A 115,622-nucleotide genomic window follows, 5' to 3' on the forward strand; every position below is an offset into this window, starting at 1 on the left:
CAAGATTAGGATACACCGGAAAGCATATATTTTATAACATAGAAAATATATACTTAGTAGAAAGTATATATTTTATATTTCCATATGATACATACATTTATATAAAACCATTTAAATAATAATTCTAATCAAATCAATAAGGTAATGAAGATTTCTTTCAAGCTGAAACTACTATTTACACACAGAAAACTATCACTTATATTGATGGGCACACTGAAAACCAGCATTTAGGACACCTACTTAAATAGAGGTGATATGGATGCTTAAGCTCCAGAGTATGATGTTAGCTGCAGCTGTGACCTCCACTAAACCATCAGCTCACAGAATTACCTTGACATGACACTGTAGTCACTAATAGAAGATATATCCAGGATGTTGAGTTTAGCTGCTGTCAGTTTACTAAATGGCAACACTGAGGGCCATCCATTATCTATAACGCCTTATCCTCATTAGGGTCCCGAGGGGGCTGGAGTCTATCCCAGCTGACCTTGGGTGAAGGCAGGGACAGCCTGGACAGGTCACCGGTCTATCACAGGGCGACACATACAGACAAAGAGTCACACTCGCAATCACACCTATGGACAATTTAGAATCACCAGTTAACCTCAGCATGTTTTTGGGCTGTGGGAGGAAGCTGGAGAACCCGCACATGCACAGGGAGAACATGCAAATTCCATGCAGAAAGATCCCAGGATCAGGCCAGGGCACGAGCCATGGATCTTCTAGCTGCAACTCGATAGTTTTAACCACCGAGCCACAGTGTAGCCCACCTGAAAGCCCTCCTGGAAACAGTTTTTAATATTGAAAATTCAATTTTTTAAAAAAGTTTAGCATGTTTTTAATGTAAAACTTGCACCTGCTAGTATCTATAGCTGTCAGGTAAATGCAGTGGAGTAAAATGTTTTTGTATTTTATGTAGTGGTATAAAGTAGCATAAAATAGAAATACCTCAAAATGCATCAAAACTCGGGAGAACAGAATACAAGACAAAGTATTTCTTGACAATTAAAAACTGCCAGATTGAAAGTCAAAACAGCAGCAGGCAGCAAGAATTCACTGAACATGTTTTAATGTGTGGCAGCAGAGAGGACACCAGTTCAGTCAGTGTTTGTTTTACATCCTTCGATGACTTAAACTATTCAGAAGACGCCGTAGCACAGATTACATGCATATTATTATGAACTTTACTTGAGATTGAAATCTGTTTTCCAGAGACCTGAGAAAATGAAACATTCATAATCATGCAAGAACAGAACAACATATAGCCACACAAGGAGTATTGGGGTAATGTTTGTATTGCATTACCATAATCAGATGACATCTGGCTCTAATGCAGTAATGTAAGACATCACATTGCAGTTTAATCAGTTGATTTACTCAATAATTTTCTGTGAGGACCTCTTTGGGCTAATTTCACCAAATCATTAAAGAGTGAGAAAGAAAGACTTTGTGTGGATTCTCCTTATTACGTCATGGATGTGTTCTGATATATGTGTGTACAACCTGTGCCAAGTTATTAGGCAAGTAGGTTTTTTTGGCCAAAACAGTCTTAGAAATAAGTCTGGGCCTTCCCACTTTTAAATAGTCTTCTCCTACGCTAACTTTGTATTTGTCAGACATCATTTCAAATTATAATACACTTCAAGCAAGAAAATCACCACATATGTCAAAAGTGCATGTGAGAAATTATTAGGCAAGTTTTAACTTTCATCAAAATGGGACAAAAAAAAGGACAGCAGCTACAGAAAAGAGCCAAATAGTTAAGTTGCTGTCAGAAAAACTTACTCCCAATAAAATTGCCAAGAAATTAGGAAGAGATACTAGGGCCATCAAAAAGTATGTCAAAAACAGTTAAGATGGCAGAAAAAAGTTGAAAAGAAAAAAGAACGTTATCATCAAAGGATCTGAGAAGAATTAAGTGAGAAGCAGCCAGACGACCGCTGGCATCAAGTTCTACCATCTTTAAAAGCTGTGACTGACCTGAAGTTCCTAGAAGTACCAGATGCCGCATCCTAAGAGAGTACGGAACAGTCAAGAAATCACCCAAACAGCCTCCACTCAACAAAAACTACAAAGAAAAACGGTTGGAATGGGCAAAACAACATCTAAAGACCAACTTCACGCATGTTTTATGGACAGACGAGATGAGTCACCTTGGATGGCCCTGATGGCTGGGCAAGAGGATGGGTGGCCAATGGACAGGAAACCCCACGACGTTTACAGCGGCAGCAAGGTGGCGGTGGTGTCATGGTTTGGGCAGGACTTATTAAAGATGAAGTTGTGGATCCCTTTCGAGTTCCAGAAGGGGTACAAATCAACCCTGAGACATACTGCGAGCTACTCAGCAACACCCTGTTCAAACAATGGTTCAACAAGAAGCCTGCTTCTTTCAAAAAGGCTGTCATGCCATGAAGTTTAACAGATCATGGCTGGCTAAAAAAGGTTTCAAGGACAGTAGACTGATGGTTTGGCCACCATCATCCTCTGACCTCAAGTGAGGCCTCTCTTAGGATGCGGCATCTGGTACTTATAGGAACTTCAGGTAAGTCACAGCTTTTAAAGATGGTAGAACTTGATGCCAGCGGTCGTCTGGCTGCTTCTCGCTTAATTCTTCTCAGATCCTTTGATGATACGTTCTTCTTTTCTTTTCAACTCGCTTTTTTTCTGCCATCTTAACTGTTTTTGACATACTTTTTGATGGCCCAAGTATCTCTTCCTAATTTCTTGGCAATTTTATTGGGAGTAAGTTTTTCTGACAGCAACTGAACTGTTTGGCTCTTTTCTGTAGCTGCTGTCCTTTTTTTTGTCCCATTTTGATGAAAGTTAAAACTTGCCTAATAATTTCTCACATGCACTTTTGACATATGTGGTGATTTTCTTGCTTGAAGTGTATTATAATTTGAAATGATGTCTGACAAATACAAAGCTAGCGTAGGAGAAGACTTATTTCTAAGACTATGTTTTGGCCAAAAAAACCTACTTGCCTAATAATTTGGCACAGGGTGTATGTGAGGTTTAACATTAAACATACACTACCATTCAAAAGTTTGGGGTCAATTACAAATGTCCTTATGTTTGAAAGAAAAACAGTTTTCAATGAAGAAAACATTAAATAATCAGAAATACAGTCAAGACATTGCTAATGTGGTAAATGATTATTCTAGCTGGAAACAGCTGATTTTTATGGAATATCTCCATAGGGGTACAGAGGAACATTTCCAGCAACCATCACTCCTGTGTTCTAATGCTACATTGTGTTAGCTAATGGTGTTGAAAGGCTAACTGATGATTAGAAAACCCTTGTGCAGTTATGTTAGCACATGAATAAAAGTGCGAGCTTTCATGGAAAACATGAGATTGTCTGGGTGACCCAAAACGTTTGAACAGCAGTGTATGCAATGTTGAGGGATGCAAAGGTAATGCAATGATGAGAACAATGAATCACTTTCTTGAGGGAGTAATTAAGTTTAGCAAAATGGCATTACTTTTGTGAGTAACAAACTCAAAACTGAATATATCTGTAGGCAGATAAACCAACCCAGTTCCAGCAACCAGGCAGGCTGCTCGGGTAACAGAGCAGTTAGCCACAAAAAATATCAGACAATGATACTTAAAAGGTTCCAAGTGATATACACGAATCCAGCATCAATGTTCTTTAGAGTTCATCCTTTTTAGGTGCTAAAACAGTTTTGAATGACAGATTTCCAAGGTAAAGAAATTTCTGGATCATGTAGCTGCTAGTTTAAATGTGTAGACAAGAAAAGCACTGAGAGTGCAGTGCTCCACCAAGGCTGCTCAGTCATTTTATCATTTCCGTTGAAATCTTGAAAAAAAATTGTGGCAGAACCCACGGCACAAGGAACATAGTTATTTAATATAGATGCACTTAAAAACAAAATCAGACCTTGCGCTGAGCACAGGCGTGTGTACATTACCGAATCGTGTGATCTAAAAATGTAGCGAGCGGCAGGAATTGACGACACTCTGTGAAACTAACTGCATCGTCAGCTTTACCATTCTTTCCAGAAACACACATCCTGCTCACTGTTCACACTAAACCTGATCCAGTTTATATGCATTTGGTACAAACACACATTTTTGTGTTTGATTTATTGCCAACACTGTAATTTTCTCGACTTATTTTTCTCGAATTGTGTGTTGCGTTAAGCTTACTTTCCTCCTCCATCAGGTTGATTCTCTGCAGGTTTTACTGTTTGAATTTCTCTGCTGCCCCCTGCTGATCATCAGTAAACATCACAACAACAGAAATAGACACAGGTCGTGTCGCTTTGCCAGCTAATAACATTTTATTTGCATACTGTTCTCTCTTTTGATCAGAGAACTGATATTTGATATTTTCACATCTAACATAAGGACCAAAACATTAAGTTGTATAAATAGCTTAAAATTAAGAGTTTTTAATTTAATTCTTCAGCTTCTCTCAACACTGTCTGCAAAGAGATAAATTAACTGCATGTTTAGGTTTTGGTGTTGTTATTGACTGCATGACATTGAAGCATGTGAGCAAAGCCTCAATCCCAGTGCTTTGCAAAAGTAGTAATCAATCAGTTCATACAGTTGGACATAATAAAGTGAAATAAGAATAAAACAAATCTTTTTTTTTTTACTGTTTGCAAAAACTAGCATGTTAAAATCTTTATTAAAATCAGAAATATTATTTTTGCATTTTTATTTAGAAACAAAAAAGCAGAACAAATCAAGACAGCAACAAACACCTTTATTCAAACTGAACAGACAAACTAATTCCAGTTGCCCCTTATACAAAAACCAAAAGAAACCAATTCCACCAATCACCAAACAAAGAAAAAAACAATAACAAAAAAAGACGAATGATTCGAATGAAATGGTTGTCCCTCTGTAACGTCAGTTCCAGCGGTGCACGGGGATCCTCTCTGGATCCCTCATCGGCTCTTTAAGGCTGGATGAGATGTAAGACTTTGTTCACGCTGGTGTTAAACTCAATTCAGTCTGAGGACTTGCCAGCTTGTTTCAAAGACACTATGAACCTGTTCATCACGTCATCAGTCTTCCAGGCCACTGAAGCAGTCGCTGAGAACAAAGTGAGGTCTGAGCACGGACAGGATGGGACCTCGAGGTGACCCGGCCAGGCAGTATGCCTCATCTACACTTATACCAAGAGACCGCAATGTCCGCAGAGCACCACCACAGCTGTCCCGGCCACCACAAGACGTCATTAGGGCGATGCTGAGAGGGCTGTCGGACATACCGAACCTCTGCCGCATCTTTCCCAACTGAGCTGAGAAGCTCTGTGGAGAACAAACACATGAAGTACCTTTAAAGCCCCATATTATGACAGTCAGAGAATAAATGTGTTTCAGCGTTACAATATCCACAGAGCTCTGATGTGTGAGCATAAAATTAAAGCTGATGGTACCACTAGGAACATTAGCCACCAAGGGTTTTCTCATCATTCTAGAGATATTGCCATTATAAATCAAAGCAGCCTGCTGGATCTTTTGTGTTTACTCTTGCAGCCAGCAGCAAAACATCTCATGCGCTCTGAGGTATTTTAGATTGAGCAGAAGCAGCTCTAGAAAGTGAAGAATTGAGATTCGGCTGCTTATTCTGAATGGCTCACCTGGAAGCAGCAGGAAGTGAGGGGACAGGATTACACAGAGTATGAGCTAGTTAACTATTGGTTGCATAGTTGGAATGCAAGAGTTCAGTAAAATTCTCACTGGCTTGAAAAGCTGCGTGGCTATTTGGTTGTGGAGGCTTGACAACTGGCAAAAGTAAAGGTGTTTCTGTATTAACAACTTTCATTTTACACCTCCGAGTTTATAACATCCCCAGCAGACAAAAAATAAATAAATAAATCGCTGTTTGCTAAAGAGTAAAGAGTGCTGTTTGTACCTGAGCAGCCTGTCTGCTTGCGGGTGTTGGGTTGGTATCAGGTCTGATGACGGCGTCCCTGCAGAACAAAACTCTCAGCTGTTCAGATGGACATGAAGTTGTGTACTCATCCAGTAGCGCTGATAAAACACCTGGACCAATGACAAGGAGGACGACACACCCTCTGACATCACACTCACATGGATTTCTAGCTATATGCGCTGAATTCTGGTCAAACTGTGACCTTTTCGGAAGAAGATATGACCAGCTCAGCGGAGTCTGAAAAACACAAAGTCTGACATTTTGACACTGTGAGAAAGTTTTGAGATAAAGATCTTATATTCTGAGGATGAAGGAACGCTAAAATATGCCCTCAACAATGGAATGAATGGCTGGACACCTTTGTGCAGACATTCATGATGTCTGGAAGGAGACTGCCACTGACATCTTCATAGGCAAGGGAAAGTAAGTGAAGATCACAATACAGTCAGCAAAATGGCCGCTCTAGGCAGCAAATGTCTATGTTTACTTTTGGCCAGACTGGAAAATGTACAAAATTAAGAAAACACTTTTAAAAGCTGCAGGGAGTTTGGGTAAATCATTCCTTTACAGTGGCCGTACAGGGTGCACGGTGAGCACGATGCACAGAGCCACACTACTGGGAATGCAAAAAATTTGTCATAAACAAGAACTACCCTTCACCTTTTATTCTAACACTATCATTTTAAAATGTGTCTTACACCCCTTTGGTGAAGATCCAACCTTGTTAACATGTCAATATGCGGTTTATTATATTCTGGAGACACGTCACAGTAAAACAAGCAGTCAACACAACGGACAAATATTTCTGCTTTCAAACTGCAGTGTACAGATGACAGTTAAAAAAAACACAGATTGAGATCCAGGACATTTCTTATTGTATGAGGCAATAATAAGTTTGCTGATTTTCTCATTTTATTCTTGTTATTTACAGTAAATATAATTTTTGCTGTAACTTTTGAATCTTAAGTTTACATATTGGTTTAATAGTTATTCAGAGTAATGCTAACTGAATATGGTTATTTGTTTATCTTTTGGACTGGAACAGACTGTTCACTTTATGTTTAATTTTTGCTGGTACTGTAGCTTTAAGAGCCTGCAGCTTGGCTCACTGGAACGTGAGATTATGCTGAGAAACGCCAGGTTAGCAGTGGAGACACACTGTTTTCTTACCGTGTCCCATCCTGTGTTTGTTTTGAAAGCCTTTTTTGTGGATTAATCAGCGACACAATGTAAATAAATACATTCTTGTTTTTTTCATCATAACCTGGACTTGGACTGGATTGTTCAATACAACTGGGATTGGACATGAGTAAACCGGAGATAACTGTTAACTAGCATTAGCCAGTACACTTATGTAGCAGACATGTAAAGAAAAGTAGTTTGAACATATAGAGTTGAAGTACTCCAATATCACAACATGCCATTGTGTAGTGTAGAGCAGATTAACAGTGTTTAGACAGAGTTGTAGGTGAGCTGGTGAGCTTGAGCTGCAATGGAAAAAAACTTTAAAATCCATGACTTTTCTAAATAGAGATGAAGCTTTAGGGTTTTAATCAATGACCAGAGAGAATCTTTAATAGATCAACTTAATGCAGTTTGTGTTTAGTGCTAATTAGCAAATACTGACATGCTAACACACCAAACTAAGATGTAAGGAAACATCAATATTTTAGCTTTGTCACCGTGACAATGTTGGTATTGAAGACTTCGCATTTAGCGCAAAGCCCCTTAGCCCAAGGTCAACCTCATACAGACACTTCTGACTAATTACCAGCTGTTCTACCCGAGCTTTCCTTTATTTAATGCCATCTGCACAGCTTTGAGGCACAACTTAAAAAGTGTCCACATCAATATTTATTCTACCATATAAACCTTGGAGGACTGATTATCTCTAAAAGACGACTATCACCAGCAAGCAGTTTCATGATCCATTTACACATATTAGGCCGTCATTTTGAGAGAATGTTTTTCTGAGGAAAATGTGCTTCAATGGATTTAAAAAAAAAAAAACACTTTAGAAGATCACAGCAAGATTAAATTTCAGACTGTTACCCCCATATTAAACCTCCTTAAGCCAAATATGAATAATCATGCTACAAGTGTTGCTGGCAGTAAAAACTCAGCAGGCTCAGTCCTTCACGTTCCAGTTGTAATAGGTGAAAAGAAAAAAACATCCTGACCTTTCTGTGACGTCTGCGACACCTCGTTTCTGTCCGTCGACAGAAAGAGCTGCACGTTATTTTGCAACAGACTCTCAATGAAATCCTCCTCAGTGGAAAAACAGAACCTACTGACTTCAAGACCTGCGACAGAGCAATGAAGACATCACAACAGGAAGTCAGTGCTGGCATCAACAAGATGACAACCCTCACCCCAATCAGCGGTAGACTGTAATCTGCATCCTGAAAGTTAAAGCTAGATTACCATAGTGTTTGGTGCTGCTGATAAGGTGGGAGCTCTGCTGCTGCTGCTGGCTGTCGGTGGTGATCAGGACAATGTCAAACAGCAGCGACTCAGCAGAATTTTCCTCCAACAGACGTTCATTCACTTTCTGCAGCGCCTGTAGAGAAAAACCTGAATGTAATTTGAGGTCTGAATTTTTCCCAAACTTTTCTATATGTCAAGAAATTAATTTCTCAGCATTGTTTCATTTGACTACTCTATACGCCAATCACATCACTTCCTACTGAAGTCATAAAAACTGCTGTCAAATGTACACATTTGCCTTAGAGAGTTGTCCTTTAACATCACTAATTGCACACATCATTGTGTTGTAGATTTAATTTTAAATAAATAAAATACATGAACTAACCCTCAATGACAGTCATTAGTAAGACAAAACAGATCTTAGAAATTCATCAAAAACTGAAATCTGTCATTTACAAAAGTACTCAGACTCTTCACTGTGTCTCCAAGCTGTGGTCGGGTGAACTCTGTTTTAATAACACATGAGATGGGTCCAAAAATAAGTCCTCTGCAGAGATCGGAGAATCTGCTGGAAGGACCACAATCCAGGATCTTGGAGGTGAACAGGCTGGATGTGAGAGGTCCTGGGCTGGTGTGGTTACACGTGGTCTGCGGTTGTGAGGCTGGTTGGATGTACTGCTAAATTCTCTGAAACGGCTTTGGAGATGGCTTATGGTAGAGAAATGAACATTCAATACACGAGCAACAGCTCTAGTTGACATTCCTGCTGTCAGCATGCCAATTGCACGCTCCCTCAAATCTTGCCACATCTGTGGCATTGTGCTGTGATAAAACTGCACCTTTCAGAGTGGCCTTTTATTGTGGGCGGTCTAAGGCACACCTGTGCACTAATCATGGTGTCTAATCAGCATCTTGATATGGCACACCTGTGAGGTGGGATGGATTATCTCAGCAAAGGAGAAGTGCTCACTATCACAGATTTAGACAGATTTGGGAACAATATTTGAGAGAAATGGTGATATTGTGTATGTGGAATAAGTTTTAGATCTTTGAGTTCATCTCAAAAAAATGGGAGCAAAAACAAAAGTGTTGCGCTTATATTTTTTGTTGAGTGTATTTAGGTATTCAGACAGAGGGTGTGTAAGACACCGACATTTTCTGTAGATTACCATGTCGTATATCAGTTATTGCAACAGAACTGTTAAGAGTATGAAACACATTTGGGCTTCAGTTGAATTCAATTTTCACAAACATGTCACAGTAATAAGCCTTTTTGACCCCCACCCCCCACCCCCACAAATGGCAGTAATCGCTACAACTAGGCTAGCTTGAGTATAAGTATCAGGCTATCCTCAAATGGTCCAGCCAAAGCCTAATATTAAATTCCATAGAACATTTAAGACTTAAACTGACATTCTGACACTTTGCATCCATCTAATCTGACAAACCTTGAGGGAATCCACCAAGAAAAGTGGGGTAAACCTCCAATATCCAGGTGGGTAAAGCCTATAGAGACTAACCCATTCTTTAGACTAAAAGTTGTAACTGTTACCAAAGGAATCTTTGCAAAGCTTTGCATTATGGCTATGAATACTTTCACACATGATAAATTTCAGGTTTAGATTTAATATATTTTCAGAAATATTAATAATAGGTTTTCACTTTGCCATGGTGGGTTATTTAGTGTAGACTGTTGGGCAAAATGGCAAGTTTATTCATTTCAAATTAAATTTACAACATAATAAAGTTTGCAGAACATGAATGGGAGTGAATACTTTCTGAGCGGATAGAAGTTTTTAAAAAAAACAAAAACTGACTCTGGGTCACTGAAGGTTTTAGCCAAAGCTAGTCAAACAGGAGGAAATTTGTTGGGTAGCATTTTCAGGTGCAAACTAATCCCCATTTGATGCCCTAGTGAGTATTTGGGGCATGTAGGACTGATCCAAAATTAAGTACAGTGTGTGTTCTCATTATAATGACGGTACATGTCACTCAGTGAAGCAATGTCACTGATTGATGCGTTTTAATAGATTTTAGAAAACACTGGGGCTCTGTGGTGATTTGGCTGTGTTAAGCTTAAAACTCTTCACAACAGATGACAGGATTTAGTTGAACCGTAGAACCCATCTGGTATGAATTAATATTACCATTCTCACATACAGTCATCTATGTTTGTTAGTGATATTTTATCTAAACACAGGAAAAAAAAAAGACACCACTTATTGACAGGTTTAACTTGATATCAGTGTTGCATTCTGACCTGTAGCAGTGGAAAAGCCACTCCTTCTGCATACACATTATCGCCACCTTGTGCTTCTGGTTCAAACACTGCACGAGACGCTACTGCCACAACTACTGCATGGTCCGACTCTTTCTGCAGAGGAAGCACAGAACATCATCATCTGAACCTTTTTTTTTTTTTTTTTTTTTAATTCCATCTTTATATCAGACAAGAAGGCATGTGGACATCTGGTCCGGAGAGAGTCCTGACCAAAAACTAGGAGGCTGTTTGGGTTGGAGGAAGTGCTCATTAATCTGAAAGTAGGTAAGGAACTCCTAAATAAAGTTTTCAGAAAAATCAAATATACAGTATTTGGCTCTAAATGGAGATGGCCATGAATGAACGAATATAAGAGCCATTCCAGGACTGAGAACATTTTACATTCAAATTTCACATAATCCATGTACAAAATGCTAAAACATGCAGTTGTTGTGTAACTTTACTTGTCCTGAGACCAAATCTTTAAAAATAAGGAGAAAGGAATGCCAAATAAGTCTGGAGTTCCCCCTAAAATGCTGTTTTTCCTCTTGTCCCACCCCCTTGATGACCAAACTGAATCTCAAATAAAAAAACAGTTAAACTGAAATTTAAATCTCCCTTAATTGGTGTTATTTTTTTCATTGATGTCTCTTGTAATTGTGGGAATGTTTTTTAATCAACGTAATATCTTAAATAATGATTATTGTGCATGGAACATGTGTCCCACAACATGCACACAACCCTGTTCGCATAACCATTTTAGCTGGTAGAAGAAGAAAACAGTGAGTCACATGATACACTGGAATTATCATCAAACAGTTTTCCTAAAGAATGGGTCAAGCAAAGCTATGCCCTCTTTTCTATTTTTCATATTTTCATAACATTGTCAGCCTTGATTGAATGTCTCATTCTACCTCATACTATCAGGATAGGCCACATTCTTTTTATTTTATTCTTTACTGTTTTACATCAGTCAGTTTGCCCTGTAGGTCAGCAGTAACAGCTGGCTACATATCTAGCTTCTACTCCTGAGAAAAAGCTAACATTAGCATGGATTAGCAACCCTGTTGCTGTGATTAGAGTAGGGTTAGCAAACAACAAATAAAACATTTAATGAAAATTGTACCACTGATGTGTAAGCTGAGCTAGTCAAGTCCTTGATAGTTGATTTCCTATTATTGATGAATATGTAGCACGAAATTTTAAAAGAGAAAGCTTATATTTTTTTTCAAAAATTTTGAAGCCCAAATGTCCTAGTTCTGCAATGACCCATGAAGTCGCAGATAATGGAAATACTCAGAGCTCATATGCTCAAGTCTGACACTTTCTAACAAAGAGATGCAATTTTAGTATTGCCTCACAAATGACTGCAGTTGCGTTTTCAAATAGTATTTGCTGGTCATCAATTTGGCATACGCCACACTCGTTTTAAATACCTTTTCATGAAGTTTGTTTCAATTTTGTCTCATCCTGACTGGATGTCTGTTTAAATTAACCGTTTCAAATACTGTTTAACATCCACTGTCTGGAATTGTAACAGTTATGGTATGTTAGACTGACAATGAAGAAGATGACACTAAAATACAGATTTGCCTGATTTAAACCACAGAAGCAGTGGGATATTTCTCATGGTGGGTGGGTGTTTTGCGACACTGCTTCAGGTGAGTCTTACCTGCTTAACATCGGTGTTCTGGACCGTGGAGACCATGTCCGCTGTACAGCTTAGGTTCTAACAGGTGATTTTACGGATCTTTCCAACCACACTTAACAGTACCTACCACAAACACTCAAACTACTTCATAAAGTTCCTCCAGAAACAGGACTCTGTGTTTTGGTTCCGCCCAGAACCACGACGTTCGCTTTAAGAGCGCAGCGTGATGGCGTCACTTCCTGTTCAGGCTTGCCGCTGGTCCCACGCCCACAGCACTGATTACTGTATCAGGTGGAGAAACACGGTCAGTTTGGCCCCTAAACCCCCCACATCTGGATTAACTGTTGGCACAGAGGACCAAGACAGACCTGGAGCGTGTCTCAAAGGAGTCTGGTCCAGCTTGGAGCGGCTCCGGAGCAGGTTTCACCCGGTTTCCAACGGGCTTGGACCGCTCACAAAGACAGAAGGAGGAGAAAGTTTCCTTCTTCATCTTTGGTTTCACGGTGAGAAACTTCTCCTCTATCCCCTCTGTCCTTCCTTCTTCACCGCTGATGTCCTCGATGTGTGGATCAACTGAGGTGTCCAGTTGTGTCCAATCTGGACCCCGCGGACCAGCCAGGTTCTTGTAGGTCCACCTTGAGGTCCTCAGGTGGGCTGTGGCTGATTGGTTGTATGGTGTTTAGGTGGGAGGGAATCTCTGAAAGTCTTAAGAAGCTTTGGAGCTGTGACCATTAGTTAATCTACTAGTAGGTGGACACGAATTTAACTCTCAACTATTTCGTGGATTGAATAATCCCTGTAGTCATTTGGTCAGTAAAATGCCAAACATTCACTGTCAAGTTTGATGATTTCATGCATTTTTTTGTTATATGATAGAAATATGACACATTCTGACTATTTACTGAAATTTAAGTAATTGCTTCACAAAGGAAAATAGCAAGGACATTAAGTAGTAATGGAACTGATTGTTAGTTACAGCACTGAAAAACAAAAAGCATTTAATTGCATTTTCTCCATAAAGGGATTGGAGGGGATTTAAAATGTTGGTACCATCTTTTTGCATTATTCTTTATATTTCTATTATTTATTTTCTGTCTTTATAACATTGTCTTTCGTGTGCTACAGACCAAAATACAACTTGACAATCATTTATAGAATTTATGAGCTATAATTAATAGATTTATTGATGGCATTATGAAACCTTCTACTAATGCCAGTGGCACTGGTGGAGGTGCGACAGGCAGAAATGCCAAGCAGGTGAACCACCTGTGCTTACATTTAGACGGATTTATTGATGGCATTATGAAACCTTCTACTAATGCTTTATAGATCACTTATGCACCACTAATAAGCTGAACATCGGAGGCTGCCAAGTTCTGGAAAATCCAATGTTTGACCATTTTCTTATGTAAAGATTAAATTAGAAATTGAGAAAACTCACACCCATAATTAATGTCACACTAACATGTAGAACTACAAACCCGAGAACTAAATAGAAAATGTGAAACCTAGATAATTATTATTTTAGCACACTGTGATTTCACAAATTATGGCTACCCTCAATACTTATTAATACATTATTGCTAAAGTTATTGATTGCTAATCATATTGATTACACAATAAAAACTAAAAAGTCTTAAATCTAGTTTGCAGAGATCCTGAAGGATTATTCAGTTGTGTTTTAATCTGGTGGATTTCCCATATGTGTGTCAGTCCTAGCTGTGTAGCTGAAGTGCCATGGTGACATAATCTAAACGGCTGTTCTGGTTGGCTAATTTCTGTGTTCGCTTCCGATCAGACTCAAACACAAATGTTTAAAATTAATCATGCAAAAGCTTGCTGGAAGGTAGAGAGTGGAAAGTTAGCATAGCCTGTGCGGAAAGTCACCACAGCCACATTAATGAGAAATACGCTTGGTTAAAATAAACCATAATTCTTTTCTAAATGGGTTAATCCATTGATTTTCTGCTGCTTATCCTGGTCAGGTCACATAAATTAGAAGACCTGGAAAAATGTGATATAATACAAAATAATTCCTGGCCTTATACCTCCTAGTTTTCCTTTAGTTTAAAGGTATGGCATTTAATTCTATCTGAAATTTAAACACTTAAATTTCACTTTGTAAAACTGGCCAAACCTTGAGGTGAACAACAGAAACAGAAGCAAACTGTTTCCTGAGATAAGACTAACAGTCAGTCTGTAAAATGATCATTTTGCGAGATAAGCAATTGGCTTAAAGTCGGTTTTAGTTCAGTTTTTCAGTCAGCAGGCAGGCAGGCAGGCAGTCAGCAGTCTATCAGTTTAAAATAGCTCAGTAAATACTCCCATGTCCAGTGCACCAGCAGTCAGTCTGGCTTTCTGCCAGTCACTAATCTGTCAGACAATCAGTCTCAGTACAGTAATCATTAGCAGCAATCAGACCAGCCAGTGTCTTTATCTGCCTGTCAGTCAGTCAGTCAGTCAGTCCTACCTGTTCAGGCAGTAACCCTCAGAAGCAGCCAGACCAGTCAGATGACTCACTGTCCTAAGACTCAGCACACCTTCAGTCCTCTACAGGCGGATGTGTACACTGCCGGGATTTCAGAGCAGCACTGTCGCTATTGTTGAGGACATTCATGCCATGAGGTCAAACTGTATTGAAGTGAATGAGGAAAAAGCTTGCTTTTGGAACCCAGAGCTTCTGGTTTCACTGTGACTCCTTATTAAGATATAAAGCTTTAATTTGTAGCTATTTTAACCCCTTGACGTCTGAATTTATTTAAAATGAAACAAAAAACATTTTTTGTGTGTTTTTGCTTTCCAGCTGATGCTAAAATAAGTAGAGATTGTTAATTTATGTATTACACATAGAACAGATATATAACAATAAAAACAGATATATAATTAGGTCCCTCTCCGACTGGTCCTACGAGAAACCAGTGCTTGCAAAAGGGTCTGAGGTACGTATTGAATATGCACAAACCGGCATGGGGGAGTGGATACACTGTCTCGACTGCAGTCTGAATAAAAGTAGTATGTTGCGAATTCACAACAATAGGTGTCAAAGTGTTAATCTCACCTTAGTTCTGTCAGACATCCTGTCTTCCTACATTTTACAAACAGTAGAACAACAGTCGCTGATGTGACTGCACATATGAACTGTTGTTTTCTGTTTCTACGAAGCTTGGTCAACTTTGCATTCTTCTTACTATGACTTGGAGTGGCAGAATCTGGACATTGGTCAACGTTGGTCTTAAGGTTTTAAAACTGGCCGAGGTCTGAGGAAAATTGACGTCTTATGCGGTCGGTCAGTCAAAGCAAGAAAGTCACAGTTCATGGTGGCAATAAAATCAGAATCTCTTCAGTTTCTGACAGAATTTGTGTCCTAATTTCCTGCTACGCACAAGTCTGTATACACACATAATTCACACTACAGTAAAATTGTATATAGCCTTTTTAAATCTATTCTATGGTCGAGATATTTAGCAAAAAAGCAGCAAAATTGTTAACTTCATTATGGAGTTAGAGAAGGAGAAAAGAGGTCTCCAGATGTAGAAGAACTGGTCGACACACTTGATAAGTGTGAATCGAAATAAAGACAATCCAGCCTGACTTCTGTTCACCATGGAAGCCGTCACTTTCATTTTCCACAGATTGTTGCACATTGTTACTCAGTTTATCTGTTTTCCTCGTCCTCTCTGCTTTCTGGTCTCTGCAGCGGAGGCATCGGTCATGTTCAGGTAGAGACCCGATTCAGCGACGCCCACCATGTTGAAGCGTCTGGACAGGATCCGGTTCCGAGGCCAGAGACGGGATGAGTTCCTGGATCTGGCCGAGTCCCCAAACACCTCAGACACGGAGTGCAACGAGGAGGCCGTGATGAAACCTCGCTTGTCCATGAAAGAGTCAGAGGAGCTGAGGGAGGTGGAGGGAGAGCAGCAGGGTGATGCTCAGGTACAGATCCACACAGAGGGAATCTGTATTATTTATCCTAACTTAACTAGTTCATTGTTTCTGACTTTGTTTATTGTTGTTGTCTCTAAGGCTGGTCCTGGATCATTTTCTGCAGCTCTCCAAGAGGATTCAAGGACAGATTTGAATGAGGTCAAAGGTCACTTAGAAATCGCCTTGTTGGAGAAACACTTTTTACGTGAGTATTCTGTCAATTTTATCTCCGTTTTTCGTAAGTTCTGTGTTCTCTGAATTTTTTGGGTGAAAAACAACCAATATGAATCAGACTGTTACCAATCAGTCAGACCCAGGGTCAGATTTCTGATTAGGTATCTCTCCTCTTAAGTGACTGTGACTTCTGATTGTTTTTTGGCATGCCGTCTTTCATGTTTTGCATTCAAAAAAGAAAATTCAAATAATGAAAGTCCCTTTGAGCTGTGCAGGAAGCATTGATTAGACACCGAGTTATCACAGCTCTTCAGACATCAGTTCATCATCAACCAAACATCCCACAACACAATGACTCGCCTGGCAGTCCGTCAATATTTGTGCTTTTATGTAACACAGAACTAATAATAACACCACTGGCCTCATTTGACATCAGGGCTCCAGACTAATTTTTTTTCGTAGGAGCACAGTGGCCCCTAACTTAAAATTTTAGGAGCACAAGCAGAAAATTTAGGGGCGCACACCAAAATCGACTTGCAAAGTAAATATTCACATTTCCTCTCATTTTCACTGTATAAATACTTGCACAATAAATGCAGAAACTATGTTTTCAATTCACAATTTATTGTGCAGCAGTTGACACAACATAACAAGAAAAGTACTCGGAGAGTGCAGTACTCTGCCAAGGCTGCTCAGTTGAAGGATCATTTCCGACGGATGAAATCTGTAATAAAAATGACCTTGTACTGAGTACAGGCATATGTTATGCGTGTGCACATTATGTATTTATGCCGAATCGCGTGTAAATTACTCTTATAAAGGTCTGTTGATCAGTTCATCAATTTTGGCAAGCCTTTGTTTTACTAGTGTTAAAATAACCGTTTCCTCCAGGCTTTTATTTTGAAGGCCTATTTTTTGATGCTACAGGCTTTTATTTTGTAACCATTCCAGCAGCACAGGAAGTGTTTCTCTAAGAAGAGGTTTCTTGACATGACAAAGACATTGCAGAAAAGTCCAAAAATCCACGTTAGGTTGAAAGAAAACGGTTCCACGCTGTTGCTGTCTAGCAAAGGATGTGTCTAAACTTATAAGCAGCTGGAATGGGGACAAGAAAGGACTGAAGGACAAAAGGTGAATTTGTGTTCAAAATAAGGCTGAATGTAAACAAAGGCTTTGTGAAACATCAGGAGCTTCACCGTCATTCGTCCCCTGCTCTCACACATTGGCCGACCTTCTTCTTCTTTGGTGTTCGTCTCCTTTCTTCTTCTTTTGGAGGTAATGTCGGTTAAACCAGCTCATTTGCGCATTACTGGGCTGAAGTGTGGAGCGGAAGTTTGTCGGCAACAAAAATATTCAATAGCAATTTTTTTAAAAATCGGCAATTTTACTGGTCGCACATGCGCAAGTAGATGAAAAATTTACTCCCACTCGCTCAAATTTTGGTCGCAAAATGCTAGCATTTAGTCGCAGCCCTGGACATACATGCAGACATAGCATCAGATAAAGCACTCATGTTTCCCTTTTCAATTAAAGTATTGATAGTTTTTACAGGGGCTGCTCAGTGGACTAGTGGTTAGCACTTTCGCCTTGCAGCAAGAAGATCCCTGGTCCGAATCCCGGGGTGGGCCTGGGATCTTTCTGCATGGAGTTTGCATGTTCTCCCCAGGCGTAAACTAACCATGACGTCACCCGTTGGTTTCAACGCCAAGAAAATGAAGCCCGGATTTTGCTACTTCCTGGTCGCCGTTTTGAATTTTTTGGAGCCAGTGACGTAAAAAGAGTCATCAAACAGACTGGACCGGAGAGCAACTCGGGGCAGGATTGACTGAAGACTATCTTATCCCGCCTACGTTTTACCGCAGAGGCTTCTGTTGCTGTCTATCAAGTATAGCCACGCCCCCTGGCTCCGCCAACTTTAACGATTTATTTAAAATTCAGTATTGATTTATTTTAAGATCGGCCACCTGATCTCTCATTTTGACCATTAAAACTAACGGGAAAAAAAATCCTGAGCTGTAGAACATCAGTCTATCAAATTTTATTTTTTCCAAAAATGAATTGGGGTCTATGGAGAAAAAGCTTCTTGGAGCCAACCCCAGCGGACGGCGTGATATTGCAAGTTTTTGACACTTCCGGGTTGGCTTCAATTCTGGAGCCAGATGCTATGTCCACTATATATACAGTCTATGGTTCTCCCTGTGCATGCGTGGGTTTTCTCTGGGCACTCCGGCTTCCTCCCACACTCCAAAAATATGCTGAGGTTAATTGAGTACTCTAAATTGCCTGTAGGTGTGAATGCGAGTGTGATTGTTCGTCTATGTATGTAGCCCTGCGACAGACTGGCGACCTGTCCAGGGTGTCCCCTGCCTTCGCCCGAGTCAGCTGGGATAGGCTCCAGCACCCCCCGCGACCCTAGTGAGGATAAAGCGGTGTATAGAGGATGGATAGTTTTTACAGGAGTTAAATGAAAGCTTCAGTCTAGCATCTTTTAGTGCATCATCTCTGGTGCTAAGTGACCTGCAGCGTCTACCTGATTTTTCTATGGTGAAAATTTTCAGCAGCCCTGAAGTTAAACTTATTAGTAGAGGGATGCAGGTTGTAATGAATTATTTAAAGTGTTAAGTAACAATGTAACTTATACTCCAAAATATATTTCTGAATATTTATTTATACACACAGTCACTTTATTGTGTTGTAGGTTTAATCTTAAATTGATAAAATTGACAGTTTGCCCCAGTTAATCTACTCTCAATAAAACATAATGACAAGCTGATGATGTGTTTTATAGAATTTTTTGAACATTTAATAAAATGAAATAGTGAGACTTTTCTCATGTTAAAGTTTCTGTGTTTTGCTGTGGTACTCCAAACTATGGTCTGATGCATCCTGTTTGCTTTGAAGATCTCTGAGATGTGTCAAGGGCTGGACTGAACTCGACTAGCAAACTGAATTCATTGGCTATAATTCAGAATGGCACACAGGTGTGTGTGAGTGTGTGCATAAGGTCCATGAATTCACACTGGATGTCGGGACAAAAACTAAACCACCAAGTCTAGGGAATTCTGATGAGCAGGGATAAAATTTTGGTGATGTGTGTGTAGCGGTTGTGTACTCTCTCTTGTGTTGCCTGGATAATCAAGCGCAGAGCATCTTCCTTTTTAGCACCAGATCCTCCATTTATTTTCAGGAGCTGGTAAAACACACTGACATTACTCTCACAGTCCAGATAATTCTAAAAACACAAAAGAAATGATTCACCACGGAGGGTAAACCTAATTACCATTTTTCTAGCAGAGCTTATACTGGTCGTCTTACTACGGTAACTGAACACAGCAGACTGAGACCACAGTGTGGGGACACACACCCCACATCTGCAGGGGCTCGGACGTATGCCCCACGCCATATCCGGTCACCGTGGGAACCAAATATGTAATACGTGATGGCAAGTGGAATCGTTATCTCGGCTACACTTGGATCAGGACAAGAAATAAAACCCTGTCAAATGCTTTGAGCATCCTCACTTATTGTGAGCAGTGCAAATAATTGTGAAAAGTTCTAAACCATCAGGGCTCTTCCTAAAGCTGGGTGGCTGGCCAAACTGAGCTGCTGTATAAGAAGGTCTTTGGTCAGAGAGGAGACCAAGAAGCCAGCAGTCCTTCATAACAGAGCTTTCGATGTCCACTGAAGATGATGGACTGCCATCTCAGCAGGACTCTGTCAATCAGGTCTTTATGGTGGAGCAGCTGTAAAGAAGCTACTCTGAGGGATATGACAGACTGCTTTGAGTAAAGAACATTTTGGAGCATGAGGAAATGGATGCTCTATTCTCTAGTCTGATGGGGCAAAAACTGAGTGACCTGGGCAGAATTCCAAGCATCGCTCATTACCTGCTGACACCATTCCTCCAGTGAAGCATGGTGGTGGCAGCATCATGCTGTGGAAGGCCATTTCATTAGCAGGGACATGGAGACTGGTTACAACTGAGGGAATGATGAAAACAGCCAAATATAGAAGTGCAGAGACTTGAGACTAAGGTAAAGGTCTATCTTTCAGCACGACAGTAAACAAGCAAGCCAAGACAACACTGGAGTGGCTTTAGGATAAGTCTCTGACTGCCTTTAAGTGACCTAGCCTAAGCCCAGACATAATCCTCATCTGTGAAGAGACCTGCAGATGGCAGTTCACAGAAAAGTCACCTATAATCTGACAGACTGACCGAGAGAACATGCTTTTACTTTGTTAATGTGGGTTATTGACTGTAGAGTGATTGCAAAAATGCCAAATCTACAGCACAATGATGTGTGAAACGGTTAAACAGGTCTGAGTACCTTCAGCAGCAACTATATCCTGACTCTGATGTGCTTTGGAGAAATGATCATGCCACACAAAATGTAGCAGTGAAACGGACTGAGTGAGTCTCCACTGGGCTGTTCTGGGTTCAGAAATAGTTTGCTTTTCAACAACATTCAGATAATTCCTGCCTCTACACTGTGCTGAGAACTGATCTAAGCACAGCTGCAGTGTAAATAGATTTTTATCACACTGCCCTAGATAAAATCTCAAATTTTCTCTCACCTTTGTCAGACCTGCAGATTATTTTTACACCACCAAACTCATATATCAGTCTTTATAATCCAGTAATTGATGAAACCAGAAATGAAATCCATCAGTGTTTTGACTGAGAGTAAAGGGGCCGAGCGTTCCTCTTGCTCATGATGGTCATTTGTCAAAGACTTGGTATGCTTTAAAATCTGCGTGTGATGTGGAGGCTGATGCTGATTCTGAAGTCATGCTCAGCCATTTAAGGACAAGTTTTTTTTGTTTTTTTTTTAAACACAGCCTTTGAACAGCTTTTTGTTGCTGTGACAGTTCCTTTATAAAGAGATCCTTTCCTAATGGAATGTCAGCATGGATAATAGGCAGCAGAATCCACTCACCAAGTTAAGTAAAAATGTGTAATAGAGGTGCTTTTAGACAGTGAATGATCTACTGTGTCGTTTGCTGTGCTGTGAAATGGGATGTTCTGAGCTTTGAACGATATGCTTCCTTACCACAGAGAGATATTGTAGTTTTATTCTGCCGTATTTATCTGACAAAATTATCATTTTTTTCAATTTATAGTAAGTAGCAAATATGATACCTTTTTACATTTGAACGCACCAAACTACATATGAAGGCAGATATCAGATTCTTATTATCTAACACATTTGTGTGTTACAGAGGAGGAGCTGAGGAAACTTAAAGAGGAGTCCAATGTGGATTCATTGAGGCAGGAGCTGGAGAAGGAGCGCTGCAGACGCACTGAGCTGGAGCAGAAGATGAATGACGCCCTCAGATCCAGGTGGGTTCACTGACTGTATGTACGCGATGGCCAAACCGACTGTTACACCACCTACAGTTTTCCTGAGGAGCTGTTTTTGGAGCTCGGTGTGGTGACTCTGGCCATCTTGGGAATGCCTGGTTCCTCCTGTCGCCCTAAAAATCCAAAATGTGCACAGAGTTCAAGCTGAGGTGGTTCATACAGACATCTCTGGGTCACCCACCTGTTACTCAGGACGGAATTGCACGTAATTTTAATTTATAGTATAGTTTTAATAGATGTTTTATAAAGAATTCAACCCCGTGCAGTTTTGAAGAATGGGGAAATTATCTGGAGAGACTGAAATAGTTTTTTGTACCAGGATATAAACATGTTTATTACTGGTGTAACGTCAGACATTTCAACATTGGAGTCTATGAGGATTGACATACTTTTGACACTTCTGTTGGCTTCATTTTTCAGCCTCATAGGTTTAGCCTTTGATAGGTTTATTAAAAAACTTCAATTAATGAGCTGGTCTGTCTGAACCAGACTGGAGACTGTATGAGAGAAGACAGATCAGCTTGTGCAGTAAATAACTGAACTCATTTCTGTTTGTTAACAGACTTGAAGACTCACCCTCTCAGACACCTAAAGTGCAGCCCCCTCCTCCACCTGCAGGCGGCAGCACTGGTGAGCTACACCTTCAGACTCTGAAGTCTGTTCACCTCTGCTTTGCGTTCAAGAGAAATTGTTTGAAGTGTAAAAATAGAATTAATCGAACTGTCTGTAATTTTGTCTTTTTCTCTCCTCAGACAAACAGAAGGAGACTCTGTCCAGCAGCTTCCTAAAATGGCTTTACGATCGATTTGGGGTTTATATAGAAGATTTCCGCTTCCAACCGGAGGAGACGACGGTGGAGACGGAGGAGCCACTGAGTGCCAAGAGGTGAGGAGGAATCCAGAAACTCTGTGTAGAGTCTTCAGTACTCAGCAAAACAGTGATGTGAAGGAGCTTTGCTTAATGAGCTATTGTTTGAAAACTCAGCCAACTAAATCATTAACCCTAAATCACCACCTTGTTCATGAATTCACTGCTTTGTTCTTCTGTGTAATGTTTGAGACCACCATAGATTTACACACTCAAACAGTCATATGAGGTGCAAGACGGTGCATAAATGTTGTAAAAAGAAAAACAACCAAAAACTGGAGATTTGGAAAAAAAAAAGATCTTTAAATACAGTCTGAAATCTAAAGGATTGTCTGGTTTCTGATCCACAGATTGACTGAAAACATGAGACGACTCAGTGAGTATTTCTTGAGCAAATCTAATGTGTAACATTATCTTGAGGCAGTGAGATGTACAGCTGGATATGATTTGTGCAGCTTTCATTACAGGTTGCATGTTGGATGATGATAGAAACAAGTGGATACATGTACAAATGAAAGAGTCGGGATCCAAGAATGGACCCTTGTGGGACTCCATGTAGCATGTCAAATCATATCACTAGAATTGGGTTTCTGAATATCTGTTCATTTAAAAGCTAGTTAGTTACACAATATGTATGTAAGAGGGAGCATTATTTTCTGAGCTTCTGGAGCTTTTGATACTCTATTATTATTAATAGTTTGGGTTTGGGGCAGAATGCATGTTTCCTCTCGGTTATATTATGAGAAGTTACGCAGCTTCTTTATGATTTTTCATTAATGTGATGAGAGTATCACCTCGAACATCCCATGATACAGCAGATATACACTACTGTTCAAAAGTTGGAGATCACCCAGACAATTTTGCATTTTCCATGAAAACTCACACTTTTCTTCATGTGCTAACATAATTGCACAAGTGTTTTCTAATCATCGGTTAGCCTTTCAACACCATTAGCTAGCACATTGTAGCATTAGAACACAGGAATGATGGTTGATGGAAATGGGCCTCAAGGTCAAGGTTTACTTTATTATCTCCCATGTGAGAAATTTGTTTTAGACAAACAGCAACACATTAAAGAGAACACATGCTACTAAAAGCACATAAGATACATGACATATAATGAATAAGTTAAAATGATATAAAAAACCTAGAATCCATCCATCCATCCATCCATCCATCCATCCATCCATCCATCCATTCCATCCATCCATCCATCCATCCATCCATCCATCCATCCATCCATCCATCCATCCATCCATCCATCCATCCATCCATCCATCCATACCCACCATTTGGCTGCCTCCCCTTTGTAGCTGCACTTAACTGCTCATTGTTGTAGATATTCCATTAAAAATCAGCCATATCCTGCTAGACATTAGAAATGTCTCAAGTGTATTTCTGATTCATTTAATGTTATCTTCATTGAAAAAAGCTTTTCTTTGAAAATAAGACATTTCTAAGTGACCCTAAACTTTTGAATGGTGGTGTATGTAATTGGGAAAAACAAACCTGGACCAAATACACAGGGCTTTCTGCAATCATTTGGTCAAGTGCTTAACCTAGAAAAAGCACTTTAGTTGACTTATTTAACAGTTTTGCCTCAAAACATAAAGGACATCTAGACAGAGCTGATGTTTTTTGTCATGATATATTGTCCATCTGTGATTGGTCAGTCACTCTGCTGTCGTTTTTCCAGAACGAGGATTCAGACCTGTGACCAACTTCATGAGAAACCTCTCTGCCTTATCCAGCTGGTACTCCGTCTACACGTCGGCCATCGCCTTCATTGTGAGTCCACACAGGGACAGATGTTCAGCCACTGGGGTTCTTCTGAAAATGAATCTTAATACACCTACAAGTAATGATTATACATTTCTAGACGTTCTGCCTCAGAAATACACTTCATATGCGGATCTTCCACAGGTGTATATGTATGCAGCATGGCAGGGCTGGGCCATCCCCATGTTCCTGTTCCTCGCCATCCTCCGTCTCTCCTTGAATTACCTCATTGCCAGGTCAGTGCAAGTTCTGCCCACTCCCTGTCAGACGGCCACAGTCAGAACCAGACTAAAGACAGGGATGTTACGGCCCTGTCTGACTGTAAATCAGGTCAACGTTCATTGCAGATTCTTTGCATCAATATAAAGCGCATCATTCTTGTTTAAATCTTTTTTTAGTTTAAAGAATACAAAGCCCACCTTTGCTGCTTTGTCTCTGTTTGAACTCAGATGAAATTGGTGATAAAGCAGTATTTGTACTCCTGCTCTAACTTGAAATGGGCAGTGGTTTATATCATCAGCATATTCTCCAAATTCATTTGGTACATAAGCTCCTGTGCTGCTTTTCCAAATCTGGTCCAAATCCAGTCTAGCCATGTTCTAAGTTTTTCTGTACACACTGTTCAAATGTTACTTTGTTAGGTAGGCCTTTCTAGTTTTGCATTCAGTATAGTCATCATGTAACAAATCTGCCAGCAGGTGCTGCTATATTGTTCTTGGCTTATCCTGTGTTAATCATGAAATACAATAAATGACTGTAAAGAGTTGTTGTACACTCGAGTAACGTTTTCTTCTTTGGTCTGCTGTTTCACCCATACAGCAGAGGAAATGCACACAGTGCTGAGGGTAGACAACAGTAGAGGAGAGCAACAAAACAGCAATAGAAACTCTCACACTGAGCTTAAATAATAAAACATGGATAAAACAAATACTCCCTATTTTTTTGGACTTTGGCTTGAGCAGCACTTCTGCTTTATTAAGGCAGTGTCAGAGGTCACTCTCAGTCTGTTTACTAAGGTGGGGAGGACCAGCTGTTTCAATGGGAGGAACACACATGCACACCCAGCTGGACCAGTTGATATATAGAACAGAGACACGTATTACAACACATACAAAGGAAGTTTTCTCCTCAGGACATCATTACTCCACTCTGTCTTTACATAGCAGTTATGTATTTGCTGCCATACTAAAGCTATATTTATGTTCCAAAACCTTGTGTATAGAAACTTCAAGTAGTTAAAAAGGGTGTTCTAAATTTTGAAAATTAAATCAATTTAAAGGAGTAACGTGCTTCAGTTAGGGGAAAAAATCTTTTCGAGAAGTGATTCATTCACAAAAAAAGGGATATTTTAAATTCTTTTGGTAGTGTTAGCTAAGTTTTGCGCTTACAGAGTGAACCAGTGGGCAGTACACATGAAGGATTCTAAAACACCTCATGACTCTGATCACTTTGGATTCTGAATTTTGACAGTTTGACGTATAAGTATTACGAACACTTCCAGATCACTGATTATCTCGGAACAATGATGAGTGTTTACATACCGGAGCTACTTTCTCAAGGTTCAAATAGTTCTGTCCAGATGAGATCAGTCAGATTATCTCACCAACAGAAAAGCTTGTTATATTTTTGGAGGACACTTTCAGCTCACAGCTGTTCTAGTGGCACGCAAAGGACCAACAGCGTACTAGACATTGTTGGTTGTAGTAGTTTGGCTAAGTGTTGATATGTAGTGAGTTTCAGATGATCTAATCTGTACCTGTATGTTCTCATGATACTCTAAGGGGCTGGAGGATCCAGTGGAGCATCGTACCTGAGGTCTCGGAGCCAGTGGTGAGAGATCTCTTTACTGCTGCAAGATCTTTATTTTAAGCCCACTGTTTGCTTTTCTGTATAAGAGTTTAAACTTAAGAAGGATCCATGTGAAACTGCATCTCACAAATGGACAAACAGCTCCATCTGCTGGACAAACCATCTGTCCAGCAGTAAAATAGAGGAATTCTGCTTAATTATGTATTGCCAGGGTTTTCTATAACATGTGGTGTGATGTAGCATCAGTGTTTTCTATACTGACAGCTCTGCCTTGATTACCAGGAGCCTCCGAAAGAAGACCTGACAGTGTCTGAGAAGTTCCAGCTGGTTCTGGATGTTGCTCAGAAAGCTCAGGTGAGACAAGATGGACATTCAGAGGCTTCAAGTCACAGCTGATGTCTCTCATCACACTTTATTTCATTTTTATTTATTACATTCCTGCAGAATCTGTTTGGGAAGATGGCCAACATCTTGGAGAAAATAAAAAAGTGAGTTTGCCACACAGGTTTACACAGAATTGATCAAAACTATCAGTTCTTTGCACCGAATTGCCTAAAACACGGTGTGTTTGTGTGTGCGTGTATGCAGTCTGTTCATGTGGGTTCAGCCGGAGTTGACTCAGAAGCTTTACGTTGGTCTGTGGGTGGCCTTCATATCCTCGTGCCTGCTGCCGTTCAAACTGCTGGGATTCATCATAGGTACGTCATATATTAATACACACTTTCATACAGTTTTTCATTGTAGTGTGACCCTCCAATGTAAAATCTCCTTCAAACTACAAGCAGGTATCAGCAACAAAAAAGCCAAACACAGTTGATGGTGGAAATGCAGCCAGGACCTCTATAATCGTACAGACAGAAGATTCTACAGAAACATTAACCCCTCACACTTTGTGAATTGGTGAGAGTTCAAGAAAGCTCTTAAAATCATAGTTTATCTCCACTCAAAAGAATGAAACATCGTATTTACTTAACTTAGTTATGTCAACCGGTCTCATGACAGTAGGTTGCATAAATGGGATAAAGATGAGTGAACTAATCATTCCTACATGCTTTAAAGTAAATCTTAACAAACCGTCTCAGTTAAATACTTCATCATACATTTATGTTGGCTTTATGTTAAATGTAATGAATATACAGGGTAGACCATATGTCTCCATACATAGGAAAAATAAACATTTTATGTTGGACAACTGTTTTTATTTATATAATGTGCTCTATATGATTACCATTGTTTCAAAAACATATTAGTACGTGTTTTCCACTGTTGATGAACTTGCATTAGCACAGTTGATGTTATGCTTGTAACAGTGTTGCCAGTACGTTCCTTGAGGTGATTTATCTTCTTCATCTTCTAGGGTATCTGAAACATAAAATAATAGATTATACATTTTCCTATGTATGGAAACTTATGGCCCACCCTATAGTTGTGCTGATTTCAATAAACACAATTACTTTAAATGTAATAAATACAGTTATGCTGAATTCACCAAACACGACTATTCTGAAGTTACTCTCAACACAAGCAAGTTGTGTTTATATTGTTGTACTTCACTGATTTATGCTCTATCAATGTGAGTAGCTCAAATCATTAAAAGTTAGTCATTCCACTTTACCTGACTTTATTAAAAATAAATCAGGTCATCCACATAAGGCATGTGCCAAACAGACCCCAAGAAGTACACCTTGATGCTAACGGACTTGGAAGAAATAATAATAGAAAAAAAACACAACATCAACCTTGTAACAAACTAAGAAACCAGTGTGAAGAAAACTATAGTGTTCAGTGCTTAACACTTTAAAAAATAAATAAATTTGAGAAAAAAAATTGACAAAACATAAAAAGACAAATGTGCAAATAATGATCAAGCTTCAAAAACAATACTCTTGGTTCCTTTAAAGTGCACTAGTCATGTGTGAATAACATTGTCTGTAAATGAAATAACAGCTGAAAATAGGGCTGCAGCCAATTGAAATTATTTTCGCTATTGATTCATTTATTTTTTTAGACTAGGCCATTAATCATTGTAAAAAAAAAAAAAAAAAAAGTGGGCACAACTCTCCAGAATACAAGGTGGCATCTTTAAATTGATAGTCCAGAACACAGGCAGAGAGAACACTCAACAAAGCGTGACATTTTTGGCAACAGTGTTTCAGTTTGACTCCACCCAGTGAACGAAATGTGTGAGTTTTAAAATGATTTGAACACTAACAGTAAATGTTGTTAACAATAGTTACTGCAGTAATATAAGCAACAAAGATGTGACTTGATCAAGTTCTTTTTTAAAATGGTGAATCCACTTGTCGTTCTTATCACACTGTTCTATAGTATATAAACTGATTTGTAATGTTTTTATATGCGTTGCCGCACACCTCCACACGTAAAGTAGTAAGGACTTGCTCGATGACATTTTCATGGAGGGATTTTTGAATATTTCCAAAATAAGATGACAGACTCACAGGCAGCTTTGACTTGTTATCAACTTGTTGCTCACATTAGTGAATTAACAGACAAACTGATCGTCTCACCGGAGTCATGTCTGTGCCCAGAATTACTGTGGATCAGGTGGTAGAGCGGGTCGTCCAATGATCGAAGGGTCGAAGGTTTGATTCCCGCTCTCACCTAGTCATGTGCTGCATGCCGAATTTTCCTTGGGCAAGATTCTGAACCCCGAATTGCCTACCAGTGACTGTTCCACTGGTGTATGAATGTATACTGACTGATGTTGCAGGTTGATTAGCAACCTGCACATTAGTGTGTGTGAATGTGTGTGTGTCTGGGTGAATGGGAGCAATTGTTGTAAAAGCACTTTGAGTACTCTGATGAGTAGAAAAGCGCTATATAAGAGCAAGTCCATTTACCAATTAACTCAGACTGTGGACGAATGTTACTGAGTGCAGGTTTAGTGCTGAGTAAATCTGATTTGAGTCTTTATCCTTTTCAGGCGTGTATGCAGGCATCAAATTCTTCATCATCGATTTCATCTTTAAGAGTTGTCCCAAGCTGAGGCAGCGCTACGACACCCCCTACATCATCTGGACCAACCTACCCACCGACCTGCAGCTGAAGGAGCGCAGCAGCACCACGCTGAGCAGACGGGTCAGTCCAAACCCTGAGACACATCCACACACAGCTCACAGAGCACCGCGCCAGTCTGAAGCCAATCCGTGTATTGTTCGATTCATCCACGAGCTACATGACAGCAGGATTTCTTTCATGTGCATCTTTGCCAACACATAAAACCGGCACAGACTGGATCAGCGTGTTACTGGTTCCAATTTCTTGGTTTCAGCTGTCTGAGCTGATGTTGGTGTTTTTCTCTCTCAGCTGTCTGAGTGTGAACAGGTAGGATCCTGCTGTGTGTGTGTGTTTTATTTACAGTCACAGTGTGTGCTGTTTTTAGAGATGTCATCAGCTGTGACTGACATCACTGAATGTGCCCAATCAGCTGCTGTTTTACTTGGGACAGAATGAGTAGTGATAGTCTGTCTGTCAGCTGTAGAGGATCCCCACACCTCCTAGTCAGACTGTCAGTAAACTGTGTCCTGATCTCAATCCTACTTCTCTTCAGATTGAAACGACCCCATGACCTTTCCTCGTGCTCCACCCTCAGGACAAACGTAGGTTAGATTTCTCCTGAATTTGTAGACTTTGCTAGCCTAGCCGCGCTGGACAACCCATGGCAACGAATTTAATTCTCTGCCAGGGTGGGTCTAGTTACCCTCCATAAGGCTCGAGGCTGGATGTTCCTAAAATTGGCCGGACGAATCACCATGAAGTGTAGAGTCAGAAGGCAGGCGTAACGAAGTGACGAAGTGACGATTCTGACAGAAACAACCGGCGCACAATAAACGGTTATCTTTCGACTCGGCTTTGGCCACAGCCCTTAAAGATTTGAAGCTAAAATTCAACTTGGAAGATAAACAAAGGACGGCACTTAAGTGTTTCATTGAGAAGAAAGATGTATTTGGACTTATGCCGACGGGATATGGCAAATCCTTAATATACCAGTTGGCTCCGCGGCTCCGCTGGTTGGGAAGCTAATGGGACTTAGCCACAATCCGCCGGTGCTCTAGGAACTACGTCAGCCTATTCGTTGCGTTGATTGGTTGTATACCTACCCAATTGCTGCAGAGGGATTTGATAGACAACCTTTTAGCCCGCCTCCCTCCCTGTCGAGCTTCCCTAGACCCTTGTGCCTTCAGAACATGGGTCTAGCGCGGCTAGGCTAAGACTTTGCTAAAATTTGCACAGATCTTTGCCTCTGTACATAGATGTTAGGATGTAGCTGTGGCAAGACCTAAGTCCAGGTAAGATAGCATTCGATGAGTCCAGTTTTGTCTTCTTGTTTCTATTGAAGATTTCCTTTAGCCCGATCAGCAGTTAAGGCTGATCAACAACTGTATATTGATATTTACAGTTAGTGTTAACACTAATCAAATTTGATTAGTTTGCCAGCATTAATTTTTCTTGCACAACCTGTAATACATAGAAACATCTTTGATAGCGTTTGTACGAACACGTGCATTAAGTTGTACAGTTCACACTTGAAAATAAACATGTCACTACTGTCTCGTGGACAAAATGGTGTCAGTAGAGTGCAAACGTATCTGGCGACGTATCTCACTCTTCTAGTTGTTGTCGTTTTCATACACGATGTTCCTGATGATTCTGATTTATCCATAGATATTATAAACCTTATTTTTCATTTTGTCTCTAACCTAAAATTTTCTGGTTGGATTCTACCTTCATGTTCCTAAAAGTTCAAGTTTTTTTGTCCTGAAACAGATATTCAAAAAGAGAAGTAAACTGTCAATAAAACAATTAAAAATCAGTAGGGCTGGACCTGAATATCCAAATATCCGAAAATCCGGTCGTGACCGTGGTATCCCCATATTTATTTTGAGATCTGAATATTCGGATCCCCCCCATCCCTCCGTTGGACATTGCAAACTGCACTGAATATTCAGATATATCTGGAGCCAAGAAACTGCTATTCGGGCCAGCCCTAAAAATCATTCAGCCCCAGTTTATTTAAAATGCTATTGTAACAGTGTCATAGAAAATTATCCATCTTGTTTTCAGGGTGGTGCATCCCAAAGTCTTTGGCCTAATTCTCATTTTAATTCCCCTTGATCATTCTTCTATCTGCACCTCAAGACAATATTTTTTGAAAATCAAACTTTTTCAAGTTTATATCAGAAGTTCATTTGTTTTGTTAATTTTTCGGTCAGATTTTACACCTGTATTTTTCCAGATGGAGGTTTTTAACTACATGTTTATGCTCGTTTTTTCCTCCATACAGGACAAAGGTTACAGTTTTATCACAGAGAGCATACACAGGAAACCATCGCACTTTTTCAACAGTGAGTCGCTTAAGCCCAGTTTGAATAGTTTAAAAGTTCGTGGTCACCCAGGCAATTTCATGTTTTCCATGAAAGCTCACACTTTTATTCATGTGCTAACATAATTGCACAAGGGTTTCCTAATCATTGGCTAACACAATGTAGCATTAGAACATTGTTGCTGGAAATATTCCTCTGTACCCCTATGGAGATATTCCATTAAAGATCAGCCGTTTTCAGCTACAATAGTCTTTTACCACATTAACAATGTCTTGATTCTATTTCTGATTCATTTAATGTTATCTTCATTGAAAAAAATGCTTTTCTTTCAAATTTAAGGACATTTCTAAGTGACCCTAAACTTTTGAATGGTAGTGTTCATGAATTTTTAAATGAGGAACAAATCTTAACATTAAGAGTAAATGCAAATGTTGGCCAGCAGTAACCACAGCAGTCACAAAAACAATGTCTTTCCTCCACCCCACCCATGTTCAGAACAAAGGCAGTTTATATTGTCTGAGATAATCACTGCAGAGACATTACCAACAACACAGAAACAACATAAAATATAAAGTTATCATAAAGACTGTGACCCACTTCGTCTAACAACTGTGAACACACCCAGACAGGTGAGTTGTCAACTCAGCTGTGTAATGCTGCACTGCTGCATCTGACTGCAGCGATGCTAAGGATGCCACCACAGCAGCAGCTCGCCTCCTGCCGATGTGCTGATCTATCACCTGCTCCTTCGTCCATCTGCTCAGGTTCCCACGGCGGGGGGACGAGGCAGCGTCACTGCAGCAGCTCCTCTGGGCGTCAGCCGGGACGAGGACGGGGGACGATACTACAGCACCAAGAGAGGAGCTTTTCATGAGGTGTTCAACCTGCCGGAGAGCGAGCGTCCTCTGACAGGTGTGTAGGGGAAGGGGGAGGTGGTACTTCAAGTTGAAGAGTTTAGTTTTTATCCTATCATCTTTGTCTTAGGAGTCCTTTTACAACTACAGGCAGTTGTTGTGTGTCTTTTACTCTGAAGGGCTTCTGTCTAGCTGCTCTACTATAAAGACCTGATTGGTGGAGTGCTGATGAGACGGTTGTCCTTCAGGCTGGTTCTCCATCTCAGCTGAGGACTCCTGAAGCTCTGTTAGAGAGAGCATTGGGTTGTTGATCACCTCCCTGACAAAAGGTCCTTCTTGCTTGGTTCGTTAGTTTGCCTGAATGACAATCTCTACCATGAGTTTAGATGGTTGAGGACATTCAGCCCAGTGTTCTTGTGGGAGCGCTCAAAGCTTCAGAAGTAGTGATGCCGTTTTCCCGTTGTACATCTTGCTATAGTTTTAACATACACACGTGGACAAAATTGTTGGTACCCCTCAGTTAAAGAAGGAAAAACCCACAATTCTCACTGAAATCACTTGAAACTCACAAAAGTAACAATAAATAAAAATTTATTGAAAATTAAATAATCAAAAACAGCCATTACTTTTGAATTGTTGATTAACATAATTATTTAAAAAAACAAACTAATGAAACAGGCCTGGACAAAAATGATGGTACCTCTATAAAAGATTGAAAACTATTTGACCAGAGTGACATGATTAACTCAGGTGTGTCATTTAATTGACATCACAGGTGTTTCCAAACTCATAATCAGTCAGTCTGCCTATTTAAAGGGAGACAAGTAGTCACCCTGCTGTTTGGTGAAAAGGTGTGTACCACACTGAACATGGACAACAGAAAGCGAAGGAGAGAATTGTCCCAGGACATCCGAAAAAAAATGATAGACAAACATCTTAAAGGTAAAGGCTATAAGACCATCTCTAAACAGCTTGAAGTTCCTGTGACAACAGTGGCTCATATTATTCAGAAGTTCAAGACCCACGGGACAGTAGCCAACCTCCCTGGACGTGGCCGCAAGAGGAAAATTGATGACAAATTGAAGAGACGGATGGTTCGAATTGTATCCAAAGAGCCCAGAGCAACCTCCAAAGAAATTAAAGGTGAACTCCAAGGCCAAGGTACATCGGTGTCAGATCGCACCATTCGTCGTTGTTTGAGCCAAAGTGGACTTCATGGGAGACGACCAAGGAGGACACCACTGCTGAAAAAAACTCATAAAAAAGCCAGACTGGAATTTGCAAAAATGCATGTTGACAAGCCACAAAGCTTCTGGGAGAATGTCCTTTGGACAGATGAGACCAAACTGGAGCTTTTTGGTAAGGCACATCAACTCTATGTTCATAGACTCAAAAACCAAGCATACGAAGAAAAGAACACTGTCCCTACGGTGAAACATGGAGGAGGCTCAGTAATGTTTTGGGGCTGCTTTGCTGCATCTGGCACAGGGTGTCTTGAAAGTGTGCAAGGTACGATGAAATCTGAAGACTATCAAGGCATTCTGGAGAGAAATGTGCTGCCTAGTGTCAGAAAGCTTGGTCTCAGTCGCAGGTCATGGGTCTTCCAACAGGACAACCATCCAAAACACACAGCCAAAAACACCCAAGAATGGCTGAGAGAAAAGCGTTGGACTATTCTAAAGTGGCCTTCTATGAGCCCAGATCTGAATCCCATTGAACATATGTGGAAGGAGCTGAAACATGCCATTTGGAGAAGACACCCATCAAACCTGAGACAACTGGAGCTGTTTGCTCATGAGGAGTGGGCCAAAATACCTGTTGACAGCTGCAGAACGCTCATTGACAAATACAGAAATCGTTTAAATGCAGTGATTGCCTCAAAAGGTTGTGCAACAAAATATTAAGTTATGGGTACCATCATTTTTGTCCAGCCCTATTTCATTAGTTTGTTTTTTAAAATAATTATGTTAATCAACAATTCAAAAGTGATGGCTGATTTTGATTATTTAATTTTCAATAAATTTTTATTTATTGTTACTTTTGTGAGTTTCAAGTGATTTCAGTGAGAATTGTGGGTTTTTCCTTCTTTAACTGAGGGGTACCAACAATTTTGTCCACGTGTGTAGAGGTCTGTAGGGCTTGGCTTGACTTGAGTGAGAAGTGTGGGACTTTTTTTTTGTGCCTTTTCTCTGTGGAAACAGGCAAGAAAAGTGAGGGAAATAGAGAACGGGAATGGCATACAGCAAAGGACTGGAAACTCTTCATTTTAATTAACCCTTTGATGCAGAGTGTGGGTCAGGAGATACTCATTTTCCACTGGATTTGGGTCATTTTTGACCCATGTTCTACAGCATTGTAAAGAGCGCAAAAATTGAATGTGTCTGAATGCTTTCCAAAGCAACGGTCTGTGTTGTATTTCAATAATTAAGACAAGTTCTCTATAATCATAGTAACCTTTCAAGCTTTAGAGTGGATTTCCTGTCTGTTTAAAATTGTCGGATCATCAGGTTTCTGTTGCACGTGGAACCTCTGTGGCAGCTTGACGTCTGAACCTGGTCATGCTAGTAACAGTCGGTGTTAGATGAGTGCAATATTTATTCAGTTAACATGCTGTCTGAAGATTTGTCTTCACTATAAAGGTCTAAATGCTTTATTAAGGTCTTCATATTGTCAGGAATTTAACTGTAACTATCAGGAGTGTTTTAATAATTGTTTCAGTGTGTGAGAATGGCTGGCGCTGCTGCCTCATCAACAGAGACAGGAGGACACCGACAGACTACATCCGCAACGGAGTCCTATACGTCACCGAGAAGTAAGTTCCCAACACATTATGTGAATTTTGAAGTATTACTTAGGATTGGTAAATGAAAATGGCAAAAAAAAGTAAGATAAAAAACACTCAAAAAAACTCTGCAATGCTGCAAAAAAGCTTGTTTGAAGTGATAGGTGCCATTTTTGAAAATGTTATTGTGAATAATGAGTTTGCTGAAATCAGTGTAGCAGAAATTAAGCAATAGCAATTCCTTTTTTTGTGTACCCTGGTGGTTTTTGATGGTCTAGCAGGTATGGGCCCGCTGTCCAAGAGTTTTGAAAAACCGACTAAAAAGAAAGAAAATCAACTCTCACAGTATGTTAAACTGTGGCTGGCCTCTTCCTGTTGTAGACCTTGTAGTAGAGCTTGTAGCAGAGCAGCCAGTAAACACAGTTTGAGGCTGACAAGAAGAACTCTGAGAAGGCAGAGTCCAATTTTTTGGAGTTACTGGAATATTGGTTAATTATTAACTGTCTGTACTGGTTGCTCAGTGTGAATCCATGATACTGAATAAAGCTAGAAATAGACTGGTATGTAACAAAAGCCTCCCTGCTGATAGGGAAGACTGTAAAACATTATGACATAATGACAGGCTACAATGAAGTAATTTAATGCTGTTGTTCAAAATGTTTACCAGCTGGTGCAGAGAAAAAACAACTCTGTACATGATGGAAGTGCATGATAATAAATCCTTAAACTGAGGAATAAGGTGGTTGAAAGACTAACAGAATACTAAAGAAAATCTTAAAGCACTGATATGTGCTGTATGTTGGTATGTTTGTGTGTGTGGGTCTGTATGTCTGTTCGTATGTCTACGTATGTGTGTGAATGTATATGTGATTGTGTATCTGTGTGTATATTTGTGGGAGGTGGGAGGTTTCGGGTTTTTTTATAGTGTTTTATATTGTGTTATTTTTGTTTTTATCCTCTGTGAGGCACTTTGTGTTGCTATACTGTATGAAAAGTGCCATATAAATAAAGTTGATTTGATTTGATAGTTTAACATACAGTGCTGTATTAAAGTATTTCCACCCACCATATTTTTGCATATTTCTCATACTTAACCCTTTAAGTCGCAATATTGCGACCAGCAACATTGCTGAACATAACAAGCCATAGCTTCAAATATAGTGCCTCATGTAGTTACTACTTTACACCAGGAGATGGCGGACATCTGGAACTTCAATCTGAGCATCATTTGTGGGCGTGTTTTCATTCAAAGTTTAGGAGTTTATAGAGTTTGAAAACCGAGACGAGAGTCGTAGTCGGAGCGTAACAGAGCGCAAGACGGCGCATTTTAGAGTGAGAAAACTCACCATACCGAGAGGTCTGGTCAACGCTGACAAAGTACTTTGTCAAATAATGGCTTACTCATATTCTGAAGAGCAATATTCACCCTCTGATGAAGATATTCAGTCGTCCAGTGAGATAGAAAGTGACGCTGCGTCTGTGCGTAACGGCAGCGGGTTGGTGCGCCATGACAGTCCACGAGCAGCACATACTGGAGCCGATGGTTTGCTGGGGTGGTGGCAGGAGGGAACGTGGTGGGTGTAGTAGGGGTGGTCAAAACACCGCTAATGGTGAGGGGGATAGCAGGGATGCAAAAAAAACCGTGGAAATAGCAGCAAACACGGGAGAAAATGCACTAATAATAACGGTGGAGGCCGCAGTGGCGTTCAGGGCCCCGTTGTAAATGACGATGATGATGGCTGGGTTTGCTTGACAGATGAGGAAGAGTATCTCAGGTGGATCAGACATTTTGATGAGCCTGTTGGATATCATGGAGACGGGGATCTGACAAATTCTGAGCCAAGCAATGCCATATTGATCGATAAACATCAATAAAGTTATGTAATCCATATGTCCACCGCCTGGTGACTTCATGATATGCAAATTAGATGAGTGAATTTACTCCCATCGCAAAGTTTGGGTCATACTGATGATTTTCCCATTTACAGTTTGCCTTTATCTCTAACCATTTTCAAGTTACAACCTTTTGAAAAAAATGATATCAAAACTGAATATTTTATTGAAAAAACTCTGGCGCCTAAAGGGTTAAGGGTTCCAGATCATCAAACTAATTTTTTGGCTACATTTCAAGTCACTTGCTTTTTCTTTTCAGTTGAAGTAGATACTGCAGCTGTCCTTATAAATATATGTTTCTTGCAGTATGCATGCTGTTGGGATATACTGCTTCATCTTAGTAATACACTCTCTGTCATACTGTGGCTGTATGATAGAAGTTAATGGAGTCTTCTATGTCTCCTCAGTTACCTGTGCTTTGAGAGCTCCAGCTCCAGGTCCGGATCCTCAAAGAGGAACAAAGTCATCAAACTGCTCGACATCACCGACATCCAGAAGGTATGTGTCTGCTACAGGAAGATGATACCTTAAAAAAAGCGATTTATAACATTGCCATATAACATTATATATTCTGTTGGATTTGCTCCTGCTGTTGATAATCATCAGGTAAAGTCTAGTTTGTGTCCTGCTAGTTTCTGTATGCAATCTGTCATCGATCGTCATTGAAGATTGACTTCCAAATTCTGAGACAATCTAGCTCCGCTGCAGCAGTTACTGTCATAGTAAATCCACAGCTCGGCAGCGGGTCCGTACACGATCTTTATTCTTTTTATGTTCATATATTCAGATAAACAATTTCTTCTAATGCCTTGTTGCTTTCATTCATGGCCCTGTTAGCTCTCTGTAGTGTTTGATTGTCCATGCTGCTGTTATAAGACATGTGACACTTATCTCCTGGTGGTTTAGGTGGTTTAGCCTTTGGGGGAAATTATGTGTTTTCAAGATCACTTAAAAAAAACAGAAAGGTAGAATACACAGCTGTGTTATATAGTGTTTTAAAGGTACCTTCCTTTTGTAGACATGTCAAGTGAGCCACATGACCTAATGTTGAAAAGCACAGGAATTTGATTTATTAGCATAATTACAAATGTGGTATTTTGAACAAGAACAGCACTCAGAGCGCAGTACTCCACCAAGGCTGCTCAGTCGTATGATTCCCGACAGATAAAATCTTTTAAAAAATTTGTTGTCCGCAGCGGTTGATTTGTAGTAGGATCACAACCATGTGATCGTCAGCAGGCAGCTGATGTAGTGTTCACTTGTAATCATAGTTACAGTGATGCTGTGCCGCTATCTCGCAATGATACAGAAATCTTTAAGAAATCTGTGGATCCAGACTATAAGTCGCGTCACTGCCAAGACCAATTCTGACCTTCCCTGAAAATTTCATAGTGATCCCTTTGTCCGTTTTTGAGTAATGTTGCTAACAGACAGACAGACAGACAGACAAACCAATGACAATCGTCACATATCTCCGCCGAGGCGCCGCTTCCTTGGCGGAGTCACAAGGCAGGCCCTGGAATTCTGGCTACACTTCAGCAGTCTCTTGTGTGCTGTCGTAATCCTCTGTGATGAAAGGTGATGCGGATTTATTAAAGTAAAGTTGTCTTGTCTGTCCCTCACAGTACAAAGTTCTGTCAGTGCTTCCAGGATCTGGGATGGGTATCTCCATAGCGACACCATCTACCCAAAAGGTAAGAGCTCAGAGAGTGGGGCCCTCGGAGACCCAGTGGAAACAGTAGAGTCTTAATTTGTATCTAGCTTGCATCCAGTAAATGCCACATGGAAAATCAGTCATATTTTCATGTAAACCTGGAAATACTCGAAAAGTTTGAGGGTTTCGAAACATTTAAAACACAAATGAAGACGAAATATTTCAGTTCTCTGTTTTCTAGATCAGAAATGAAACTGAAGCAGATTGGTGGCAGCGGCCTCGTTAACCCCTAGAAAAGGCAGAAAAAAGTAATCAATGCATTTAAAGATCAACACATCAAACTTTGTTCTTTGAGACATAGAAAAGCATCGTCAGGACAGATGTAGAATTTGCTGAATATGTAACACCAGATTGCCTTCGACTGTCAAAAGAGGCTGTTTATCAGTGTTTTAGAGGAGGAGGATTTTCTTAGGATGGAACTCTTGGAGTGGACTAGGACAGGGCAGCATTTCACAGTAGATGGTGGGAAAAAAAGTTTGATTTGCTGATGAATTCCAGTGCAGATTTGTGGCAGTATTCACAGAGGGCTGTATGTAAAAAGACCAGTAAGAGAGAGAAGGATAGTACAGTGAAACATGTTTGTGGTGACAAGACCAAATACTAAAAAAATATTTTTCTGTTTATCTGTAAACCAAAAAAAAACAGTCTAGAGGAGTAAAAACGTACAGTAGTTATTTTTAGTCGCATAAAAGAGCATCTACCTATAATTGTTCCTACTTGAGTAAAGTCTCCCTGCATTGACACAAGCTCCCACTTTGTTGATGTCTAATGTTCTTCTCCTCTGTCTGCTCTGTTACAGCCGATGGTGTTCGGTGCGATGATCCACAGAGACGAGGCATTCGACGCCATCTTCACTCAGTACATGAAAATTGTTACCGTTGCTGCAGCCGCCAACCCAGAGACACAGTAACACCTTCAGCAGATGGCAGCTTTAACACAAACACTACAACTGTTACACTTCATTCATCAATGACGTCTTCAGACAGCTGCGGACTCCAGTTTCAGCTGCTGGTATCCTGATGGTAAATCAGCTGATGTCTTGTCAGAATCAGCCACTCCAAAACCAATCACTGTTCCTGAACAGTTTTACAGACAACTGGACGTCATGCTTGAGTCTTAGTTTATCATCGATTCACAACTATAAGCTGGTGGTCAAACAACAGCTGGCACAAACAAAAAAGTAGTTTACTCTCCAGTTGTATCTACTTTGCTGTTTATTTGATTGATGTTAATATAACTCCGCATTTTCTGTGCCGATATTCTATCAAATTAAAAGCCTGTCAGCCGCTCAAGGGGCTTACTTGGTAGGCTTCAATTTGAGAAATCTGCAAAAACAATAAATTAGTCAATGTTTTTCTTTTGTTCACAAAGAAAACAATCAGTGGGTGATTTGAACAAAGGGTTGAGTTTACCTTCACTGCAGCTCATCAGTCAGCTATGTTACATGACTAGTTGCAGAGCGTGTGACTCCCATCGAGGCAGTTTACACCAGAAAGTTAACTTCACAGTGCAAGTGTGCTGAAATGGTTACCTGACCAGCCGAAATGTTGATAATATATCAATAATTTGGGTCACTTATGAATCCAAAACTGAAATGATCATCTGCCTGCAGCTTTCCAATGTGAGGATTTGTTACTTTTCTCTGTTTTGTATATCGCTGTAAACTGAATATCTTTGGGTTTAGGACTATTGATAGCACAAAAATGAGTGAGAAACTGGAATGGACGTTTTTCACTATTTCCTGATGCTGAATAAATAACTAGGCATTTAGTTGCAGCCAAACAGTCTACTGCACATGCACACATCACAGAGGTGTGAAACAGAAGCCCAGGACTTTGCATTATAAACATAAACAATTATGCATGTCTCCCAACGTTGACATAACCCCTAGTGTTCCTTCAAAATCCTCTTGCAGATAGTCAGCCTAAAAACTGGTATATTTCGGAAAATAATCATCACGGAAAGGCATTTTACATGTTTTTTTGTCATTTTTCATAATGACAAAAAAACGTGAGAAAGCAGATGAAAACCAAAGGACACAAAGATTTGTCTTTGCTGTTGTCTTTTGTCAAAGGTGTGTAACGTTAATGACATGAGAACATCAAAAACAATTTACAGCTACATCAAAACGGAACTTAAAAGACAGATATATAGTGAGAAATGTCCATCAGATGACTTGTTTGTAGTTAGAAACACCAAATTATTCAGACCAGAAAGGCAAAAAAGCAGCGTTTTCCTTATTTTAAAGAAGCTGTAGCTTTTTTCTTAACTTTTTGAAAATTAATGCCAAGAAATTCAAGTAAGGCAGAACATTAATTAAATACTACGCTCTTATTAGGTGAACGTATTTAAACCTCATAAATGTACATTAGTGTCTTCAGGGAATTGTACACCTTCATTATATGACTCTGTATTGTATTACTGCAGCTACGCCTTACTGTCAGTTCATGTTACAGTGCATTTTTTATGTGATGGTCTAAAGTGTTTGTATTCTAAATGAATGTTTAACAGCTATTGTATGTGAGACATTTAATTCAGTGGAAACCACAAACTCCAGCTCATCTTTTACCTTTTTTCCTCAGCTGAAGCTGTAGCTAACGACACAGATATGAACTGTAAACCTTTTAACGTTTTGTCTCATCTTTGTATGCTTTGTCTGTAGTTTTCTTCTATAATCAGTAAGCCACGAAAAACTGAAAAGCAAATCACAAGCTACACGTAATGTACACCAGCAGTCAAATGTTTAGACACCTTCTCATTCATTGTTTTTTTATTGAATTATTTTGTATATTAATACTGAAGACATCCAAACTATAAAAGAATACATATGGAATTATGTTGAAAGCAAAAGAAATGTAATCTTCAGTATTATTCTACAAAGTAGAAAATAATACAAATAAATAAAAACCATTGAATGAGAAGGTCTGTCCAAACTTTTGACTGGTACGACATAACTCTAGAATGCAGCAGTCTGAAATGCCCATTTTTTGTAGCTTTTTTTTTTAGCTTTCTTTGAGAATATGCCAAGAAGCAATTTTAAGAATGTCTTTTTTTCAGGCTATTGACGAAAACTAAACAGGGTAAAAAGAAAAAAAACTAACAAGGAAATACAATTTAGCCTCTATTTATTCACTAGTTGTTCACTCTATTCAGCCCAGAGGTGTCACTGAATAAAAAATAAAACTCATAATAAATACCCATTGCTGCTCTCTGCAGAGTGGGTATTTCTGAGTGGCCTTTTAGAACACTGCTGTCTGCTGAGTGACATTTTTCTGCCCTCACAATATCCAGTCTTCTCTTTTATTTGATGGCACAAATTTGCCAAATACCTTTTTTTGTCCATGACAAACATACTATTCGGGTTTGTCAGCTTTAAAATGGTAACTCTGCTCCTGCCGATTATCGCCGACCTGCAACTGTGTTTTCTGTTCAGTGGAACGTGTATCTGAAGTTGGTCACACCAGCATTCATCACTTTTGTTTCCCATCAGATTCCCTTGATTTCACTGACTGATTACAAATGTGACCTTTTTGATGCTGATATTAAACCGTCCAGAGTGTGGCAAGTTGTTGTTTTATTTAAATCAATCTAATCATAGAGCTAAAGTACGTACGAATAATATTTTTGTCTTTTTTTCACGTATAAAATTGTACATGAAATCAACTGTTTGAATGCATTGCTCTATGTGATCAGCATCTCTAAAGCTCTATCATTGCCAAATCTTTCCCTCTTTTGTAGTTTTTCCATTTTGTTTCTAGGCAGAAGGTTTTATTGTTCTCATTTTTGCAAAATTGATACCAGTTGCTAATGCCACGTTGCCTCATTTAGCAGTTGTGTTTTCTGACCTGTCTTTGCTTATTGCAACTCATTTTGTTTGTGGTTTCTCAGGTTACATTTTTGTGTTATGTCATCACAATCAACATTTCTCCATTGAGTTATTGTGTCTTTTGGATGTGAGGGTTTTATGAAATGGTGTAATTGTACAAATATGTGTAAACTTTTTAAATGATGTTTCTGTTGTTAATATGTGATGTACATTTTTTTTATTTAAGTAAAATCAAATATCCTGTGCTAACTGTATGTTGTCTATGAACCACATATTTAATATAAACACAAAATGTATGTGTATGATAAATGTTTCTTTAATTATAGCTTTGCACAGGCAGAATTATCTCCACAGCACTGTGTCCAAGCTGGAGAATGTTCTGACTGCACCTGCTTGTCTTTCTGCTATTTTGAAAATAATGCTCTGACTTATTTGTATTTCTTTAAACCGATCATAATTGTCTTATGCAGAGCTAAGCCAAGGATGCCTTAGTGCCCCTGCAATATAGTGACAGGGAAATTGTTTTGGGGCAGCATTTACACACGTGGACAAAATTGTTGGTACCCCTCAGTTAAAGAAGGAAAAACCCACAATTCTCACTGAAATCACTTGAAACTCACAAAAGTAACAATAAATAAAAATTTATTGAAAATTAAATAATCAAAATCAGCCATCACTTTTGAATTGTTGATTAACATAATTATTTAAAAAAACAAACTAATGAAATAGGGCTGGACAAAAATGATGGTACCCATAACTTAATATTTTGTTGCACAACCTTTTGAGGCAATCACTGCAATTAAACGATTTCTGTATTTGTCAATGAGCGTTCTGCAGCTGTCAACAGGTATTTTGACCCACTCCTCATGAGCAAACAGCTCCAGTTGTCTCAGGTTTGATGGGCGTCTTCTCCAAATGGCATGTTTCAGCTCCTTCCACATATGTTCAATGGGATTCAGATCTGGGCTCATAGAAGGCCACTTTAGAATAGTCCAACGCTTTTCTCTCAGCCATTCTTGGGTGTTTTTGGCTGTGTGTTTTGGATCGTTGTCCTGTTGGAAGACCCATGACCTGCGACTGAGACCAAGCTTTCTGACACCAGGCAGCACATTTCTCTCCAGAATGCCTTGATAGTCTTCAGATTTCATCGTACCTTGCACACTTTCAAGACACCCTGTGCCAGATGCAGCAAAGCAGCCCCAAAACATTACTGAGCCTCCTCCATGTTTCACCGTAGGGACAGTGTTCTTTTCTTCGTATGCTTGGTTTTTGAGTCTATGAACATAGAGTTGATGTGCCTTACCAAAAAGCTCCAGTTTGGTCTCATCTGTCCAAAGGACATTCTCCCACAAGCTTTGTGGCTTGTCAACATGCATTTTTGCAAATTCCAGTCTCGCTTTTTTATGAGTTTTTTTCAGCAGTGGTGTCCTCCTTGGTCATCTCCCATGAAGTCCACTTTGGCTCAAACAACGACGAATGGTGCGATCTGACACTGATGTACCTTGGCCTTGGAGTTCACCTTTAATTTCTTTGGAGGTTGCTCTGGGCTCTTTGGATACAATTCCAACGATCCGTCTCTTCAATTTGTCATCAATTTTCCTCTTGCGGCCACGTCCAGGGAGGTTGGCTACTGTCCCGTGGGTCTTGAACTTCTGAATAATATGAGCCACTGTTGTCACAGGAACTTCAAGCTGTTTAGAGATGGTCTTATAGCCTTTACCTTTAAGATGTTTGTCTATAATTTTTTTTTCGGATGTCCTGGGACAATTCTCTCCTTCGCTTTCTGTTGTCCATGTTCAGTGTGGTACACACCTTTTCACCAAACAGCAGGGTGACTACTTGTCTCCCTTTAAATAGGCAGACTGACTGATTATGAGTTTGGAAACACCTGTGATGTCAATTAAATGACACACCTGAGTTAATCATGTCACTCTGGTCAAATAGTTTTCAATCTTTTATAGAGGTACCATCATTTTTGTCCAGGCCTGTTTCATTAGTTTGTTTTTTTAAATAATTATGTTAATCAACAATTCAAAAGTGATGGCTGTTTTTGATTATTTAATTTTCAATAAATTTTTATTTATTGTTACTTTTGTGAGTTTCAAGTGATTTCAGTGAGAATTGTGGGTTTTTCCTTCTTTAACTGAGGGGTACCAACAATTTTGTCCACGTGTGTATGTGCAGGGAGATGATGCTATCGTTATGACTAATTCACTGAAATAAGCCTTGCTGCACAATTTAAATCATAAAAAATTTTTTATTGAGTATTGCTTCTCAGAGGTTGTTGTTTTTGTTGTGAAGAGAATTTTGAAAATGGTTACAGTGCCTATAAAAAAGTTTACAATTACTTTGATAGGTTCTGATATCCATCCTCTGATTTATGCTTTTCAACAACCTGTTCACTGAGTTCGAGTGTTCTTTTTTCTTCATGATATAGTTATACACCGTGTCCCAAAAAGTCGTTCTCAACACCGGACAACACGTTTGATTGTTTGTCACCAAAATAGGTTCCACCTGCTCAATCACGTACTGTTTGGTTGTTCGTCTGGTCAAACTGTCATGTCCCAGTAGATAAATTTCTTGCTAGACCAAAATGCATTACACTCCCAACCAATGTTTGGAAGCATTGTTACCGTGGCCAAGAGTAAGGGTGTAATAGCTACTCTTTCAGAGTCAGAGATTCATGCACAGGCCATTGTTCTTCGAAATGCAGCAAAAACTCATCAGCAGGTAGCTCAATCCCTTGGCAGAAATATCTGCTGGGTGCAGAAGTGGTGACAAAGGTAGACCAAAGGAGGATCCTTCAAAGACTTTCCTTGCTGAGGATGTCCATCTGGCCAAACTGCAAGAACCAAGTATCTGATGAGAAAGGCCAAGGACAGAAGACACCAGTCATGCTGGCAACTCAGTCAGAGGCTGAAAAATCTTGGAGAAGATGTTTCTAAGAGCACTGTGCATCATTATTTAACAGAAACATTGGGGCTGGAAGTTCACAAGACCCCACGATTCACCAAACTGCAAAAGGAGAAAAAGCTGGCTTTCTCAAAGAAGTACAGAACTCTGACTTCAAAAGACTGAGAACTGGATTTTCTCTGATGAATGTCCTCTATACTTATTTCAGACACCCAACAGCCAAAACGACTGTATCTATGCAGATGATCGTGAAGAAGTAGCATCTTCTGAGCAAGTGAAATTCAGTGCCCATAGTGTGGTTTGGGGGGCTATGTCTGCTTCTGGTCTCTCAGAGCTGCACATTGTGCCTCAAGGTACCACTGTTAGTGCTGAATATTATACCAACAACATTCTAGAAATGGTACTACTTGATGGTTAATTTGATGATCTGGAACATTTAAGTGTGAGAAATATGCAAAAAAAGTTTAAAGAAGTTTTTCAGCCACCTTATTCCACATTTTAAGGATTTATTATAATACAGTATCATGTACACAATTATTTCTTCTCTGAAGCTGCTGATAAACATTTGTGACAACAGCATTGATTTGCTTAATGGAAGCTCAGAGTCCTGTCAGTATGTCATAATGTTTTACAGTCTTTGTTATCAGTAGGGAGGCTTTTGTTACATACCAATATATTTGTAACTTTATTCAGCATCATGGATTCACACTGAGCAGCCAGCACAAACAGTTAATAATTAACCAATATTCCAGTAAGTCCATTAAATTAGATTTTTTCTTCCCAGACTTCTTCTTCTCAGTGTCTTCAAACTCTGTTTACTGGCAGCTTTACTACAAGCTTTGCTTCAAGGTCTAACAAGGTCTACAATGGGAAGAGGCTAGTCAGTTAAACATACTGTGAGAGTTGATTTTCTTTCTAGTCGGTTTTTCAAAACTCTTGGACAACAGTAATTCCTATTGCTTAATTTCTGCTACATTGATTTCAGCAAATTTCAACTTCCTCACACACAAACATCACCTCTGTAATCAATCTGTGCTACATTTTGAGTCACAACATACTTAGATGAAGGATACAGCCCGCAAAAGGCTTGATTTACCTAAAATCTAAGGAAAATAATCCCTTACTTACACACTTGTAGTTAATGCTTCTAAGATAATGAATGCTCAGAAATGACTGTACAGTCCTGGTTCTGTGCTACTGGTCCTCTGTAATAGAATGTTAAGATGACATGCTTAGTGTTTCAGGCCTGACTGCACATTAATCTTCATTTGATTTTTTTCTGGGTGATTCCATTGAGTCCTCTCACAGAGCATGATCCATTGATTCGTCACTGTCTGAGTCCTGTGGTGGATTTTCAGTCTTCACCTCGATTCCACTGTCCAGATCTGAATCAGCAAAGAAGATCTTTTTTCCTAGTGGGTTGTTGTCTTCATCATCTTCTCTGCTGCTACGCGATGGTTCCTCATCTTCTTCCTCACTGTCATCCTCTCTGCTGTCTGGGATGATGACCACCTCCTCTTTGGCATCTGGGTCAATGTCCTCCTTAAACCAAACCGATTTGTATCCCTCCTCCACACGCCTCTCTTTGGTCAGGATGGGTTTCACATCATTCTCTGAATCGGACTTCTCTGATGACGTGTCGCTGGAATTATCAGGCAGCAGGTCATGTAGTGGTGCAGAAGACTTCATGATGGCCTCTTCGCGTTCAATGTTCCATGATGTTTGTGGGGGCGCTTTACTAGCTATTACACTTTCCCTCTCGGGACCACCTGAGCCCAAGCTGCTTCCATCCTCGTCTTTCTGGAAGGCCTCATTGGTGTACTGGATGCCCTCCTTATGACCACCCGAGCCTTGACCCAGCTGTGGAAGGACAATCAGGGAGAGAAAAGACAATTATTCACCATTATTTATTCTTCTTTTCCAAACAGCTTTGACTAACATGTAATATTTTGTGTATTGTTTGTGTTTTGGCATGTATAATCACTTGATAGAATGCTCTAGCTGTGCAGTATCCTGGTTAGAGAAGAGCCCCTCCCTCACTGACAGAGTCACTGACTGTGTCTTCAGTGACAAGCTACCATCCTTTTAGCAGCTGTGAAACCAGCTAACAGATGTCTGTCATTTGAAGTTAGAGGGTGGACTTTATGCCACATAATATAAAAACTTGATATGATAGGCCCCAAAGTCCAGGTCTACAATGTCAAGGAAAATGTTGGAGTAAATAAAATTTGATATGTTATTTAGATAAGATAAGCTCTTTATTGGGACTCCATGAGATTTTGGCCTCTGGAGTCAACCTGATAGTATGTAGAGCTGCTACATTTAATCAGGTTGCCGTTTAGTTGTCAGCCATAAGATTATTTGCCAACTATTTTGATAATCAGTTTTTTTGAAGTACCAATCATAAGTATTTGATGATGGCTTTTTGCATGCGAACATTTTCTGTTTTTTTTTTTTTGCCTTCCCTGTGACAGGAAACTGAATTTGTTTGACTTGTGGACAAAACCAGAAATTTTGAGGGAATTACTGATCATTTTATGACATTTTATTGACCCAACAACTAAGTGGACATAGAGTAAAACTACGTAAAATACTCAGATTTAGGCAGATTAAGAAGATAAAAGGGGAGTTAGGTGACGAGCATCGACGAGAAGATCCAGAAGAAACAAACTCAGATGAGCATGGATTGCCCATTACCACTACTGCAGTGGTTTTAGCCTATAATAACTTCATGATAGAAAAAAAAGCCTTCATTAAAGCCCAAAGTTTCAGTGACAGACTGGTGGAGCTAACAGTGAAGGAACTAACCGAAATTTAAGCAAGCAGCTTGAAAATTGAAAAATACATTTCATCTTTAGATCCACTTGTGAATGGGCCATTCCCAATGTTCAGAAAGAATGGTCAAGGTCAACATACTAATAATTTCGTTATTTCGGGACATCTCAGTAAATGTTTATTTGCCCTGTTGCGATCCAAGCCACCTAATGTTTGATATCTGCTAATACCCAATACCATTTGACTAAATAATAAACATTTCAAGAATTGTAGATTAGCTGTTTGTGTCATCGGGTGGCATGCCTTTACATGTGTTAAGTTGAACCAAGATGAAACAGGATGTTATCCTTTTTTTCAAGTGGCTTATGTAATGGTTGCTTTTGTAGCCTGGACTATATGTCTGCAGTTTTGCCAGCAATATCAATCAGTAATAATGTTACTGCAAACACTAAAGAAATTAATCTAATTTACAATACGCCTGTGGCAGCGGATATGAGCACAGAATCAGGCTTAAGTTCCTGTCGGTAACAATGCCAATAGTGGTGCTGACTAGGAACAGATTATCCTTAGGTGGATGCCCTTACTCTGAAAACTTTAACAACCTTTTAAACTTAGAACTTACAGAGCTTCGAAACATGCTGGCCTCGTAGATCTTCTTCCAGTCTGCTTTGCCCTTCCGCAAGCGACAGATGAGCACCCCAATGATCACCAGGGCAATAAGCAGCAGGGCACCCAAGACTGCACCGATCACTGCCATGCCCACTACATCATTTTCACCAGCTGGGGTAGTCACTGCAAGAACACAGGTCAGTACATTCAGACATCGACCAAAAGACACCAACACGCAGCTTAGTGTGAGCTAAATGTGAAGCTAGAAATGTAGTTGATTATAAAAGTTAAAGCCAACAGTTTGGTATTAAATTTAACAAAACTACAAACAAGTAGCTAACATTATAGATATGACAACTTTACTGAAGTTGAAGCTAACAAAGCTGACAACTGTTACCGTAGCTAACAATGTAGTAGCTAACTAAATTCAATGTTGACTATATTTAAGGTGTTTCACCAGCTGTGCATTCAGGAAGAACTGAACCACAGATTTACGCTTGTTTTGTAAAAATTTGCCTTGGTTAAACATAGTCACCAGTAACTTGACTTCAGTGTCAGGGAAAATATGACAGACAAAACTCTTAGATTAGCTAAGATATGCTAAGAGTTCTTCTTGACATACAGACTCATTTCAAACTCCCCAAATATGCTGACTGTTTTCTTAAAAACTTGACCTGTTGAAAAGCGGTCAAACTTTTTTTTTTCAAACACTGCATGACAAAGAAGTGCTCTGTGGTTGGTTGCTTTTAATGTCCACAACAAGATCTTTCATAGTCCAAGCAGCCTGGTTTAGTTGCCACTTCAGATACATTGAAAATAAAAGCTCCTCCCAGTTGCACTCTGCTTTATTTTGTTTATTTTGTGAATAATGTGCAATGTTAAATATTGCACTCAGTAATTGCTACCTTGATTTTTCATAATATGACAATATTCAGTTTGACTGAGAGAAAAGTGAGCACCTGGTTGGTCTCTGGTAGTAGGACTTTCTCCATCGGGATCAGTGGTTGAGGAAGTGCCTCCAGTTGGCACAGTGGGCACCGTGTTGGAGATGGTGGATACAGCACTTCCCGTGATCTTGTCGTCAGTGGTGAATTTCTCTGTAGGTGTCGTGGTAATAAAGTCTGTTGTGCTCTGAGGCAATTTGGTGGTGGTGAGACCTGAGAGGAGAACACACTTTGAACCTCCACAGATTTACTTCTTGTTCCTATTTTCTTTGAACCTCAAAAGTTGCCTCATACGGGATGCACAACCTATTTCATCTTGACATATTTGCAAAAACCTGAATGCTAATGTTTGTTTAATGCTGTAACAAGCAGTGAACTCAACAATGTATGTGATTTAACCAGCAGATGAAAGCGCTGCCAGCTAAACTAGGAATAGATAATGTTAAAAGGTCTTTGACTATATTCAAGTGAACTCCATTGTGGTATGTGACATCAAAGCAGACCAACCACAGAACACTGTCACAATGAGTATGTGAGACACCCCAAAAGAATATCCAAGCCCAGCATGCCAGATTCATTTCAGAAGTGGAGAGGCCAGTAAGCAGTCTGTGCTTGTTTCCACATGTGAGGCTGTGCACATCCTTCCATTTGGTGTGTGCTGGTGCTGGAGAGCCCACAAGTTCTCCAGAACAATGACTTTTTCCTTGTTGTAACAGCTGTGACTGAGCATACGAAGAGCTCAGCATCTTGGTCTTTCCTTCCAGTTGATGTTGGGGAGGGGAAACACCATTTCCAGGATATTAATCAGAGCTGCAGAGTCATTAGTTGTAGTTCCAATAGAGGGATTACTGGCAGTTACTCCAAGTCTACCATCGTTTTATTTCTTCTAAAGCCTTAATAGCAGCCAATAGTCATGTGCAGGTCAGGGTTTTTTAGCACCCACACCCACTTGATCCATTCAAAGGGTCAAATTGACAAAAATATGCCTGGCTACACCGAACATCTAAAACTGTATCTATGGCTCCTTAAAAAACCTTAGTAAGACATGGTTTGGTGTGTAGGGTGTATTTTTAGAAGAACACATGCTACTGAATGATCATAGACATACATAGTTTATTAAAGGATAATATTATAGAATTGCTACATGCAGAAACATGTTGTTTAGATCCTCTTTTGTGACTGCATGCTGCTAACTGTCAATTAAGATGGCGGTTACTTTATGGTTCAGTAATAAAGAATTATGACAGCCAGGGCATAAGAGGACCTGAACTTTCCATTGCCTGCATTTATGTGTTAAGCAAGAGAGACAGATTGACAAAGGAGAAAAGATAAGACAGAGGAAGGCAGAGCCAAACAATGTTTCGGTTACTTATTTAAAACTTAGTGAGACTACTGATTTGTCAGTTCTTGATCCACACATATTTTCCAAAGCCACCATGCTTATCCATCGGTCCAGCAGATAGGACTCATGCATCACTAACCTCCATTTTCACATTAGACAACATTTGTAGTACTTCTGAGTCTGCCTCCATCCTCAAAATCCTGCCTTCATTTGATTTAATTCCTATAGACCCTGCTTCCAGTGAATACAGCCTACCAGCACTCAACTGAAATGAGCTAGGCCTTCTGTTGCTAATGTAACAGTCCAATGGGGTGATTCACCTGTGCGTTTATGGTTTCCAGAGTCAGCCTCACATGTGGAAACAAATTGATTTGCAGCAGAAAAATGTGCACATGACTGATTAAGTATAAAACTCAAGGTGATACACTTATCCAAAACTTAAAAAGAATGTGGGGCAGAAACAAAGTGGGGGGACGGTTCCCTTGAACTCAACCCTTTCAGCAAGGAAGAGGCCTTTATCTCATTCACAAATCTATACCCAGGTACTACATTCATAGCTTGGGTCCTCTGGTTGAAATGCAGTTTAATTCACTGGGTTAATAAAAGACTTCTCCTGGAAAGTCACCTAAAACTAAAATGCATCCATGGATCTTTCAGTATAAGGAGCTACAAGTACATAGTCTTCCAGCGGTCTGGCTAGGGCTTGTTTGCATTTACATAACAGGTCAGAATCGTCAAGGATGCGACAATGGAGTCTCCTCAAAACTGTTAAATCAGTGACTGTTTCTGTGAAACATTTGCAGGCAGGAAGGCAAGAACTGTTATTAAAATTAATAATCTACCAAAAGCAACCAGCAATACTGCCTTACTATATGGTCCAAATCCTCAGCAAACTTTCAGTTTTTACTGTGGTAGGTTGCTGCCTGGAGATTGTTGCTGTTGTTTTCTATACTGAAAGGGAAATGATACATGTAGATAGTAGAAGCTGAGGAAAAAGCTGCATGACATTTGCAGGTAATGGCTGGCTTAGATGTGAAGCCTACATCCTGTGAGTCAGACTAACAAGTAGCAAGCCTTCATTCTGGCAAATATGATAGCAGGTAGTACAATACTGAACACTGCTGCATTGAACCACCAATGAACGAGAGATGGATGCTTTGTGAGGGTTGTCTTCCTACCTGTTTTTACCTCCAGTGAAAGCTGACTTTTGTCTGTTTCATCATTAGTTGTGTCTTTTGCCACCACCTGAAAATGCCAAGATGTATTTAAATGTTTGAAGTTGACCAGTCACTTTCACTTCTGTAAACTTTAAGCTCGATTTTTATACTCACCTCCAAGGTTAATGTGCTCTCTGGAAGGTCCTTAGTCATGAATAAGTAGCCATCAATAAGTGAGAAATCACTGCTGCCGCTAATGGAGTAAGTGATGTGAGGATTTAGACCCTGTTAGAACATATATAAAAAAGTTAATGTATCAGTTGGCCAGAAAGCTTCAGAAAGACTTCCTCAATCATCAAACACACAACAGATATAATGCATTAAAGCTGCATTATGTCAGTCCTCATAATAGCTATAATTCTGAGAGCTTTCGAGAGTTTCTAACAGCAGAATGGCTGGAAATGCACCACTGACAGCTGCCTCAAAATAAAATGCAATATTAACACCAGTGCAATCCATTCAGCTCATTTCATCAGGACTATACACCGTTTCTTTTCTGTTTTCACTTAATAACTCTTACATGTACATACCACAACAAAATAGCTCATTTAAGAACTTTATTTGCTCAGGCTACCTTGGAAAAATGCATGAACTATAGGCCTAGGAGCCTATCCCAGCTGGCTTAGAGATAAACCTACATGTGCTTGGACTGTGAGAGGAATCCAGAACACGTGGTGAGAACCCATACAGAACATACAGTGAGAACATACAAACTCGACACAGAAAAACTCCAGCAAACCCAGAGATTTAAAACTAGCATCCTCGACCTGTGAGGCAACAGTAATAACCACTTCTCAACTGTGCTGCCTGCAAAAGCTTGATCCAGTTTGTAATTCAAAATATATTTTCTGATGATTCCAGGTAAAATAACACAAATTATATCAGAATTTCCAAGAAATATAGGAAACAAATGTTTGGTTTATTGAAATAAACAGTTGCTGGTGGTGCTACTTTTCTCATTGGATGCCATTAAATCATATCACCACAGAAGGTTTTGTATGTTACGATGTTTTTAACATTTATCAAATTGTTCAGCTTTTCCACCTCAGCTAAGCAAAGCAACTTCCTTTTACTGAAAAGGCTTAAAGTGTTTGGATTCAGTGTTCTACCCCAGTGGCAGCGTAGTCCGCATCTGTGGCGAGGATCCGCAGCGGCTGGTCTTTGTTTGTCCGGTCCATCACCATGGTGCCGCTTGAAGTAGCGAGGCCTTCATACAGAGTCTTCTGAAACACTGGGGGGTGGAGGCTCTTCACCTGGATACTGATTGTAACGGTGGTGGTGGCATACTGATAACTGTTAATTGCCTGAGCAGCCTAAAAGAGAGAAAAAAAAGCATGAGGAAAGTTTTAAAAGTAAAGGCATTCTCATTTCCAATCATGGAGAGGTTTGCTCATGATAAGTTGAACTTCAGGATCTGAGTAATAATGAAGTAAGTTCTCCCAGGAGCACCCAGCTAAGATTCTTGTCTGCCCACTGACCAACCTATTTTTTCACCAAATGACACATTCCTACGTTTAAATGATTGTGCAGAAATAATTGAATAATTGCTTTATTATCTGAAAACCAACCAAAATTTCATGGACCAAATTATTATTATTATTATTTTATTTTTGATTATTTTGAAAGGAAAACAATCAGTTACAGCCCAAATCTCCAACAAACTGAAGTGTCTGTGTTTGGCTGAAATACATAAAGAATCAATATCTCCTACATCTGCAGAAGTCTGCCGACTTATACTGGACTTTTGTTGTGAAGTGGGACTTGATTTACCAGTCAACATAATAGAATACTTCAAGAAGTTCTCACAATGGGCACAATTCCCATTTTTTACATAGCTGTGTCCTAAATGTGATATAAAGCCTTATATCACTATCCACAAAAACTCAAATGTTTGAGACAGTCAAAGGGGAAAGGAGAGGAAAGCTTTGAGCTGGCTGTTGTTGCTCCACAGCAGTGTGTCCATCCACACAGCACTGGTGGCAGATCCCACCTTGTGCTGACTGCCACCTGTACCTTGTGGACGGCTCCATTATTGTGGAGCAACAGCACACCAGTTCAAAGATTTCCTCTCCTTTAAAATAATTAACAACAAAATTTGAGTATTTGTGCATGGTCATCAGGCTTCAAAGTATATAGTTGTGTTGCACAATGGGAGTTACACTCCTTGTTTCCTGGTGAGGCTGAGAACCTTTTTAAATACCCTCTTCTGTTCAGGGTTTTTAAAAATTTAAATTATTTGGACTTAAAAAGATTTTGCATCAAAAATACTGAATCAGATTTAAAAAAGCTCCAACATGTGTAATCCATGTTCACACAGTGAATGTAAACTCTTCTTCTCTCATCAGAAGCCCTCCAAATTCATTTGAAGTATGACTGGGACAATGATCTTAGAATCTCATTAGCAGCAGTATGGCCTTGGAGAATGGAAACTGTCGGCATCTAGGTTGAAGTCAGGCTTCATTTGATATGTGCTGAAGGATTGCACTGACCAGCTGGCTGGAGTGTTCACCAGAATCTTCAACCGTTCCCTTTCCCAGTCCGTCGTCCCACCCTGCCTCAAGTCCTCCACCATCGTCCTCCTGCCCAAGAAGCAACACATCTCCAGCCTCAATGACTACCAGCCAGTAGCTTTCACTCCAGTGGTGCTGAAGTGCTTTGAGAAACTGGTACGGGTTCACATTACCTCACTCCTCCCCAGAAGTCTCGATCCCCACCAGTTTGCATACAGGGCCAACAGATCGATGGAGGATGCTGTAGCTACAGCGCTCCACGTGTCACTCTCTCACCTGGAGCAGCAGGGGACATACACGCAGATGCTCTTCGTGGACTACAGCTCCGCGTTTAACACCATCCTTCCTCACAAACTGGTGGGTAAACTGGAAGACCTTGGACTTCCACATTCCATCTGCATGTGGATCTACAGCTTCTTGTCGGACCGCAGGCAGAGGGTGAGAGTGGGAGACCACACATCTGGGACCATCAGCCTCAGCATCGGCTCCCCCCAGGGCTGCGTGCTGAGCCCTCTGCTCCACACCCTCTACACATCGGACTGTACCTCTACACACCCCAGTAACACCATCATCAAGTTTGCCGACGACACCACAGTTGTTGGACTAATCTCTGGGGGGGATGAGTCCGCATACAGGACTGAGGTGAAGCAGCTGACTGGGTGGTGCAGAGACAACAACCTGCTCCTCAACACAGCCAAGACCAAGGAGCTGATTATCGACTTTCGGAGGACTAAAACAGACATTTCACCTCTGATCATCAACAGAGACTGTGTGGAGAGGGTAGAGGACTTCCACTTTCTAGGAGTCCACTTGGAGAAGGACCTGACCTGGACTGTGAACACCTCCGAGCTACTGAAGAAGGCCCAGCAGAGACTGCACTTCCTGAGGGTGCTCAGGAAGAACAACATCTCCCAGAGACTGCTGTTGTCTTTCTACAGGTGCACCATCGAGACCATCCTGGTGTACTGTCTGCGCGTGTGGTACACCAGCTGCACGGTGGCTCAGAGGGCCTCACTGCACAGGATCATCGACACGACCCAAAAAAATCATAGACTGCCCTCTCCTCACACTTGAAGAGCTGCACTGCTCCCGTTCCCTCTGAAAGGCAGGAAAAATAACCCAGGACCCCTCTCACCCAGGACACCACATGTTTGATCTGTTACCGTCAGGCAGGCGGTACATGTCAATCACTGCAAAGACAAACCGGTTCAGAGACAGCTTCTACCCAACAGCAGTAAGGGTTCTGAACAAAGGCTAGTTGCACTACCTCTTGCTATAACATAACTACCACATGTCATTCCTGTATCATTCAACTCCATTCCCTCCTGCACCTTATTGTCATTACTTAATTTGTTTTTTTAATTTTGCACCTTACCTTATTTTATTATATCTTTGTGGTTTTTTTAATTGTATTTCTTCACACTGTTTTGCACTGACTGAAGAGCTTTTGCAATTTCGTTGTACTTGTTGCAATGACAAATAAAGTTCTATTCTATTCTATTCTATTCTATTCTATTCTATTCTATTCTATTCTATTCTATGTTTTGCTTGTTTAGGTTACATGCTACAACAGTGTGTTTGTCTATTATAAAGCCAAAGGTCGGTTTGATTTCAGCATTAAGCACAGGAGAAATCATCATCTGAATGAAGTAGATAAAAGTAGGTGAATGTGTTGTCTTACCAGTACTGACAGACTGATTGTCCCCAACACGTCAGCTGCCTTCAGCATGGTGATGTTCCCCGTGTTTGGGTCGATCGCAAACAGACCATCTTCATTTCCTAAAACACAGACAGACTGGGCTGCTTCTAACTGCCAGCAACTAGTAATGTATTTCTGTAGATGTCGATATCAGACTGAAAAAAGGCCATTGTTTGTTATAATCCAAGGTGCTTACCACTTAGGATTGAATATACTATCTCCTCCTTTATTCCATAGTCTCCATCAATGGCATATAGAGGTCCTGGTTCCAACGGCAACACTCCAGTCTGCAGAGGAGAAAACATTCTTATAGTCTTGTCCTGTGCCTAATAAAGTGGTGCAACAGCATCTTATACCTCCTACTGATTGAAAGAAATAAACTGCATTTGACAATTCCTTTTACCTAGAAATATGACAATTCTCGTACATTTAAAACTTTTTATCCCAACTTCAAGTATGACAATTAACAACAGATACAAACACTTCAGACGGAGTTCAGACATGGTTGGATGGTACAACAAACTAAACATATTGCAATATTTATTCAGCGAGCTCTCTGATTGGCTGCTCATGATAAAGTATTCCACTCGAGGCAAAAATGACACTGTTTTCCTCCCTCTGTGTGTGTCAGTGAAGAGTTCAGGATCAGTTTTGAACATTTGAGATGAAAGCAACACACCTCTTGTTCATTTAAGTCAACCCTGCCGGTGTAGACAGGACTCTGGCAGATCATGCTGCTACCAATTTCAGTTGGGGTGCAAGGCTGAAACCACGGCGGTCTGTTATCCTCATCTAAGATGGTGACCGTGATAGTCGCTGTTGCGGAGCGCACCGTATCCTCTGGTGGTAATTTTGAGTCCTAAAAAGACATTTGAAAGAACATAGCTAAATTCTAATGACTAAAAGAAACACTGGATGTCACTGAGATAGAAGAAAGAAATAATGTTGTATAATGAAAAATGAGCACTACTCACCTGAACAGTCAATATCAGCTCCACATTTTTGACTTTGTCATAGTCGAGACGTGCGTTAACAAGAATTGTTGGGTCAGTATTTGACCTTAGTACAAATTCATTCTGTAGAAATCAGACCAAAAAAAAAGTTCATAGCTAAACACAGCTTTGACCTAAATAGGTACTGGAAATAAAACTAATATTCATCTTGTTCATGACTCTGAGAAAAACAAACAGGGATTTATGTAAATGCAAAAGCAAAAGGAAAATAAACATGAAGTCTTACAGATGGAGATGTTAGGGTATAGAACAGTTGAGGATGTCGGTCTTTGTCTGTGGCACGGAAGGTGCCCACATCTGTGCCGACAGAAGCCGTCTTTGAAGCAAAATTTACACCAAAATGTAAGTTGGTAAAATTTAAGATACAATTGATAATAACAATGTGTGAGTATCAGTTTGAATTAATAAAATAAAAACAAACAAATCACATTTACAATGATGAATAATACATCCTGTTAGGTTTTTATTCAACTCACCTCACCGACATTGACTTTGTAGGAAGACGAATCAAAGACTGGGTCATTGTCATTCTTATTGGTCACAACCACAACAATGATGAGGGGCAGCTGGAAACAAAACACCGTCCTTGTTTAAATTTTGTGCTAAATGAAATATCGTTGTTTCTTGTTACTTTTCTTGCATCGTAATTCAAATTTAATAATGTTTGATCAAAAGGCAGACTTAGACTCCATGTGAAAGGAAAATACAGGACCTGAAGATGTTCTGTCTGCATAACCTTTAAAAACATAAAACAACAGACACCAGCATCTGAAAAATACACTCACACAACGTTCTCTGAGAACCTTTTGAAAAAGTGCAACATTCTCAAGAAAACTACTAGTTTTCTCAGCAGAACATACAAAACCTAAAAACGACAAAAACACTTCTCCTACCTGGAGAACGCTTTTAGTCATACGCCACCTCTTCATGAACCTTCAGAAATGTGCTCAGTTTCTACAGACACCTGTAGGTACTCCTTAACTACTTAGAGGACATCTGACAAAAAACAAAACAGTTTCCTAAAGAGTCTCTGGTCCATTCTCAAACACTCCTCTGGCATTACTAGATAACCTTTATCACCTCCCCATGCACTGTGGAATGGAACCTGTATAAAAGTAGCACCTTTACAACCTTTTCAAAAACCTTTATAATCTTAAGAAATTATACAACATCCTTAACCATCTTTAGCACTTTTTAAGACACAATTTAAACCTCTTCAAACAGCTGGTGAATCTCAACAAGAGCTTCTACAACTTCTTCAGTTGCTCGTACAGCCACCTGAATAACTTCTCAAGCATCTGTTCAACCTTTTTGAGAAGCTGTACAACCTTAATCAACCCACTCAGGGAGCTCATTAAGTATCCTTTGCAACTTCTACAAACACAGCCTATTTAAGAACCCATAAAACCTTTTGAACTACTTTTACCAGAGCAATTTTGCTAAAAACCTCTACAACTTCTTAAAATTCTCCGAAAAACCTTGCCAGGGACCTGGAGAACCTCTTCAAGAACATGTACAACTTTCTGAAACCCTCCTAGAGAGCTTTCTGAGTTCTGACTTTCTCTTTGTACATCCTTTGCAATCCTTCCCAGATCAGATAAAGTCCTGAAGAACCTGCTCAACCTCTTCAAGAAGCTTCACAGCTTTTTTATTTAAACCAACCTGTAGACCTACTCTAGCCTTTCAAGACGTTTCATAACAATAGGATCCTTGCTCTTTTTTTATCAGTAAGATGCTTCCTCACTTATATTGGGAGCTGGTTATAATGTAGGACAACATTACACACATTCATTCAGTGAATGAGACATGCTTGCCTATCAAAACCTCACTTTGTCAGTTTTCAGTATGAACAGAGTGAAAATCATAATGAATATTGTGCAGATTTTATCAATCACAGTTTTACCTCAGATCCTTCTGTATTAGTGCACATGATTTGGACCTCATAAGACTGTACTGTCTGCAAACAAAGCAAATTTCATGATCAACAGGTTTTATTGAAGAATTGAACTTGAGTTGTGGGATTGGATGTCATTAGCACTGTAAGTTATGACTGCTCACACCTCATAGTCCAACACCGTTGTAGCTACCAGGTTGTTTCCGTCGAGAATGAATGGATAGTCTGGGTTTGCAGGAGGAGGACTAAACTCTAGAGTAACACCTGGTTGGGTAGTGATTGTCTCTACGACCACACCCACAGCATTGTTTTCTGCGACGCTCACATAGCTGTCTGCTACAGAACATACTGTTGGGAGAAAAAGAAAAATGTTGTTGAAATTAAAAAAAAAAAGTTTAAAGTCAAATTAGAGAATGGAATCATTTCTGTGTATTGAGCACCAAGATATTACTGCTAAACTAATAGCGTAAAACTGCTGATATTGATCTGTATCAACAAGGATGCTTCTTATTCGAATGTAAATTTGTTCATTTTTGTGCTATATTTGCCAGAGATGCTTCAGACTGCTACACTTTCTCGTCTGCTTGAAGTCCACTATAAGGACTGGTTCCATACATGCGCAGTAGATCACTGTCTATATATTTCAACCCATCTGCAGTTTGTGCCCTTGTAGTGTAATTACTGCACAAAAAATCTGGACAATGCCAGACGACCACACACAGTCCACACATACATCCTCTGATGATGATCTCTAGCGGACCCAGTACACTTGCATACTCAGGGATGTAGAAAGTACAACACCAATTTGTATTGGCTGCTAACACAACTCCAAGATTCATTCGTATACTTTTAACCAGAATGGGACCCAGAGCAAGGGAAGATTCCAGCAGGAGTCACTGCATTACAAAATGCAATGTTTTTATGTAGTGGCATCCCTGTAGCATCACAGCTTTGGCTTGTGCAGCATATGATCAAAGTTAATGTTATCATTAGCCACATTTGCCACGCAATGTGCAAATGATTTTCCTATTGTTAGGGACTTTGGCTTCACAATAAAAGTAACCCACTGGGTCTTCAACTCCTCAGATGCTGGTAGTGCATGAAGACTCTTGTGTTCACTCTTGCAGCCAACGGCAGATTGATCTTTGTTCATGGATGAGATTCTTTAGAGTTAGCAGAAGCCATTCCAGTCAGGAAATAATATCCACTGTGGACTGTCAGGCAGCTGCTTGTTCTTTGTTTGTGTGCTAAAAAAGCTGTTAGGCTGGTTACCTGGTGACTTTGATAAAAAAAACAGAAGAAAAGTGTGGACCTCAAACAAGGTCCATCCATCTATTCTCTATACACCGCTTCATCCTCATTAGGGTCGCGGGGGGTGCTGGAGCCTATCCCAGCTGACTCGGGCGAAGGCAGGGGACACCCTGGACAGATCACCAGTCTGTCACAGGGTTACATATACAGACAAACACCTACAGGCAATTTAGAGTGATCAATTAACCTCAGCATATTTTTGGACTGTGGGAGGAAGCTGGAGTGCCCGGAGAAAAACCACGCATGCACAGGGAGAACATGCAAACTCCATGCAGAAAGATCCCAGGCTCAGGCCGGGACGTGAACCAGGGATCTCCTTGCTGCAAGGCAAAAGTGCTAACCACTACTCCACTGTGCAGCCCCTCAAACAAGGTGTTTCATAAAAGTAAAGAGCAGTTTTCTGTGAGACAAAATAACTCCCTTTGGTGTGGACTTTAGAATTTGTTAGTTTGTAAATCTTTGTAAATCTTTTACTTGCCCACTGCTTCCAGCTGCCCATTTCCACCAGTCTACATCACCCTCACTTTGCTTGATATGCTCTTCTACATATTTTTGAGTTTCCTACCAGGTATATATGTAGTATGTTTATCGCCAGAGTCATACATCATAACAGTAGACTATGAATCAGTTTCAATGTTAGCTTCTACTTTGCATGTATCATCTGTCTTATCATGCATGTATCAAATTGTGTGTTTTATGTTCCCTGTTCCCCTCCCCCTCTCTAACCTCTACCTCTCTACCTCTCTTCTTCCTCTTCTGTCCCTCTCAACCCACCCGGCCAGCAGGCAGATGGGTCCCCCCACATAAAGAGCTGGGTTCAGATCAAGGGTTTTTTTTCCCTGTTAAAAGGGTGTTTTTCTTGCCGCTGTCACCTTAGGGCTTGCTCTGGGGGTCAGGCATATGGGTTCTGTAAAGCATCTTGAGACAATTTGACTGTAATTGGTGCTATATAAATAAAACTGAATTGAATTGAATTGACAAAAATGCTAAAACACACTTAAGAAAAGAAAAAAACTAAAAAATGCATATTATGGGTTTTTTAGTGACATTTCTTCTCTTGTGATGCATGTAGAATGTGAATGTTTGTTTTTCTATTGAAGTATGGAGAATATTTTACACCCAGTGTGGGTCTTTTATTCCCCTTCACTTGTCAAACGTGTATTTCACTCCCACCGTATCAGAACGGCATCACTTTCTGCCACTTTATTTCAATCAGGTACAGACAGTAGAACTAAACACAGTGACGAGTTAATTATTTAGTGAGTTTAATGTTTTGAAAATTGTCATCAAAGATGAGAATGGACTGATGCAACATGTGGCTGCCTAGCTGCAGATAAGGTTAATAAAGGCACTTTATATGCATTTTTGAACTGACAACAGCACATTTGTCAACTGACAAGATAAATACTCAGAATTTGTCCTTTTAAACTCGACGTCAGCACTGAAGATAAATGTCTCCACCCTTCATTACACACACTTTGCACTGTTTCACTGCTTCCATGTCCACTACTTCTGGTTCAGTCGCTGCCAGTCTTACTCTGGCGTTACCACATGTAGTTATTGACAAGATAAATGGTCAGAATTTGTACTTCTAAATTCAACATCAGCACTGAAGATGAATGACTCAGCTCTTTAATATACATGATTTTTACTGTTTCACAGTTTCCATGTCAAACTACTTCCTGGTTCAATCATTACCATGCTTTCCGTTTCTGTCCATTGCCATAATATTTATCCAAAAACACACAAAGTGAGCTTTTAGACTTGACCTTTTATATGTACTACGTTCCAGTTAGCATGTTGTTACTGAGCCTATTATTTTGTGTATTACAGACACCAGCGGTCAGATAAAACAAACAGTCCTTAGATGGAGCAGCAGGCATCTATACTCACTCTGAGCCTCAGTGGATGTCTGAAGCAGAATCAGAAGAAGCAAGCTGAAGGATTTGCCCACAGTGAAGAGCGGACGAATCCCGTCCATGTCTCCGTCCGTCCTGTCGTGCCTAAACTGATCCCCTTAGTGTCTTTCTTCTGCTTATCTGCTTGCCTTTATGACTGCAGCGGACTTTTACCCATCATAAAAACCTAACACGCACATCTGTTTGCTGGGAAGTCATAAGACTTTTTTTTTCTGCAACTAATTATCTTTTATTTGATTGTTTTCTACATTAGACATATCATGGTTACGTGTTTGCACATATGGAATCCTTCATCTTATGTTTTCGTATCAGCAGGCACTCTATGGAATCTTTCCACCCAGAGGTCATATTTCCTGATTTGCATTTATGGCTGACAACGATGGAACAAACAAAGCACAAATACAGTACATCACGAATGCCTAAACATTACAAGTGCAGTCGCTTCAGATAGTGGTGAGGTGTCTCCACCTTTTCGCACACTTTAGAGGGTTGTAGATATAAAATGACCCTTACTAAAAGTATTCAGACTGTTAATTTGGTGCTTTGTGGAATCAGACTCAATCAGTCAGACTTTATTTGAATGGCTCTTTTCAAACAAATGAATGTAACACAAAATGCTTGACAAAACAAAAGGAACAATTAAGCAATTAAAAACAATCTCAGTATTGGCAAGGTGTACATGTCACAGTGTTTAAGTCCCAGACATTCTCAGCAAAGTATTTAGTATTTTACTACCCATTACGTGGGTGTGCGAAACCCAGATAACAGCCGCTCAAGAACTGAATTATTTAAGCAAATGGTTGGAGTGACATAACCTGAACTGAAATTAACGGAAAACGATGTCAAAACAGAAAACAACAAAACACTCCTTTCTCTGTGTAGCTTTTCCTTTTTTTTTTTTTTTGCTCAGTTACCAGTGGCAAGGCTTCTAAGCCACCTATATGAAGCAAATAAGGTGAGCACAATGTGTTGTATAAAATTGTTAATTTCACCATGGTACTTGAGTTATCAGCACATTTAATGCCTTTGTGTTCATCTAGACTGGTGTTAACAGAGCCAGAGTTGCTGGTTGTTACAGCTCTTCTTCTTCCTATTCTTTCAGTGATGGAACCCGGCTCAGGTCCTCCTCTTCATGATTATTCCACTTTTATATCAGATGGTGTACTGTCACCGGCGAGTAGTGAAGTGCAGGGTCCTATTGCATGTTTAAGAGGTACAGAAGTATCATGGTAATTCATTTTGAAGTTTGTATGCAATGTCCTGTGAAAGTGATGATCTATGGCATGGGTCTGGTCTCTGCCTCTGTTCTTTTGCACCAAATACCTTAACATGTGGCTTTGCTGAAAGTGGGGATTGGTACTCCACTACATCTGCCAGTAGAGGGATGCAGATAATATCGGGAAATGATTTAGCAGGTGGTAATGTGTGATAAGGATAGTAGGAGTGTAGTACGAGTACAGATGTCTCTAAATACATGACATGAAGTTGTGGCTGAAGCTTATTGTATGATTTTATTATTTGTTCAGTTAAATAATGACTTCCCCCTTTGTTGCGTTTTAATTACATTTTTCTTCAATGATTTATTAGTAAGAAGCCGCTAATCTTCTCTGATTTCTTACCACAGTTCAGAGACATGTTAGGTTAACTGATTCCAATTAGATTTTAAACAGCTTGGTGTCTGTGTCTCTGTGTGGCCCTATGATGGACTGGTGATCTGTTCAGACTGTACATTGCCTTTGTCAGCTGGGATAGACTCCAGCATCCCTACATTCCCCAATAAATCCAGCTAGATTTTTTTTTTTTGGTTCTGAAAACAACAAGATTCTGCAAAGTTGTAGTAATGCTTTTAGTGGGAATTTTTTCTCTTGTTACTAGAAGGCATTTGTGGTACTTAAAGTGCTTTACGATGGGTTTAGGTGCCTGCCTGCCATCAGGATCAACTTCCAGTTCCGTGTCTTGCCCAAAGACGCTTCAACACGTGGAACCCTGCAATTAGTGGACACCTGCTCTACCACCTGCACAACGGCCACCCTAAAATGTTTGGTGATCATTAGGAGACCATTACAGTACCAGGCAAAAGTTTGGACACACCTTCTCCATTAAGGATTTTTATTTATTTTAATTATTTTCTACATTGTAGATTAATAGTGAAAATATTAAAACTAAGAAGGAACACATATGGAATTATGTTGTAAGGGTGCTGCAGGATGCTGTCGTAGCTATGCTGGTTGAGTGTGCCTTCAGTTTTGAATAAATCCCCAACAGTGTTTCCAGCAAAACACCCCCACACCATGACACCTCCTCCTCCGTGCTTCACAGAGGGAACCATGCATGTAGAGAGCATCCGTTCACCTTTTTTGTGTCTTACAAAGACACAACAGTTGAAACCAAAAATCTCAAACTTGGACAGACCAAAGCACAAATTTCCACTGATCCAAACAATTCTCTTCTTATTGTTGTCCATCCTCAGTAGTGACTTCTTTGCAGCAATTCCACCACGAAGGCCTGATTCACACGGTCTCCTCTGAACAGCTGATGTTGACATTTGTCTAACCCTGCAGCAGAGGTGACTCTTAGTTTTCTTTTCCTGGGGCAGTCCCCATGAGAGCCAGTTCCATCTTGGTGTTTGATGGTTTTTGTGACTACACTCGAGGATACATTCAGAGTTCTTGGAATTTTACACAATCACCGACCTTCATGTCTTAAAGAAATGATGGGCTGTCGTTTCTCTTTACTGAGGTGACTGATTCTTGCCCTACTATGGACTACAACAGCAGTCAAATAGGGCTATCCACTGTGTACGACTAACCCTACCTCTGTACAACACAACTGATGGTCTAGACACATTAAGAAGACAAGTATTTCCACAAATTGACTCTTGACAAGGCACACTTGTTAATTCAAAACCATTCCTGATGACTACTAGCCTAGCCGCGCTAGACAACCCACGGCAACGAATTTAATTCTCTGCCAGGGTGGGTCTAGTTACCCTCCATAAGGCTCGAGGCTGGATTCTCCTAAAACTGGCCGGACCAATCACCATGAAGTGTAGAGTCAGAAGGCGGGCGTAACGAAGTGACGACAGAGGCGCGACGATTCTGACAGAAACAACCAGCGCACAATAAACAGTTATCTTTCGACTCGGCTTTGGCCACAGCCCTTAAAGATTTGAAGCTAAAATTCAACTTGAAAGATAAACAAAGGACGGCACTGAAGTGTTTCATTGAGAAGAAAGACGTATTTGGACTTATACCGACGGGATATGGCAAATCCTTAATATTCCAGTTGGCTCCGCTGGTTGGGAAGCTAATGGGACTTAGCCACAATCCGCCGGCGCTCTAGGAACTACGTCAGCCTATTCGTTGCGTTGATTGGTTGTATACCTACCCAATTGCTGCAGAGTGATTTGAAAGACAACCTTTAACCCCGCCTCCCTCACTGTCGAGCTTTCCTAGACCCTTGTGCCTTCAGAAACATGGGTCTAGCCCGGCTAGGCTAGGTGACTACCTCATGAAGCTGACTGAGAGAATACCAATGTGCAAAGCTGTCATCAAAGCAAAACGGGGCTACTTTGAAAAATCTAAACTAAAATATATTCTGGTTTGTTGAACAGTTTTTTGGTTATTACATAATTCCATATATGTTCTTTTATAGTTTTAATTTCTTCAGTATTAATCTACTGTACAATGTAGAAAACAATTAAAATGAATAAAAATCACTGAATGAGAAGGTGTGTCCAAACTTTTGACTGGTACTGTATATTAAAAACAGTCTTACAATGTTTCCCAAATGTTGCATTGAAACTGTCCTATACATTCTATAATGTGTCACCTCAACAAAATCCCCCCAATATCCTCAGAATGTAGCATGCGACATGTTCTGTCTTTGTTACTTTAACGTACAGGAATGTTTCATGAGGAACATGCTGCCATCGGGGGCTTTGATAATTTCCTGATTTTAGAATGTTGGTTTGAAACATTTCTTAGTTTTTATGTGACCTCTGTGACCCAGACATATGGGGATGGAGACGTTGGCTCTTTGTTTGTGTCTTCGATTAGTCCTCTAGCTTCAGTTTTTTGTTTTTTTATTAATACAGTACTTACTTCCATCAAACTGAATACAGCATATTAGCTGTGTGTGTAAAGGTGAAATGCTTTGTGCAATTATTAGACGCACTGGAAGTACTTCATAAAACTTATTTTAATAACAAAGATACCTGTGTTTCCACTTTAAATATGATAACAGCTGCACATACAGAGATTTATTCAGAACATCAGTAACACATAATATCAGATTTATCTCTCTGTCACTGCTGAGGGTCCTCTACAGGTCGGTGGACCTGTGGCTGTAGACTGATGGACACATGTACTGTTGCAGTAGCAGGTTCACTCTCTCCATGTCTCCTCCCACACCACTGTGAACGAAGATGATGTCATAAAAAAGAACTGTAATACGAGGTTCTAAAAACAAATCACAATTTAAAAAGAGCACAATGCCTGGAAAATGTCATGATATCGCTCCAAAAATAGTGTCTGTTGCCTTTATTTAACTTCTCTTCCCAGGAAAACGGAAGTTTATTTGATCATATTTTTGTCAGGTGACATTTTGTAATCGCTTTTGCAATTTTCAATATTTTCTACTTTACTGTTAGTTTTTTAAACCTTTGTGAAGCTACTGTCAGCGACGAGGGGAGGTGATTGATTACAACGGTAAATGAAAACAGTGTCAGAGAAAGAGGAAGTGTTTTCAGCAGATTTGAGAGTGACATGACTGTGAACGCTTCTTTCTGCATTTGTACTCTCATGACTTACAACATGTTTTACTCTAATTCTAGTAACTAATGCAGCTCAGGTCCATCTCCACTTTTCCTGAGCAAGATCATAAAAACATTGTTTTCTGAACAACTTAAATCTTATCAGAATGAAAACTGCATCTCTGAGAATTTTTTACCTTTAACTAAACTCTCTCTACAATACAGAAACCGTAAAAATGACTTCAGAATAAACTAGAAAAGCACTCAGAGAGCGTGGTACTCAGCCAAGGCTGTTCATTCCCCCATATAGCATTGTCAGAAATGCATAATTGCTTTGTAAAAGTGCAGCATTTGCTTATTTGTTACTGAGGATCACAAATCATGGAAACATAGAAGTGGCCATTTAGTATAGCTGTACCCACAAACAAAATGACCTTGCGTTGAGCACAGGTGTGTGTTATGCATATTTATTTTGTGTACAGATACCAAATCGCATGACCTAAATATGTAGCGGGCGGCAGGAATTGATGAGACTTGGAAACACCCCCATAATTTAATCAGTTGTTCCTTGTATCATTTCCAACTGATAAGTCCTGATTAGTCTGCAATGGTGGATTTGCAGAACAATCGGAATTATATGATCATCAGCAGGCAGCCGATGTAGTGTTCACTTGTTGTCATAGTTACAGTGACACCGTGCCACTATCTGGCAATGACACAGAAATCTTTAACAAATCCGTGGATCCAGACTACTAGTCGTATCACTGCCAAAATCTAATCAACTGGTCCATTTCAGACCTTGCCTGAAAATCTCATCTTAATCTGTTTAGTCTAATTCCTTTTTTGAAAAATTTGTTGCTAGCAGACAGACAAACACAAACCAATGCCGATCGTCAAGTAAGTTCCGTTGCGTTCCTTAGCAGAGCAATAAAGTAAAGAAATCAGTTGTCGTCCCCGAGACTTCAGTGCTGCTTAGCTTTCATTTAAGCTAGTTTTCAATGAATTTGAAGCACGCAGGAAAGATCCTTTGACGTAGCTTTTGAATAGTAGATGAGAAACATCACTAGAAATGCATTTTAGCATCTCAGAAATATCACCTGCAGGCAACCGTCCTGTTTAAGAATGACTTCGGAAGACTTTGAGATTTATTCTTTTGTTTCAATAGACTTGTCTATTGTAATCCTCTTTTTTTTAGGCCTCCCACAGTAATCTTCAACTTTTGGTGTTCCAAAATGCAGCAGAATCTCTAAAAAACTAAACACAAACAGCTCATTATTAGCAGTTTTTCTCAAATTTGTTGATTTTAGAAGTCATTGTAAGATTCCTCTATTCCACTATTAATGTGATTTGTTGATGTCATGTGCCCCTTCTTGATCTCTGAGCTCCTCTGGTCTCCTAAACGTTGCCCAGAGTAGAACTAAGACATTTTGAGATGTTGCTTTCTGTGTCTTCGGTCCTCTAGAGAGCTCAAGAAGAGGTCTGAGCATCTGATTCAGTAGATATCTTCAAACAACACCTAATAAAAACTGATCTTGTTGTGATTGTGCTGATATAGGTTCCTGTAATTTACTGATATCAGACCTTATTATCTTTTATCATCTTAGGTTTTGTCACTATTATTTTTAGTTTTTTTTCTGCTCTCTTATTGATGTGAAGCTCTATGAGTTGCTGTATAAACCGGACTACAAATAGTTACTTTTATTGTTATGATTGTTCTATAGGAGATAGTTATTAAACTTTCCAAATTTCCAATGGCATAACAAAAAAGAATCAGTTATTATACGATGGCATGCATTGACATGTATCACTCTGGTGTTAATGTGCCTGCAGTGACTCCCACCTCTTCTTGACAGACTGCATGCGGTGCAGGAAGGCGCAGACGGAGTTGTGTTTGGCTTTAGATCGCAGGAACTCTGCATATCTGTTGGAGAACTCAATATCTCCCAGCTGTCTCCTGCGGTCCAGACCTGCAGACTGAAGCTGCCTGAAACACAATCACACCAAAAGTCATATCAGTAGGAATCACGATCAGATTTCTGATGCACACTCACTCTTTCACATGTTGTTTCATGTTGAATTAATGCTAGTTTGCTTCATACTGTAGTCTTTCATAATCAAATTCTGACAACTGTATATTTTTTTATGATCTAAAAGACAAAATCAACCCGCCCGGCCAGCAGGCAGATGGATCCCCCCTATATAGAGCCGGGTTCTGCTCGAGGTTTTTTCCCTGTTAAAAGGGTGTTTTCCTTGCCACTGTCGCCTTTGGGCTTGCTCTGGGGGTCAGGCATATGGGTTCTGTAAAGCGTCTTGAGACGATTTGACTGTAATTGACGCTATATAAATAAAATTGAATTGAATTGAATTGAAAATAAGCAACACATTGTACACCAGTATTAGTTATAGGATAGTCCTAAATGTTAAACCCTACTGAACAACAAGATTAAGTACAATTACAGTGTTTTCACATGAAATCTTTATCAGAAGACGTTTTTATCGCTTTGCATATCCATGTGATAAACTCACCTGAGTCTGGCCTCGAGCAGAGCATCTGCAGCGTTTCCTGACGCAGACCACGGTGCGTTCGGGTGTCTGATCTGAGTCAGTAAGCTCTCCACCTCCACATCTTCATCGCTGATGTCACATGACAGGAAGACACATTTTAAGAAGCACAAACAACAATATCACAAGAAAGAATCAGGGGAGAGAAAAAGACATTTATTTATCAAAAGCATCACAGAGAAGTAAACGTTTTCATATTGCCACGACTGTGACAGTTTTTAACATAGCTTGTAATCCGAGGTCTGTGCCTTGCTCATGTGATGGTACCTGACAGGGAGCGCTGTGGTGAAGTGGAGGAGGGCCAACAGCAGGAACAGCTGAGAGACACTGATGGATGGCATCATGTGGAGGATGAAGAGGACAGTTTCCTGCGTAAACAAATGCATTTTTAAACCTCTTTTCATTTGCTTTTCAACTGTTTTTTAAATAGGTTGCTTTCACCGAATTCAATAATATACAATGAAGTGACAAATTAAAAGAAAATGCGACTTGGCATTGATTTTCCAGATCTCTGCAAGTTTATTGAAGATATGTCCAGTGTGATATCTTTGGGTAAAATTCGGGTGCAAAGCAAAAGATCATATAATCATGGCAAATGCTATTAGACTGAAGAATATAGTTTAAATGTGTATAAAATACATAATGATGACTATTTTAGTAATGACTGATGTTTTGATGGTATGGTGTGTGTCTGTGGAGGACACACACACACACAACTGGAAGATTATAAAGTAAAATGCATTTCTGGAGTGAAGACAAATCACATGCTTTTTAGAAAATGAAATATGGAGTACGCAAAACACAATGGTGTAAACTTAAGGCAATCCAACTTTTAAAAGAGGTGCAAAAGATACATAACAATACAATAACAGACATGAACACCTGTCACAAAATAATAGGGGTAAAATGTGCAGGGAGGCTAAGGTGGAATCTGAACATATCTGGACATGTTTTCTGTCAGACATGACCTAACGATAACCTAATGTCCTCTATAGGGTGTGATCTCGTGGTGAAATATGACAACCTGATGTCAAGATCTGACCAATAGATTTAGAAAAGTATCATAGTTTCAGAACTGTCTCTCTAAAATTAAACCCTTTAGGTGTGGAGAAAATGACCAACTCTCACAGCATTAAAAAAACAACAACAACGATATACTGCTCAGTATCTTCAGTTTTTCTTGGGGTGTTATCACTGCTAATAACTGCTCCTGGATATTCTGTCAACAATAAATCCTGCTACCACTGAACGCTGACTTCTCCTGGTGATTTTTTTGAAGATCTTTGAAGAAGCTTTTGAAACATTTGAACACGGTCACGTCTTGGACTTAGTTTCCACATCAGATGAAACACCATTCTTCCTACACAGATTCCCTTATTTGGTGTTTTGATGATGATGATGATAAAGAGTGCTTTCAGACATGTAGGACCAAAATTCCACATAAATGTTCAGCTGAGTTGAGATCTGATGACTGTGAAGGCCACAGTTTCCTGACAAAGACCCATGGCGCATTCTGGTAAAATTATATGCTATTCTAACTTGGAATAAATCAAGCTTTTTAAATTGGACAAACTGAAAGTCTAAACTAAAGATAAAAAGTCAAAATGCCACACAGAATTTTACAGATGTCTTCTCAACTTTTTTACTCAACTTTTTTAGAGTGTACTTTCTACAGTGTGGCTCCCCATGGGTAAAAATTCATCAGATCATTTTTTATCACATCTGTACCGAGTGGATACCCAGTATTTGCAAAAATATTACATGTGTACTCGACTTTTTTCCCCTCCCGACTACACTCATTAACATGCTGTTACTCCCGTGTTTTTTGATCCTGTTTTTTTTCACTGTACCTACATTCAAGTATCTATATTAGAATTAATAGTAATTTACTGTCCGTACTGATTTCAATTGCAGTGTTACCACATGAACAAACTCAGATTAGCCTTTGAGAATAACTCTACCTGCAGCTTAACATTAAACCAAAGAATGGTTGCACAGTGAAAAAGCAGGTGACTTATTAAGATCAGTTACAAAGTCAGGGCCTAGCATGAAGCATGTGGCCAAGAAGAGTCACACAATTCTGATCGAATTCGCACTGTCAATTTTTTAAAGCATACTCCATGGTTGAATATGGAGGTAAAGATTCTCAGAGTGAGCATTGTTGCTCACTGTGGGCTGAAATAGTTGTGTGGTAGACACAGATCTCTTCATTGTACTTAATATAGCCTGTTTTTAAGAGCATCACTACAGTGTGTGGACATTCTTTAGGATATGTATACACTATGATAGGCTGCACAGTGGAGTAGTGGTTAGCACTTCTGCCTTGCAGTAAGAAGATCCCTGGTTCAAATCCCGGCCTGGGCCTGGGATCTTTCTGCATGGAGTTTGCGTGTTCTCCCTGTGCATGCATGGGTTTTCTCCGGGTACTCCGGCTTCCTCCCACAGTCCAAAAATGTGCTGAGGTTAATTGGTTACTCTAAATTGTCTGTAGGTGTGAATGTGAGTGTGATTGTTTGTCTGTAGGTGTGAATGTGAGTGTGATTGTTTGTCTGTATATGTAGCCCTGTGACAGACTGGCGACCTGTCCAGGGTGTCCCCTGCCTTCGCCCGAGTCAGCTGGGATAGGCTCCAGCACTTCCGTGACCCTAGTGAGGATAAAGCGGTGTATAGAGAATGGATGGATGGATGCACTATGATACATTACTGAAATAAAGAAAACAAACAAAGACCATTGACCTCTGCTTGTTTAAGTGAAATGAAAATAAACCTTGGAAAGCTTTAATAAGCCACCAGTTACAATTTTGTTTCTGCAGGCCTTTGGGGAAAAACGCATCTCAAATGAATACAAGATTATCACGATGAATGTCAAAATGAACAAATGCTATCAACAGTTCATGTAAAAGGAGACTCACCTGGACCAATCCTGTTCAGAAACCAGATCAGATCTGCAGATTGGGTGTCCAGTCCATGCTGCCTCCTTTTGTACCCCTTCAGGTATCGACACCCTGTCAGACTGAACTCTGAATTATTAGTCTGGTTATTTATCGTGTCAACACGCTGAGTTTGGAGATTTTCCAGCTGCAGTGTTGGTTTGCTGACTTCCTGAGGTCTTGATGTAATTATTGGATCTGACTTCCCTAATGAGCTCTAATCACCCGTGAGAGCTGCACGGTGTTTGCTCACATGAAATCATCCACACGTCAGTAAAGAGTATTGATCCACAACACGCATTCAAATCTTTTTATTACTGTGGTTTGTTCTTTTGTGTGCTTAGTCACCATTGTGCTCAAAGGAGAATTTGACCTCAGACCACTGGAAGAAGGTTTTTTTTTTTCCATCTTTGTGAGTTTAGACTCAACCAACTGGGTATTATTCAAATAACAAACAAACATTCTTTTTGTTTTGTTCCATCTTATAGAGAGCTGTAACTAAAAGCTCCTGGGGTTTACTTTCCGTACTGTAGGCAAATCAGCATCTGCTACATCAGTTACTGTAAGAAGTTGAAACCCTGTGTGATCAGACGAGTTAAAGAATAATTATTGTAGCAAAATGTAGCAAAAATGGCACATGCATAGCCTTTCTATGAAGGACAGGAAGGCTGAGTTGCTAGTTTCTGATTCACAATCACTTCTGTTGAAGTTGAAGCCTTTCTGTGTGCACAGATGCAACTCACCAGCCTTTCAGTTCATTCTCCAGTTCCTATATCTGCTGGACCATTGCTTTTTTTAGTGTCCATAGTCCCTATTCTTCTTTGAGAATATAGTGGTGATCTGGCACTGCTGCTCCCCAACAATGTAAAAATCTCAAACCGTTCCTATTGTCCTCACAAAGTACAAAGAATAACTAAATAGAACAAAATACAGTTGTTTCCCTATTTGATCCCAATGACAAGGTCAAAGTGTTAAACTTTCCGCTTTAGGTTATGCTTTACAGAAATCGTGGAGCACGGAATGTAGCTGGAAAAGTGATGATATTTATTGCCAGAAATGTACACTGACAGTCAATAGAAACTTTGAGACCATATTTTTCAACATAATTTTTATTTTGAAGCCCGAAACTGGATTTTCTTCATATGAATCATTTGTTTAGCATATTGGCATACAGAAACAAAAATCTGAAGTTTCAAAAATGATTTCAAAATAAAGAATTTCACAAAAGAAAACAGCACCTGCCAAACACAAAGTCACAACAGTCAATACCGAGTATGGCCTCCATTTGCTTCGATGCAGGCAGCAATCCGTCGGCGCATGCTTTGGACCAGGCTTCTGATTGTGGGTTGGGAACAGCCCATACGCCTGGCTACATCACTGTAGCTCAGACCAGCCTCCACCATACCCAGTGCCCGGAGACGTTGTTCATGTGATAGACGCGGCATGATGCTGTTCACTGGACTAACAATGGTGGCCTTTTTTGGGCCTTTATATAGGCCTTCAAAACCCATTCTCAAATTGTGCAGATACTCACTGAGTATTGCTTGGTGTGTATTTGGTTCACTTTTGCAAAGTGACCAACCCATGTGCAATGAATCATGACAAAATGACAACTCATCGTTATCTCAACTACCAGTTCACTAGATCATCAGTAAATCCACAATGAATAGTTACAACCCCCCTACAAGTAGAATTCTGCGTACATTTCTACCTCAAAGTTTCTATTGACTGTCAGTATAGATAGACTGCCAGTCCAAAAAAATATTGCACACTCTAATATTTCGTTGGACCACCTTTAGCTTTGAATACGGCACTCATTCGCTGTGGCATCGTTTCGGTAACCTTCTGCAATGTCACAGCATTTATTTCTGTCCAGAGTTTCATTAATTTTCTGCCAAGACCTTACATTGATGATTGGAGAGTCGGACCGCTGTTCAAAGTCTTCTCCAGCGCACCATAAAGATTCTCACTGGGCTGAGGTCTGGACTCTGTGGAGGCCAATCCATGTGTAAAAATGATGTCTCATGCTTCCTGATCCACTCATTCACAATGTGAGCCCCATGAATCCTGGCATCATCATCTCAGAACATGCTAATGCCATCAGGGAAGAAAAATTCCATTGATGGAAAGACCTGGTCATGCAGTATATTCAGGTAGTCACCTGACCTCATTCGTTGGGCACATAGCATTGCTGAACCTGGACCTGACCAACTGGAGCAAGCCGAGATCATAACCCTAACCCCCACAGGCTGTACGGTAGATAAGGGGCATGGTAAGTGCATCATCCACCTCTCTTCTTACTGTGATGCACCCATTGCTTTGGAACAGAGTATATCTGGACTCATCAGACCACATGAGCGACCACATTTCTTCCAAAGCTGATGGTTCACCACTATCCTTCCAGGTTCTACTAATACGTTGGATGGTTCTTAACTTGATTTTAGTACTTATAGCAATCTCCTTAGTTGTTTTCTTTGCTTGATACAGGCCAATAATTTGACCCTACTAGATCAACATCCTTTCCATGGGTACAGGCTATGTCTTCCGACATGATTGTTTAAGAAATGTAAGGCTTCTCACTGCATCAGCTAGGGTTAAACAAGTTGTTGCAGCTGAAACATATTCATCACTGCAGTAATTATTCAATGGAAGGCTCTTACCTATTTGCTTAGTTAAATCCAGGTGTTGCCTTATTTTGGACAGGAGGTGTATAACGGTCAAATTCCTACTCATCCAAAAGGTTTTACTTCAGTAATACCATATTGCACATTAGAACCCGATACAACCACAGGGGCCAAATGACAAGTCACTGCACAATGTGTTCAATTAAGTCTATCAATGATTGTTAATATAATATTCAGATGTCTATTAAATGTTTATGTTTAATCCATTTCTCAGTACGTTTAATAGAAATCAAAGACTGATTTTAAATTTTACCAAGTCAAACACAATTACATTTTCAGCAATAAATTATTGTCTCATTATTCCTCAGGTTTTGTCATCTAATTTTTGATCATTTTTAGCATCACACAGTTTCCATTAAAAAAAATGATGTGACAGGAGTGTTTCAAAACCGTTTTTCCTGGTCTGTGAGACGACCAGGATAAAGGTCACTGGTTCAAATCCGAGTAGACACTTTAATGGAGATAGATTGAGGATTTGCTCCAAAACTGTTGCCGTTGCTACATGTGAGGACTGATCTAAAAGTAAAGAACTTGTTCTTTGTGAGTGTTCATGGAGCATGTTCATGCTGCAACATGTATGAGTCATAACTGTCAGAAATCAGGATGTGTCAATATCAACAGTGGGACGTATGCGTCACATCTTGTAACCTCCCGCTGTGGGTTTTCTAATCATTAGTACTGCCCTGTTATAATGTGCTCTGACTTTTGTAATTCGAATCCCGGAGAAGATCAGTTTTAATGTTTGCTCAGAAACTGGTGTTGCTGTAGACCTGATATGACCAGAACCACCATTTCCATCATGTTAATTTGGTGTGGACTTGGTTTGTAACAGTGAGGTTGCAAGGTGACACCACAAGTGAGTTTTGTTTAGTCTCAATTTGTCAGAGTGGGAGATTATGTGCTGTTTAATGACCATCCATCCACCCATCCATCCATCCATCCATCCACTATCTATACACCATTTAATCCTCATTAGGTTCACGGGGGGTGGGGGTGGGGGTGGGGGGTGGGGGCTGGAATCTATATCAGCTGACTGAGGGTGAAGGCAGGGACTCCCTGGACAAGTCACCAGTCTATTGCAGGGCTATACACAGAAACAGTCAATTTCAATCCTACAGACAATTTAGAGATTTTAAGATCGTAAGATGGTCATTCACATTTTCAGATAGAATTTCTAATTCTTTCTAGATGTGGTAATGTGCTTATTTTGTTAAATATTCACCCTGTGTCACATTTTGGACACTGACAAGAATGTACATAATCTTTGTAAACAGTCACAACCTGTTTTCCTGCTTCAATAGAGGGACACCATCAGGACTGTGGATGTGCTGTGCAGACAGATGGACGGTAGATGGCAGAGCAGCCTCAGGGAGAAGAAGAAAAAAAAACAGCAGAACCTCTATCAGTGATCATTTTATTATGAGATACACAGGATACTTTAAATCTAAATCTTTAAAGACAAGTCAAATATAACATCTACAAATAATACATACAATGCAACTGTCCTAACCTCTGACAGTTTGTCTGCTCCAGGGACATTCAGAGAATTACACCTTTGAAAAACTTCATCAGACTGCAGGACATCTTTTCCTCGCATCCAAGCAAGTACCTGCTGTTAAACAGGCAGCAGAGATTCCTTGAGAGATGCTTGCATTTCAACCAAAGAGACGTTTCTCTCTTAACCAGTCCAAGGAGGTCTCAGTGTCCAATGACCGACAAAAAAATAAAAATAAAAAAAACATATTGTCACCAAGCCTGCAACTACACAGACATAAAGGAAAATCCTGAATAAATGAGCAGAGAAACACAACAAATGCACACACTTCCCAGTATATGAATCCCAGTATAGAACAGGAGTCACACTGGCTGAAACAGTACAATGAATATCACATATTTACGTTGGAAATAAATGTCCTTTAATTAGACATTGTCATGCAAAGTTGGATTTCAATTTATTGATGTTCAAAACCTTGTTGAGTGTTTTGTTGATGTTGGTTTCTAAATATTTTCTGACACTCGGCCCCCAAGATTAAAACCTTTTATGGCTCACAAGCTGCAACAATTCACACATTATCAACTATCTTTCTGACTAAACTAAGATAAAATGTGAAAAACTGCCTGATTCCTGCATCATGAATGTAAATCTTGACAGCTATTTATTTGACAGAGTAAGTTTACAACAACACAACATGTGAGCAGAAAAATCACAAAGTCTGTATTTAGTTCAGGTGAAAATATTAGTTTTTGTCTTTTTTATTGACCAAACTTTTCAGGAAGTAGATGAAGAATAATTAAAGCTCTCATGTAGAAGTCCAACTTATTTTGGATCCTTGTGGAGAGTTTAATCTTAGAGTTTGTAAAGCTGTTGAGTTTTTAGAGTCACATGGATTGTTTTGACAATTAATCAAAGTCCTGAAATAAAATTACAGTTGTGCGTTTCTGTCATTTAGTCTGGACTAAACAAATAACAGCAGCATAAATCTCAAACGTCATTATGAGGAGTCTGGATTGAGGTTTCTCACTTGATAATGATAAAAACATGAAATTTAGGTTGGTTTCAGGAAGTATTCCACCTCCAGGGTCCTCACACATCCACCTTAAAGGAACATTCACCAAAAATCCTTGGACATGCGCCTAAAATGTTGGTTTAACCGAGTATTCCATCCAAAATCCTCAAAGAGACCTGAGGGGGCTGGTTAAAAGGAATATTCCACCTAAAACCTCAACTAGGGCAGTATGTGTAGCAGCGACAGGAGAAAGAGGTCCTCTCTCGGTGGAAGAACCACGTCCGAGTGGCAACTCCCTTTCTGCTCTTACCTTACTCACTAAACTCCAGCACCATGGAGGACTCGAGTAGTTGACGTTTCCTGCTGCAACCTTCTTTTTTTCAGCTTTCTTCCACGTCCGATCACTCCTGATCCGGTTTTTGTTGATGTTTTTGACTCTTTCCGAGCTTTGACCAATCTGAGAACATGAAGTACATCATCGGCATCGGCGGCGTAACCAGTGGAGGGAAAACCACCTTCACCAACCGCCTGATCAAGAACTTGCCCAACTGCTGTGTGGTTCATCAGGATGACTTCTTCAAGCCCCAAGATCAGATTGAAGTGGGTGAAGATGGCTTTAAGCAGTATGATGTCTTCACTGCTCTGGACATGGACGCCATGATGAGTACGATCTACACATGGCTGGAGAACCCGGTGAAGTTTGAGAAGTCTCATGGCGTTAATAACACCCTGGACACAGAGATCATCAAGTAGTCCAACCACAAGGAGGAGGAGGAGACTCACATCCTCATGGAGGGCTTCTTGCTTCACACCTAGAGGCCTTTGATTGACGTGCTAAACCAACGTTACTTTATTTCCATCCCATATGAAGAATGCAAAAAGAGGAGGTGCTCCAGGAAGTACACGGTGCCAGACCCCCCGGCCTGTTCGATGTCCACGTCTGAACCATGGACCTGCAACACAAGAACATCTGCTCACTGTGAAAGATCATTGAGAACAGCTTTTTGTGATTTCTATGCAGAACACTATTTGCTGAGCTGTGAACTATTAAATGACTTAAGAATATGGAATATTGCTACTATTTATTATTGTTCTCAGGTTTACTATTAAATGCATAGAGTGCTACTTACTGAATTTTAAAATTTACATCCCTGTACAGAACATTTCAAATGATTTTACCACAGATCAAGGGTACAGATTGTTGTTGTTCACTGTGATGTATTGGCTCGTACTCATTTTGATTTGGACTGATTAGTATACAGAACCCTATGATGTTTCTGGTTTACAGCTGAGAACTAGTTGCTAAAAGTACAGAATATTATTTCTTATTTTTGGTGTTATAAGTGTAAACATTCTAAGAAGTGGAAATTGACAGGGTTGTATATAGTGCTGTTCTTGCACAATATTTTTCACTTAATTGCCCTCAGGATTCTGTCGTTGAGCTTACCAGTTTTACATAACAGGCAGATGCTGCAACTAATGATGCTGTAATTCACATAAACAAGGAAATCCGCCCTTCATTCAGTTGTTTACATTTTTCAGATTTAGGCATTGTTAATGATGATGTCTATAAGTTGGTTCAGGTTGTTCAGTCATTTTTTTTAAGTTCTGCACTTTATTTTAACATTTACAGTTATATAAAAAGTTATTTATGAATAAAATGTTGCCAAAATGTTTTTTGAACCGCACTGATTTTTTTTGGTTTTGATAGTCCGTTATTGGTTACATGCAGACGCTAATAAAACTAGTAGGTTCCATCAACACATAGCTATTGCACCAATTCAGGTTTGACATTATGATGTTCTGGACCTTTGCTTTAATACATTTTCTCAGACTGGACCACTTTGAATTTTAGTTGAATACCCCTGCTGTACTGGATTGCAATTGGTTTTTTTCCCCAACTTGTCAACAAGTTTGTTTAGGTCTCTAGGGATGTTTTAGAACTTGAATCAAGTAGTCAGATTTTCTAAAGTCGCTCCAAATTTAGATCAAGTGTCCCCTGTTCACTTTCATTCTCTTAGCTGATTAGCTAAAGATAGATTGCATGACATAGCACAAGCGCAAACCATTTTCAAACTTTTTTGAAAGTATAGAAACTATCAATTGCATTTCATATCATTGTTTTTTTCTTGAAATTAGTTTTACTTCTAATTTAGGTACTAGAATGCAACACAAGTCATGATGAGAGGCTTTGCCTGTATTGTTTATATGATTACTATCATTATAGTTCATATCGCTTTTCACTAACTCTAAGATAATGTCAGTCCCCCCCACAAGCAAGAGAGCTACCATTCTCAAGTTTTGGAAATGTTTTTATTCCTGATAATGCAACAGCTACAGCAGAAGGAGATACGTACAGCTCAGATAACAGCGAGAGGTCGACTGATTCTCTAGATCCAACTAGTTGTTAGTCAGATTACAGTAAAGTGTTGAAAATTTGAATATTTCCCGTAAGCATGAGGCTTAACTACTGTCACAAAGTCATAACATGGTTTCTTCTGTAAAAATTAAAGAGAGAAGAATCACACTCAACTTGAAATGTTATGAGAATGAAAGAGGGACATTTAGTTTTTTTTAAACTATATATGTAAATCTATAACCTAGAAACTATTCGATTAACCAGGAAAATAAATCAGTGATTACTGATTAAGCAGTGCTGAAAATAATGATTACTTGCAGTTCATTTTACATATTCTACACAACACTAGAGATCATTTGGTTATACCTGTAATTCTACAATCTAGGGTTTTACTCATTTCATTCTTTCTGAGGTCCTTGTCATGTCAGCACCTGCATCAGAGACATTTTCTGACAGCATGATGATATTCAAACCTTCATATCAGTGTTGACCTTTGGGAGAAGGAAGAGTTGCAAAGTTCAAAATGGAGGAAGCTACTTCATTAGCCGTGTGTCATCATTTACCTTGCTCTGTTAAGAGTATAAACTCAAAAAAGTCAGATGTCAGTCTGCAGTCCATGACATTAATAAGTTCCCTTTGTTAACCGTAACTGTACTAGCTTGCTAACCGCTAGAATTCAGATCAGTAGAATGCCATTAGTTTTTGGATACAAACGTAGTTCTTTTTATCAAGTGGGCGATCAGAGTACCATATTAATTCTTGATATTTGTGACTCAGAATCAACCAAGTCTGGCAGACACAAACCAGTGAGCTGCTGGTAAATATGACCTGGTGACATCAGAATGAAAAATGCATAAATGCCATCAATAAATCAGAATTCAACTTTGATGACCTTTTACCAGCCAGTTTAACTAACAACAAGCCACTCTGACATCCTTCCTTCGCTCATCTTAACAGCAGTCACCTTCCAGTTTATAACCTCCTCTGTTGAAGCTTGTACATCTTCAGACATGCTTTTGAGACACGTGAGGAGCAGGAGTCTGTAGTATAATTATATTTTTTGGAGATGAATTCCGTTTTAATGCTAACTTGACAACAAGCCATTTGCACTAGTAGGATGTGCAGGACATTTTGGGTGGTTCAAACCTTTGTGTGTGGTTGAAAGGCTGGCTTAGGGGATGGTTTCTGCAAATGTTTGTGCAACCTCACGCCTGGCCAGAGTTCCTGCAGTTGAAAGCTGGCTAAAGGCACCAAAATGCCAGTAATAGCAGGGAATAAAAGGCGCTGTACAAGTAAATTAGAGACAAGCTGTTGTCTTTGACCAACGATAGCTTCCTAGCTACATCTGCTGTTAGCTTTCCAGATTGCGTGGTCACTTCTTCATCAAGCTTTGATTAACAACACTGATGGTAAGACAGGCTCCTTTTGTGCTTGTGCGACTGCAGCGTTATCTAGTAGCAAAGTTGGCAGCTTGCTAGCATGACTGGATAGTTAAGCTATTCCGCTAGTCAGCAGCTGAGCTTGATGGTGACCTATGGCCGGCATTTTCTGGCCTATTTAGCATTTCAGCGGTTAGCTCACCAGTTATAGTAGCTCTGCATTTCCAATATTAGATGAGCACTGACTATTTCACAAAAGCATGCAAATTTACATGTCTCTGGGTTGACCAGCTGCTAAATGTTTGATTCAGCTCCCACTGAATTGAAAGATTTGCTATCCTCTCCTAATTAAAAATCCATTTCAGTAATATTTCATCAGTCGACCTCTGTGTGCACATTTGGTTTGTTGTTTGGGGGTTTACAGCAGATTCTGATTGTACATGAATACAGCTTCAGGACATAAATCAACAAGAGACAATGTGAGGCTCAGCTATAGGTCTTCACAGGTCCACCTGGTCTCAAGCACCAGAGGCTCAACCTGTGGCCTTCGGTGGGCCCGGGTTTCATTACAGTCACCGTAATAAGGATTTTGGATTACTAATTATCCTTGAGTAAGTTTCAACGATCTGCTTTGGATTTGGTTAAACACTGGAAACCCGTGAAGACTTCTTGACTGAGCTACAACCATCACAGTATCAGACAGAAAGATAAACAGCTACATTTGAAAACCCCAGCTCTTATTTGGTCAGATCAAGATCAGGATAAAGCTGAAAGCTGATTGATTGGTGCTTTGGAACACCGTGAGCTGCTACTGGTTTCCTTATCTGCCAGTGTGAGTCCAGCTCGATGTCTGCAGAAAGGAAACAGGACTGCTGATCAACAAACAAACAACAGACAAACAAACAGCATCCATTACAGTCTGACAGTCCAGTGCTGATGCTCAACCTACTGTCCAAGTTTGAATTAATCTCCATTCAAAGAAATGACTCTCCGCAGAGAAGGACTGAGATCTGGACATTTTGTGATATTATGAACAGATATGTGTGGAAAGACCTCAGGGGAAAAAATAATCACATTACACATGATGCTGCTACATGTAGATTATATTTTCTGCAAAAATGAACCTCCTGGCCACCATGAGCAGCAGCTACAGAGACTGTTAACGTCCGGCTACAACATGCTCAGAGCAGTCTACCATGAAGGTTTTCAACAATGAAAAATCTGTGTGTGTGAGCAGATGGTTGAATATCAACACTGGACTTTACAGAGACTTCCTTCAACACAATGCAGATTCACAAAATGACATCACTCACAGTGAGATGAATTCACTTGTTTTGTTTTTTTCTGTTTTTTGTTTGACTAAGCTAAGAAATTAAAGTATGTTAATAATAATAAACACAGCCAGCCAAAAGTCTGTAGACAGACCTTTACACGTTCTTAGTTTCAGTGTTCCCCGTCAAAAATGCTGCAGAGGGTTGCACGTCTATTAAATGAGGAATAAAGACCAGATTGTATTCTTTCATTATTTTTGAGGCCCAATTTTACCCAAGACTAACCGTCAGTTATGTAACTTCAGCCACTTTGTTAGCATGCATAACAAATGGTGTTGTAATGGTTCAAACTGTTCGAACCATTCAAATGTAACCAATACTGTTTGGTATAGGACATCCACTGAGATGATATGAAACATCTGTTGGGTACAATCTGTGATCCAAACTGTTCAGTAGTCTTTTTAAACTGACATATTTGCTCATATATTATGGAATTTCTACCGAGGAAGTTCCATCTGGAACATTTAGGTCAGCACTGCTGATGGTAGAGTATGTACAAAAAAGAACTCAGAGAGCGCACTGCTACGCCACGGCTGCTCAGTCGTATCATTTCTGGACGGACAAGTCCCGATAAGTCCGCAGCCATCAATTTGTAGTAGGATCGCAATTCACTTGTTGTCATAGTTACAGTGACACCGTGCCATTATCAATGATACAGAATTCTTTAACAAATCTGTGTATCCAGACTATAAGCCGGATCACAACCAAAATCTAATCACTTGGTCCTTGTCTCATTTCTGACTGTCCCTGAAAATTTCATTCCAATCTATGTGTCCGTTTTTGAGTAATGTTGCTAACAAACGGACAGACAAATCAACGACAATTGTCACATAACTCCACCGTGTTCCTTTGCGGAGTAACAAGAAAATGATACAGAAATCTTTAACAAATCCACGGATCCAGACTATAAGCGGCATCACTGCCAAAATCTAATCAACTTTCTGCTTGTGTTATTTTTGACTTTCCCTGGTAATTTCATCCAAATCCGTTAGTCTGTTTTTGTGTAATGTTGCCGACAGACAAACCAAAGCTGATCGTCAAATAACTCCGCCGTGTTCTTTGATAGGCTAATAAATGCAGGTGTAACTGTTCAGATAGTTTGAACTGTTTGTCACCATTTTTGTCTCTTTTCATTTTCAAAACCTCTCTGTGCAAAAAGTCAGATACATATAAAATGGTTTTCTCAGTTTAGTGGGGAAGAACTTGACCTTTCTGCACAGAGCCCAACATCTTCGGGATGAACATGAACAGAGAGCCTGACCTTATCCCCCAATACCATGTCTGTTTGGCTTAGTGGGAGCAAATCCCTGCAGCCAGTGAAGGCTGGCTTGTGGAATAAGTGTTTCACTGATAAAATATGGCTGCCTTGCCCAGCTGTCCACATACTTTTGGCCAAGAAGTGTATCTTGCAACAGCTTTGAAAGACGGAATAAAATTAATTAAGAAGGCATTTGTTTACAAAAATAGATTTGTGTTGCTGGAAAAACTTATTTGAACTGTGAAAGGTTCAGATGACTATTTTAAGGTTTTATGGGACAAAATTAACTCTGACAGATGAGAACATCATGTGATACTGACAGTAAATAGAAGACACAGCTACAGATCATTTTGATGACAGAAACAGTCTGTGTGTTAAAGCAGGAATTCTTGATGTTTTCAGTTGTGTTCTAGCTTTGCTCAGACTAAGTTCTTTTGCATATTGAGCAGAAATGGAAGATTAGAAACATTGCCGCGCGCACCATGACCAGGCTGACTGACAAAATCTCTTTGATTAAAATCAAAATTTGACATTCGTCTTTTTTTCTGAACTTCGGTGAATTCAAATGGGTAAGCGTACAGGCTTGGGGAGCTAGGAGTCAGCTCAGGTTTTCCTGAGTAACGTAGCGGAACCTGTCTGAGGAGCAGAAATCTTTGCAAGCAGAATACGAGGTTGGTGTTTGTCAGAGTAAAGGTCAGCAGTGGAAAACAAACCTGTCAGCACTACTCTTCTTTGTAGGTACTGACCACCTGCAAGGGGTTTACTTTCCGCTTTTATGAATGTAAATCACCTCTGACCCCTAATGATCACATGATCCTGGGAATGACTGGCAGGTGTCTGGCATCCCTCAAACATGTAACAGATAATTCCAAATCAAGGATATCACTTAAACTATACAAAAAGTGCAAATAAGCAAAAGTTTGTGTAAGAATGTCTAATCCACTAAAATGCTGACTAAATACCAAAGTTTTCCATCTATTCTAACCTGCAGGGCTGACAGCTTAAGTTGAGTCCAAGCTGAATCCAAATCATCATATTCATTAGGCAGAGAGTGACACAGAAAAAAAAAGAAAAATATTGAAATCACACTCACGTCTGAAACTTACCATTAATGCACATTCTAGTTCAAGACTAGTCCAAGCCAAAGCAGTTTCAGCTTTGTCGCAATACAGGTAAAGTAACCAATGGCCAAGAACCAGATAAGTCCTCTGTAAGACCAGGAAAAATCCAAATCCAAAACAATCGCAAAATTAAGACTAAACAGAGAAAACTTCTCAATGTAGTAAAGAAGGTGGAAACACAAAGTTACAGATACTCTGTAGAACCAACAGCCGGCTCTACAGACAACTAAATAAGATCTGGCATTGGTGAAGACAAAAGACAGTAACAGGTGAAGCTGGTTGCCAAAACTTCAGTAAATAGACATCAAGAGAACTCTGACCACCACAAGACTGAAACAAGTGCAACAGCAGGACCCTAAGAGACTATGAGTCAGAGTCACTACAAGTCCATGTCAGTACACTGAGACCAGACTGATTTATTTCAGGTCTGACTCATTTCACCCACAAGACTTGGAGAAGTCCAGACACCTGTGAAACTGAGTGATCAGACAGAGACTTTTGCTATAAACAGTTAGGCTGTGCATCTCTCCAGTCCTGCCTAAACACCAGCAGCGCAAAGACAAAGCAGAGTCCGGCTGAGACACAACCCTGTCACCACACCTCCACCTGAAAAGACACATTAGACAGAGACAAGTCTGAGTCATGACAAGCTGAGGTCAAACACTCACCAAAGTGAGACAGGTCAGAACCTAGCAAGTCTGAACAGCAAGAGGACGGACTGAGGGAAATCTAAATGACCTTTGGCAGTTCCTGTGTGGCCAGAAATAAATGAGTTACCAGAGGCATTGGACTTCATTTGTGATCTGCAGGCCATTCTATAGGCAGTGACCACTTTTTAAGCAACACACACATGCAAAAGTCCATGTTGCTTTGACTTTTGGTATATGAAATACTGACAAATGGAGCTTGTCTCAGTTTCAGACCTGGGGGCTGAACTACGAAGCGAAACTAATGGGTTAGCAGGTATGTTGAGCCGAACGTCGGAGTTTTTAGTTTCATGAAGGTGGCTCTGTTTTTACCTGGTTAGATCTCCACGGTAACTGATACTGTGGAGCTAACCTGGTCCGGAGCAGGTTTTGTTCAGAGTTCTAGATTAAAATCATCTGTAACAAGCGCATCCCTTTAACCAAAGCATTTCCTGATGATTCTTTATGAGCGGTACAGATTCTCAGCTGAGGGAAAACGTTTCATCTGTAAACACCATGAGTTGTATAATACCACAACCACTGAATGAAACCGTGTAGTTACAGTATCACACACTGTATGCATCACGTTGTCATGGGAACTTACATGTATTTAGTTGGTGATGCAGACATTGTACGAATATGTTAAGTTTGGTCCTGATTTACTGTCAAATCTGTGTAACCGCTGGTACTGCAGCTCATTGAATACTGGTTAGAAAACTGATAATTATACTGGCATTTACTACAGAGAATATTCAATCAGTGACATTAATTTCACTTTGATCTGGTTACAAATTAAACTGATATCCTGCATTATGAACAGTGCCAAGCCTAAATGCACTTCAATACAATATCATGTTTGATTAAATAAAGTTTAAAGTTCAATAGTTTAATTGTGCAGCTGTCAGAAATAATCAGCTGCAGTGATCGGTCAAATAAATACATTAACGCACGTTTAGCAGTTTTCTACCTGCATTCCTGTTTTGCATCATTTGCTGTAGCAGCTTTTTACCATCATACATTTTTATATCCCCCATTGTTCTCCATTAAAGCAGCCTGTTGACTGAAGCAGCTGCTCACGATCATTTTATTTTGCGAGGAAGAAGAGTTAAATGATGTGTTAAGTGTCCTCTTTTGTGTGAGCATCCGCAAGTCTGAAGGAGAAAGTCTGAGTTAACAAAAAAAGTTGATAACCACCTTCATGATACCTGTTAATTCTGACTGAGGCTTTAGTTTTCATCAAGCTGGCTTACACACAGAAAGCCTGGCTATGTCAAACTTGCATCGTAGTACAGCCCGCTGGAGTGGAGTATTAAATAAAGCAGATACCAGACACCCAGCAACCATTCCAAACAAAATCCGAGGGTCAAGCTTCACTCTTTGGGTCTACGACTTCCTGATTTCCAGCAGCTTCCTATTTTTCAGGGAATACACGTAAAGCTGTTCAGGACATTTCGAGGAAAAGAGATCGGGAAATCATTTTGACCCAGAGAGTAAAGTTTTGCTTCCGTTTGTGCTCCTGACATCTGTTGAGTAACAGCGTGACTAATTGCTGAGTCAGCAAATCTTATAACTTCTCCAAGTGAGAAGTGTGATGATGAGCATCGCAACGACGGTGACGGAAGCAGTGCTGCAGGCAGTGGCCGGCAACAGAGAGACAGCTCCAGTGTCTGGCAGAGAATAAAGGGTGGGGGTGTTCATATTGCACATGGGTTGGTGAGATCCTCGAACACTGGCGCCTCTTCGATTCCTCGTGCGAACAGGTTAATCAACTGGCAATGCACTCTGAAAAAAATGACGGAGAAGTTGTTTTTTTAAAAGTTTTTATGAGAAATTTAACCCGGTGTTAAATGTTTGAAAGTAAGAAACTCCCACAGGGTCTTGTACCTGACATCGATGGCCGTGTGGGTCAGGATCTCGCCATCGCAGTTCCAGCTGCTGTAGGCAGGCGCACAGCCACAAGCCGGGTGGTCTCGGCAGATCTGGCTGAAGATCTGGTGTTTGCTATTCTCTTGCAGATCCAGCTCCAGCTCTGAGTCACTCTGGCAGTGACGTGGCATGAAGCGGAAACGTCGCACCCGGTGGACCTCAACAAAAGTCAGGTCAAACTGAGGAAGAGAACAAGAAAATCAAACCATGCTGTAAGATTCAGCCTTTTGCGGACGACCCATTATTATATTATCACAAATTAGAATATGGATTTCACAGCATCATACTTGGTCATCTTTGCTGGTGTGTCGGAGGAGGTGTCTGAGAAAGTCAAAGCGGGAACATTTTCGGACCAGGATGAGGTCAGTGGTGCCATCGGCGAGGTGGGCAGCAGGTGAGAGGCCTTTGGGGCTGCGAGGACAAGCACAGCTCATACTGGCAGCGTTAATTGCTAGAAACTTCCCTCGGATCGTCCTCCACTCTCCATCACTCTCTGGAACAAAAACACCACAAAGAGACAGACTTGACCTTCTTTGCTGCTGCCAAACCTTCGCCACTTCAGAAAGAAGTTTGATTTTTGTCATAAAATAATGTATTGAATAAAAAAAAGTCATATCTACTGAAGCATAGACACCAAAGCCCACGGATCAATGAGGTACCAGAATAACATAACCTACTCAATGACTTTAAAGCGCCGATATTCAAACTTTATCATGACCTTGGAAATGGGATGGAATCTCCAGAACAGCGGCTAACTTGATCTCGAGGGAAGATTGTTCTGACAACTGCTTTTTCCAAAATCAAGAATAAACCTGAAGAACCTTTAGGTCAATGTGGCCATAAAGTTCTGCAGTGCTCAGAAACAAACTTATACACCTGCTATTCCATGAAAACCTGTCAAACCCCATCAGCTGGTGAAGATGATGGGATATGATTGACAACACCAGCACAGCCATGTATGAATGGACATCGTTTTGCTAACTTTAAGAAGGTATTATATGCATAGCAGGTCTTTGTTGTGTACAAGAGCATATTATCACGTGACACTTTAATTCCAAAATTCAGTATAAATATTTCTGATATATAAAAAGACACAACAGGATAAAGCCATGCCAGCCCAAGACCAATTCAGTTTGTTGGACTCACCGCAGTTTGACACGTCATCCATCTCGTAGCTCTCAGCTCTCTCTGAATGGAGCTGCCCATTGTGCTGACAAACCACACAGCTAGGGATTTATAGACACACCAACGTGAATTTGAAAATATTCAAAAATGATTGAATTACATAACCAGAATTTTTTAGCCATAATACGCACTGTTACACACACAAACTGTTAGCTACAGTTGCATTAGTTAATATTTTAAACACAAATATAGCAAATAAATAGTAAATATAATAAACGCTGCCAGCAAATAACCATCTGTTTTGTCAAGAAAAAAGTGGAGTAATCACAGCCATAGCAAAATGAAACTCTAAACTCTGCTAAATCAACCAGGTTTGGCTTCTGTAACTGAAATATTAGCTAACTAGAACCAGATCAACAGAACACAAGTGTCACATTTTCGCATTTCTCTCACCCAGATCGACACCTGGCTGCATCTCGTGGCGTTCCTATGATGCCTCTGGCTGGCAGAAAGGACACTGTTCCTTCATAGTAATGATGAGTCAGGAACATTTTCAGACCTGTAGGATACAGAACAACGACATAAAACCACCTCACATGAAAATATAGAGAATCTGGGGTGGATGATACTTTACTCGTGGTCTCAGGTGTGAACACCTGGCTATGTGTTTTGTTTCTACCTGACAAGTCGTATCTGGCCGGTCCCATCCATCTCTTCCTCTCGCTGTCAGTTAGCACATCGCCATAGAAACCATAACCCAACAGGGAGACCGAGTATCGCAGGAACGTGTTGTTGTGATGAACCGAGCACACGTCCATTGGCTGAGAGTCTCCTGAACACACACAAACGTACATGATTAACATACAAACCTGGAATCATGCGCAAGACTAAAAACTTTGTTGACAAAGAAACAACTAAAAATGAGACATGTACACAGACTGGGCCCTATCATAACCCAACTACCCTTTGATTTAGGTCACATATGTTTGTACATAACATGCCTGGTGCCAGAATGATTTATGTAAAAGCAAAGGTGGGCAATGTGATGATCTTAATTTGCCCATGATTTTGACAGTAATCAGACAGATCTTATCATCAACATATAAGTAATTCATTTTCAAAGTTCAGTTGCTGCTAACCAGCTAGTCCCATCTCACATCTCCTACCTCTGGTCTTGTAGTTGCCCTCAACATCAGCTGTCTCTCCAGTGAGGCTCTCATCCTGCGAACAGACTCTCACTCCACTCTCTTGGACTGCAGCCGGCATTGGTAGTGCTTGTTCTACTCACCAGGAGATCTACTGTGAGCTGAAGGGCCATTTCAGCCAGAACCTGCACCAGCCGGAGATATTAAGGAGGCTAACAGAGCAGAACAATGTTGACAAAAAGTCAGCCTGTGATGAAATAGCTGACATCTGTTGCCAGCTGCAGTTGAAGATGGTGGAGTTGGAGTCTGTCTGCAGGATGAGAGACTCGTTTGAAAAGGAGCTGAATGGCACAGAGGATCACAACAGTAACATGACAGTCCAACAGTAGACAGCACTGCAAAAAGGAAGCTGTGAGATGAATAGCATCCTAAATCTAGAAAAGCACTCAGACAGCGCAGTACTCCACCAAGGCTGTTCATTCCATATGACTTTGTCAGAAATGCAGCATTTATTTTGTAGAAATGCAGCATTTGTTTTTTAGTTATTGATGATCAGAAATCACAGCAACATAGAATGCGGCCATTTAACATAGATATATCCACAAACAAAGTGACCTTGCACTGAGCACGGGCATGTGTTATGCATATGTATGTTATGTAAGGATACCGAATTGTGTTACCTAAATATGTAGCAGGCGGAGGGAATTGATGGGACTCGGAAACACCCCCACAATTTAAGCAATTGTTCCTTGCATCATTTCCGACAGATAAGTCCCAAGAAGTCCACAGTGATCGATTTGTAGTGGGATCACAACCACGTGATCGTCAGCAGGCAGCTGAGATAGTGTTCACTTGTAGTCATAGTTACAGTGACGCCATGCTGCTACCTTGCAATGACACAAAAATCTTTAGCAAATCAGTGGATCCAAACTATAAGGCACATCAATGCCAAAATCTAGTCAATTGGTCCTTGTGTCATTTCTGACCTTCCCTGAAAATTTCATCTAAAGTCTGTTTTTGAGTAACGTTGCTAACAGAGAGACAGCCAGACAGACAAACGTCGATCGTCACATAACTCTACTGCATTCCTTGGTGGAGTAACAAGCATTAAAGCGGTGGAGATACAATGATCAGAACTTTCAGAAAAAAAAATCTGATTTAAAACAGGATGCAGACTTGTGAGCTAAGCCTTTAGGCTTGAGATGAAGTGACATGCTTTATATTCAGGCAACCATATGCACAACTAATTATATGATCACCAGTTCAACTAAATCCATCCATTATCTGCACACCACTTTATCCTCTGTAGGGTCAGGAGGGCTGGACTCTATCCCAGCTGACTTAGGGTAAAGGATGGGGGCACCGTGGACAGGTCACCTGTCTGTCACAGGGCTACACATACAGACAAACAATCCTGCATTTACACCAAGATCCCAGGCCCAGGTTGGGAATCAAGGCGAGGACCCTCTAGCTGTGAGACGACAGTGCTAATCAAAGCACTTCAGCAAAATCTGTGAGAATTGTGATTGAGTGCAGTTTGTAATTCTACCCACAGAATAACACCATATGTGATTACAGCCACAACACCCATCCAGTGTAACAGCTGCTGTAGAGGGAGACCATATGCATACTGACCCACTATGATGTGCAGTGCAGAGGTCACAGGGTCATTGGTGCCCACAGTGGCGAAGCAGATACAGTCTGTGGAACCTGAAAAAAAAAAAAAGAAAAACTGTCTGAGGAAACACCGAGTTGACAGGACACAGCTGTCAAATACTTAATGCTGAGCAGTGAACAATGCTCAAGTGAAGAAAAAGGAGGATTGATGGTACAGACAACACACATACTCTGATTTTATTAATGTCATCTCATGCACATAAGCACCTGCACCAATCACAGCAGCCATTAAGTGCCCAGGTGTGCTGCTTCGCTTCCGCTGCTGCACAGAGAACTAATGTCTCCCTGGTGACTCTGAGTGTATTTATAGAGTGCTTAAGCAGAACAACAGAAAACAAAAAGGACACAAACAAGGCGAACTAAAAAACGAGGTCACAATCAGTGACAAAGACTCCTAATCTCTGATTTGCTGTTATCTGTCTAATAAAATCAGATCAGTTATTGCCTCTCACATTGTTCAGGTGAAAAGCTTAACCTCAGTTCTAAATCAAGAGTGCATCTGTCTATTTATCCCTGAGCATGTCTTATTTACAGCAACAATATTTGATTTATCTGTCATGTGGAGGCTGGAACAACCATTTCAAAGTGCTGATGTTGGGGCTTTCATGTGAAAACCACTACCTTTTGGTGTAGAGACACTGAAGCAACGGTTCTTACACAATAAAGTATTCTTCAATAATTACACGAGTGATGAGCACAGAAGATCTGTAAATCTGGCTGTATCATTTTTTTCATCTATTTTGAGATCATGGCAGATTTCAGCTTTGTAAAATGAACAAAAGTGACTTTGTTCTGAAATGTGGGGTAAGGACAGAAAAGCTAAACAAGGAGAGAAATGAGAGCATAGTAAGTTGGCAGAAACTAACTCCAGACTCCAGAGAGCTTAACTGCAGGTCTCCATAGCGATACAACCCACGCTATGGGCTATGTTACTTTACTAAATAACCCCTAGAGGCTCCTCGAGGACCTACAACCCTCAATGAAACCACAGAATCTATCTCATTGACTCTTTCAACCTGTTCAAAGACTTCCGCAACCTCTACACATTCTTACAACACCGAAAGATGGAAAACATACTGCTGAGATCTTACCTGAATAAACAACCACTTAAAAGAAAAGCCATAGATGGTACAAATTCTCTCAGTGTTTCTGACCTGCAGGGATGATCCCGATGCGAAGCGAGCAGCCAGACAATGTTTCATCTGGACAGTTTGGATCTACACCGTTGTCGATCTGCGTCCTCCAGATCAGCCCGTGGATGATTTCACTGAACATGCCGTCTCCTCCGACACACACCACACTGAGACAGAGTCACAGGTCAATGGGCACAGATTAGCACAGAAAAACTATGCAACCCATCAGAATTAATCAAACATGTAAACATTCTGCAGTAAAACTCATGACAGCAGTCTGACAAGTCTTCCCTGTGGAGCTTTTACTTGGTGGTTCAATCACATTAGTGGTCTTGCTTTTGTACTCTGCTGTAATTACAGGATGAAATAATTAGCCTACCAATCGGTGAAACAAAACTCACCCATCAAACTTCTTCAGCTCTGCCTCCGTCTTTAGGTGATCCCTTGCGTGATTGGCATACTCCGTCACTATGACGATACGTACATAGACACATTGTATTTTAGATGTATAACGTGACACAGGAGAGTTGGAGAACAAGATGTTAGTGCAGGACGTACCAATGACATGTGTGGAGACGCCAGCCTGGGCGAACAGCGGGGCGACCTTCTGCTCGTAGATGCGTTTGCCCTGGCGCTTCCCGCCATATGGGTTGATGTAGACCAGCAGGTGTTTGGGCCTGCTGGCTGTCAACACAAACAACAACTATGTTACAGACGGTTTCTGGCAACAGCGTGCATTATTCTGGCAGTGTGTGCTGATGTTGAGTCATACTGATAGTGGCGAGCTGCTCTCTGATGCTGCTGATCCAGTGTTGACACAGCGCCCCGTCTGAACATGTGAAGGTGACCTCAGCACACCGCCAGCGATGCTGCCGACATCGCTCCACATACAGCACTGAAACGGACATTTCAGAATCCTTTTATAATATACAAACTGCACTGATTGGTTGCTGCACATAAAAACGTTTCATTTGCAAGTCAATGGAATGATTTCATTTAAAAAAAAAAAAACTACCTCTAGTGCAGATTTAGGATGTTTAGATCCACAGAGCGAACATAAAAGGGTACGTCAAAGAGTTCTCAGCCTCACCTGGAAACAAAGGGTGTGCCATGATACCTGCTCTAGCCCCTGCCTGGCTCCCTCTTTCTCCTTCTTGATCTGTCCCTTGCTCTCCCTCCTGATCTGTCTCTCACTCATCCTCTCTCTTCTTCAGTCCTGCCCTGCCTGTAACCTGTTGATTGCAGAAACTGGGGACAACTGCGGTGATCAGATCGCCTGCCCATAATCACCTTACTGTATAAAGGCCAACCCATTCATCAACTCTCTGCCAGACCGTAGATAGTCATACCCCTGCATTCCTGCCTGTCTCTGAGCTATCTCCAGCCTGCTGTCCCTAGGCCGCTGCTTCCTGGTGGACCTGCATCAGCGACACACTCGCCGGGCCCTGGATTCCCCGAGCCTGCCTGCCCCCCTTCAGTTCAGCTTTTTCCTTTTGTGAGTACCCCATTTTGTAAGCCTCGTTAAGTTTATTTCTATATCTCAGTGTTAGCAGAAATGTGGCTGCTGTGGTGGATAAGATAAAATGCTATGAAAAAGGAAAAGCTTTGAAGGAAAGTGTTTGTGGAAAACAATTTGACATTTAAAATGCACGATGTCTTCAAAGGACAGTGTAGACATCTTAAATGAAGATGAAATGAAAATAATCTCAACTAGAATAACGAATTGTCAGACCTAAACTGAAGAAATCTGAAACTGGGATTGCCAGTCATAATTCAGTTAGGGGTATCAGCAGTGTGAATTGTGGATCTCTGCAGCTATAAGGAGATATTTGTAATGAGAAACCTCATAGACATGAACTGGAAAAGCGATGCATTTGCAGTGGAAGAATGACATTGTAGGAAAGTTCTGAATTGTTCTTTTTGAGAAGAGAGAATTAAATTACAGTATTGCTTCTAGAAGATCCTTAGTTTACTACGTCCTCGACCTACGGCGTTACATGGAACTAGTTGGCGAGCTGAGCGGATGAATACATCGTCACGCGTATAAGAGGAAGACAGCATTAAATCATTAGATTTACTGTACAGTGTTTTTATGATTTTACCACTGTGCTATACACAGGGGATGCGTAGGAGAGTGTGAGTTTCGACTTAGATCGAAAATCGACTCGTCACACCGTAGGAACGGAATTCCGTAAGTTGAGGACCCCTGTATTAAGTCTAGCTGATAAATGTTACAACGCCTGCCATGTATCAGTGAGTGTATACTGTATATTACATACCACTACCTAGTAGTATATAGTGAAGTATGTGAAAATCACCCTGCTTTTAAGATGGCCAGGGCAACATTTATCTGGCAGCTGCCAATAATTTCAGGAACTTAATAGTTTTATATTAAACTCTATGTGACGCCGTTTAGTGGTTATGAGGTTGTTTCTATGAACTGCCAGCTTTGGCTTATTTAGCTCATTTCAACGTTTAAAACAAGAGTGTGTTAGTTTTTGGTACAAATCATCACTTGTATGAAACTGTCATAGAAAAAAGGGACTTCATTTGAGGTACTTACACTTGCAGCCACTCACAACTTACAAACCTTTTGAGGTTTCTGCCATGTTTTATTTACCAGAGCTGGAGTATGACCCACTGCATTGTGGGATGCAGTGCATCACGCAGATAGTTTAAGTGATACACTTGGATTTTGGGTCAGTGTATTATTTATCTAGGTATTTGAAAATGCTGGAAATATCCTAGTACATCATACACTTCTGACCATTTGTGGTCAGAATAAAGAAATTGTGGGATATGCAATTTTGAAAGCATAGCACAAGTAAAGAGTCATCCTCTTGAACACACTCCTCTTTAAAAAAACAAAAACAAACAAAAAACCTAGAGCAGTGAGGTTCTTATGACCAAACAATGGCACAGAGCTTTATTTGATTCCTTTGTTATTTAATAAACTAAGACAGGTCAATGCTAAATGAATATAACCACGTTCAATTTATTGACAAATGATCTATTGTTTGAGTAATTTTGATACCTCTATACTAACTATATATTAAATAACAAAAAATAGTAATTTCAGAAGTGATTTTCTAAACTAGACATGGTGTTATTTTCTGTTGTTCTGTTTCTACAAGTATATTTAACAGAGAAAATTATTAGAAACTTTTTCAGGAAAACAATGCAGTTCTAATGAGCTTCATTTAAGCTGGTTGGGTTTACTATGATTGGATCGGACTCATGGTACAAACAAAGAATTGCAAACCAGTCAACAGTAAGAGGATCTGGTGGATTGACAAAATTTGACTGAGTATTTGCAGCACAGATCCAAAAACTCAGATTAGGCATAGAAACATAAAATATCTAAATCGCATCATATAACAAATAGTCATATAATCATTGATTGCACGTTACAGTGAGTAATATATTAAAAAGCAGATTTTACTCTGAGTTAATATGATTTAAGCATTTGGATGCAGATGTCCTGCATAACAACGAGTGCAATATAATGGGATTTCCTGCTCAAGTCCTGCTTTGTTCTTCCTGTTCTCAAATACCGACTTACAGACTGCTTAAATTTTTGGCTTGTGCTCACTCAAAACCTTTGACGTCCACATCCACCCATACGTATCATGTTCCATTTACCTGTGAAGGCCTGCCTGCAGTCCTTTTCTTCCCCCTCTTCAATTTTTTTCCAGCTGCCATCCTCTCTTCTTCTGCTGCTGTTCTCCTCCTCTTCCTCTCTGACAGAGATGATCTCTGACACTGACACACTGTGAGACACACCTAAACAACACACACATATATGTAAAGCTTGTTAGACACTGTGTAGTCAAAGAATCTCATGTTCACATGTTAGTTAAAGAAATTAAGTGAAGCCATTGGTATCAAGGAAAATAAGAAATAAATCTGGAAATGCCCAAAGTATAATTTAACTCTAACTTACACTTTCTAAGTCAGCAAATGGGAGCGTGCCACTAGTGTGACATTTTAATAAAGACTTTACAAACAAATCACTTGAAGTTCTTGGTTTCCAGTCAACTCTATACCTGTGTCATAGATTTACCACGTGTGCATGATGTTACATTTTGATAAGCCTGTGGATGGGGTGGAATCTCAGATTCACAGATGCAGCTTTCAGGAGTAAAATTATACTGTCTCCACGGAGATGACTGAGGAAAAACTGAGAAACATGAGACGTAGCATGGCGTCATCAATCACTTTTCTGTTATTCTGTTTCCACCTCTAGGCAGCACAGCAACTGGTCACACAAAGGCATTTGGGGTTTTCATTTATAATATGCAAATGAGGTCAAAGTGAGAGCAAACCCTCATCTACTTCTGGCTGTGTCTGCATAGCATATTTATGCAACACCATTGCCTTACTTAAGGCTGGGATTGCTTTCCACATTGATTATTGCACTACCAATTGGCCAACAAAACATAAAACCCTAAAAAAAGACCATCACGACATCTTGTCTCGTCTCAATAGCAATTTAAAACTCAAATAAACACAACCGTTCAAAAGCTTGGAGTCACCCAGACAATTTCATGTTTTCCATGGAAACTCACTCTTTTATTCATGTGCTAACATAACTGCACAAGGGTTTTCTAATAATCAATTAGCCTTTCAACACAATTAATTAACATAATGTAGCATTAGAACACAGGAGTGATGGCTGCTGGAAATGACCCTCTGTACCCCTATGGAGATATTCCATTAAAAATCAGTTATTTGTAGCCATTTAGCACATTAACAATGTCTACACTGTATTTCTGATTCATTTAATGTTATCTTCAATGAAAAAAATGCATTTCTTTCAAAAATAAGGACATTTCTAAGTGACCCCAAATGTTTGAACAGTAGTGCATTTAAATTATTTTCATATAAAGTAAGGAAAAGCCACAATTTGACACAAAACCTTGTAAAACCTAACTGAAAAATTACTGACTTGCATAAAGATGGACAGGGTTGCAAAGTAATCTCAATGAGTTTAGATACTAATCAGTGTTGAGTTAGATAAATTGCCTATAAATAAAGAATACTTAGTTCTGTGGCTACTCCTTGCTAACAACAGGATGCTCAAAGTAAAAAGAAGCCCAGAGTAATACACACGTGGACAAAATTGTTGGTACCCCTCAGTTAAAGAAGGAAAAACCCACAATTCTCACTGAAATCACTTGAAACTCACAAAAGTAACAATAAATAAAAATTTATTGAAAATTAAATAATCAAAAACAGCCATTACTTTTGAATTGTTGATTAACATAATTATTTAAAAAAACAAACTAATGAAACAGGCCTGGACAAAAATGATGGTACCTCTATAAAAGATTGAAAACTATTTGACCAGAGTGACATGATTAACTCAGGTGTGTCATTTAATTGACATCACAGGTGTTTCCAAACTCATAATCAGTCAGTCTGCCTATTTAAAGGGAGACAAGTAGTCACCCTGCTGTTTGGTGAAAAGGTGTGTACCACACTGAACATGGACAACAGAAAGCGAAGGAGAGAATTGTCCCAGGACATCCGAAAAAAAATTATAGACAAACATCTTAAAGGCAAAGGCTATAAGACCATCTCTAAACAGCTTGAAGTTCCTGTGACAACAGTGGCTCATATTATTCAGAAGTTCAAGACCCACGGGACAGTAGCCAACCTCCCTGGACGTGGCCGCAAGAGGAAAATTGATGACAAATTGAAGAGACGGATCGTTGGAATTGTATCCAAAGAGCCCAGAGCAACCTCCAAAGAAATTAAAGGTGAACTCCAAGGCCAAGGTACATCAGTGTCAGATCGCACCATTCGTCGTTGTTTGAGCCAAAGTGGACTTCATGGGAGACGACCAAGGAGGACACCACTGCTGAAAAAAACTCATAAAAAAGCCAGACTGGAATTTGCAAAAATGCATGTTGACAAGCCACAAAGCTTCTGGGAGAATGTCCTTTGGACAGATGAGACCAAACTGGAGCTTTTTGGTAAGGCACATCAACTCTATGTTCATAGACTCAAAAACCAAGCATACGAAGAAAAGAACACTGTCCCTACGGTGAAACATGGAGGAGGCTCAGTAATGTTTTGGGGCTGCTTTGCTGCATCTGGCACAGGGTGTCTTGAAAGTGTGCAAGGTACGATGAAATCTGAAGACTATCAAGGCATTCTGGAGAGAAATGTGCTGCCTAGTGTCAGAAAGCTTGGTCTCAGTCGCAGGTCATGGGTCTTCCAACAGGACAACCATCCAAAACACACAGCCAAAAACACCCAAGAATGGCTGAGAGAAAAGCGTTGGACTATTCTAAAGTGGCCTTCTATGAGCCCAGATCTGAATCCCATTGAACATATGTGGAAGGAGCTGAAACATGCCATTTGGAGAAGACACCCATCAAACCTGAGACAACTGGAGCTGTTTGCTCATGAGGAGTGGGCCAAAATACCTGTTGACAGCTGCAGAACGCTCATTGACAAATACAGAAATCGTTTAATTGCAGTGATTGCCTCAAAAGGTTGTGCAACAAAATATTAAGTTATGGGTACCATCATTTTTGTCCAGCCCTATTTCATTAGTTTGTTTTTTTAAATAATTATGTTAATCAACAATTCAAAAGTGATGGCTGATTTTGATTATTTAATTTTCAATAAATTTTTATTTATTGTTACTTTTGTGAGTTTCAAGTGATTTCAGTGAGAATTGTGGGTTTTTCCTTCTTTAACTGAGGGGTACCAACAATTTTGTCCACGTGTGTAGCTGCTAACACCACTGTTCATGAGTCTACCATTTACAAATCATTGAACATACATGGTGTTGTAGGTAAAACACCACAGAGTCACTGCTTTTCAAAAAAAAATAACATCACTATCCATTTAAATGTTGCTGAACAGCTGAGCGGTACTGCGAAAACTTCTGTGGACTTATGAAAGTCAGGCTGAACTATTTGTAAAGAATAGGCTAAAAGTAACAAGTAAACTGAAAAAGGTGAAACATGGCAGTGGCAACATCATGATCTGAGACTGCCTTGCTGCCTCTGGGCCTGGACAGCTCACCATCATTGAGGGCAAAATAGTTCTCACCTTTATCAAAGTTTCTTATAGGACAATGTGTAGTTACAGGGGAATGCAGCAGGACAACGACCCTAAACATCAAGAGCTTCCAACTGAAAAAAAATCTGACTTGTGCAGTGGCCAAGTCAGAGACCAGACCCTAATCCAACAGAGAAGCAGAGTACGCCCAAACTGAATCAGTTCCAATTGTTTGTGTGCTGTTATCTTAATCACATTTTGTCTGTCCATTTAAGTTTGATTAAAATCTGATAATTCTAATGGGAACAGATATTTTTCATCTGAGCATGTTGCTTTCTGAAAGACAAAGAACAGCAAAGAACAATAAATACTATTCCTTTAAAAAGACATTTGATGATTTTTTGGAAGGAGCAGCACATTGGTCTACAAACTGAACAATCTACAGAAGGCCAGCAGGGTAACTAGAACTACTCAGCCCAACGACACATCAAACACTGAACCATGACTACAGGGAGGACAGCATGTTTCTGCTGGATCTGATACCGATGAACGCACACTTTCTACTTTACACGGTTTATTCCAAAATGTGATTTTTGGTCATTAATTCAGACATATGAGTTCAGCTATAGCTACAGTAGTTTGGGCAGATCAGAGAATAATTCCAGTCACTCTTCTTAAGATTTTTGCTGAAAGTTAGGGTTTTATTCATTTTCTCATCATTTTGGAACAAAATCGTTGGTTAGATTTGGGGAGCACACTAACAGGGTTCGGAATTCATCCATCAGGCACAGAAACATGTTCTAACAGCGGCACAGCAATCACTACACCTCCGGTCGGCAGATGGAGGTGACCCACTGCATTGTGGGAACTAAATCTCCTACCTGAGTCTGGTCGACGAGGGAATGAAGGAACACAAAACCCTGCAGGAGAACCACAGAGTTATGAAACACTCCATAGAACAGGGTTTGACCAAGAGAAAGTGAAACTATGCAACTATCCAAAAACTGTGGTATACTGCAGGAATGCAACCAGCAAACCATTGTATACAGAATGTCAGAAAAGATCACATTGAACAGCCTTGATTTGTCTGGCCAACCATCCAAAACTATCAAATGGGGGGGGGGGGGGGGGGGGGGGGGGGGGGGGGGGGGGGGGGGGGGGCGACAGCAGAAAATCCTAAAATTTAAACTTGAAAACAGCAAATATTTCAGATTTCATCCATCCATCCATCCATTAACTATACACTGCTTAATCCTCATTAGGATCATGGTTGCCTGGACCCTATCCCAGCTGACTTAGGGGAAAGGCAGGGGACACCTTGAACAGGTCATCAGTGTGTCACAGGGCTACATATAGGGGCCGTTCACACGAGGACGCTTGCAGGTGAAAACGGCAAAATATTTCAACAAAACACCCTACCGTTTATACGAGGACGGCGTTTTGGGGGCTTGAAAACGCAAAAATTTGAAACCGGCCTCCAGAGTGGAAAAGTAGAAAACGCTCCGCCGTTACGTTTCCGTCTAAACAGCAAAACGCAAAACTTTGCCGCGATCTGACCACGTCGCGCACGCGATTACGTCACATACGTGCTTTCGTTTGCCGGCCGATACAAGGACGTAAACAAAGATGTGTGATTATTTCCATCCTTTGTACCTTCAAGCAACTCTGACAGCTCTATGTACACTACAGGAGTCGTACCAACAAACGTACAGAATCTGTACAGATTCCATTCATGAACATTTACCGCGGCGGAGATCCGAAAAGGGAGATAGTAAGCATGCGTGTAGACATGGCAAAGTTTTATCATAGCGCCACCCAGCTGCTTGGCATGCATATCCAATCGAATTCCACACACTATAGAGTCACCGTATATACGCAGATTTCCTTCAAAACCGCTCGTCTAAACGTGAAATGACAAGACGCCACTTTTGCGTTTTCTGTTAGGATGGTCCTCGTATAAACGGCCCCATAGAGACAAACAATCACACTCACATTCACACCTACGAACAATTTAGAATCACCAATTAACCTCAGCATGTTTTGGACTGTGGGAGGAAGCTGGAGTACCGGAGAAAACCCACGCATACACAGGGAGAACATGCAAACTCCATGCAGAAAAATCCCAAGCCCAGGCAGGAACACAAACTAGGGATCTTCTAGCTGAAAGGCGACAGTGCCAACCACTGTATTACTGTGCAGCCCTATTTCAGATTTATTTCCCTAAAAAAACAAAATCACTAAAGTCATTATTTGAAAATTCATTGCTGATATTAGTCAGATAATCGTAGGAGCTTTGATGTAGTGGAACTTCTTCAGTAATGTGCAGTCCCAAAACTAACAAAAGGCAAAAAGTGTGTATAAAAACTTATAGACTGCATACTTTTCTTTCAGTCATCAGTCAGTTGGAGATTTCCATTAAGTTAAAATATATATATCTTTTGCTTTTTCCCCATTTCCTATTGTAGTCTAGGATTGTCAAAGTGTCTTATATATGGCCGTAATAAATGGAGTACAACAAGCAGGAAGGAAAACCAAAACTAACAAAAAAACCTAAAAGAAGAACAACAAACATATAAAATTTTGGCATCTGAGAGAAAAATGAAGAGAAATGTTCAGAAATCGTTTTCAAGTAGGAAAGTTGTAATTATTCTTTAATTAATTATTCTTTATTGTTCCTGCTTTGTGCCGTCTGGAGGCGAAAACAATGAAAGAAATGGTAACAGCTGAGTGAGTCAAATCTAAAATGTCATCACGCATGATGCCCGAAACTCCAGTTTTCAGCAAAATTAATATTATTTTTCGACTGACCTTTTCTAAGGCAATACTCCAACTACGTGTACTGTTAGACCTCAATCTAACACTGGCTCATGATTTACATCTGAAAACAACAGAACCACAAACATCCATCCATGTATCATTCTTCCTTGTCAAAACCTGGTACCTACTCTACCCATGATGCAACTTGTGTGCCCACAACAGCTCATGCACTACCCTCAAGTAGAGATCTCAAAGTCAAGTCTAAGAATCCTGTATCCTGTCAATCACATGGTGGTATTAATATCACACTATACAGTTGTCAGTACATGCTTTACAAATAACAGCGGCTGCTCTTTGTAGCAACGGCAGCACAGAAAAATCAGGCCACACATTAAAGATTCACAGGTGACACACAATCGCAGCTCAATACACACTGCTGCCTGTATCAGGTTTACAGACACGCCAGGGAACACCAATCTAAGTGGATGATAAACAGCTGGACTGTAATCAGCTGAGGTTCTGACTCGGCATTAACCTGCTGACAACAAACCCTGTGAGTGTGAGTTACTTCACATATCCAGACGGGATCATGCTCACAAAAACAGCAGTAGGTAGATCACCAGTGCTGAAGATGGTCCGTAAATCTACAGGCATGAGGACATAAAAATGTTAACCACAACTCCCAAGGTGCATTTCAGTGAGAAACATCCAGCGTAGCTTTGTAAATAGTCCTCAGGAGGTTACATTGAACCCAAAAGCTGCCTCAACCGTCTTGTTCTGCTGATTTGAATATCCAAATGGTCAGTTTGCGTTGCTTGAAGGCAGCTCATATTTCTGACTGAGAACACACCCGCAGGTGAAACGACTGTTCCATCAGCAGACCTGTAACTAAACTTGAAATACAGAGAAATTAGAAAAGCCCTCAGAGAGCGCAGTACTCCACCAAGGCAGAAATGCAGCATTTGTTTTGTAGAAAATGCAGCATTTGTTTATTAGTTATTGATGATTAGAAATCATGACAACATAGAATGTGGTGATTTAATATAGATGTACCCACAAACAAAATGACCTTGCATTGAGCGCGGGCGTCTGTTGTGCACATGGACGTTTTGTACGAATACCAAATCACGTGACCTAAATATGTAGCGGGCGGAATTGATGGGACTCGGAAACACCCCCACAAATAAATCAATTGTTCCTTGCATCATTTCCGATAAATTCGCAGCGGTGCATTTTTTAGTTGGACTGCAATCGTGATTGTCAGCAGGCAGCTGACGTAGTGTTCACTCGTTGTCATAGATACAGTGACGCTATCTCGCAGTGATAGAAAAAATCTTTAACAAATCCATGGATCCAGACTATAAGCCGCATCACTGCCAAAATCGAATCACTCGGTCCTTGTGTCATTTCTGACCTTCCCTGAAAATGTCTTAGAAACCTGTTGGTCCATTTTTGAGTAATGTTGCTAGAAGACAGACAGACAAACCAACGCCGATCTCCACATAACTCTGTCGCGTTCCTTGGCGGAGTAAAAAGTTCACTGTTCTCAAAATGTTAATTTTTGCAAAGTGCTCCATCCAAATAGTGAAGCCACAAAGCTGGTCAACATCAATCAAGGCTTTTCTATATTCGATACATCTACAGCAGCATAAAGCCGTTATGGAGTCAGTGGTCAGTGAGTTAGCTGTGGGCTACAACTTTAGCCCCATTGTTTCCTATATTTTATTACATATTTTGCTAATTCACATTATATTAAAAGTATGCAAAATTACCTATTAGCAATTTCTTTCAGTAATGTACGCATGAATGTACAGACAACTATCACTGGATTACTTAATGCTTAAAAAGGTGATTCTCAGGCTGGTTCTGATGTAAGATGTAGAGATCTTGATTTCTACGATTTCAAAGCAGATACTGTACATGGATATTTGGTAAGATACAGAAATATTCCATGAGTATAGGTCAAACTGGATCGAAAACAATGTGTAGCATGCCTGTGTGTAAAGATTAATAGGCTGATCTGGCTGGGTTTTTTTGTAGGTAAAATGAGAATTTATATAACCAAACAAATCAGTCAATGCTGGTCATTAGTCAGACACTGAGAGGGACTAAAGAAGCCATGACATCGCTATGAGTAGTTACAATGTGTGCAGGGTTGTTACATAGTCACCTGCAGATGTGTCTGCTTTTTGACTGACAATACAATGAAGAGCCGGATGGTTCAAGAAAACACAATGTAGTCATAAATTAACAGTAGACCGTTTTTACGAGGGAAGTGAGTGCATGAAAATCAGGTTATCCAGTACACTCCAGGTCAGATGTGTTACTCAAGACACACTGATTTATATTTAACATGTGCCCCATGTGATGATGGGGCTTGAATAAAAAGCTGGTGTTACCAAAACTAGTGAAATACTTTTTCTTTCATCATTTTGAAATCTGACAATGCATCTGATCAGTTCTGTCTAATGAGGGGGTTAATTTTCTACACTGTATTTAATATGTTGGTAGAAACAACTCAAGTGTCTGATTGTAGTGAGTAAAAACTACACCATTTCCTTGAAAACATACCAATGTGGGCGTTATAAACCAGTACAAGCAGAGTGCATGTATCTCAAAATAACTCTCACGCCTGCGTCAACACATGATTTGGGTGCTTGTGAGCAACAAGCTTTAGGTGCACACATCTTTCAGCCTCTCTGTTTTGAGAATTTTATGCTAATCTCTGCGATATGCAAGACTTTGAACACTAATGTAGCATCACCATAGACCAAAACAGCTAACTGCTATATAAAGACGTAGTGGAGTAATGGCTTCCTTAGCTAAGAGTCAAGTCACACTCCCTGTGTTTGTGTGTTGTAAGATGAGCTTCAATATTCTTCTATAAGAGGAAGTGTAGATAAGGTGAGGGAGTGGCCTGTTAGAGTCTCTTTGGGACCATGGAACAGTGGCTGTGTCTTTGTTTTGTTTTTGCTCTTCTTTTTAGATAGCATTAGCAATTAGCAGTTAGCAATTGTTAATTGCATCTTAGATGAAGTCTGCTTGTATCGTCTCTGTCTGTTGTGAGCTTGGCTGAGGTAGTGAAACATTTTAGCAATTAGTGGTTAGCATTAGCATGTAGTACTAGCAAGTTTCGTGAGCTGGCTTGTATAGCTTTTTTGTCAGTAGTAAGCTTGCTTTGGGCATGGTAGTAATCTTTCAGCTAGAATTAGTACTTAGAGTTAGCACCAACAGGTTTGGAGAGTCTATATGTATAGTTTCTTTGTCACTTCTTAGCAGCTGGCAGTAGGTATTCAGCATTTTGCACTAGCTAACTGGTAGCATTGGCAGTGGTCACTACCTGGAGCATCTCCTAAACGGGCCTGGGTCACCTGAGCTGTTTGGATTGTGTCGGAGCAGTGTGAACTGGCACTAAGGGGGGTGAAACTGGGATGCTACAGTTCACCGCCTAGCCTCCTGGAGGTGTTGCGGGACTAAACAGGTGAAACACCATTGAAGGGAGGTTTCCACCTGATGACCCCCAGGGATGTGTTAGGAATCACTGCTCACTGGCGTGTACAGTGGTGGGTCAGGGATCCTTTATTGAGTGTCCATCTTTCTTGTTTGGAGCACAATTGTCTTGTGTTTAACTTAACTATGTTTGGTAATGTTAGTGCATTAATGCAGGCTGGTGCACGTGAGTCCCTCCCACTGAAATTCTTTATAAACAGACTGAGAGCGACCTACCACATTGCACTGTGGAAGTGCAGTCCAGTGTTTAGTAACTCAGTGGCCCAAACAAAGAACTTTTACAGCTGCACTTGGTTCATATTAGCTCATGTTGAGAGACTTCCCTGCTGTTTTGCTGCTCTCTTCTGATATGTGTGTCTGTTGCCAAACTACATGGACTTTGTTCCAGACCGATCCTCCTCCATAGACTGGTTAGTGCAGAAACAGAAACACACACAGTGAAGCGAAGGCCAGAAAGGTCAAGTGAAGATAGCATTGAAAGAGTTGTCAAATACTCGTTACGGCTGCAGCTCAGTGCGGCTGTAAGTAGCTTTACAGTGAGTTTCAGCTCATTGTTTAGCTAGCCATCTTCAACTCCACATCCAACTTCATGTCCTTCCTGTGGAACATTTAGCAGTTAAAAGACAGATATTTCCCTCAAGAGTTAATAGAGGCAAAAAAAAAAAAATCCAGGCAAAAGAATTAATATTGGGCTTAAATTCATCAGATCGAAAGAAGCAGCAGAGTAAATAAATGGTTGTGTAAGTAAGCATCTAAGCCACTGAGTTCTGCCCTGCTGTGAGGCTACATTCTGCTGTTCAGCCCTTTAAACACACATATTGTTTGTGTGTCTAGAAAATGTGTTTTGTTTGTACAGTTCCTCCCCTGCTTGCAGCTTCCCTGTGACCTCCACATATTGTGTGTCACACTGGATGTTGCGTTATGTAAGCGGATATATCATGTCTCATCTGTTGCTCCAGTTCTGTACCACTGCTGTAAACTGTGTTATCGACGGGTTCAAACCCGGTCTGTGTCCCCCAGTGGGTTCTCTGTGTCCCTGCTGTCCTTTGTTTATCACACAGGATGTTATGGTGCGTTAAAGGCCGACAGATACAGAGGTACACAGACACGGACACACAGGCAGGATAGCTTACTGGGTCTGAACGGGTGGTATACCGGGCTGGAGACACGTCTCTTCCAGGTGAGCAGGGACCGGCTCAGGCTCACATCGTACGCCGTGTTTCTGACGCGGAGCTCGGACAGCAGCAGCAGCCTGCTCGGCCTGTCCATCTGTGTCTGTCCGTCCTGCTCCGTCCTTCAGCCGGCTGAGGAGGCAGCAGCAGTCCGGGTCCGGTTACCTCTCCTTGGGCATGTTCTCTTTGGGTCTCCAGAGAAGCTCCAGATAACGACACTGAGCGTTTATGTAGCAGCGGAGGAGTCAAGACATGTCCGTATAGCGGATTCCTGCTTGGGATGTTTTTCTCTGACAGATAGCGGTTCTCAGCGGATGTAGGAGGCGCTTTGTGTTGCGTTCAAGTCCTAGACGAAAACTCGGAACAAATTTGGTAACAGCAATTTTTCATTGTGCTGTTATCTAAAAGTTTTGGCAGGGTGTCCATTTCTTGACAGAAAATCAGTTGCTCAGTTAAATTTAAGAGATTTTGACAATTTTTTGGCAGTAACCTTGCACAACCTATTTGATTATTGTGTATAATAAAATTCTTACTGTTCGCACTAACTCAGAAGAATAGAAAACTGAATTCTTTCCCTATGAATTCAACATATACTTATTATTTAACATAATTTACTTTCTTTTTCTTTTTTCGTAAATTTTATTTCTATTCGATATTGACTTTGTAATACATGTAATTCTTCACAGTTTTTATTTATTTAATATTATGTTATTTCATATGTACCCTAAGCATATCAAAATTTAAAACATACTTTTATTATTTTTTTAAATGTTTAAATAAGGTCTTATACATGACTTTTTCATATATTGTACGATATTTTTTAATCTTGTTTGGTTAATTTAAAAGGTGGTTTGATGTTAATGCAGTCAGTATGTTTTTACAATTTGTTTTTAGATTGATATTTAAACAAACAAACAATAAACTACATGACTTCAACCATCTGTCTTAAGAAAGGTTATCAATGTCACACTTCTTTGTGTTCTCCTGAGTGACAGTAGTTATTTGAAGTGATTTTATATGACATCTTTTACTAAAGAAAGCTGTTCCGGCTGCAGTGTCATCAGCAGATCATTGGAGAATGGCTTATTGGTGAACTTTCCCGAAGACTGTCTGATAAAGATCTCAAACTGAATCACACCGTAGCTTCTTCTTCTCTAAACATTCTGGCCAACAAACAACTGCCCCTGTTTTAGAACGTTATAAAAGCATGTAAACTATCTCTTTGTTCGGTTGTGTCTGAGTTGTCCAAATTCCAACCCTAAACATATCTATTGAAAGCATCATTAAACTGTTACGCGTGTCGTCAACACGTCCTCTGACTTGTGCAGCCGGAACAAAGCTCCGCACTGCTGGACTTGAGAGACTTTTGTTGCGTCCCAGGTCTTGTGGTTTATGTTATCAGTGCCATTATGAAGAAAACTCGGACATCAACACAGATCTGATCACATCTGATGACATGTTTCATTAGTGATAGTCCTCAGGGTCAGTTTTATCACCAAGTTCAATTCAATTCAATTCATCGGGAATGGAACAATATAAACTTGGAAATCTCATCTTTTACTATTCAGTATCAAGTTTTCTATTTTAGTTTTGTGCTACTTTTTCAAGCCAACATAGCACTGAATTAAATTGGTCCAGTTACCAACTTTCCAAGGTGGCGTCACTTTATATGTTTTTATTTGAAGCGACAGAAAGCTGGACAATAAAACAAGACAAACATCCTCTTCAATTTACAATTTCTTTTAAACAGTCAGATCCCTTCTCTGACTAACATAAAATAAATACACAATTCACAAATAGATTGTGGATATATTGAACATGTTTTAAATCATGAAGGAAATAAGTGTAAAATTTTGGAAAATAAATACGGAAGTAGAATCTTACATTATACAAACATTTTATTGTTTGAATAATTTTAACATGATATTCCATTTTGTTTCTGAAAATCTTTGGCTAGCCCTGCGACAGACTGGCGACCTGTCCAGGGTGTCCCCTGCCTTCGCCCGAGTCAGCTGGGATAGGCTCCAGCATAGATGTTTGTATATATCTATGGGCACGTGCTTCTGTTTCCTGTCAGGAGGTCAGTTGTTCAGCACAGCTGTTCTGTTCTGTTAAAGCTCTCACCAGCCGCAGCTCATCAGTCTGGGGAAGTTTTGTGGGGGATTTAGTGACATTAACAAAACCACAGAGAGCAGTTTGATCAGTACAGCTTCCTCAGATGTTCGAATCAGTCTTGCAAGTCTTGCAATATTTGACACTTTTATTTATTTATTTATTTTGCTTCTATCTATCTATCTATCTATCTATCTATCTATCTATCTATCTATCTATCTATCTATCTATCTATCTATCTATCTATCTATCTATCTATCGTGTGTTTTTATTCTTTATTCTTATTATTGTTATTATTATTATTCCGCCAAGGAACACTTTCAGCAGAAATGACACAAGGAATGAGCAGCCTAGGTGGAGTATTGCGCTCTCTTAGTGCTTTTTACTGTTTCGGTGTGGAACAGGTGCTCAGTGCATTTCACTGTGTATTATATTGTCTATAATTATGTTTGTGACAATTAAAGGTGTGGAGTCTTGAATCTGAAATTTACAAGTAAAAATGTGAAGTCATCAGTAAAAAAAACACTTAAAGGATGAAAGTAAATGTATTGTTCGGATTGATAAATTATTATATATCACAAGTCAAAATATTCCCATCTGAAATACAGCGGAGAACAAGTGTAGCAAAGCGCAAAATGGAAATATTCAAGTAAAAGAGTTCAATGCCTAAATAAGGTACTTTAGAAACTGCTGTGGAAGTCTCTTACAGTCTTTAATATCCATTTGATTTGTAAATCCAGTTTAACCTGCCGTTTAGAACACATGCATACACAATACACAGATGAAGGATGATCATTTACATCAAAGCACATCTTAAGTCAATGCTCTGTGGTTGATGTGAACAGAAGCTTCCTCCAAAGTGGCAAGGTCAGGGTGATCCTAACTATCACAAAGATACAGCAGTAAATGCAATCATATGTTCATATGAGCATGTAACTGTTGTTTTAAGACAGACTTTCTTTTAAATCTGTCTCAAGATGCATTTTTTTTTACAGCTACAGTTGTCTCTTTCTTCAGTAATGTGAATATAAAATTACTTTGGTGACTACAACAGCAGTAGTATGCGTCGGACAATAAAAACTTCATTAATTTCAATGACACTATAGTTCATTCAGACATTTCCAGAAGACTTTCCATGATCACAAAGACATTTCCAGGTTTCCCAGAATGTGTCCTCCTCCAGTTTTCCAGCCTTTATTCAGAGACAGCAGGGGGAGCTGCTGCCACACTCACCGAGGAGCTGTCCCCTCTTTCAGGCGCCGGTTGTGCTTTTTTAATACGATGAACTTAATTTGAGCAAATAAAATTTCAAGCAGTCATTAATCTAAGCGCAACCCTCTTCACTCTTCAGCTGAATCTGAAGTGAACAACTCAAGAAAATCTTGCTGATTTTGAATTCCTGAACAACACTTGAAAGCCTCTTTGCAGCAGCCTTTTTACCAGTTTAATTTCCAAGTGCACTTGGCGATGCTCACCTTCATCTTTATTTGTGGTATAGTTATTTAAGCTCAACGTTTTTGGTCAATCAAGCCAGAGTACTCATAATTCCAGGAGGCAGTGAATGGGGCTTTATATGTTGCACTACAATCTAGGTTCTCGGGTAAAAGCAGGTAGGTAGGTCAGTATTTTAAACCTCTTATTAAGTCATGTGGTGCAGATGATTGCAGGGATGGATTTGCTCCAAATGATAATAATTTAACCTAATACATTAAACTCTGGTCTAAATATTTATGCTTTGTGTTTCAATGTCTTGATCAAACACAGACACGGACTATGTTAATTGGAGATAATCAGGTTGAAAATGTACATTTGATAACCCGTGGTGAGAAACTGATCACATAAACACCCAACAGCAAAATGCCTAAAGGACAGCACTGAAAGAAAACTCAGGAAAGACACACAGCAATGCACAAACCCAGCCAATGATAAAGTGAAATATATTTAAAAATCATTCATGACAACTCAGCTGATCCCTGCGTGCAAGCTTAAAATGATGCCAGGTTTTATTTTGTGAACAAAAAAGGGAGGATTTATGTGCAGACACCTTGCAATTACTGAAAACAATCCTGTCAGTTTCTGCACTTATCTGTAGATCAGTGAAGATGAGCAAATTTAATGGAATGGTCACAGCTTACCATTGCAATGGTCTGTTCTTATCGACTGCCTGTTTAAAATCTGAATTGCAGGATTACATGTACATTAAACTGTAAGAAAGTGATTGCTGTAAGACTGTAAATGTACATAAGGGTGACGAATTAAAGAAAAAACATGTACGCCTTTGAGCCCTATGTTGAAGTGGCTGTGTTATGTTGTGTGTCTTTAGAGGAAGGTTCACCACAAATTAATATCAAGTAATTCTGATTAATTATCTGTGTCCTGTGATGAGACATTTCTATCCTGATGGAAGTGGTCTCTTCCTGAATGACAATGATTCAGTCTTCAGGGCACAGGGGGTCACTGAATGGTTGGATGAAAATTCTGTGGATCATGTTATGGCCTTCACAGTCGCCAGAACTCAACTTGCATCTATGAAAGACATGGGAATGATGGAGCATCATCATAAAAACATCAAATCAGGGAAGATGTTCTGTAGGAACGGTGTTCCATTCCTCCAGTAGAGGTCACACACTCCCACCCTGAGACAGCTTGTTACAGCACCCCCTTACTAAGACATTTTATGCTGGTTATTCTTTTAATTTGTCACCCCTGCATGTAAAATTGCTTTGAGCTTGTTTAGATGGACCTGTCCATGAAAACATACACGACCGTTCAAAAGTCAAGACAAGACAATTTTGTGTTTTCCATGAAAATTCACACAAGGGTGCACAAGGGGTTTATAATCATCAGTTAGCCTTTCAACACCATTAGCTAACACAATGTAGCATTAGAACACAGGAGTGATGGTTGCTGGAAATGTTCCTCTGTACCTCTATGGAGATATTCCATTAAAAATCATCCGTTTCCAGCTAAAATAGTCATTTGCTACATTAACAATGTCTACACTGCATTTCTAATTAATTTAATGTTATCTTCTTTGAAAAAAAACAGTTTTTCTTTCAAAATTAAGGAAATTTCTAAGTGACCAAAAACTTTTGAACGGTAAATTAAAAAGTGAGGAGGTCAAGCAAGTAGAAACCCAAACACCTGAGTCCAAGTGTGAAAACACTGATGTGAGTCGTAGAGTCCTGGCCAAGCTGGACCACCAGAGATTCACCTGAGCGTGTAAATGTCATAAAGCTGGTTGAGTTTTATTCACTTGAGCACTATGATCACTAAAATCTACCTCTCAGCATCCAAATCCCTCTAAAGAGACAGTCCATCTGATCCATAGGATCCAAATCATGAACCTTACACTATTCCTGCTTGTTACACTGATTCTGAAGTAAAATGAAGATCTCAAAAGTGATCAAATCGTAACTCAGACTCTCTATAACGTGTTTTTTCTAATTGTTACTCTCCTTGGATTTTTAAGCTTCACTGTGAGGAATTTTAAACTTTTCTCAACCTCAGAGTAAACCGCAGCCATGAATCGTGTTGAGTGGGTTCATCCTGGAGCTGAGACACACTCATCTAAAAATTACTTAAGTGTGTTTTACATTTTAAAAAGTACTCATTTAAAAAGTTTGCCATGAGTTTTGAGTTGTATTTGAGTTCATTAAGGTTTATTATCTGTGTGACACAAGCTGATTTCTGACTGAGGAGCACTGAAGACTTTCATCTGAAGACTTTGTTGTTTGGCCCTGTGACCTCCATTTGCGGTCGCCCAGCCAGCAGTCGTCCTCTCCTCCCCCGAGAGACGAGGAGCAGAGACGGATGAGTCCGTCAGGAAGCCCCTCTCCGGCCCGTGATGGATGCTGATGCCTCTGAAGCTTAGGCCGTGGTGAGGGAACAAGGCAGCCCGACGCTGAGGAGGGTGTAGGTCAGGATTATATATAGAAAACAGTCTCTATGATACATGGTGACACAGCCTGCCCAGCTGTGTCCACTCAGGTGATATCATCTGAAATGGACGATGGTGGAAGAGCAGAGCAGCTGGCCCTGCACAGCACTGAGTGCTGCTGATTGATCCCCGATAAACTGAGGCTGAAACTGGTCCGTGCAGGTCAAAGGTCATGTGCCAGTACATAGAGAGCAGTGGCAAGACAACCTCCAGAGGTCAGCAGGACTGATGCTAATGGAGGAACAAAATAAAAAATGAAAAGAAAAGGAGAATGATTTCTGTCTCTCTTAGTTACCGTAACTCCAAGAGCAGTTCAGTACTACAGCAACTGTTCATAGATCAGTTACAGAAAAAAATGCACTGCAGCCCACACTGAACACAGAAAAAGTCCTCTTGGCCCCTGTGGAGGTTTCTGTAAAGGTGTGACGTTGCACATTTTATAGGATACACTGTTCCAGTAGTAGTATTACTATTAGTTATAGATTGAGTTGCAAGACTTGCTGTGATTATTCCTGAGGAGTGTTGAACACTGTGCAGACATTAAGCCAGTATGGCAGAAATCTGCCAGTCATTGCTCAACATTAAGACCAGCTCTTGTCTGCTAATAGGCTAATGCAGAGTTTAGACAACTCAACAGTTTCGTGACCCCAGAGCTGGTTGTACGAGGGTTGAATTACTTTATGTTAACAGACTTGATGCTCTGTTAAGCTTTTCTGCTCCGTTAGCCCATAAGCCTCTCGGTTTCTGCTAGGTTCGCATGTTAACAGGCTGGTTTCTGCTCAGTTCACCTGCGAGCTGCACCATTAGCCCCGACTAAGATTTTTCACTTTGCCTTCTTATTTCTGCTTTGTTGGGACACTTATCAGTTTACTAATATAACATGCACATACAGAGTATTCATGGTTAGGTTAACCCAAAGCTGAATAAAATGTACATTTCAGAATTCTACAAAAAGCCATTTTTTCAGGGAACAAGAAATGGGTTAACAACTTAAAGCTGTTTTGCTGCAATGGAGGTTGATCAAGCCTTGAAAGTTGGTGCTACCAAATGCTACAAATGCCCCAACTTTTGATTACTTACAACCCCCTCTGTCTGCATAAAAGTAGTGTTGGAACACACCATGGCACCATACCCTCTAGAGCATTTGAACAGTACTATACAGAAAGTAGCAAGTCTCAGTTTCAACAGTGAAGAGAAGACCTGGAGTTGCAGGTTTGACAGGTCAAGTTGCAGCAAGAAAGCCATTGCTAAAATGTCAGATTAAGAGGGAAAAAAAAAAAAAAAAAAAAAAAAAAAAAAAAAAAGAGGCTTGCCTGGGCCATGAACCACCACCAATACTGAAGACTGGAAAGAAGGTGTTATTGACTGAGTAATTAAAATTTTGAATCTTTAGTTCATCACGCAGGATTTTTGTATGCAGTCGAGTAGGAGAAAGGATGGTCCTTAAGTGTGCGACATCAACTGTCAAACATGGAGAAGGAAGTGTGCTGGTCCGGGGCTGTTTTGCTGGATCCAGGGTTGGCGACTTGTGCTTAGTGAGAGGTACCCTGAACCAAAACTGCTACCACAGCATTCCACAGTACCTCTGTAGCCCTATGTAGATATTCCATTAAAAAAAAAATAAATAAAAATAACACACACCCGTTTCCTGCTAGAGTAGACAATTACTACATGAATGATGCCTAGTCTGTATTTCTGATTAATTTAGGGTTGATTTAATTGGGGGGGGCAGAACATTTAAATGACCCCAAACTTTTGAACGGTAGTATATAATATACATATATAAACAAAGACTGCATTTATAGAAGG

General features: G+C 40.1%; 4 protein-coding genes across 4 annotated transcripts; 1 reads left to right on the top strand and 3 right to left on the bottom strand.

The window, feature by feature from the left end:
* Positions 1-4,717: 4,717 nt before the first annotated feature.
* On the bottom strand, positions 4,718-12,448 carry LOC110954206 (cytosolic 5'-nucleotidase 1B). The gene is made up of 6 exons (XM_022198603.2): positions 12,276-12,448; positions 10,604-10,717; positions 8,341-8,476; positions 8,097-8,219; positions 5,896-6,026; positions 4,718-5,288 (listed from the first exon to the last, which is right to left on the bottom strand). Exons 1-6 carry the CDS (start codon positions 12,309-12,311, stop codon positions 5,043-5,045), a joined length of 786 nt encoding a protein of 261 aa, XP_022054295.2. The 5' UTR covers positions 12,312-12,448; the 3' UTR covers positions 4,718-5,042.
* A 47-nt stretch (positions 12,449-12,495) lies between these two features.
* On the top strand, positions 12,496-42,837 carry LOC110954207 (GRAM domain-containing protein 4-like). The gene is made up of 19 exons (XM_051951665.1): positions 12,496-12,757; positions 15,952-16,187; positions 16,278-16,383; positions 21,573-21,693; positions 22,277-22,344; positions 22,467-22,599; positions 22,932-22,957; positions 24,278-24,369; positions 24,505-24,596; positions 26,142-26,190; positions 26,452-26,523; positions 26,614-26,657; positions 26,758-26,867; positions 29,114-29,268; positions 32,279-32,426; positions 35,087-35,180; positions 37,451-37,541; positions 38,669-38,737; positions 39,557-42,837. The coding sequence occupies exons 2-19, from the start codon at positions 16,002-16,004 to the stop codon at positions 39,665-39,667; spliced, it is 1,767 nt and encodes a 588-aa protein (XP_051807625.1). The 5' UTR covers positions 12,496-12,757; positions 15,952-16,001; the 3' UTR covers positions 39,668-42,837.
* A 3,958-nt stretch (positions 42,838-46,795) lies between these two features.
* On the bottom strand, positions 46,796-62,791 carry LOC110954205 (cadherin-related family member 5-like). The gene is made up of 12 exons (XM_051952163.1): positions 62,704-62,791; positions 59,693-59,847; positions 57,567-57,668; positions 57,272-57,451; positions 56,789-56,879; positions 56,575-56,672; positions 53,493-53,696; positions 52,498-52,608; positions 52,345-52,411; positions 49,840-50,037; positions 48,894-49,063; positions 46,796-47,356 (listed from the first exon to the last, which is right to left on the bottom strand). Exons 1-12 carry the CDS (start codon positions 62,789-62,791, stop codon positions 46,799-46,801), a joined length of 2,022 nt encoding a protein of 673 aa, XP_051808123.1. The 3' UTR covers positions 46,796-46,798.
* Positions 62,792-80,456: 17,665 nt separating this feature from the next.
* Positions 80,457-108,100, bottom strand: LOC110967330 (ceramide kinase-like). Its single transcript, XM_022216904.2, has 13 exons — positions 107,723-108,100; positions 96,948-97,088; positions 94,078-94,200; positions 93,864-93,989; positions 93,707-93,773; positions 93,327-93,472; positions 92,131-92,205; positions 90,030-90,182; positions 89,804-89,909; positions 89,372-89,451; positions 88,513-88,718; positions 88,184-88,404; positions 80,457-88,081 (listed from the first exon to the last, which is right to left on the bottom strand). Exons 1-13 carry the CDS (start codon positions 107,856-107,858, stop codon positions 87,994-87,996), a joined length of 1,668 nt encoding a protein of 555 aa, XP_022072596.2. The 5' UTR covers positions 107,859-108,100; the 3' UTR covers positions 80,457-87,993.
* Positions 108,101-115,622: the final 7,522 nt, after the last annotated feature.

The sequence above is a fragment of the Acanthochromis polyacanthus genome, chromosome 8 (genome assembly GCF_021347895.1).
Source record: "Acanthochromis polyacanthus isolate Apoly-LR-REF ecotype Palm Island chromosome 8, KAUST_Apoly_ChrSc, whole genome shotgun sequence".
NCBI classification, from domain to species: Eukaryota; Metazoa; Chordata; class Actinopteri; family Pomacentridae; genus Acanthochromis; species Acanthochromis polyacanthus.

Coding starts and splice junctions, on each gene's coding strand:
- LOC110954206 (XM_022198603.2), bottom strand. CDS start 12,311: ATGGTCTCCACGGTCCAGAACACCGATGTTAAGCAG. Junction 8,220..8,340: donor CAGCAGCACCAAACACTATG/GTAATCTAGCTT, acceptor GCTCTGTCGCAG/GTCTTGAAGTCAGTAGGTTC. Junction 6,027..8,096: donor GTCGCAGACGTCACAGAAAG/GTCAGGATGTTT, acceptor TCATTGGTCCAG/GTGTTTTATCAGCGCTACTG.
- LOC110954207 (XM_051951665.1), top strand. CDS start 16,002: ATGTTGAAGCGTCTGGACAGGATCCGGTTCCGAGGCCAGAGACGGGAT. Junction 16,188..16,277: donor AGCAGCAGGGTGATGCTCAG/GTACAGATCCAC, acceptor GTTGTCTCTAAG/GCTGGTCCTGGATCATTTTC. Junction 22,345..22,466: donor ACCTGCAGGCGGCAGCACTG/GTGAGCTACACC, acceptor TTCTCTCCTCAG/ACAAACAGAAGGAGACTCTG.
- LOC110954205 (XM_051952163.1), bottom strand. CDS start 62,791: ATGGACGGGATTCGTCCGCTCTTCACTGTGGGCAAATCCTTCAGCTTG. Junction 52,412..52,497: donor AGAGCACATTAACCTTGGAG/GTGAGTATAAAA, acceptor TGGCATTTTCAG/GTGGTGGCAAAAGACACAAC. Junction 47,357..48,893: donor CCAGCATGTTTCGAAGCTCT/GTAAGTTCTAAG, acceptor GTCCTTCCACAG/CTGGGTCAAGGCTCGGGTGG.
- LOC110967330 (XM_022216904.2), bottom strand. CDS start 107,858: ATGGACAGGCCGAGCAGGCTGCTGCTGCTGTCCGAGCTCCGCGTCAGA. Junction 93,990..94,077: donor AGAGCAGCTCGCCACTATCA/GTATGACTCAAC, acceptor TTGTGTTGACAG/CCAGCAGGCCCAAACACCTG. Junction 89,452..89,803: donor GCAGCCAGGTGTCGATCTGG/GTGAGAGAAATG, acceptor ATAAATCCCTAG/CTGTGTGGTTTGTCAGCACA.